Source organism: Centrocercus urophasianus, unplaced genomic scaffold, assembly GCF_019232065.1.
Source record: "Centrocercus urophasianus isolate 14NV4802_14NV808 unplaced genomic scaffold, USGS_Curo_1.0 seq_40, whole genome shotgun sequence".
Classification (NCBI taxonomy): domain Eukaryota; kingdom Metazoa; phylum Chordata; class Aves; order Galliformes; family Phasianidae; genus Centrocercus; species Centrocercus urophasianus.
The window spans coordinates 3,676,161-3,820,339 of NW_024884978.1; the positions used below are offsets into that span (position 1 = coordinate 3,676,161).

Below are 144,179 nucleotides of genomic sequence, written 5' to 3' on the forward strand. Positions count from 1 at the left end.
CTCCAAAGCGATGCTCACCAGCTGACTAGGCTCCAACTCTGATCACCCATCCTTAGCTATCTGCTCACTGCCTGAGCTGGAAGCCATCCATCACCCCACCCCTCAACCTGTGGTAAACAAAGGGAACTGGGCTCCTCCGTGGGGATAGCTCAGCACAGAAAATGGATACAGCAAATTAAATTATCTCACAAAGTAAGGAAGACAAGAAAATAATGGAGCAAATACACACAGCTGTGAAAATTTTACTTAATGCATCCAAAACAATGAAAACAACTGAGCAGGAAGCTCAGTGCTTGCAGTTATTTCAGATCTGTATCTGAATTTTTACTCATCCAAAGCTAAGCTCAAGGCAACGTCTTTGACTTACACTGCTGAGATATGTTACCATTTCTTTTTATTTTGAGCTTTAACTTAATCTGGAGAAAGCAAGATGAAACGATTTAGTGTCTTTTTCATGCAGCTTTAAAAAAGAATTATTTTAAAAGTCACTTCATACAGCATGTACCACTTTGTGATGCCAGTGCCAGACAAAATGGAGTTTCAGGACTTAGATAAGCACTACCATGCCAAAAAGGGACTGAACCACCCCGATGCTGGGCTGGAAGCAGAGAGCTGAACTCTGTTCTAACAGATGTCTGAATGCCCCAGCAAGCATTTGCACTCAGGGTAGAGGGAACGGGGTGCTAAGGGAGCAGGAGAGTCCACCCAGCAGTGCTGTATTATACTGCAAGCATGTTGTGTCATTACAGCTTTATCCCGACACACCCATATTTACAGCACACAATGTACTGTACAATTCACAATGCCAAGAAACTCAACATATCTAATCTGGCAGAAAAACAAAGTCATATCAGGTTAATCCAATTCTTACATTGCACAACTTTGAAAAGCCAATAGGAAAACAAGTCTTCCCCTCGCTCCCGCTCCCCCTTTCCTCCTTGAGCACACATACCCTGCCACGACCTACTTTTCTCTTTGATCCCTGAACATCTTTAGCCCACTCTCACCATCCCATGTTTCTCACTCACTCCTAACCCACCTCTGCCTCCGACCCTGCTGGAAAGTTACACTGATAAGCACAAGCCATAGAAGGGAACTTTGTGCAGAAACACGCTGCAAAGAATGAATGGCAAGACACACAGACAGGGTCACTTGGACATCTGCCCATGTGTGATACTGCAATAACTGCAACGAGATAACAGGCCTCAAATTTAAACTTGGCTGACCGCAAGGGAGCTTCAAGCGGGGCAGTGGAGCTGGGGTGCATAGGATATAGCAAGGTTGCACAAAGGTTCAGGTTTTAGGTAAAGTTGTTCAACTTTAGAGAGGATCAAGATCATTCCATTACCTGCTTTAGTGCTCTCAGGGTTCTGTCCACAAACCCAATGGCTGGTTTTCTAATTTCTTTTGTTAAATGAAACCTTAGAGTCATGTAACGGCAAGACTCAAGGAGATGAGGATTTTAAAGGAAGAATAATGGTGGAAAGACATTTGGGACAACTGCACCCCTTCCCAGTAAATAAAACCCAGCTTCTTGCAGATTGGTTTCTCAAAGCGAATCAACACCTCATGGTATCCATAAAGGTGTCAGCTCTCACAGAATAATTTCAAGCACATCAAGCTCTTTAAAGGTCTTATGTAAATTCTCTGATACAGAAAATGCACATTTACATCCCCACAGCTCCCCTGCTCACTAACATATTCCTATCCTATCCAGCCATCTACTTTCAAGAAATTTTAGCAATGTAATTATTCTTTGCAAATTCCCACTCTCTTGCCACATTTGGTTAAAAACAGACAATTACTCAAGAACTATGACCAGGAACATGCAAGCGGCCATGCACACCTAGGATGAATGGATAAGGTTCACTTTCACAGCAGAATAGGCAAAAATAAGAAACCCCATCCATCTATGGCTGTAAGCAACAGAGCTGCAAGATTTACATACATAAAATGACCGACTGTCCCACACTGTAATGAGGCCACAGCTGCAGGGATTGCAGACGTCAGTAACATCTGTATCTCCACTATGCAGCACAAAAGGGAACAGTGGTATGTCTGATTGCTGCAGGGTCCTTCAAATTAAGTCAGTTTAACCCTCTCCGTTTTAATGAGGAACAGGATTTACTCTCAAGTGCCTGGCTTCCACTTACTAAGCTTTAGAAGCTAAGCACCCAGCTGTTTTTGAAACAGACTCCTTGCTGAAGTAAGACTTGCTTCCAAATCTTGCAACGGTGACTTTGTGGAAGTGCCTGAACTGTTTGAAATCACCTCCTTCATTTCAGTGCAGTCCCTCTCACGCAGAGTCTGCTCCATATTCTGCAGCCTTGTGTAAAGCAGGCTTCCACAAGAAGGTTTAGTACTACTGTTTCATTAACTTGTGTTTAAGCACTGGATGCCCCAGGAAACAGAACTCTGCAGAAGTATTCTGCATTTAGAAGTTTCACATTATTATTCTTTCAGTTTTCCAAAATGCAACCTACAGTTTCTTTCCTTGTCTCCTTAGAATCTCAAGTTATAAGCAGTTACAGTTAGACCACTTTTAATTTGTTCTCCTTTACCACAATTACTGCACTTAGCAGGTCACCTCAAACACGTCTGCATACAAGGACTAAGAGAGTAGGGAACCTCTCAAGCATTTCAAAAACAAAACTAAGGTCCAATCATTGCCACCCAAAGTAATGGATCTTGCTACGGATGGAAAGCCCTGTTCATTCGTTTATTACATTCAGGAGTACCAACCAGCTCTGTAATGAATTACTTAATCTTTGACCTATTGTCCACTGCCACGTTCCAGAACAAAGAATTTATAGCAAGCTGAGTTCCCTAAGGCTAATTGGAAGAACTTTTCTAAACCATTCTTCATCCTTCACCAATCTCTGCCAAAAAGTGCCCTTTTGCCTCTCTGCTTATACACCTGAATAGCTAACACTTCACTGCAGATGAGCTACAGCTGTAGGTCTCTCTGGCATCTGCTTGTAGTACCTGCCTGCTAATGCACTGATCTATAGGTACCTGTGCAGTGATAACCCAGATTTGTGCTTCAGTTAACAACTACCTGAGTTTCTAGGGTCCTCATGCAATCTGGATTTTCTTCCTTCCTCCTGCCTGGGTCCACGCACCAGAACGTAAGCATATGAGCAGAGCGTCAGAATTCTCAATGTCCATTTTAATTAAATAGCAAATAATATGAACAAGAGAATGCTAGCAATAAGATAAAGAGCAAAAGCTGCTTCTCTCAAAATCAAACAGAGAACCTTTAAACCAAAGGATGCCACATCACAGAAGCTAAGCAAGTGAAAGCCTAGGCCAACTTCAGCCCTGGCAAGATTCAATTCAACCAGAGAACAGAACGTAGAACTGTAGCCATACAACACCTTCATGCGTGTCAGAAAATGTGAGAAGTTGAACAGTAACTAGTATTCCTATCCAACATGATGGATGGCACCTCAGCTGCACAAAGCTGCCCAGCTCCAGCCCAAGCAGAAAAAAACCACAATGAAACATTGCAGCACCCACATTATGTCTGAAGCTCCCAGGACCAAGTTCAACTTTCTGACAGAAAGCTTCCTTAATGCTATTTGCTAGTTTCTTCAACACTGTTAGCTCATGGGGGAAAAAAAAAAAAAAAAGCCATAAAAGCTGCAGAATCTGTTCATCATGTATTTATTTTGACACTGATGTGCATCTCAACGTTTGTTTTCCATACTTAATCTTCATGTATAACTTGCTCCACTAATTACTATTGTATTTGAGGTTTAAGTAAATGTTTATTTCCCCCCCATTTACTTCACATGGAATAGATCAAACCACAGCCTCTTCCTTCATATAAAACTTAGTTGAAATACACTTTCCTGACTCTCAACATCTTTTGTGGAATTCAGACAAAGTATTGCAATATTTTATGAAAGTGAGCCTTCAAGAAAGCAAGCTAACAACTACGTTAGCATGTAAAGCAAGATGCCAAGCTTCTGATTTCCTAACACTCTAAAGTACTCTTTACTGATGACAAATATGTCCTTTCAGTCTGAGAAAACTCCACGGGTACACTGAAACCAGCTACCCCCCTCCTCCCAGAGGAAAAAAATGCACAAAGATAAACGACAGGAGAATGGATGGTGACATTCTGCTGCTCCACCTAGGAGCTGATGAGGGACGGCAGTCAACAAATCACTAATTGTATGAGGAGTAAAGCACTCATCACTGAGATTAATTGGCAGAATCTGGTCACAGTTAGCTCCCACCATTGCCAATCTCTCACATAAGCACGGAGAGATTGCAGCAACTTAATAAGTACCCCAGTCGTTTCATCTAATCAGATAATATCAATGTCTTCTTCATATACATCTCCTGATGACGTCTTGTCTCTTTTAACTACAAGATACTGTTCTGTGAAGGACTACAGGGTGTGCTCTCTTCTTCAAAACCAACTCTCTGCACTAGGCAACCTTTCTGGGATGGGAAGCAGGCCTACAAGAAAGACAACAGTACTGCAATAAGTTTGACTCCCAGGCATCCTTCGAATTCCTTCCTCAGGGGAAAAAGCACCCACTGGCCCCTCAGTGTATCCTGTTCCTAATCTGAGTTAGCCCTGGCTCACATGAGTGGCTCTGTTGGTGCAGAAAGTGCTGATCCACACAAGAAACTTAGAGGCAGGCCAGGTATTTTCTAAAAAAGCAGTAAAAAACCCAAGGTCTTTCTTGCTGTTTACTGTTTGAACTCCTAAGAAACTTCAAGTTCTTTCATGTAGCTGAGCAATTATTTAACCAATAATCAAATTTTGGCAGCAAATATTAAAATTAGATCTTCTGACAGAGACTCAGTGTTCTTGCTTCTAGCATTAACAAGGCTTGTTCGTTCAGCACTTTTTCCCCTGTTATCATATGACAGGCTATTTTTAATATTTGCCAGAATATATTTTGCATCTTCCTTTGATCCAGAAAGCAGTTTGTGAGGCTCGCCTGCACGCTGCACCCTCCTTGCTGCTGCAGTCCTCAGAGCCCTCAGAGCTCTTTTCTGCCCGGCTGCGGTTTCGGTAGCAGCAGGAGCACACAGCCACGCACGCATGCCTGCTGCTCCAACAAAAGCTGTGCTGAACAGGCTGCACAGGGGACTGCCACGTGCCTGAGCACATGGTCACGCAGGCAGCAGCCATTCAGAGCCTCACGTGAGAGGCAATGTGAAGAGCAGCTCTGGTACCAGCCTGCCTGGCCGGTCATTCCCATGTTATCACGTGGGATGGCAAGGGTCAGGAAATTCCCAGCACTTCTTGGTGCCGGAGGTGGAATCCTTTGCTTCTGAAAAAGGGGGGCTCAGGTTTTGGCTCATGTAACACCTGCTTGTAAACAAAGATTAAAGGTTCGGAGAGGATTCCTCATCCAAGCCGTCTGCTGGAAGCACTGCCCTCCGCGCTGCAGAGGCCGGCTAGAAGGGGAGGTCACGTTAAGAAACACATGGGAAGGAGGACTACAGTGCAGGGAGTGCTGCACACACACCCTTCTGTGGGCTGCCCCCTCACCAGGGCATTCCCAGCATGCAGCTGGAGGCGGGATGCAGCAGAGGCAGCCATCCCCAGCCAGAGGGTACGCCCAGCTCAAAGGGGAGTGAAGAGAACACCAAAACCCACCCAGTCCTGCCCACTGTCAATCATTACAACTCTGTATCTATGCAACGAGCGAAAAGTAATGGATAACGTGCTCTAGATGACATCTCCCCACGGAGCACATACAATATGGCATTGAATTAAAATCTTACAGGAGGGGAGTTGGGACAGCACAATTCAAATAGAAATGGTTTTCAGCTTTCTGATCAGTGCTCTCCTGACTCTCCACTTATTTTGTTACTGAAAGCAACAATTCACAGATGACATTATATATCTGCAACAGATTACAAAGCTTGTCTTTCTATTTTTTTTTTCCCCTTTATCTTCAGGGTATCCTGCTCAAGTAGGACCAGGGCATCCAGCAATCCAAGCATCACAGAGCAAAAACCACCCTCATGGAAATGCAATGACAGGGAGGGCTTCGTGCGCTTTCCAAGGCCCTGTCTGCCACAGGGAGCTGGGCTGTAATAATGCATGGGATGTCAGTGTGCTTGTACCTTCTGTGACACAGCCCCATATCCAAAGCTTTGGTGGCAAGCAAACTTGACATCTAAATCTCAAAGTATTTTTTAAGTAGAGCAGCCCTCCAACTTACCCAATGTTTCCAAAGCCAAACCCTTTACATTGCTCCCCAGTTCAGCCAAGTAAAGGCAACACGGAGAGAACAGGCAGATAAAAGCAACCACTGACCAATTAACTGCAAAATCTGATCCTCCTTTTATGTACAAACAGCTGAGCACTCCCAGTTTCCTTAAGGGACTGCACAGTTAAGTGGAGGGACACTTAATAAAGCTATCTTTATCAAGCACTCTTTTTCTGAAGGAGCTTAGTTTTCTACCAACTAATCAGCTCTCAGTACAGAAAAAACGTATGTTTTAAAGGATGATGGTTTGTAATACTAAAATAAACCACAATACTGCTTATTAATAAAAGATACTACGAACAAGAGATGCATTTTATTCCAATCCTACAAAAACCACTATCCTGCATCCCTCCTATTCAAAAGCAAACCAGTTTTTCCTACACGGAGATTCCCAAAACAGGATTTGATGGCAACGTAGGTGTTTACTTTAACCTTTACTATAATTCATAAAAAAATGGTGAGACAGTACATTTCTCTAACAATCAGACAACCCAAGAAGTTGGAAATAAAAACGTCTGTTCTATTCTATAAGGAATTTGTTGTTCCATTTTAGTTTGTTTGCTTGTTTTCCTCTCTCCCTGAGGATTCTGTAATGTCACGTTTACACACACAGTCAGTCCAGCTCTGATGGGCCCAAGCACACTTCTCACTGAAAGCCAGGGCAAATTCCCAGATCTCTTCCAGAGGAACTATACAATGCATATCAGCAGAAGCCAATGATGCCACTCAGATAAGCTGTGTATTTCAACACACACACAAAATTAAACCTTTAGCCAGTTTTCTGCAGATCTCTATGTCTGAGATACACCATACAGACACATAAACCACATCTGGTGTTCCAGACTCCCAAACACAGCCTCCACATACACACTGTGTGCACAGCATGCGATATGCTGATGCTAACTGCCCTGGTGTCGTGTAAAGCAGGGATGTGAGAAGCACAGAATTTGATCCTCCTTCAGACCCAGCTCACACAAGTTTACATTATAATATTAATTAAAACAAAACCCAAAGTACAAAATTGCTAAAGAAATGAAGAAAACTGAATTTTTTAGGTGATAGCAAGTAATACCATGAGAAATTAATTTTATTGAAACTATTTTAGACTCTGTTGGTGCTTTCTTTCCAGTAGTACAAAATAAAACAGCTATGCACAGGGAAACAGTAGTTGACATCAACTGAAAAAGAAACCTCGATTCATGTAAGTTTATAAAAATAGTTTTTAAAAGTCCTATAGGACTTTCTTTAACGAAGAAGTTCCAGTGCAATGATTTTGACATTTACATTCAGACAAACTTTCATATGTCAAAGCAGCAAATTTACCCCGGCACTTTCATGACAACCTTAAATGGACATGACCTTAAATGGACACTTCTATTTTACTGATTACTTTTTTTTTAAATAAATACTATCTTACCTTAAAACAGATTATTGATTGGACTTTCTCCATGACAACACAAAAATATCCCAACAACTGGACAACTAACAACACTACGGTTGTCACAGTACCTATCCGCAATTGGGGAAAAAATGTTATTGCTAAGAAAATGAATGAGCTTACCCTTAAAACAAAAAAACAACTTTAATAAAAAAAACCTGTATTACTCTTAAGACAACATGGCATGGGGAAAAAAATACCTTCAAGTTCAGAAGCTTTCTCCTGCCTCAAGAGACCTGACTTCTTTTACACCAATAAACAAGCACACAGTTTCTAGTGAGAGAAGTTAGTAACCCCAAGCTGCAAACAGCTCAGGGAAAAATCCGAAAATCAATGAGATGAAAATAAGCCGTGCAGGCAGCTGATCACAAATAAATTCTGACAGGTGATCATTAAAAGCCTGGCCCATAACTAGGCTCCCCTGAGAAGAACAAGGACAGACTGTCTGCTTTTAATGCACAAGTGACAGAAAATGGGGTAGCATACCCGCACTATTTTTAAAGACTCGCTTGGGAGAAGCAAGATTTTGTTTTATATTCCACTCCTGCCAACTCCAGATATATTTTAACATTGGAAGCGCTCACAAGTTACTGGTTAACTAAGAAATGCCTTGAAACTGAAAGACAGAAATGAAGTAAGATCCACATACAGTGAGCAAACAAAATCCATGACCCAACACACACACGACTTAGGGCCAAAGGCTCTGCTGACAGGTTTGGGGAACTCTGGGGGTGCTCTACTTCTTTTTAATGAAAAAGGTACATTGTAGACTTTTAAGACTTTTCTACTTCATCCTGTTTTACAACTGTTGTCCTTCTATTTATTTATTTTGCCTCCTTATCAGATGACTCTGACAATGACTTCGCACGCTGAGCGTGGCAAGCGATCAAGCAGAGTGGAGAGGAGCGGTTTCCTGCTCCCAAGAGCACGCTTTGCTCCAGCAAGCCTTGTGAGAGCAGAAGGGCACAATAAGCCAGCCTTGGACTTCTTTTTCAGGGAAAGAAAAAAAAAAAAAAAAAAAAAAAAAAAGCAAAGCTCCATGTTTTCCGAACTTTAAAGTTGACACTATTCTGCAGGCCATGATCTCAGCCTTGCTGGTATCAAGCCAGAGCAGTTACTCTAGATGTGCACTGGTTTCCTCTAAAGGGACTGTTTGAAGCATTAATAAACAGATAGAAGAGTTTCACTGACACCAAGCAGGCTTGAAACCTGTTAGGATCAGAAATCGGCTCCCTGTCAATTTCTTTTTTGCCTCCAACTAAAAGTAACCATAGGTGTAACACATTAACTCTGGACAGAGCTGCACTCAGCCTATGCTACTTTAAGAAAGGTTACAATGCAATTACAAGATTTAGTTTGTTGCACCAGCTATGGCAAATTTTGCTATGCTCAATAAGGAATAATATCGCAGCCAAAGCTTAGAACAGGAAGCATGGTCCAAGGATTATCTTAAAAAATAATTACCAAGGCTACAACTCAAATACGGGTAAGAAAAATAATGGTCCTTCTCCCTGTTCATTTCACATCATGGCATACACATGTTACTATTTTGTTCATGCGTTTTTCATCTGCTATTAGCAGGCTACCAAAGAAGAAAAGACAACAGGAAAGTTCTCTTGGAATTCTTGCAGCTTCCTGACATAAGTTAAGCAAAAATCCCTACGGAGCAGCTCAACAATACCTAGAGCTACTTTCCTTTTCTGAATACAAATGCCACGAATCACATCAGCCCTCTCTAAACTGCCTGTCAAGCATACAGTGCGAAGCAGTGATGTACAGTGGGGAGGGAGGCTCACGCCACAATCCAGAGGGAGCTCTGAGGGCTGATTTACCTGGTCTGACCGGGCTCTGCATGCAGTTCTGCGACACCATGCCTGGGTGGACTGAAGTAGAAGCCCTGCTGCTGAGGTCCATGACAGAAGGGGATGCTGAGGTAGCTTGCTGCAGACCTGGCTGGTGTGGGCTATGCTCGTGCTGGTTTGGGCTGGGTGGAATGCCATTTTCTGAGAGGAACTCTTCCAGGTCCATGTATTCCAACTGGAAAGTATCTCCATCGTATGGCAGCGTCTTGTCCCATAATGTCGGGCCCAAGAAAGCAGACTGAGGGACTGTGGTACTGGTGCTGTCATCCTCTAACTTCTTCTCTTTGTCTTTTTCTTTACCGAATGCTTAAACAAAACAGATAACAATGATGTAAGAGCTGAGTAATGAAAATATTACCACTCCTTATTTCTTACAGCCGAAGTTGCAGGGGAAAGGAGTATTAGCTTTATAAAATCAGTTCCCTTGATTCACTCTGTTAAGTGCAGCATGGAAGGTTCGTGACAACCGAGCATCTTTACTGGATGTAGCCACGCTTGTTTTTTTTCTGCTCCTTTTAGTTAAGGATCCCAAATGCATGCTTGGATTTGAAGCCAGCATGTGAGTAACAGCAAGCTGGGAGATACTGCTGTATCCTGCTGGAAAGGAAGGGTCTTGACCTAAACCCGAAGGGGTTGTTATAAGGTCACATTTAAAAAATCACAGAATTGTAGGGGTTGGAAGGGACCTCCAGAGATCATCGAGTCCAACCCCCCTGCCAAAGCAGGTCCCCTACAGTAGGTCGCACAGGTCCCACTCTTGCAGTCCTTGAATTTAATAACTGTTTTGCTTGCTTTAAGGTGGCCTCATACTCAGCAGCAAATTACAAAATATATCATTTGAAGAAATAACACTACTAATGCTTTAAAGTTTCTAACTCAGAGCAGCAAAGTCTAACTGGCCTTACATTGACGTTCAAGGGTAGAACCAAAGCGAAAAAAAAAAAAAAAAAAAAAAAAAGAAAACTTCAAGCGATGTTTCCTACCCGTCCCTACAACGAAGAGCTGTAGGGAAACACCCCATTTCCCTCAGACATTTGGGAGACCCCGAAGGGACGCGGCCAGCAGCGCCGCGCCCGCACCGCACGGCCCGCGGCTCTGCGGGACCTCCGGCTCCTCACGGCTCTCTGCTCCCGCGGTGCTGAGAGGCTCGCAGCCGAACCGAGGCTCGCAGCTCTCCGCGGCGGCGGACGAGCGCTGGGTCGGGGCGGCAGCGCCCGGCGCCGCACCGAAGCCGTCCCGGTACCGAACCGCGCGGGGACGGCAGCGGCGCCGAGCCGCCATTTCGGGGCGCGCTGCGAGGGGCGCAGAGGGGCGGCGGGGGGAGCGCGGGACCGCGGCAGCCCGGGGGGCCTCACCGTCTTCGTGAGCGAGCGGCAGCTTGAGCGGGTTTTCCAGCAGGGATTTCAGCACCCCGTAGGTGGGAGGTAGGAAGGTGGGGTTCAGCGGGAGCGGCCGCGACATGGTGGGCTTTCCCTCGGGGCGAGCTGCGCGGCAGCGGCTCCTTCAGCCTTCCTCCGGCGGTGCCGCGGCGAAACGGGAGTTGCGGGGCCGGGCCGAGGGACAGCTGCAGGCCGCCGGGCAGAAGGAGCGGGAGAAGCGCCTCGGCCGCGCAGCTCCTCCGGCACCGCCGCTCCCGCTGTGCGCCGCGCGCTCCGGCCGCGCGCCCATGTGCAGGCGCTGCCGCTGCTGACGTCACGAACGGCGCGGCCCCGCCATTGGCGAGGAGGGTTGAGGCGGGCGGCCCCGACCCTCGGTCCCGCCCCGGGGCGGTGTCGCCACAGCCGCGCCCCCTCAGCGGCACGCGCCGTGGCCGTTGCCCGCGGTACGGCGGGGCAGGGCGGGGTGGCGGGTGCTGCCCATGCGTCGCGCTCTTCGCGCTGCCCCGGGCCCGGCGCCGTTTCCATGGTAACTGGGAGGCAGCGCGCTGCGCGTGATCGCGTGGCCCCGCGGGAGCCCTTGGCCGTGCCCGAGATGATGCGGGTCCCTCCGGCCGGGCCAGGCGTGCCGCTGGCAGAGCGGCGGGGCAGCGTGTGAGCGGGCCAGGGAGCTGCCGGGTACGGACCGCTGAGGGCCAAACTGCTGTCATTGGAAAGACTGAATTGCAAAAGTACGGAGGGACCGACGTAGAGGAGCGGTGCTCGTGCTGTTATGGCACGGAGTGCTTCTTCTGCACGGTGTAAAGATAGAATAAACAGTGAGGCATCGGTGGAGTGACAAAGGATCGCTGTGCCAGCGCTGTGGGAATGGCGCGGCGGTGACCAGCAGGCTATAAGGACAGAGCGGAACTGCTTCTGTGGCTGTTGACTTAATTGGCATTTTCTACAAAAATATACTAAAAAAAAAAAACCCACCAAGTTGTTTTTTAGGTACCAGGGGACCTGAATGCACCAGCCCTGTCATCAGATGGGTGCTGCAGAGCCTATTTGTGACCGAGGTATGAAGGCTGCTCCAAAAGTAATGCCTCCTGTTTTGTCATGTTGGCCCATGATGTCAGAGGCAGATGCTGGCATGGCAGCAGAGGTTGAACCTTCCCACCAACATCTCGCTCCGTTTCGTTCTGATGGCAGCAGATGGAAGATCTGACAGAATGGTGTCTGACATGGGAGTACAAATGGAGCAAAGAAGTGGAACTGAATTCCTCCATGCTCAAAAAATCGCACCCACTGACGTTCATCATGGCTGCTGAATGTTGATGAAGGCCAAGCAGTGGATGTGAGCACAGGGAGGGGCGGTGCTGCGTCCCAGCACTGGGGCAGAGGGTCACCTCCTTGTGCAGGTCCTTATGAGCGCAGCATGCAGCTCTTGTTCATCACTGGCAAAATTCACAACTAATGTTGGCAACCGTGATGAAACGCAGTGTTTCTTGAAGTTGAAAACATGCTCTATCAGTGTTGTTGCGCTCTTCTTATCTGTTAGTTTCCATGGAAATAAACGGGAGGCATTACTTTTGGAGCAACCTACGCACATGAAAGTTAAGAACAAATCTTCCAAGATTATTATTATTATTATTTTCTGTGCAATTATTTCCTAGCAATTGGAAACACAACTTAGGATGCAGGCACGGTGACGTTTAAGGCCCCTTCTCCCTGCAGCGCCCGGCGGGAGCACAGCCGGGGGCGCGAGCCCCGCAGCAGGGAGGGGTGAAAGGAGGGAGCGCGGGGCTCGTCACGTGAGCGCGCGGGCTGACCTACTTTGGGCCAATCGCAGCACGCGAAGCCCCGCGCGCCTCCCGCAGCAGCGCCACAGCGTGGAGCCGCCGCAACGGTCGCTCCACGCGCCCCGCCCCGCCCCCTGCGTGGCGCCTCGCCTCACCTCACGGCACCTCGGCCGTTTTGTCTTCTAAATACATTTTTTGGGGGGGGCGGAGGGAGAAAATTGCAAAAATAGCGGGAAGGATGCAAAAGCAGGAGAGCGCGGTTTGGGGAGCGTGCAGAGAAGCAGTTCCCCCTGGCTGAAATACTTCGGTTTGGCACCGCCCTCCCGCAGGCTGCACGGAGATGCGGAAGGGACAACGGCTCCAGCCTTTGTTTTAGGTGTAAAACAGCAGAGCACCCCCAGCTTGGCCTCGGGCGTCAGTCCTCCTCCATCTGCCCGACAGGAGCCGTTACTCAGAGGTGTATAGAAAGACAAACGCTTACGTTTAGACCCCCACATCCCAGGCAGAGCTCAGAGCCGGCAGCTCCTGAAGGGCAACACGAAGCCCCAGCAGCACGCCCTGCTGACTGCTGCCCGCGCGGCTCCTGTGAGCAAGGACCTCTGCTGAAGGAACCATCTGCCCCCTCCGTTTTTATTATTTCATTTCTTTTCAAAGGTTTTTAATGAATGTGGGAGAGACAGGTTTGGAACAGCGTTGGGGTGATGGGAGAGGAAGTTCTCTGAAGTAATCTGGGGGCAGTGCCAAGAGCCATTCCAGTTCTCAGAAAAATAACCAGTCACGGCTTATGTGCTGGGAGCTGAAAGATTGATCATTTTTGCTGCCAACATTTACAGTCAGTCCTGACCATGACAGTAGATCAAATACATGTACTTTTCTGGACAGCTGACCTGGTTTGAACTCAATGAGTGTTAAATCTCAACGATGACTACGTTTATTTAATAAATACTTTGCTATATTTTTTAAAGCAACCATAACCTCACCAAGCACCAAGCAGCCTCTTAGGACTGTTTCAAACACCTGGTGCCCTTGGTGCCTTGGGGAATTGCTCAGACCCCGCAGGTGTGACTAGCTGGTGAAATGAGATGACACAGCTGGACTGAGACAAGCCACAAAGAAGTCGCTGGTCTGTTCTGCAGTTGGACATTAATTTGAACAAGAGTAACTTCCAGCTGGTGCCAGTGGGAGAAACAATTTGATCCTTTCTCTGTGCTCGGCTCCTATTCCTTTCTCACTTTTGGCTTGTGTGCAGCAGGAAGGCAGTTAGAAATAGCTGTTCTTACATGCTTAGACTGTTTGATTTTGGAACTTGGCGCTGGTTTTACTGGAGATAGAAGAGCACCCACAAGCAGAGAATGAAACATCCCATCCCCAGGCAGAGCTGTAACGGGAGAAAGGAGGGAAAGGTGAGCATCTCTTCCTTATTCAGAGTTTCTAGCGAAGTCAATGACCCAGATTTCTCTGACTTCAAATGGCTGTTTTCAGCAAGCTTGCCAGAGGCATGGTGCTGGGGAAGGTCAGGCAGAATTCAGCCTCAAGTGTTCTGCATGTTCAGGCTTATCAGATCTGGATTTGTAAAACTTCATACTGAACACTCACTAAAATCTGACCAGTGCCCTGGGCTCCAGACTTGCTAGGCAGCTGCCCAAAGCTTGGGATTCCTTTGTCTGTACTTCTGGGCTCAGTTCTGTAACAGTCGCCTTGTTCTGAGATTTTACTCTTAAAAAAATTACAGAAAACCAGTTTTTAATCTGTGGTATTTATTAAGAACCTAGAAATACAATAAACCTCTTTACGTTCTCAAGGAAGCCTGACCTGCTGGAAAACTGGGACAAGTCCTGCAGACAACAATCAACCTTCCAAACAAAGGCATTAGAAGTCATGCTATGCCTTTTTATGAAAGAATCGTCATAACAGCACACATTTTAAAAGAACAGCAAGCAGTGCAGGAGTGCTCGTTACTAACCTGTATGCAGTTTATCCTGAAGGACTGGATCCATTAAGGCTTGCAGGTGAGATTTTCCACCCTCATTGCACCCCTCCTTACCACCCCAAAATGTTTTCCCACTCAGTTATATACAGTAGTGGAGAAGGTTCTCAATTTCAAGGTTAGGCTGTAGCACCCTTCCTTAAGATCTATGCTCATGTCTCTCTTATGCTCTTTTTTTTTTTTTTTTTTTTTTAATCTCTCATAAATAAAAAGAATGAGTTGGAAACTAGTTGTTGTTATCTGAGTATTAGAATTTATACACTGAGTATGTGTAATACCAGTCTACCAGACTTTGCATGTATTTTGAAACCCACATTTCTAAGTACCATAAAGCAACCACCATTTTAAGAGGCAAACATACCTTGCATTTTGTGCACGCAGCTCCTTCCTTTATTTGATGCAGTGAGACAGATTAGATCTCTAAAGATTAACTTGGATTTTTAAAATGCATTTCCAAATATTGAATAAGCTTCACTAATACTGAACATCCAAAATCTGGATTTCGGTTGTATGCTCAGTATTTACCAAAAGGAAGTGGAGGTATTTTCCCATAACCATTTGTTGGCTCTGCCTTAGCAGTGTCTGGGGCTGCTGCCTGCTGTGACTCAGGATGGAGCAGCTGCACACTGGGAATTGTGCTCAGGTCCTCCTGCCTCAGCTGTGCTCAGCAGCCCCCTGCAGAGGTCCTGCTGCCTTCTGAAAGAGTAGATGAGTGGATTATTAATCTACCAAGAGTAGATTACTGATGTCTCCTGTAAGGACAGACATGTATGGAAAAAAATATACATTAAGAGAGATGTATAGCAGTTGCCATTTCAAACATGTTCAGCTTTGTAAAACTATTTTTGTGCATTTAAATGAAATGCAAAAGTTGCAGTGGTAGCTGGCAGCTGCATTGTACAAACTTCTGATGTTCATGCAGACACAAGAAACCATGGAATGATTGCTTTTCATTGCTTTATTCTGCCTTTGACTTTTTTTAATACTGTATTTTATTTTGAAGTTGTCAGCCTTGATATGTGGAAATGTGGATGCGTAATTGTCTACATCTGGGTTAAAGATATTCTTGCCTCTATATTTTCCTGGTCAGGCATTTAGACTACAAGCTATATTGAAAGCCTTGGGCAGCAACCTATTCTGAAATCATCAGAATAACTGGTTTCATATTAAAAAGATCTGCATTTGTTTTACTCCCACACATTTTGCTTTAAGCTTTTAAAAAAATCTATCTTTAATTACCTTGCAGCGCAGCATTTTTGTAGGCACTGGTGAGTTTTATTTTTATTTTTCTTTAATTGCCTAAGGGCATAAAAATAACCAGTATTCTGTGACCATGCAACAACACACATGCAAGGAAATAAAGATGTCCTCCTGTATTTTCCCTTAAATGGCTTTGACCTGGAGAACACATCGTTTTGATTGACATGAGAAAGAAGGCTGTGATCTTATTTTTCCTGTTTGCTATAGCTGTTTCAAACTTATCAAAGGAAGAAATAGAGGCTTTTTAGATGGCTGCTTGCCAGCATCACTAATCAGAATTTTAATGAGATTTTTCTTTGAAGGCCTAAATTAGGTCTAATTAACAATATATAAAGCAAATATATAATGCCATAAAAGAGATGCAGCCTGCAGTCTTTTATACAGAATACGCATTTCAATCTCCTTACAAATAGAATTGTTAAGCTAAATACACATCTTTATGCTGCTTAAATATAAGCAGAATTTCTTTACTGTTAGGCATTAATTAACAAATTGCCTTTAGAGAATGTGGTCCTACACTCTTATAGTAAGTTGGAAATCTCTGACAGGGATCAACAGGAGCACTTATGGCTGAAGCCCTCAATGAATTCCATTCACGTTGACGCAGACTCTGAAAACTCCAGTCCAACACGCGCCACAGTCACAATGGCAGGGTGAGCTGTTCTCTTTTACTTCCCTCCAGTACTCCATTTGCCACCGTCGTGTCTCTGGATGGACCATGTGTTCCTATTGTTTGTGGGCTGGATAACTAGCCTGCAGCTCCCATTTCCCAACCATCATAAAAGGCGCTGTTAAATTTAGTCTGCAGTTTTCCCTCCAGCATTTAGGACAGAAAATCATTAGCAACTACAAAACATTATCCTCAAAACACAGTATTGTTTCTTCTGTTCCCCACCAAAGCGTATAGCATGAAAAGAAAGAGGAATAAACCAAAGACATTTTTCTTTCCCACTTGTAGGGTTTTGGTGCTACTTACTGTTCTCTCCTGGGCTGACATATCTCTAACATTACAAAGCTTTTTAGAAAGGGAAGCATTTTTAATTAGAGATGCTCAGATGCAGCCTATTGCAATTAAACACCTGAAAGTATGGAATTACAACATCTGCTTAAACAGATCATTTTATTCACAAGCTGAGACCATTAACCAGGAAGCTTCTTTCAAAGCCTTTTTCCAAATTTAATGCTTAGTAAACAAATCTCATTTCTTTTATCCCCGTTAAATCAACATCACTTCTGATTCATTCAGTTCGTGAAACTAAAGATGAATAGCAGCATAACAATGGGGGAAAAAAACAAACACACACCAAAGCACAGCAGAATAGAAAGAATTGAAACCCCAAGTGCTCCCCCTTGCACAAAATCCAAGTCACCAGTTCAAGTGCTGCTGGATCGAAGCATTCGGAGTGCTTGAGCAGGATAATGCTCTAGGGATTGCTCTGGAGCAGGTCTATTTGGGAAGCTGTAGGCAGAGTTTATGTTAAATTGCAGCATCTGTAGTTAATAAGAATAGTCTCTCAAGTGCCCATTAGCTTTGAACTAACATCAGACACGTTCTGAGTAAGCTTAAATAGCCATTTCAAATGTGTATTTCTTGAAGTGTGTAAATAAATATATTCTCAGCAATTTTAAGAGAAGAGCCAAACCACAGAGTGAAGTGAGCCAGAATCATTTCGCATCTGTTACAACACTCTGGATAATGTTTTGGTTGATTTATAGTGGAAATATTTGTTTTTCAGCTGGAATTTTGGTAACTCAGAACAGATGTTCACAGCAATGTTGGAGTAATGTCTACTCATACTTCTCTGTTAAATAAAGCACTGTTACACATTTAAGCTAACCTAGGTTGGTTTAACCTGAAATCTAATATACTGTGAAGTTAGTAAGCTTAAGAAAGATATATAGTAATGGAGATGCTCATGGAATCCAATATCGTTTATTTTCCCATTTTATCAGAATTAAAAGGCTTACAATGGTGCACAGAAAGAACTACCAAAGCTGTTAGATTTTCTGTTTTGTGAATCTAGATGGAGAAGTGTTTGTCTATCAATTTAATATTTTTTCAAAGCTATGTAGTGTTGAACCAACTCATTTTTCGGACTGTTTTTCCCCACCCTCTGCAAGCAGAGGGATATTTCTTAACCAGGAGAGAGAACCAGGTTCTTGTGATGATAAAGTTATGTATGTTTCCTAAAAAGCTGGCTAGTTGTCTTTAAAATCATTAGGAATTCAGTACATAATTTAGAAAAGACAACACACAAAACAGTAATCAACTGTCTGTATCACCTAGACCTTTGACTGCAGAACAGAGATGAACAGAGTCCTCTCTTCTCCACTAGAATTACTCATCTCTCAACATTTTGCCAGGTAAGCATAGATGCAAACTCATTATATTAGCTGGATAGACAACATGTTGTGAAACCAAGTGACATCTCTGCATTTGCTTCAGTGGCATGGAGCTCTGTTTTTTTTATTTCCTTTTGCTCTGTGGAGGCCAGACAAATAGCATCCAATGCTCTTTGCTGATGCAAATTCCAGATTGTCGGTGGAGTTGTACCTGATTTGATGTCTTTACCTTATGATGCTGGTTGCTTCTTCTAGGAACTTTCAGCTTCTCTGCTGTGCTGTTCTTACTTCCCAGGAAAGAGCCCCATTATCTGGCATGCAGCTATTTAATGGTTATCCCGTTTGCAGCTGTGTTTCTTTCCAGGTGGCATTACTATTTTCCTAATAGCTGAAAGCATTAGCAATGTCAGAGGGGTTTCGGTTACTCATTTCTATGTGGAGCACATACTTTGAATGGCTGCCACTGCATTTAGCTCTTGAAGGTATACCCAGAGAAGCTTCCTCACTGATTTGCTGAGCTCCCAGCAGTACCTGATGATGCCCAGCCTTGTGCTGCGTGCTGTTAGAGGCACAGTGTCCTGCTCAGTGCTTAACCCCAAGTGCTTCCAGGTGGGAGAGAAAGGCAGAGGCAGAGCACCAGGAGCGTAGATTTTCCTCGGGCTGCAGCTGTTTTACACCTGCGTCTCCTCCTCCTCTAAGCATCACTATGCACTGTTAGCATTTGGAACAACTGGAGTCTCGGCAGAAGTTGTTGTGCAAATGCAGTACAAATGCAGATCTTATTAGAATATACTTTTTGCAAGCAGATTTGTATTTTTAGCAGCGACATGAGTTGCCTCGTTAGATACCATGGATACAAGCTGGCTGATTTCTGCTTCTTAAAGAATCCTGAACTGCTGAGAACTCCTCCAGGTCCAGAGGGCGTGATCCTTCCAGGCTGTGAACGCTTTCTGGGGCTGAGCTGTCCTCATTCCATCAGAGGTGAAGGCTTTCCCCATGCTCCAGGATCAATCGGGCTTGAACAGAAATTCTGTGCATATGGCCTACAAGAAAGCACAGCTTGCTCTGGAATGCCCATAGATAAGCCTGGTTTACTTAAGAGTTGCACTGAGGCTCTTTGGAAGGCAGTCACAGGTGTGGTTATTGTGGGATTAGTGGCTCATGAGGAGTGCCTGCTGAAACAGTTCACTCTCACTGGGCTGTTGGAATTTCTCTGGTACTGTACCTCACTGCCACACAGACTTGTTTTGAAAATCAAATCTGTGGAAACACCTTATTTCTGTCATAAAGGTCAGAAAAGGATCTGTCATGTTCGTGCCAATGTCTTTCTTGAAAAGGTAACACTGGATTTACTATAAATGTAAGGTTTGCTGGTAAACTTTTACAAAAACTAAAATATGTACATGTTCCTGGGATGAGCTTTTGTAACTCTGACACACGCTGCAGCTATAGACACAAAACACTGCACTTTTGGTTCATTTAGTGAATACACATTTCAGCACTCAGAGGCCCCCTTATGATCAGGCATCAGCACAGACTGCACTAATGGGAATTTTCAAATTAACTCTGGAAAAAAAAATCATTAGAAGCTTTCCAGTTCTATGCTAGACAACAAGAGCTGTGATTTTCTTCAACACTTAGAGGAGTCCCTCTCAAAATTGCAAAACTCTGCTGATTTAGCTCTTCTCCAGCAGGCGTGCGCTGCAGGGGAGGAGCTGCTGGGCCCTGCCCGCAGGCCACAGCGCTGAGTGCAGTGCAGAATGCACAGCCCAGCCTTGCCTGCTCCCTGCTTGTCAGGATGGGCAGCAGGAGCTGCTCCGAGCCTGCCTGTGACCTGGATTCAAGAGGCTTGAATCCAGCTGGATCCTGCTGTAATCTATGATTTTAATCCTCTCTCCTCCCCCAGAATTGCATGAACTGCAGTCGTGGCTGAGGTTCGTATCCAGAATCTGCGCACAGATTAAAAAAAATCTTGACAGAAAAGCTCTCAAAAATATCTTTCATCAAGCAGTAGTCACTACTTGTAATTACCCTGCTTTCATCTGTAGCTGTCATTGCACTGTAAAAAGTGGCTGTTATAGTGGCTGTTACTCCCATTTTAGAGAAGAAACAGATGTTCTAGGGACTTCTGAACAGATTAATACAGAAATTGCATGCCTAAAAGGTCTTCTAGAAAATCCTGTCATTATCACATGACTGATTTGGTTCAGTGCACCAGGAATTCGGCAGATCTGCTGCTTGTGCTTTGCTTCTCTTATTTGTTTTAAAGTAGTTTTGGTTTGGAGTTTTCATTTCACTTCTGCTCTTGGGCAAAGCTGACATAACACTGGCTGTCAGCACTTTCTTTTCAAGGCAAACTTTCAGGTAGGGATTTGTTTGAAACTTCTTGAGGCTTAATTTGGTTTTCTGATCAAGAGACACAGAAGTCGCATTTGTGCAATCCAATTAGGCTCCATCCCTGGCAGGGACATGGCGCAGTGCACGTATGTCCAGCTGACTCACTGTCCTTCCCTGCTCTCAAAGCCTTCAGCCTCACTTGCAGAGCCATGCCTCTTATCGCAGGTATCTGGGATTACTGCAGGCTGTTTGGGAGGTGTCAGAGCTGTAGTCTTTCCCTCAGAAACATGGTAGGTGACAGTGAGAAGGGCAGGAGAAGAACAGCAGGTGGCTGTTGTATTGGTATCAACAAGTTGAACTACTACAGTCAGGCATTACTGCATGCCACCGTTTCCATCCCCAGCAGCACCATGTCCCTCAACTTACCTTTCCAATTTGTCTGTAGCAGAAACTATAGATCTTTCTCCTTAAGTGAAGAACTATTTCTCTCAGCCACATCAGAAATCAAATTGCTAATTACTGCGTTTCTCACCTCCCTAGGAAGTAATCATCCCTCCCCGCAGAGACCTCTTGTAGAACTCTCTTGTGCCATGAAAAACTTCTTTCCTGCAGGCTGAGAATTTTTTTTCTGAGAAGGAATCTGTATTTTCTAAACGTGCTGAAGTTACTGAGTCCTTTTCCTTCACTTCCCTGAAATTGCATCCATTTGTAGATAGGTTAATTTGTGTGTATACATAACAGTGAGAACAAGCAATTATAACAAGCTTCGACTAAAATGGACTCCAGAGCTTTGAACCAAATATCTCTGAGCACAGCACTTATCTCCAGCCAGCCACAGGACTTTCTTCTTGGTGTGCATTTGTCACCGATCTGTTTTAAAAATATGATGTGCTGCTGGAATCTAACCATTTTGTGGAGCACTGCAGCCCATATTAGCTGCTACTTTAGCACATAAAATTGTAACCAGCTAAGCACGTAGGTATGTTTGAGAACTTAAGTTCAAGTGGCTGTACTACATGCCAAAGATGAGCAGACACAGAAATGAACGAGGTAAGATTAATTGCATCTAAACATTTTCCTTTAATGATAAGAGGCCTCCTTTCAGTTGCATCTTCCAAACAGCCAAATAATAAGACAATCAGTCTTCAACTCTGCAGGTGTCCTATTTCCTGTTCCTCTGCACCTTTATCATTTACAACACTTTCTGTACTTAATTTTAAGGAACAGGATGTTCTGAGAGTGACAGGCAGCTTTCTTAATGGGCTCATCAGCTCCTCTTCATGCCATGACATCAATTATGTACAGTTGTCTTTGACTTGGAATTTGTAACCCCCATGGTGACTAATTACAGTACCTAATGTTAGAGTCCCTGGTGGCACGGGCTGGAGATTAATAAACGCAATTCAGCCTGGGGATGGAAAGCTTCACAATCCCTGGAGAGCTCATGGCTCTTGGATTTTTGAGGCCACTGTAGTTGGAAAGGAATGGTGATTACCATTCCTCTTTGCAGTTTGGAGTTTGTTACCGTCCTCTTTGGAGTAAACATGAAAAAATGAGAAGGAATCTCAATGCTAAGGTCATCTCTTTCCCGTATTGATGCTATTACCTTTTTATTTTAGGCCACAAACATCATTTTATATTTTCTTCTATTTTAATCATGTTTTAAAGAATTCTCTTCACATACAAGAGCAAGGAATGTTCTTAATAATAATTGGACCATAGGGAAATTATGACTTAATAGGTTGAGAGCCAGGGTACTTGAAAAGAGATTAAGGCATTTCTGATGAACTTGTGGCTTCTAGGAGTTGGAGTGAAATTGTGACTTATCCAAACTGTGGCAGAACTGCTGATTTTCCAGAGCTTCTTTTACTCAAGAGATCTTCGGGTAATGGGATCTGACTACTAATTCTGTGTTAGCTCACTTCAGCTCTTGTTGAAGCAATGTAAAAGGGACGAATCTCTTTGAAAGCAGGAGACCAAAATCAGAGACGGCCTTATGGATTCAGGGGCAAACTCTGCAGGGCTACACTAACATCCCAGATAACTTCTCAAGTGAGAATAACTGGGAAGGTGTGCATTGGGTTTTTCTTTTTTTTTTTTTTCCATAGATTCCCTTTGAATCAGCAGTTTGAACTAGTTTGAATTTGACTCGGGTACCATACTATGGTGACAAAATCAGTATTGGTCATTGGATTTTAACTTCCCATCCTAATTCCTAATTTATCTCAAAAGAATGTTACAAAAATATCAACCTATGGATCCATGGGACCATTAGCCATATATGTTGAAAGAAGAGTATGGAATGAGCAATGAATAATCAAGCTACCAAAAATGTGAAAAGAACCTGTATGGTACAACCTGTGAGACAGCTGGTATTTTTAGTATGATGTGAAATCAATCCCCAGGGAAAGGCAAAGCTAGTTACAGAGGACAAAGGGCAGGCTTTATTCATTAGTAGCTGATTTTTGGTACAGTATCGTTGTAGGCTGTGAGGAGAAGGACTTACTAAGATATTTAGGTACCTAAACATGCCTAGCAGCATTTATAGCAGCATCTAAGTAGGTTAGGTACCTAATTCCCATTAACTCCATCAACTTCTTTAAGCTGCTAAACATCATTGTAAAGCTGGTACCAGTGTGAGCTGACAGGTGCCTCTATTTAAACTGAGGTGGCTGTACTCATTAGCAGCAGCTGAAGTCTAAGCTCATGTTTCTTGCTCAGCTCAAGAAACGCACTAGAAGCTACCTGGGAAACCTTAATGCTTACTTCAAACCTAGCACCAAAACTCAGCGCCCTTCTTGCAAATTCTGGTCGGAGTGACTTTTGCACAGTTCTACCTTAAATTAAGTCAGAAGCAAAATTTCAAATCAGCTCAGGAATTAGAATTGCCCTTTGAGGGCAACTACGTGAGAACTGAAAGGGGAAGTTCTCAGTGCAGAATCTCATACCACAGCAAACCTGTGTGAATCCTGAAGGCTCCAAGTGAGGTTGTGTCCACGTGAATGTGGTTGTGCCCCTTGGCTTGTGTTAAATGTCTGTGCACAGATAGCAGCTGTTTCTGTCATCCTGATTGATCTGTAGAGGCTCCATGTATATACTTACACAACATCTGTATCTTTTCTGCACTTCACTGCAGAAGACTGGCAGAGCAGCCATTATACTGGCTTGCCTGTAGAACACCAGTGCCTTAGCACAGGTTAGGCAGTGTGGCTGTGCTCCTGTCAGCATAGGTGCCTGAATATTTATGCTTTATTCATAGAATGGCCAGCTTGCGTATGTATGCATGCATATATTTATTGCATGGAGTTGATGAAAGAATCATCATTTATTGAGACCCTGAGTAGTGTTACAGGGAAATTACTTATTATATCTAATATGCCAGTGTAGGTATCTGTGCTAAGCTGTTTGCTTTGATGGCAGCCAATGTGCCATCTAAAGCTTACAGCATTTGTGGTATTTGAAGGGCAGAGTGGTGCAAATATTCAGGTCAGTATTAACACCTGTGCGTACCAGAACGGTATTTCTCAGTGTCACCTTTGTATGGAAAATAAATAAGAGATGCAGGGATTACTTATGGCCCTTTTGCCATTCCTTTCTAAAGCTGACTTTCATTATTTTAAAGGCCATTAAGTGCACTTTTTTTTTGTCCACATCATTTTTTTAATTCTGCAATGAGAATGGGAAGCCACTGTTTACAGCACTGTATATTTTGACAACTGTTCTTTACAAATTCTTCTCAAGTTATCCTAGAACCATTTTCTCAATATGCATAGTTCAGTTCAATCAAAATAATTTCACAAAATATTTCACAGAAAGGAAGAGACAAGGGGAGATACAGAGAAATATCCTAGGAAACAAGCATGCCAGCATACAAAAATAGATTAGAACATTTGGAAATTGTAGGTATGAAAATGTAGCCTCAATAGCAGAGCAGTTGAACTAGTGGATCATCTGAAGAGGTAATGCTTACCAGAGAAGAAGCTAGATAGATGCAGAGATCTATTTCTAATGACTTTAATTTCTAGGCAAATTTATAAGAGAAAGAAACAGTCTCCATGTTTCTGAAATGTTCTCATCTGGGGGTGGAGATGGTAAGCAGAGCTGGCAGGATGTCAGCATTGTGCCTTGATTTCTTCTCCTCCCGTGCACAGCAGGCTGTGAGATGCATTCTCAGAGCAAGAGATCATTACCAGCTCTTCAGGAAGGGCCAGCAGTATGTACATAGCTGTCCTCCTCCAGCTGATACAACAGAAGGACAGTTTTAAATTGCTGCTAGGTCTCCGTAAAGCCTCTTCTGATGAAGTCTGCCTGATCCATAGCCCCTGCCCCTAAATAGCTTCTCTATGAGGAAACTCAACTAGCTGTCGGAAAGCCAGCAGCAGAATAAATCAAGACTGTGAGGGTCAAGTGGAGCTTGAAACTTCTTTGGAGCAGAACTGGAAAACTGGAGTCTATATGAAGTCTGGCTGCCATGGAAGTATGAACTGAAAGCGCCTGTCATAACGCATCCAAATTACTTCTAAGGCTACAGTAAATAGTGCAAGGCATTTAGAACCTCGCATACAGTTTATGGGTCACAAGTCTATGCCATTTCAGAAAAGGTATTTAAATAATGGTGCATCTAGAGTGCTCAAATGAAACTGAAGCACACACTTTGTCTTTTCACACTGTGCTCTCAGGGAGCACAAAGGAGGCCATGAAGCACTTAGGGGTCACTGGAGCAAAATATGAGAGAAGCCCAAGTGTTACTGCTATGAGAAATTTTCTCAGAACTATATGCTACTGTGGGTCTGCTGAGAAAACTCCTACCTAATCCACCTGTGTAGATGCATGGATAACGTAGTTCTGACCTACTTAAAAGTACAAAACATTTTTTCCTATTTGCTTATTCAGTGTATCCTGACATCTCCTTCCAGCAAAGACTGCAAAAGAAACTTTCATGAGCTGCACTCTGTTCCTACACGAAGAACATTTGGTGATGTGCTCTACAGCTCACAGGCCATATGCAGTAGATTGCTGCACGGCTGTTCAGAGAAGAGACTTGACTTGGGTTTTTACAAATTGTGTATTATTTTAGATTCAAAAGGACCAGCAGCCCCTGTGTGCCTGACTTGGCACAGCTCTGCAGTGCTGAGGATGGAGATATGACACAGACACCAGAACTAGGAGGAAGTCTGAGCTTTATACACCTAGCTTGCTCTGAAAGTAATGCTTCCTATTTATTTCCATGGAAAACACAACAAATACAGTGAGCAATACAATAGTACTATTTGACAACAAATTCTCAGCTACAAAACAGTATTTTTCAGCATAGGCATCACTGGGAGCTATACATTTTTGCCAGCAGTGAATAGGAGCTTGCATGTTGCACTTGTAAAAATCTGCACCTGCACAGCTGACTCTGCTGCAAAAAATTTTTTCTACCTGGACAACAAAACAGAATGGAATATTGGCAGAATGGTTCAACCTCTACTGCCATACCGCCAACATCTGCCTCTGACATCATGGGCCAACATCATACAACAGGAGGCATTGCTTTTGGAGCATCCCTGGTACATTCTTCTAGATGCTTGGATTTTTAATACCACATCTGCTGGAGACAGATCTCCAAAAAATGTGACCGCAAGTCCTAGTTTCTTTGTATGGGCCAGCAGAGGGGAGCTGGAGTGGAGAAGGGTCCCCAGCCATTTCAGAGAGGTTTAGAAGTCCTAAGTGTGTGCCTCAGAAAAATGCAGGTTGCAGCCTGTGCCTTCCTCACACTGTTACAGTACTGTTCTCCTTGGCCTGAAGTTTAGTAATAGGGTTTTCTTTTGGGAGATCCATCAGTGCTTCTGCAGTGTTTCAGATCCTTCTTTCATTTATTAGTCAACACCTACCATATACATATATATATAAAATACATACACAGAGTCTCTAGAAAAATATAGCATTGAATCATGTTTGTAAAGGTAGCATCACATGTTGTGTTGTGAATAATGAGATTTAAAATATCCTGTGCTATTGAGGTGCAGCAAAATCTGTTTACTTAGATTGCAGTAGCACCCCGTCATTTTCTTTATCCTCTTTAAATCATCACCAGTGTTTACAAAATGATTCTGTTCTCCTTGAAGACCATTTTTGAGGAGGTGACTGATTTCTGCTGATCCTGGAGGTGGTTTCACAGGTTTCATTGTACTTGAAACTTCACAGCTTCTACTGAAGTATCTGATGCATGTATGCACCAGTTTAGCAGAGTACAGAAGTAGAATAATTTTCTTTCTTGCCACATATTGTTATCGAGTACGGTGTCTTCTCCCAAAACTGCTTCTTTTTGTTTGACATCCTATCAAAGATTCATTTTCCTAAAGCCCAACCTTAAAAGTAATCAGGGCTGCAATACTTGTAATTTGTAACTGCCAAATTTCTGTTAGCAAAACTCATTCACGAATTTATTCTATAAAAATAAGATTATTCAGTAGCTACACAAAAGGCATCCATCTGCATTACACTCATTAGCATTGGTCTTAAAAAAATGCAGGCCTTGCACACTTCAGCAAACCATCAGATGGAATTTACAACACGAAGCGTATCCAATGCCTGTCACACTGGTCAAAATAGAAAATTTCACTCTGAGTCAGTGAAGTTATGCTGCTACAGAAGTCATGAATTGGGTCCTAAGATTCACAACTGATCCCTACACAGCTGGGGAACTTACGGACTAAGAGAGACTTCTGCAGTGCCAGCATCTTTTGAGGCACCTAAAAATAAAGCCATGTAAATAGGCAGCAGAACGCCCCTGACTTCATGGGGAGAAGTGTCACTGGGTACTACAGTGTTGGTACTACAGCGATGAGAGAACGTTAGAATAAAATGCGTGCTTCTCCTCTCTAATGTTTGGAAATCAAACTGCTTTCAGTCAGCAGGTGCCCTCAGTGGCTCTTGGATCCTGGAGGCTCTCTTATTCCATCGTCATCATCCTCAGAGCAGAGCAAGCTTAGTGCGCTTGTTACAGGGTGGATCCACGATGTTGTCTGTGTCACGTGGCTAAAAAGGAAAAGACATGCTATCAGCAATCTAGAAGGTTTACCAATCTCTGAAACAAGAAATGCCAGATGATATCCATTTTCAGGCCTTGTGTTATCATTACAATACTTTCAAATACTGAATTCTCTTTGTCTGGCTAACTAGGAGATTTTACAAACAAAATCAGGAGTCTTCCGGATGCTAGAATCTGGAAAGTTTCACTTCCAAATAAATGAAAGAGTGCTTTTCTAGGAGATTCCTGGTTCAAACTAGCAACATTTCCTGTTAATGAATAAAACTGACCCAGCAACAGTGAACAGCCCAGACTATCAAAGTCTTAAAAAAACCCACATCGAGCTGGCAAGGTATTAACATTGCCATCATAGCAGTTAGAGAGTGAAGCATTGTGGATAAGAGGAAGTGGACTGAACACTCATCATTAATATTTCTCACCGAAAAAAGGTTGATGAATAAACCCAAACAAGGTGTACTTTGTGTAAGTAATAAAAAGGAGTATTATCTTTTTAAAGGCCTAAACCCTATACTTGAAAAGGAGTCTGAGCTGCTTGGTATTTTTGTTGAGCTTCCAGATGAATGGGAAGAACCTGCTCAAACTCAGTAAGGACAGATAAATGGGATGTGCTTATTGTCTGAGGGCGAGAACGCTGCACACCCTACGATTGGTAGCATGCATGCTAGCCATACTGTGTGTGGGCAAGGCACAGCCTCTTCTCCCTTCTGGAATAATGTGTTCTTGGTAAAGGAAATAGCTTCTCTGGACTTAAAAAACCTTGCTAATAAATTCACTGTTTTTATAGTCAGGCCAGTGCAAAGATGAATTTTTTAATACAAGTTCATGAGAAAAAGTTGCTGAAAAATATGGCATATTTAATATAAACTGTAAAAAACAAGCAGTTCTCCTCAGTTAAGTCTCACAACTACTAACTGTACCTAAAGCTCATTTCTGTACTCACATTTCTGGTGCATAAGTTTAACTAAACATGAAGTTGTGATGAAACTACTCTAGATTTACCTTTTCAAGTGAAAAGTTTGCATTTTTATCTTCAAGAATGCTATACAGAGTATCTGATAATGGAAATTGATTCACCAAAGTAGGATTCTGCGGGTCAGAGTTCATCACACTGACTTACAGGTATGGAGACTGCTTTCCATCTACCTGTGTTGAGACACAGCGCCTTCCAATGCCTGAGGAATCACGGGATTCCATCCATTCATTCACTGCCAATGCAAGATTTATTGCCTGCAGTACCATTCAAGTGTTTATACTGCCTTTTATCAAGCCATTTCTCAGCAAGCCATTTCTGAATTTAAATAAGAACCAAATTATTTTTGAATTTTTTTTTCTCATTTTTCACCTGTAGATGCCTTGACCTGCTGCATACCTTAGAAGTCAGTTCTTTCAAACTTGCACTAAACTTTGTCCCATGCTTCTAGTAGTACAGTTTGTTTTAAACCTTTTGTTAAAATCCTTACTAGGAAATAGCTCTTGTAAATAACTGTTAAGTCCAGATAGCATGTAAAAAGCAGTTGTAAAAAGACATACATTGTAAGAAAACATACACAATATGCACAACATGATTTAGGTAAAGAGTAGATGTAGAAACCTCCTGCTATTTATTTTTAGCTCCCTACAAGTGCTGTGGCTAAAAAGCTTTGACATAATCAGTCTGAAGAGATAATCCCAGATTTACTGGTTTGCAGAACATTCCTGTATTAGAAATACATCCTCTCTGATTTGTGTTAGGCCATCAATACGAGCAAGAGAGAATACAAACCTACTTCTACTGGCATTTTTGGAAGGCTTCTTCTATTTATGAAAATCAGATTACTTGAAATTAAACATTCTTTTTTTTCCCCTTCCTTTGTTAAAATTGGTTTAAAAGTGGCCACTCCTTCAAGGCACAGTGTATAAAACTATCCAGGGAGCTGCTAGGTCCTGAAGGATGGACTGACATCACCTTTCCTCGGCTGCAGGAAGATTGAGAGCACTTGTCACTGTGTCCTAAGGTGTCATAAATGTTGTTATTTTTTCTTTAATGTCCCTCAGGGACTGAAGGTTTGGCTTAATGGTAATTAATGTTTGAGGGATACCGAGTGAAAGAAGAGAGCCTCGCTGTTTATCCCTGGATAAAACAGTTGTCTGCTAAGAAAAATGTATGAGCAATCTCAGAAGTCTGTTATCACTAGGAAGATATGCGCATCTAAATGGCATGCTCGATCATTAAAAATTACCAACAACAAACTAATGAGCCCACTGAAAATGAAAGCAGTAATGGGATCGGAGCCAAAGCTGAGTAAGCCCAAAGGTCTGAGTGACAGGATATACAAACTTCTCACAGTTTCACAAGTCTGACCTGAATTCCTCCTCACACCAGTTTTAGCCAGCTGCTGTTAACCCTACAGCGCTGCGTTAACCAGTGCAGTTACTCACAGTCCTGAGTGCCTCCCCAGGCCTCACACGAAACACACATGGAGCAAACCCTTACTGTGCCCTGCTCTGCCTCTCCCCAGACGCAGGATCCCAAGAGCCCCGACTCAGCCCATAAATGCCCCAGCACAGGAAAACTTCCTGGGAGCCTCAACTTTCCAGCGTCCAGCTCTATTTATAGAAGTTGCTAAATAGTGAAAACTAGACCCTTGATCACACCAGGCTAAGAGTAGAATTACCCAGCAGAGGCAACAGAAATCAATGCACTGATTTCTGTCGAATTTACAAGGCTTGAGCAAAACAGTAATTTCAGCTTTAAGTGTTTCCTTACTGAAATGTTAACAGCTGCCTCGTATGACACGTCAGAACCTGGACACAGCAGTGTTTGTGGAAGCTGAAAGAACGCTTCTCCATTTTGGTTCTTGAAATTAAAAAACAAACAGCCTCTGAAGGAAAAAAATTATCCAACCAAAAGCAGCTTAAGGACTCAACATTCTTGTATTACAAGCTCATGTTATCATAAAATCCAAAGCCAAGTTTTCAGGTTGCACATCTGAGGCTATTTTTCTTATAGTCATGCAACTAGTGAAAATCAGACTGGCAGAATTCCCTACAACCTAATCATCTGCTGATGATACACTTCCAAACCTTAGAAATTATTGTGAATTTTCACCTTATCTCAGATTACTACCAGTAAGTCTTTTAATTTTTTTTGTTAGCCAAAAGTCTACCTCTGTAGAGGGAGGTAGGAGCAGAGCTCATACTTGATTCATTCCCACTGCATGTTCAGTGCAGCAGATCAGAGTTTCCCTTAGTTTGTTACTCTGAAGTCACTGAAATACCAACCTTACTGGAACATGCAGTTTACTCTTAGATCACCTCTGCTACAATCTGATCTTAATTGAGCTTGATTTCTTCTTAGATTGCCTGTGGTCAACTAGTATATTGCAATACACTAATACATGCTGGAATCAAATAGCAGAGGAAAAACCAAACACATCAATGTGCTACATTTTTGGGTTCTTTGTAATGCAGTAGAGATGTGAAAGTGCACTTACAAAAGGAGCAGGTTTGTTTTTCAATTGAGCACGCTAAGTAAAATCAGCTGTGATTTATTTTCCATTTACGATGATACCTTTAGCTCTACTTCACTGTTTACACTGCAGAAGTTCATTTACCACACATGCTTTCTATTCTTAGTTGAGTCACAAAATCATAAACAGTTTCTGTGACTGCCCAGCTTTCAGCAGAATTAATGTTGGCTCCTTCCCATACAAAACCAAAACAAATAGAATATGATAAAAATAAGTCCAATTTGTTATTTTCCAAAGTAGAAGCATAATTTTAGGTACGATTTCAAAAGCTACCGGAACACACTGTGTGTTTTTATTAACCTGTAATGTATGTATTGCTTGTCTTCTACTCTCAGTTACACTGACATGCTGTCAAAGCACCTGTGCCTGCTTTGTCACACTGAAATACGCAGTGCTTCAATGTGAAGCTTCTCATTTTTGGGTAAATTAATGAAAGATAATCCTAAATCAAACATTACCATTTCCTTTTTAATATAAGACAGAAAATCCATATGTCCTAATTCATCTAACAGAAAGCATCCCAAAACATTAAAGGAACTTCTGTGTGTCTTTTAGGCTAATTTAATTTAAGATAAATGTTCTTGAGAAAAATAACAGTTAATATGGAATAGCTGGAACCTAGTCCTGTTAAAAAGCTAGAAGAGGTGTTACAGGGGCAAAATTCACAGCTGGTCCTTACAAACTGTATACATATGTAAGCAGTGGGTGGGAGTGGGAGGGAGAATAGCAAGGCCCTACCTAATTATAGGTGCCAGTCTCATGATACAGAGCTGCCATATGTTAAAGGTGAATGTAGTGGGAGGGTGGAAGCGATCAACTTTGATGGGTTTTCTGAGGAAAAAAATTAGTGTCCCAGCTATATTGTAAGTAGAATAGCATAGTTCAGTTGGAAGGGACCTTCACAGATCATCAGGTGCCCATTGGAATAGGGTGCTTGGATAGGTGGTGGAACCTTCCTCACTGGAAACGTCCAGGTCCTGGTTTGACAGGACTCTCATTTACTTTTCCGCGGAAGGTTTGATGACTTGACCTCCAGAGATTCCTTCTGATCAAGACTTAGGATTTTCTTCTCTGATTTTGGAATTGCAGTGGACTGCTGAAGAACCCATTGGGCTACGTTCAGTTGTTGCTTTAAGTTCGTGAGGTCAAGATTTCAGCTCTTGTGAAACAAATTCACCGATGTAAACAGGGATAGAAATATCAAGGGTAAAATAGTGAAGAAGCAGGCATGTATTTCTATTAGACATCGTGTGAGGGGGCATGAATCTGGGGCTGCACGTGGATGAACGACTGTATTGCTGGCAGGCAAAATAAAATAACGCACTATCCATTACTTTAAAGTATATCAGATTATTTCAAAACATATCTGGGGCCAAATTCAACTTTTCCTCTTCAGCAAGAGGAGAGCAGAGCCACATTAGCAATGAAACTGATTGCTGCCTTTTAGTCTACTGGCATAATTTTTGTCCTTTTGATAACTTCCTTTATATTATATTGCAGAACACTGAAACTTGCTCTTGCTGCACTGTATGCTGACACATAACTCAGAGAGGCATACGCTGCTATCTGATATTGCACGGTAAGTCTATGCGCATGACCTTAATGCCTTGCACAGAGGTACGTGAGTTTATGACACGATAGCAGCCTTAAAGCTAATTTCCTCTCACTTGCCTCACTTGCACTTTGTGACTGATCCTTAGCAACTTGGTTGATTGATAATAATTTACTGCAAAACTGAAATCATTTCCTGAGTAAAAGAAAGAGGTGACTTCAGAAAGTTGTCTGCAGGTACATAGAGGTGGACAAGATGAGTCTTTCCACAGTAGATGGAGAGCAGTTTAATGCCTTAGGAATAGAGCCATGTAAATGTTTTATTCATGTCATTTATTCACATAAGTGGGTTTTCATTTCAGTGTGTAACACAAGCCAGCTGGTTTGCTTCTTTTAAACTCTGATTTCTCATGCGCTTCATATTGCTACACCCCCTTCAGAGATATTTATGGGAATTTCACAGCAAGCTGTCTCAAGCTTATGTGCTATTAAGATTCCGTTCTGGGGTGTTTACCACATTAGATTTATAGCATATAGATTTATGGACTCAGGTAGTTGATGGCACAATAAAGCACAATGGAACTGAAGGCAACTGCTAAATAATTCTTACACCCCTCGTGGCTTTGGATCTTCTAAACATCAAAGAATAAAAGGATTGATATTCACAGCCAAAGAGAACAAGTTTACAGTGCCAGGACGGTGAATTATCAACTATTCAGCTAAATCAATTTAAACAAATGAATTAAATTATGTGAATTGTCTAATTATCTGAAAAGGATGAGCTGATAAAGATGCATCTCAAGCAAGCTCCTCCTAGAAAAAAGATTTTTTCAATTATATTTTTAATATTAGGTAGAATTTTATCTTCAAATTTCTTCAAGCTACATTAGAAACAAGTGACTTGCAACCCTTGTTCCTTTCTCCAAATAACTGTCTGAGATGAATACTGAAGAGGTACGAATTTTCAAGCCTATGAAGAGCCTGGCTTACACTCTGTATGTACATTTGGCAACAAAGATATAAACAAAATTAGGAAATAGGTTAAAAAAAATACTAATTAATATCATGTTTTATCCTTGCATTCAATTAATTCTGTTCTAATGAAGTGAATTAAGACCTCTTAACAAATGTGGTTGTTCCATTTAGAACATGACAGGTGATTTCATTCCCTTCTCTTCAATTAAAATGGATAGATTTTCCTTGCCAGCCACACAAAGCTTCACAGGACAGGTTACAGAAAGTGGCAATGATGGAAAACCCAGGGCTCCATCACTTGCAATGCTAGGAACATGTTAAGAAGAGGGAAGAACATTCTTGATCCATTAATGGTCAAAGGCCAGATATGCAAAAGTTCCTAAAAAACTTGTTCATGTGATCTGTTCAGTTCAGATCTGTAGCTTCAACAAGTGGGGGCAATGTGAAAAACATGGGAAGCTTTCTGAAATTAACTTCTACCACCTGGAAAGGCTGAGATTCTGCTGTTGCTAATAAGCATCTCTTTAGTACAGCTGCAACAGTTCATCCAAGATCCAAGAGCAGATCTTAAGAGTTCTTGAGCAAACCCAGCTATCTGCTGACACCCAAAAACACTTGTATGAAAGACACCAGTAACAAAACCAGGAAAAAGTGTTAGATTTCTTTTATTCTGTTGCTAGTGTATTGTTTGCATAATTCTCTCTTCAAGCTCAGATCCCAGTTACGCTGCTAAAAGCCTGTATTCCAAGTGCTTTACCCAGAACAGAACCCAGCATCCACCTTAAGCATCCGACTGTGCCATAACGTCTCCCTGTATCAACGCCCATCAGGATGGAGACCAAGTGAACAGTGCTCTGCTTAATACTCGCTCTTGTATTTATTTGCATTGTTATGAAATTGGATGCCGATTTGTTTTCATTTCCTAAATTATTTGCCTACAATTTTACTTTTTATAAATCCCATTTAGTAGCTTATATCTGTCTGAAAATAAAAGCCACCCTTTGACTAGAGCTGGAATGCACTATTGTATATGGTGTGTTTGAAAACCTCTGCAAAAAAACTCAACAAATCACGTCTGCTTTAACACACGTAGCCTGAGGCACCATGAAATGAGTCAAGGACAACAGAGCAGTGCTTGAAAAAAAACCCCAAAAAAAACCAATTTCCTGCTTTTCTTCACTAGCTAATACATAACCTTCACTGTTATTTATGTGACTTTTGCAAGAGTTTGGGATAAAAGCAGTTGCATCTCAGTGCAAAGATTCACTGCCTTTCATGTCTTTTAAGAGACTTCAGGGAAATCTACCTGCAAAATCAGACTTAAACAGTATGTAAATTCCAGTAGCTGAAATAATCTGCTACGATGTAAGCAATCATTCGTGATGTATACAGAATGGAGATAAATTATAGTTTCTCAGCAATTGTTTCTGTCTTTTAGAGGAATAGTAAAACTATTACATGAATTAGTTTTCAACTATATTCTGGAAAAAAAAATGCTTTGCAGCAACAGAACAACTGATTCCCACAGAAGGGAACAGGAGATCATATTTAAAAAGTCATCAGTAGCTGCAGATAGCTTGGAGACTGAATTCATTGCTAAGGCAGTTCTCCCCAAGATGTCCATTCAGGACAGGAGGTGACCAGGGAAAGTTATCTTTCTAGTTACAGTGTGCTATGAGTGCTGCAGAATGAGGAGAGCAGACAGAACTCCACCTTCTAGGGCAGCCAACACATTTGGTAGGACAGCTGGACTCTGGGGTCCTTAATGCCACAATGGGACTAAAATCCACCGATGAAACAAGACTGATATGTTCTAAAAATCCAGCCCTCAGAATTCTTCCACTTCCCCCAGAATGTAAGAACATTTGCAAATGGATATATTTACCATACAATTTTTAGGGGATTTTTTTTTTCCTTCTGTATCTTCTAGGTCTGTTATATGGTCAAACACAGCTGGGGAAGTTCTCAACACATGCACTGGGGTTTTCAAAGACATGTGAAAGACAGAATCTCACAGTTCTCATTGAATTTCAGTTGACTTTGTGACCGAGCCCCGTAGGACTTTCTAATCAGTGCAGTACTGAATCAGAGGAATGAACAAGTGATGTTGGTAATAAAGGTGTGTATTAAAAATGTGAGAGCTTTTGTTAATTTGCTCCTCTTTTTTCCTGTTCAATCTAGGTTTAAAAATGCAGTTAGATGGGATTTTATTTTATCTGCAATCCATTTCCTCTCAGAAATACTCACTTGATAAAATATTTGATTCCATCTGCTGTATAAGCTTCTTCCCATCCATAAGGTAGACCTACAATGAAATAAAAAGTCTCAAAATTTAGGTGACACAAGGAACAAATGGTTTTGAAATGGCGTAAGTTTGAGGCATTTCATGAAAAGGTTATAAACAAATTCTTACTCTTTTTGTCACAGATGATAATATAAGCAATGCAATTTAATATTTGCTGCACAAAGAAGCCACGAACCACTCAATGATACTTTTATTACCAGCATTTCTCTTCCTGAAGCTGACAGTCTGGTCAAATTGGAGTGCAGCAGTTTGGTCTTTGGAACTTTTCTTGTAATTCACACCTTTATAATATCAGCAAAAAGAACCCTGTGCTTCACTGAGGTCTGTTTTAATTTGTTTTTATAGCTTTTCATTCAGATGGCTATATGAAGTACCAATCTGGACAGAATCAACTCCTCTACTGTCTGGCTTGTCACTGTCTTCTGTGCTTCTACATAATTATTTGGAAATTTAGACCAACTCCAAGATAATGAATGAAGATAAAAGAAAGAAAATCCTAAAAATCCCTTCATTTTTTCTGTAGACTAGAAATATATATGTGCAGTTAAAAGATGCATGAAGATTGTTCTGCAAGAGTTTTAGCTTGAAGTCATCTGGAAATGTTACTGTCTTGCAAGTTCCACTATTTTTGTTCAAGTCACAGTCAATCTCAAAGACCAGCTCATTAGAACCATCTGTGAGCCTGCTTTAGATTTAAAACTTGTATTTGGAAAACATGCTGGCCTGCACACACCATATGATCTTCAAAATCTTCTTCATACCAAAGCATGCCCTAAGTGCACACATTTTCTGGGAGGGAAATTCTTTCTTAAAACACTGATTTTCTTTTCTCAAATTGTCACATCTTTGTTTCTAGTGCGTTCTTCTTCAAAATCTGGAACGGGATGGCTTCAGTTCTCAAAGAGAAACAAAGTTCACCGCAGCTATGGAAGCACTGGCAAGTGAAGCAGGCACAGACCAGCCATGAGGTAATCACAGCTGGATGTAGACACCACGTGATGAATAACAAGGATGTCTACCAGAACTCAGAATTCAGATGGGTGACCTGAGAACAGGTACCTGTGTGCCGTCACAGTTTTGTACAGCTTTGAAAAGGAAAGAGTGCATCAATCACATTTTTCCTCTTTTTTGACCCGTATTTCCCACTTATCTCAAGCATCTTTACATTTTCAATTTAGCATAAATCTACGTAATCTGGTCCTCAGAACTTTCCACCTACTGCCTTTGAGAAGGAATAATCCACAGCCACTTCCCTTTAATACCAAGTAGTTGCTGTGTAACACTTTTCAGGCTTTGATTCCTACAGAGGAAAGTAGGAAAGGACGTTTTTAAGTTATAAATACACTAGATATCATCACTAATTCTTCTGCCCTTCCCATAGATCATGGGAATTTTATTCAACTTGGATATTTTCTAATGATAAGAAGGGAAATAGGATTCATCCTTCAATTACTACCATCTTCCCTGGCTTCTCCTCATTTCTGCACGAAACACACAAATCCAAAACAAGTGACAACACACTTGCTCTATTAAGAATAAAACCTCAGCATCTCCTCTGTGCTCACTCTGATCCCATACATCACCTGTTTCATTCATCACTGATAATTACATTTTACGCTGGTAATTTGTCTAAAATTATTTCACTTTTTTTCCTTCTAAATAAAGGCTGGCACGTAGGTAGCAATGATAACTGATGCAACCACGAAAGATTGCTTTTCATAAATAGTGAATACATTTGTCAGCTGTAAATGAAAGTGCAAAGATAACTCTACAGCTTTATTTGCCTTTCTCACTTAATATGCAGTAGTTTGTATATCCTACTCTATCTCCATGTTCTTCAAAGCTCCACCTTTGTATTTTTTAATGCCTTAGTTTTCCACACTTTTTCACTGTTAACTGTCCTTAACCACTGTTCTCTTCATGCCTTTCTCTCACTGTTAGATTTATAGTTATTTCTCTAAGTTTCTGGTATTTCCCATGGTAGCCAGGAGGCTCTCATTTTTTGCCTTGTATTTCCCCAGACACCATCTTCACTTACTTCCAGCTCACTTTCTCCATGAATTATTCAAAAGTTGATCTACTCGCTAGTGCTGTGTTTTTTCACACCGTCTGGGCTCAGATTTGTTGTCTTTCCTAGGACTTGCTTTGGAAGACTGCAAAGCTCCCACCTGGGGTAAATGGGAGGTAAAGGAGCTCAAACAGGCAGAAGCATAGTCTGAAGACCACATTTAGCCTATGTAACCCACGGCAGTCTTAGGTTTCCTACATGTTTATCATTTCTTCTGTGAATTGCTACATTCTTTGATGAAACTTCATAAATAATGTATCTTAACTGTAGTTGTCAGCATGTATAATCTTTTAAAAGAGTCAGATTTCCAGTATTTAAAAATAATTTCCTCACAGCAGACAATACAAGGCTTCTAGCTATTCAGATTTTTACAATTATTTGTCTTTTGCAAGAAGGTAATAATACAAAAGTAACAATGCATGCAAAACAAAAGGAATACATCCAAAGCACCCTTTGCCCAAACAGAATAGAGTCTCCCTAGAGAGCATATTAACCAAAATATATTATAACCTACCATTATTTGGTTCAGAATATATGCATCTAATTAGGCTTAATGCAAAGGAGAAGTATATAATTTTATGCAAAAAAAGCAAAACAACAAACTGCTTGCTATTGTATGTGCCAGTACTGCTGCAGCTGCTACAGAGCAGCAAGGCAGTATCCGAGGGGGACTGCTTGCTTCTCAGCTGCAAGATGCCTGCTGCAGTAACTGCTGTATCAAGTTCCCACTGCTTAAGGCAGAGGGAATGAAACCCTGGGGCTAACCAAACTTTTTTCTGCTACTACATGAAGTGTGCATCTCAGTGATCTTGTTTACTTCTTTGGTTCAACAGGACAAAGAAAACGCGTTGATACTTGGCTGACTGCACTAAATAGAACAATAAAGACAAGGCCAAATTAGAAACTTGTACAGGGTGAAAAAAATGTGCACACTGTGTCATCAAAGGTACATCACTAAAAGAGCAAGGAGGAGAGCAGAGAATTTAGGGAGGAACCTCATTTTACTGGGCAGTTATCAAACCTGTAAGTAGTGCAGAAATGTTATTCCTGTTCTTCACTAAGTTAAGTACAACTACAGGACAGGAAATGGGGAGAACAGCAGATGAGAGTAGTAGTAGCAGATATTACAGCACAAGCACTGAGTTGAATCTAAAGAGTTATTGCCCTAATGAATAAATAGCGCAGTCCAAAACATTTTGGTTTTATTATTTTCTGATGACAAAATTACTTAAAGAAATGAAGAGATTCACAGACTAGTAAGAACGGATCAAAATTTACTGTTCACTACTATTCAATTACCTCCTTGCAACTGATATTTAATATTACAATTCTCCAAAATGATGAAGTTTTTGAAGAAATAGTAATTATCTATTAAAAGCACATCTGTTAGAAAAGGTTTCCTAAAGGACACTATTAAACAGTTTTCTCAAACTTTGGATAAATGAAATTTTGAATTCTGATCTCTTTCCAACATCCAGCAATTTATGCTCTTGTTCACACTCAAACCCTCCTCTAATGGCCTCAGTGGTCGTGCAGAACTCATCGGTTAGGATCTCCAATGCCTTTGGCTCTTCTCTTTGAGCTATCTAGGCCATGCAAAGGAGACGGAAAGCCGAAGATCCAACCTGCTGGTCATCTGATGGCTGGTCTCAAACTCCTGAGCGCTCCTGGAATATGGGAATATCCCAGATAGACTGGAGCCATCAGTGATGCAGGACTGGCAGAGAAACTCCTGTGTGAGTTATGCTGTTGGGCACAGCTAAGGCAAAAATTTGTGGAGGAAGATTCATCCCTGTTTGTCAAGAGTGGGTCAGGCATAAAATGGCTCTTTGTTTTTTGAAGCTGCCAATAATCTACATATATTTTAGTGCTTACTTGCAAGTTAACTACAAAAACAGTTAGAGGTCCAGGAAAACAGCTTCCAGAAGAGAGTATGCACTTCTGGCATTTGTTTGTGTGGTACTTTATTCTTCAGAGCATTTCAAGTGCTCTTCCCACAAACAAATGGACTCTATTTTATGAATAATACTCTAAGGGGACATTCAATTCTTGTCTTTCACATATCAAATTCAATTCTTTTTTCTTCTTTTGTTTGTTGTGATTTAATAAAACAAAGATGGAGTCAGTAGTTTTCAAGTGGAGACATCTGGGAAATATTGGCAATTGAAATTTATGCTAATTTAGAGTTAGGTTGGCAGGGTGGCTTGTCTCCAGTCAGCATTGTTCCTAGAAACCAAGCTTTAGGAAAAATACTGTTCTTATTTTGACACAGAACATGGTGAAAGACGACCTTGTGCCTTCCATTTCCTATTGATCATATGATACCGACCCACCTATGTCAGCAAACATCTCTTACTGAGACAAATGCACTGCATTGAACAGTAGTTAGGTACTAGGAGAGTAATGAAAAAAATAAATCACATGGTGAAAGCTTAGATCTCATTTTTACTGGAACACTGGCTTATATGATCAACTTTAAGATCTTTCTGGTAATTATGAAATTATTAACTATTAAAAGTGTTTTTGTTCTAATAATTGCCCTTGAAGAACTTGGTACAGTTATTGGAAACAGCATGGATACAATGGAAATGCTAAGATATGAACAATGCTCAGACAGATGGCTTATTTCAGGAACCAAGACTGAATGACCTCTGATCAGTACCTGGGGATCAGACTTTACTGTAGGTGTCCTTTTTTTCCTAGCTTAGGAATTAGGAAATCCAAATTTGAACAAATTCTTCCTGGAATGCACTCTTAAGTTCAAGTGAGAGCAATAGTCATGCAGGCACTGAGGTTACTAATAGGTGCCTTCAAGATGGATAAAGAATCACATTCCTGAAACATTATTTGAAGAAAAAAAAAGGTATCCCTTCAGAAGCTGAATGCTATTAAAACAAAAAAATGCATGTTTTTCAACTAACTGCTAATATTCTCTATTTAAATACAGTTTTACATTCTGTAGGATACAATTATTAATACTGTAATTAAAAAGAGAAGTGAACAGTCTAGCTGAGGCCTGTTTTTATGCAGGAGGTTAGTAGTGTAATGAAAAATAAGCACACCTCACTTCATTAAGGCAATAAAATGCTTTCTTCTGCTTAGCCAACAGCAATCAGATGCATACAACAAAACGCAATTATGCAGAAACCACAGAAGTCACCATACTGTGCAGTAGCATCACTGTGAAATACTCTGACTTCCTTTTTGAAGGAATGGAAAAGCTGCAGCAAATAACTGGGCTGTACTGAGTCTGTCTGCTTCAGCAATGGATGCTGTTCTTGTAAGGTACGCTGTAGAAGATGCTCATTTGTGTGAGAACAAGCTCAGGTACATAAGCCATTATCAGCTAACAGAAAACCACTGACCTTTGGATAAATCCTTATAGCCCAGAGGGAACACTGACAATCCAGCCATGCCATCAGCTAGGCACTGGCCTGATCCTGTGCAACTGCACCAAGTCTTGGTAAGAAACAGAGAACATGCAGAATGCCCAAGAGAGACTGCATTCCCTGAAATTCCAACACGAAAGGAATTTAAAATTATACTGATTATTTCTGTAGAGAGAAACCTTCTAGAAAACATGCATTATTTAATAACTTACACTGAAAACCATAAGCTTTTTATTTCTTGTATTCACTATTAACATGACTGCCTGTTTGTGATCAGTTAAGAACACAGTATTATTTTCACAACACACAACAGTTACTGCACAGAGACATGGGCCATAGCTGGGGAAGAAATCTGCACCATGTCCTTACATACATTACATTTTAATACTGGCTCCTAAGTTCATTCTCAGGCTAAAAAAGCTAAATTCATAGAAGTGAAGTGCTCTCTCGAGTACATTCTTGTACAAAGTCAGCACTGTCCTCTTCCAGCTAATTTCACTAATGTGGAATAACACGTTCTGACTTCAAAAGCCAATCCTGTGCACACGAGGCACGCAGGACCAAGTAGGAACAGCCTGGAGTACTTCAGTGCACAGACCTGCTCCAAATCATTTTTTCCACAGCATCCCTTTCTCTTGCTCCCCTGGTTACTACTCCCTCTGTTCTGGAGTTCATTTGTCTCCTCCTCTCCTCACTGGATCAAATCCTCTTGTCACCATCTATTGTGCCACCCACCCACTTCCATCACTGTCATCTCGCACCGCTCCCTGACGCATTTGTTAAATATAAGTTTAATTAGAAAGCGTTCATTGGTAACAAATGAAAAAGCCTAAAATTAGAATTGGACAGAGATTGTCTGAGATTTAAAAAGTAATGCTATTACATGATATGCCTTTATTGCTAAGCAATATCTTACTTTTATGCACTGATGATGAAATTAATCCATGCAGGGGCTGGCATGGACCACCTTCAATTTGAGAACCACATAACTACTTTCAGCTGAGCTCCACAGTAAGTATGGACCAAAGTAAGTAAGAAATACTATTTTGTTATGAAGCAAGAATTGTGAGAATGCATTAAAACAACACCCATTCAGCCTGTTACTAAAGCCACTGTAGCTACACCTGAGTTAAAGAAGGCCTTTACTTATAGAACAGACGTGACTTCAGGACCAGTATATTATAACAATTGTCAAATGTTCCTAGAAACTAGGATAGATGCCTTTTTTCCATAGTAAATCTGAAGAAAAATAAATTCATTAATTCACCGTGTACCAAAATTAGCATATTTATTTTATCCTAATTGTGAAAGATTCCAACAGAATAATTGTACCAACCACTAACAGGAGCCAAAATCACCATCCCCAACTTCCCATTCATGATATACATGCTTCGTGGGATAAGATGACAGATTCAGTACGAGATGTATATTTTGTACCTCATTTGGGTCTCCTTCATAAGCACCAAGCAATTATGTTTTGCTATTGCAAATTCTCAAAATACACTTTTGAAATCTTCCTATTCCACTCTTGGCAATCAACTTCTTCCATGCCTCTTCCCATTTCAGTTTTCACATTTGTGCACCACATTCACCATGTATGTCTAAGTAACTCTGCTAGCCCTCAGCTTCTCACTCCTACCTACTGAAAAGAAGTGAAAAAAATGTGCCAACTGAAGGAACTGACAGAGCAGCACATTGCCCCTCCTATGCAAGATGAGCACTGATGGCTTCAGCATGCACTGACATTCTAAGCAAAGGAAATTAGCATTAATCCACTCTCAGGGTGCTCCTAACTGCATAGCCATGGAAAATTAACTCAGCATTAACTGCACAAACAGCTTTGGTTGTGCTTCCTGCTGTAATGGTTACCTAATTTTTTGGTACCTGAAATGAGGAGATAGTTACTCCCTGACTGGTGTGCAGATACGTGCACCCCAACAGACATCTGGGCACCCTCCTCTCTGACAACCAGCATCCTGGACTGACCTGTGCTCGTGGGTCAAAAACAGCCTGGAGCTTGAGGCACTATCTGGAATTGAGAACATATGGGTTCAATTCCCGTCTCTGACTTCTTTGATTGGGAGCGATTTGCATGCAACAAAACTGAGAAGTATTTCTGTTTTCTTCTTCCTCACGTCAAGGACGTTGTACTGTAATTAATTGTCAATACATGTAAAAAAAAGTCATTATGTCAACAGAAATTAAGACGAGGGAACTTAGGAAGTACCCACCATCCGGCACAGTTGTTGGTTCTACAGAGTTTTGACTGTCGTTTCCACAGTTACTGAGAACAAGTATGGGAAGAGGCACCAAGTCATTTAATTTTTTCATGGCTGGGTCACAGTATGAACTGAACACGTGCAAAGACTTCTAAAGATTTGTTCCTTAATGAAGTCTTTTTATCAGAGATGCTGGAAATTTACTTAACAAGTCTGTCCTAATCTTGTTAGAGCATCTCCATTTTATGGTATAATAATATCACTTACTTGTTTTTCATTATTAAAATGTTTTGATTGGAAAGTCAGTACAGACAGTGCCTATTCAAAAGCTGATTCATCTTTTCTCATTAAAGGTAAGTGAATGGAAAAGGAATAAATTGCTTTTCTAGCGGCAGCAACAGAGTTCTAAAATCTAGGTCACATTAAAGAACTCTTAAATAGGGTTTACACATTGAATTGTCTTTCTTATTGCTGTGAAACACTGGGAATAAAATACATGTCCAATCACCAGTAAATTAGCTAGCAATTTGTTCACATACTTGCTTTAAAGTATCCCTTCATGATACTTTAAATAGCTTTTCCTTTAATGTGATCAGACGATAAAATTATTCTGTCCTTCTAAGTATCACCTCTTATGTAGCTTCCCAGCTTGTACATAACTGCAATTTGGAATGTTCTGATTCTTGGACATGAATTTAAACCTGGAAAGAGGAACACGTGTACCAGCCTAAGAGCTTTTGTATGCTGTATCTTAAAGCAACAAACCTATTAGTCCATTTTATTTCCTATAGGAAGGTGTCAATTACATAGCATAATGCAATGTTGATGAACTGGAAAGAATCCAGAGAAACAAAAGAATGATAAAACAGCCAGAACAGCAAAAAATGAGCAAACTGGTATTAGGGGCTTATTTTGGGAACAGAAAATTCAATGGTGAAATGATATCTTCAAATATATTAAAAGGTACCACAAAGAAGAACATACTAGGATGTTTTCAATAACCACTGGGATGAAGAAAAGCAGCAATGGACTTAAACCACAATGAGGATTTAGGCCAAAGGAAAAGCCTCCTAATGGCAAAGATAATTAAGCATGGGAATCGTTTGTCCAGAAAAGCCAGAAAGCAGAATATGTTTGACAAACACCTGTCTGGATTCATGTAGGTGTAATTGCTGAAGGCAGGCAGGTGCCCTACCTAATTGCTGGAGAATCTTTTTAGCCATATGTTTTCAGATTCATTGGTACTATTCCAAGTACTTGTCTAGTTTTGGAAGCTTCTGTGTGATTTACATTACATATACATATTTCTTCTGCTTCCCATTCACAAGGCATTTTTATACCTCAAATTCACAGAAGTAATGCATGTGCATTACATTATGTACCAAACAAGTCTTCACTTGTCTTCGTCCAAGTATTTACTGTTAAATCAAATCCATCCTGGCCAAAGAAACAGACTTTATGGCTTTTTTTAGGTTGCAAGATAGCACCTCAACACACACCCCATCAATCACATTAAAACTGAACAGAAAACCCAAAAGCAAAACTGAGAGATTTTGCTGTCTGCTGCCTTTCTAGTCAACCATTAAACTCCAAAGTAGCCTCACTAGGCTTATTTATTTATTTAACACTATAGACATGGCTTTTAAGTTCAGGTATTTCCTTAATGAGCACTGTTTTCTATCGAGAAGAGCAGGACACCAGAATACCAGTGCTGCTAATTAACAAATGTAATCTCTACACCTTTAAGCACACAGCGTAGATTTTAAGATTACTACTTTTGCTAGTCAAAAACAATGGGAGCTGTATAGATGCTTTAAGGACATATGTTGTATAATTTAATAGGTCTCCTCATTTCTGATTTGAGTAACTCACTGAAATATTTATGGCCTTACCAGAACAGTGCATGTACAGTTATCTCTTCAGTTGTTATTATGCTGCTCTTTCTCAAGCAGCTCTTTCATTCAGGAAGAAAAGGTACATTCTGAGTTTATTAGCTGGAACTATATTAAAGCAATGTTGTCCTCCCAGTGCAGAAGTGTCCCAAGAAAGACACCTCACAGGGAATTATTTTCTTGCTCTGACACTGAAAAAATAAAAACATAGCAGCACGAGCAAGTGCCAGCAATCTGAAAATGTTTGCGGGGTCAATGGAAGGGAAGAATTTTGATACTTGGGCTCTGCAAATGCATCTTTAATACCACTATGCTAATTACTAAGAGTCAAGTTAGCCACAGTGTGCCTGTCTCACAATTACAGCTAGATATCAATGCACATAAATCAAAAAGGCAGGGGGAAACACCCAGTGCTTACCTATTAACTTCTCCACAGCTTTCCCAATCAGCTAAGCCAAACAGCTGTACAAAATTACACCACTGCCATATCCTTAATTTTAAGAACAAAACTAATAAAGTATATGGCATTAATTTGACTGTAATAAATATACCGAGGCTGTAATGTGTAATTAAAAAGAACATGAATATTTAGCAGTATTAACTATTCTCAAATTAGCAACTACTGTTTGAGAAGACTTGCTACTTTTCCTTGTAGCTCTGCCACATAACTGTGTCAAAGGAATGAGAAGGGACAACTAACAGCTTGCTAAACATGGAGCTATGTTGGCAACTTACCATAATGTAGTTTAAAAAGTAAACAAGAAATTGAGGGATTCCATATTTTAGCTGTTAATACCTGAGATGTAAGACTTCATCTGTGGTCCAGAAAGTAACAGCAACTTCACTACCAAAAGAACAAACACCTATGGCTGCTGACCACCAGCTCTTCCCATTGCCTTCTTTTTATGTGCAATCAGCATACAAGGAAAATGAACGCAAAAAGTGGGCAACTGAACCCCTGCCTGTAGGATCTTCATAAGTGAATGCATAATGCCTACTGCAGTACCTGGAGAGATCAAAATCAGGGCAGCAGGATTTTTGGAAGATATGTCTTTGGAGATACTTTTAGTGAACTTCCAATGACGGCCAGATCCCAGGCAGGAAAAGAGATTAAAGGAAAATGATGTCAAGAAATAGCTCAAGATATGCTGCTTTAGTGATCACAGATCAGAGAAGCAGGCTTCTGAGCACGTAACAGATACTGATGGTTGGGATTATATCAACAAGGGCAAGACTGTATTTTTTAATAGAAAAGTCAGAGGCAGGGTGAGGAAATTAGCAGTCAGAATAGTTGAATGCTGTGTTATTCTGCTGAACGTTTCAAAATGCTCACCGCCTGCTGCTGTATGAAGAGAGAAGTATGTTCCAGAGCTAATCAGATTTTGCCATTATCAAGTATATTTCTTTTTAAATTTTGTAATAGAAAAGAAGAAGTTGCTTTCTCAATTTTTTTCTTTACCATATGGACTACTAAGTGCAGCAGCAGCTACTTTTAAATGTTACGGTTCCTTTGCTGAGGCATTATGATCCTTTGTAAGATGAAAGTAATTTTCTTTGTGTCTTAAGGAGATGCTATTCTGCAAAGCAGAAAGGCCTCCCGAGACTTACTGCCTAAAAATAGCTAACAGCCTTTCAGGAAGATGAAGAATGAATCTTTCAAGAGACGTGCTTGATTATTCTGTTTATTACTCTGATTTGCATTTCTGGAACTGGAGGATCCTGTAGTAGTAAGCACTGTAAAACAAAGGGGTTTGGTTTTGTTTGTTTTATACAGAATCCTGGCTTAAATCACCAAACTGACATCACGTAGCTGTCATTCAGCCTACCAAGCTGAAAACTGCTCTGCAGCATCATTACAGACAAGGCAATGTGTACTTGGAGAGTTTCAAGAATACACTGAACTTCTTTTAAACCTCTTCCCCCAGGCAAAATGTGAAGCTATTGTGCAACAGAGGTCACTCTGTGCAGCTAGCTCATGCATATGCCATTTCGTTCTGGATGTCAAGGATGATTTTTAACAAGGAAATCAGTTTCCATTTAGAAGAACACTCTACACCTAGACGTGTTTCACATCTACTGTAAATAAAGTAAAAATTAAAGGGTATAATGATGAATGTCCAGCAGTAGATTTTTATCCACTTAGCAATCTCAGAAGTATTTGATCCAGTTCTGTAAGAACTCAATAACAAATTTTAATTTGGAGGCACTTGTCTGGATAAAAAGGAAGTCTTCTAAGTAGTGTCTACAGTCCTTTTTTCTTTAATGTATGATATTTATGAAATGCTACATACACGAGAGCCCTTTTTAGGACAGCACATCTGCAAGAAATCAGAAGATCACACAGAGAATGTGCTGTGAGAATCTGGCCTAGAAGGCTGCAGACAGAATGCCAGTTCCTGTGTTGTAACTATTTGTCTTTTTTTTTCTTTTCTTTTCTTTGAGAGAGGAAAGCCTTAAAGCTTTAATCTCACACACAAGCTCATCACATCCCAAGTCTATCTGTAATGCTCTCCAAATAAGAATGAACTCGGAAGCATGATGCTCAATCTTTAAATCCTTCTCTGCAGAGCTGTTTTCAACTTACATGTTCATAAAAGGGATCCTTGCTGTGGCTCTAGAACTTTCTGACGTGTCCTACCTGTTACGCTTGACAACCACACGGTAGAATTCAATTGCATTTAGGACTAAAAGTTTTCCTTGCATGATTTCCTGTGTAGTGCGATAGAAATAACTTAATGTGACAGCACACTTCCATTGTCACTGGTGGAAAACAAATTCCCCTCCCTCCTGGCCACTGTTATTAACTCCAAAGCAAAGAGTATGTGCAAAAGGCAAAGGAAAAAGAACAAATGTAAAAACTGGATCCGCTGCTACCAAACTGCCAGCCCACCAAAACAACATACATGCTAACAGAAATAACACAAGGAAATGCCCCGTGCATTTTCCTAGAAAAATATTTAAAGATTCCAAAAAACTCCGTGACTTCATTATCATTCACAGCACTGTTACAAAGTCTTATTTACTTTTTTGTTCTTTGTTTCCACTATTTATTTCTGAAGAAGTCACACTGTTATCTGTTACATGACTCAGGGAATTAGCAAATACATTCAATTTGCTTAAATAGGGTAATTACTACTACACTCAGCTGACATTAGTAGCCTTTATGCAATGAACTGTCCTGTGAGGTGTGCTTAAAATTAAGGAAAATATGCATGTATATTTTAAGAGCATTAAGAAGGAAGAACACTTTTAACTCCAGACATGTAAAAGTTTTTCATCTACTTTCTGTATTTTTCTGAAGTACTGATTGAATCTTAAGCTACCAGAATGAAGGCAGCTCTGTAGTCTCAGAATCAAATGAAAAAATAATACAGCGTATAAATTCTTCTGGGTGAGACAGACCACAAAAAAGCCACCAAAACAACCACGAGAGAACAGTGCACTTGAAGGAGTTAATGTTATGGTAAGGTTAGGGCTGGAAACACTGACAGGATAGGAGCAGCAGCCCCTAGCCTGCTTTGGCAGGTCTTCTGTCATTCTGAAAGACAGTGCATTCTGGTAACCATACCCACACCACACTCTGAACACAGTGGGAACAGAACCCATACTCAGGAGCCTTTTTCCACACTTGGGAAAAAACAAACAAGGCGACTGCTGAAACTCATCATGCTCAATTACTGAGCAAGATGCTAAAGCTCCAACATTTAATGAAAGAAATGAAGTGCTTATGTGCATGTATACAAGTGTACACACACACAGGCACGCAGCTCTTACTCACAGTTTACTTCCAGAATGGCACGGACAGACTTGGCAAGGTCTCTGGCTTCTGCTGCAAGAGCTGTGGTAACAGTTGGTCCAATCCTCCCCAGCCGGGCAAGAAGTGCTTTAGAAGACAATGGTGTCCTTCTGCCACTAAAAGAAGGGGAGAAAAAAGCATTTATTTGTAAGGTGAGCAAAGGTTCCTTTCAATAAAGTAAAGCTTGAGTGTCATTCTATGAAAAAATCACTAGTATCATCAAGCATGAGTTGGTTTCAGAATTATTCTGTCTGTATAACAAAGGCTTTTAGGAAAGTTAAAATAAAACAGCATATTTAATTTCCCACCCCCGCATTGAGTATAACAGCATTCAGAAACACACAACAGAAAACTAAGGAAAAAAATACAAGACAATTTTTAGAGACAAAAGTAGATTATTTTTCAATATGTGTGTGAATAACAGCTCATATCTGCTTACCTCAGAACAGCTGAGGAAGGAGAGTTTTCGGAAAGCATTTCATGCACAACCTGTTGGCCACAGTAAGAAGTTAACAGCTCATAAATCAGTGCAGTCAAGAAGGTCAGATCTTTGGCACGTGGGCCCTCATCTGTACTTCATAATGTTGTTTCTGTTATAGCATTTCAAAACATTACTAAATACCATTTTTCTGCCTTCTTCCTCTGCAATATTTCACAGAAATCAGTATGCTCGTGAAAAATACGTTTAAGAAATCCGACCAATTTCACTGACTCCACGTACAGCAAGATGAAAAGACATTCCTACAAGAACAGCACCTGTATTTCCAGCATGGTGCACCAAGCTGGTGAATCAACACACAGCTTTCCAAGCAGAACAGTGCAGTGGCACAGTTACCTCAACGAACTGTAGCAGTTTTTCAGTAGCCACCTCAAAGCTCTTCCTAGCCGACTCCGATTTCCGCAGCTGACAGTCAAGAACAGTAACCCTCTTTCTCAAATCTTGGATGCTATCCTGGAAAAGATGTTTGGTACGTGCTAGTTTAAGGCTTTTATTTTCATCATTTGCTTCTATGGCTCACAAAGGTAAAAGGTGTGGATTAAAATAGACATCTGAAATGTTTTACACCTTATGTTTCCTACCCGTACCTGCTCAGGTAAGCTCTAGTAAATAAGCTCCCGGGTATCACATCAAGATAAATTCAGACTGGCAGCTGACAGCAGTGATGGGCTGAAACTGAGGATGCTCTGTACTGATTTATGAACAGATGAACAGCGCTGAAGTGATGCTGGCAGGACCTGTCAGCAGGGTGCCACAAACAGCCAGTGTGTGAGGAGTTGTGGTCCTCTGCTTTGCGTCTGTACATCCTTTGTCCAGCAGAGCAATTATGGCATATCATATTGAAAACTACCCCCCAGGATTTCTCCACGTGCGCTTGTATAAGCTATCGACCTGAGTTATTCATCCTTCCTCTCCTTCAGCTTCAGACAGTGTGAGCCCAGCACCACTGAGTCTCACTCATTAGGTCAGGTGCTGAAGGCTCAGGGTTTTCTCTCGAGTCCTTGGAACTGTTCACCATGAGAAAAGTTTTCATATGTATGTAGGTTGCCCAAAAGCAATGCCTCCTACTTACATACATGGGAACTATAACAGAGCAGGACAACATTATTTGATAGAGCGAATTCTCAGCTAAGAAACACTTTTTCTACACAGGTACTGCTTTCAGCTGTGCATGTAGGTATTTCACCCCGATGTTTGGAAAGGCTGTGACTCATCACCCATGCCATCAGATGAGGGGAATTTCTCCCTGGAAGTTACACACATTTCCTGTGTTGCTCCTCCGTAAGCTCATACACTGCAGGGGTCAGTTTTATCTTATTAAAACCTTTTAATATTGAATTAATTCTCACTGTGAAAAAAGGCAGCAGTTCATTAAGTCTCCTTCACCATTAATTCTTATGCACATCTATTTTTCAAGAGAAAAAGAAGGCAAGCACACACGCCAACCTGTCTGCACTTGTTTGAACCATGTGCAGAAGATTAAAAGCACCTCCAATATTTTCACTCCTCAGCATACTTTGAAATGATTCGCTGGAAATGAAGTAGTTTTAAAATACGAGACTCAATTAAAAAATTGTAGGAAATTTCACTGGCAGACTACTGTTGGTATCATTTAAATTACTATCTTGATTAAATCCACATGTACTTAAGAACAGCACTGGATTTTGTAACATTAATCTAGCAGAAGCATAAAAAACCATTCAGGTAACTTTTACATAGGTACAGAAGCAAACAAATGCGTGCATCATCTTCACAGCTGCTGTCTACAGAGCAGAAACTATTCCTGCTCTAATGCTCGAGATGTGCCATGGTGACCTGTGGCCCACATGTGCTTCCAGCTCCTGTTTTTCCAGCCCAAAGACGTCTGGATAAAGGAAGACTCACGCACTCCACATTATCCCCCCCCACTACAAATCATTCCAGTTATTGAATAATACAAGACAAACAGTGACCTACTTTAGCAAAGCAGATGAAAAGAAAATGAAAACAAGATACATGACAACAGCAAGGAAACCATGGTAACTATGACAGGAGACTGCTTTGCTTACTTTATTTTGGCCACAGTGATCAGAGAGCTGAGCCTTCAGCTCCACGATTTCAGCTTCCAGCAGGCGAATCACTTCTTCGTAGTCCATCTCCATTCCGCGCGCCTGTCTCTGTGCAGCTTCTGCAAGATGAATCCTGCTTCGCAGGGCTCTTGTCTCCTCTACAGCTGCCTTGGCTTCCTGTAGATGATAGAATTTAATTGACAAGTTACAACTCCTGCTAATAACAAAGGATTTTTTTTTTTTTAACTGCAAATTTAGCTTAAAAGCATTGTGGTTCACGTAAGGGCTGCCTTCTAGTTTTCACAGTCAGCTGATCCACTTCCTGATTTTTACATCAGGTTTTTACAGAGAGATGACATTCCCAATGAATTACAACATTAATTCTATGATTACTTTAAATCCAATTGAATGAAAGGCTTTATGGAAATGCATCCAAAGCTGTTAATTTTTCCCATTGCTTCTGCAGGAGGCGAAGTCCTTCTAATGATGTTGCTACATACTTTACTATCACTGCCTGAGTTTGCACATCATGCAGGTGGATTCCAGATGCAACCATTCAGTCCAAACTGCTCTTAAAGTAAGTGCTGTTTTTAATTTTCCTGCCCAGTTCCTGCTCTTGTTATTCTGCATTACCACAGAACAGCGTCACGTAACATTTATTTAGAAATATATGTAGAAAATTAGAAAAGAGAAACTGTTAAATTCTTATTCGGCAAGAAGTAAATGCTGTCAATGCTCAGTTCATCAACTCAAATTCAACTTCAAATTTCATGGAAAACACGTCATATAATGTTTAACAGGTGTCATAGTATGAATGAGTAGAAAGTTCAGTTAGGCTTACAAAGGCAGATTTAATTCCATTGTTTTCTAACTTAGAAACATGCCTATTTTGCAAGCAATATTCTTCAAGCCTGGTTTTCCTACACTTTGTCTGAATGTTTTTCATACAGAATGATGACCAGCTCCACCACTGTCAGTTTCATATGTTTTTTAACCTGTAATCTGTTAGCCCAAGAAAACAATTATATTTTTTCAGGCTGTAAGTAAATTAATCTGAATGACATATATAGGACACCATCTATCCCATATTTACAATGGTTTTGCAATGTAATACCAATTTGGATAATTGCCAGGGACATTCTGGTCCTTTGGAAAATAAAGCATTGGAGGAAATAAGCATACATGTAGCAAACAGCAATATCACTAGTACAGATGACAGCTTTATATAAAGATCTTTCTATTATAACTGATGAAAGATACATTTTAATACCCTTTGATAGCGAATATAGACATTTGCTATTTTCTTTTAGAAGCACAAGCAGGTGTGGCCAATGCATTCTACATGACTGTCATCTGCACCTGGGAACACAGGCGACCCGAAAGCAGTGTCTCTGTTGGGCAGCTCGTCCTGCTGCCAGCCGTTAGCACAGCACCCGGAGCTGAGCAGCGCTGGCTAACAGACAGACAGACAGACAGACAGACAGCTGCTCACAGGCACAGCACAGACAACGCGTCCCTCCTGCACGTGGCTCACAGCAGTTCCTTTTCCTTCAAATTAGTCAGGGGATTTCTTAGAAATCCCAATCCATATCTGCAGAGATCAAACCTCCTGCTTCTGCAGGACTTCCCTGCTGCTGTGACTCATCAGCAAGAAAAGGTGGGCCCTGCAGATGACAAAGGATGTTTTCAGAGTCTTCAGTAGCAAAGGTACCAGCAGTGAGCCCAGGTGAGGGAAGGGCTCTTGGAGAGAAAAGTGAAAAGGTACTAAGTTTGCTGAATAGAAATGAACACAGAGGCCCTGACAAAGGGTAGCATCTTAAAAATGCATTGGTGGGAATTATTTAAATAAACTGATAGCAAATATGTCATGGGAGAACTGCTATAATGAAAAGGGAGGTCTTTATTTTGAAATAAGACTTCCTGGAGATAGAGGTTTAATCTCTTCTAACCCAGAACTGCCTTCACTCCTCCATTGTTTCTTCTGAAACCCAATTGTTGAATATTAATTCCTCTGTAATAGCAGACTAAGTATGACCAGATTTCAACAATGAAAGACCTAAAGGAATAATTAACGAACAATGGACTCTTCTATTACAAGGAAACGATTATCCACACCAGGACTGAATTAGCAGAATTTTCTGACAAACCAGAGCTGTTTCCTCCAGCAGGGAGCACACAGGGATGGAGGCCATCAGCTTTCCCAGTTCTACAGTTACTGAAGCTGGCACTGCTGTGACACGGTCGGTTGTAACCCACAGAGCTGAGGGGCATCCACCACGAGAACAGGTGGACTACAGCATGCTGCAGCAGCACCTCGTCTCATCCCTTTTGACTGCAGGCATAAAGGAAGACATAACAGCTGCAAATATTTTACCCAAATAAATGCTTGATGGAACCCTTTGTCCCAGTGTGGCACAAAGCCACCACCACAGCTGAGTGCAGGCTGCAGAACAGAATGGAATCCTTATGGAGAAGGCAAGGTGCAGCTTTCTTACGTGCCAGGTATTTCTCCCTCGAATTAATTCAGATGTTTACAGGCTTTATCCGAGAAATAATCCAGCCACCACAATCACTGAACTAAAGTCACAAGACTGGGGAGGAAAGGAAAGGAACAGAAACCCTGAAATGGCCATACCTACATGGAAAGCTGCAGAATCTTTTGGGAAAAGCCCCTCAGCATCTATGCCTGGAAAAAAATCACAACTTTAACACTGACTCAGTCAGTGTTCAGTGCTGAGACTTCTTCCATTAAGGACTGCACCACACCTCTACCCGTCATAACGAAGATTTATTTCTTAATACACATACAAAAAAAAAAGAGGCAGCATTCAAGTTATGGCTTCTAGACTGGCAGAAAGAAGGGTGAGGTGGGCTTCAGTACACCAAGAAAAAAGTTGCTCGCACTTTCACAAAACCTGTTTTTCCATTATTTCTCCTGAAATAAAGCACCTCAGAGACGCTGCACCCATTCTATTTCTTACACTTCTGTGTGGATAAGCACCTAAACTGCATATCTAAAATGCATCCTCATGTTTGCTCTAGGAAACATCTACCTCCTCTGAGCACCTTCAATGCAAATTAATGCAAATTAAAATAGCCACAGCTTAAGGCCAAAAACATATCCCTAGATCAGCAAAACAGTTTTCACTTTCTTGCTGAGTGAAAAATGGAAAGCACTTGCACTCCCACTTTCCTAAGTCGTACCCTTCCTCACCTCCAACAATCCCCGTGTGTCAGAGGACTCAAAAAGAGGTTCAGATAAGAAGCCTGAAGTATATCATTATAAATTAAATGACAACTGGCAGTCTAGATTGCCTATTATTATTAACTTTGTATAACTATGAACCTCAGTGTCAACAATGGTTCTGAACCACAGATGTATATATATGCACTATATCAACATATAAAAATGTAATAATTTCATATATACATATAAATACTATTTATGTATAGTTATATGTATAGTTATACATAAAATACTTGAAAACATGTGCAGAACACACAGAACTGTATTTTCATCAAAAGCCTTCTCTGTACCTCCAGAGTGGGACTCAAACAACAGCACTGCTGCAGTGACACATCAGTTATTATTTCTCTCTTTCACTATCTGGGCCCTTTTCAGCAGCAGTTACTCAAAACCTCAATGGGAAATGTTGGTATTTATCCCTTGGTGGGCTGCTTCACTCCCAGCAAAGCCACCTTTAGGACACGTAGCAGAACTGGACAGAAAACTAGAAGTATGAGGACCTCACCAGGTAGAAAAGGGGCATTGCTTGCACCGGAACCGACTGGTCCTAAAAAAAGTCCTTCTCAACAAGAGCAGCTGTGTGAGCTGAGGCTCCACGAGGAGGACCTGCTGCCATATCACCCGTGTTTACTGTTTGTGCTTTCTCTTGGCTTTAGTTTGAACCGATGGACACCAGCTCCAGTCCGGAGTGACGACCTGAGGGCCCATTAATGAACAGAAACATATGCAGCACCACTGTAACTTACTTCTGGTTACATTCATCCAAAAAAGAATCTGGTTTAATTCATCAGGGTCTGCTGTGGAGAAGGTAACACCATAGGATTAACAGAGGAAGCTTCCAAGCAGTTCTCTTGCATTTGTGGAATGAAAGGTACCAACAATGGTGCTTAACAGAAACACGTAACGGGCAAAAACGTAAAACTGATCTTTGCATAGCAGTGAACTGAAAGATTTTTCAAATTATATTTTGCATTTTTGCATCTGATGCAACTGAGAGCCTCCAAGGAAGCCTGCAGCAGTGCAAGAGAGAAGAAAGGGGAGCAGCTTTGGAGGAGGGCAGACAGAAGTGTTTGGTAGAAGCAGGAAACAGGGAAGTTGCTCCAGCTGGAATTTGGGATACAAACAAATTTCAAGAGAGAATGATTTTATTTTAAAGAAACTTCAGCATACTTGCTTGACTGCTTGTAGTTCCTCTGTTAACTGCTTCTGTAAATTCAGAGATTCTGATAATTCTTCCTGTAAAAACAAAAAAAATAAATAAAGTATGCCATAGCTTGTATTCCAAACTAGATTCCAGCTGCTGTGTTTGCAGTTTGTGACACACTCTACAAATGACATCGAATAAGCCCACAAACACACAGATTTTAAAAGCACTGGTGGGAAAAAAATAAAATCTGAACATTTTCTTAAGATCTGGGACAGAATCAAGCTGTAATTCATAAAGGACAGTTTTTGGAGGGTTCATTAACGTCATACTCATTACATTGCTCAAGCATCTGAGGATTACACACTGAATGTTTCTGCAATGCAAATAAAACACGCTTTAAGCCTCTTGCTGCACAGCCACAGAGAAAGTGCACAGAACAAAGACATCTCTGCAGCTTGAGCAGCGTGCTGCACAGCCTGGCATTCACAGCAAGGTATCTCCAGCACCGTGTTTGACCACTGTTTTAGCTGCCTACTGACACCAGCAGCACAGTCAGGCTGTGCTGCCACAGCCTGCACCATTTCCAGAAGCTTAAAAGCTCTGGAGAAGTTTATTAAAAGAAGTGCCATAAAGCACAGAGATGCTCACACTGAGGCAGAGCTTACAGATGTTTTCAGGAAAAGTAAAAGAAATGGGGCGATTCTCATAAGCTGACCTCACCAGCTTTCAACATCAGCTATTCAAGGCCTCCTGGTCAGTATCCAGTTCTTCAAATTGATCACTGGAGACCAGGCTCTTTCATTTCAGTACAAAGTTCTTTGTGAGAAGAGTCCTTGTGCACAGAGTGAGGAACAGTTCTTTGTGTGCACCAACCCAAAGCTTTTGCAGTCTCCAGCAAGGATGAATTTGTTGGGCCAGTTGACAACATATAGAACTGCTTGTACCCTGGGATCACACTTCCCACTCATGTCCAAGAACAAGAGTTAGGGGCACTGAATACAGAATTTATTTTTTTTTTTTTACATCTTGGATTGCTAAAGAAATTCAAGACCACAGGACAATGGTTGTAACCCGAGGTATTAAGTAAAAATAAATACATTAATTGCTTTTGATATTAAGTGTTTCATAATGTCTGTGAAAACACGCATTAATTTTGCAAATGGGTTCATTTATTTTCCAGTTAACTTCTTTCAAAATTATCAGCATCTGCTCAGACACTGTGGTTGTGAGGATCACACATTTCCAAATTAAACTGCTCTGCAAATCAGTCACTTCTCCAAAGACACTTCAATGAAATGGCTTCTCAACATCACCTCCCTGTGAATCAGATTTGAAAGTCTTCGTGGTCCATGTAATAAAGCTCATGTTCTCCATACTGTGAGCACACGATCTCTAAGCATTATGCAGTTTGCTCTGCCTTTTTATTTATCTATCACAACTTGAGTGTCAAAAGCAAAGCAGCAAAGTACACAAAAATTCGACTCCTGATTAAAATAACACAAGTCAAAATTAAGTATTACCTTTAATTTGCTCATTTCTTTTAGAGCTTCATTTCTTTCCTTCTTAAGCTTTTCCATGTCATCCTCCAAAGAATCCCAGGTTACAAACTGCGCACATTTAAACAGGCCCTGTTAGAAATCAGTCCTATGTGCATCTCTCATAATCCTTAACATCCTACCCTAAAAGGTCTTGTCAATGAAATGAGAGAATGACTTTAGAATGATTTAAAGCTCTGGAAAATATTATTGAAATCATGAAGAATTTTTAAGAAAATTCTCAGCAACTTATCAAGTAATTTTTCCTGTCACAAAGGACTACCAAACTACTACAAAATGTCAAGACCACTACACTAACAGTCACCACTTTGTTCAATATTTTAAATAACACCTTATTGTATTTAAATTTTCCTATGCTACAAATACACTGCTTTGGCACTCACTCCTAAGTTACCTCCAGAATGAAGTGATATTCCATTTAGCAGCAGCACAAATCACCAGACCCCATAACTGTTTATTATGCACACAGATAGCAGCAATGTGTATTTAAGAAACCTTGGCAAATCACCATTGTCTGTACTGACAACAACATCATTATGTGAATTGCTTTCTGCAATGTGGGTTGCTTCGAAAAGCTTCACAGAAACTGGGTTATCTTAAAGCACAGCATGACAGGGGGCTGTGCTGAAAACCTGCCCAAGATTTGGAATAATCTCACATGTTAAGCTCCCCAATAATCCCCTCCCAGCAGCTGAACACTGCACACACACACACACACTTCACCTGCAAATCTAACAAACTGGCAATTTCATCAATCCCAAACGTTACAGGTTTTTGGCCACCATCTGTTGCATCCAATTGCACAGAGAACAGATTCCTTGAAACTTCAATGAAATCTAGAAAACAAAACAGTTCAGGTTTTGTTGCTGCAGTCTGCAGGTTCAGGTCAGTAGCAGCATCAGTGGGTGCAACACAACTGCTCAGAGCACGATACAAGGCTGCTCTCAGAATGCAGCATCTGCTCTCCACAATTTTCTTAAAGGAAAACATAAATCTTACAGTTTTGTCAGACACAGCCCTCTGAACAGAAGCAAGCTGGCAAAATAAGAACAGGTCCTGGCACAAAATGCTTCGTAAGTTGTGAAGGAGAAAGGAAAACCAGAGTTCAACCTCCAAGTACCTGCTGAGAGATGCTGTACACCTGCAGACCCCTGTGGAAACCTGAGATCTGCACACCTCCTTTACACCCACCCTGCCCTGGGGATTGATCTTCCTAGAGAGTCTGCAGGAAAGACACAATTCTGTGCTTGCTCACGGCTCAACTGTACCTTGGGGAGCCTTCAAAAGCTCTGACAGAGGCCTGGGAAAAGCGATGTTGGACAAGGAAATTTCACAAACGCTGTGACAACCTCAATCAGCACAGCCCAAACTTAATGTTCATTTTGAACGCATCAAAGAAAACGTTCTGCTACACCAGGAGAGGAAATGTGAAGGTCAGTTTGTGAGCACCACAAAATCCGATGGAAGACCCACCACCTTCACCAACAGGATACTTGGAAATCCAGTGTCATTTGTAGATGATTTGGTACAAGCAATTATTTTTGTACCAGTATGAAAGTTGCATTAAATTTTATTACCAGTGTTTGATGCCGTTTTTCACAAATTTCAGGAAATTTCCATCAATTTTAGCATTGGAAATAAAACATCTCAATGTAAAACAAATATTCTGAAACTGCTGGTGTCTCCTACCAGCACTGCCACAACCAACAGCAAAAAACTAGACAAAGCAGCGTGCTGGGCTGCACACAAATGTCTCTCCACACATAATAGCTCTTCTTGGTTGTCACCAGCTGACCAAGTGAAACCATCTGTCAGTTTCGTTTCTTTTCTCTACCTCTCAGATACAGTCACTTCATTTCAGAATTTTAAGCTTATTTTTGTTAAATAGAAAGGTTTCTGCCCTGAAGTACTGTTTTATTTGTGGTAGCAATCTGACATTGACAGAAAATACATCTGCTATTTCTGTATTCATACATCTTGCTGTTTTCCAGAGTAATTAAGAAATTATTACCTCCAAAAGACACTGTTCCTTTGGAATCTTTCTGAAGTTGCTGCCTTAGGGCTTGCTGCTGTTCAGCTGAGGGCTGAATCCCAAGATAATTCAATGCCTGGAAGGAAAAAACTTATTTTGGAGAAAAAAAAACACCAAAAGGACCAGGGATAAATGGCTGCAGGGACAGAGCTGCACTTCAAAGAGCTTCTGTATCAGAGTGCACTCTCACTGACTACACTTTTATTCCAGACACTCTTTGTGACTTCTTGTTCTAATTGAGAGATGTTCAGATATTATTTAACCTTGAATACAGATGAGCATAATAAGCAAAACCCTTTGTCCTTAATAACTTTCTTCAAAATCCTGAGGGATGTCAGATCCTCAGAAGAGTTAGTCAGTAATTAGATTAACAAAAATAGTAATTTGCCCAACATATAAAATGAAATATTGTCCCAGAACCTGAAAGAGCTGCCTCAAATTCATACCTTTGGTTTTGTCAACTTAGGAATATCCTCCAAATGCTTTACATTATAAGGAGGGAGGGAGGAAGATTCAGAAGATTGTTTACCTTCTCTAGCTTTTCTGCTTTGAGACGAATAGCAGAGCTCAAGGAAGCCTTCCTTCCTGGCAGACTGTAACCATTGCTGTGGTTGGGGGCAATGACTGAGAAGAAAAAAAAACACAGTTATAATTCCTGCTTTGAAAAACGTAAGTATTGATACCTTAAACTAATCTGAAATTTTCTTTAAAAAAATTGCAACTACTGAGTTAATAGAGAGAAACCAGAATAATTTGATGTGTTCATGAAACATGCAGCTTCTTTTTGTAGTGTTTTCCTTTCTCAGATCTACACAGCAAAACTCTGGAAACAGAAGGGGAAACACTGTTGTGAATTCCAAGAAAGATCTTCAAGACACACCTTCAGCACAATCAACAGTTCCTAAAGGCACATCCAGTGATCTGGAGAACCCTGTGGGAAGAGAGGCAATGCCCTGCTGCCATTTAAGCATGTGCAGAGGTAGCTCAGCCTGAATTCCAGCAGGATTCTCAGCAGGTTTTTTTGGGGAGGAACTCTTCCCAGGACTGCCATCCATTAAGTTCCATATTCCAAGTGTTTATCACCCCCCTTCCAGTTTGTTCAGTCAGAAATGCTGCAGTTTTGCATAACTTTAACTAGTTGCATTGATTAATTCATTACAGTGCACTAAGTTCCAATGGAAGTTGAAAAATGCAGCTACAGCCTTGTCATGTTTCACACGCACCTGTGAATACAACAGCACAAGAGGAGGCAAAAAGCATAAACCAAAACATCTTGGACATCTCTGATGCCTCTCACATGCTGTATTAAATTCTGAAGACTGGGCTAGAACCTCAGTTCAGTTGGCACACTTTCTTTCAGCTCAGAATGACAAAGCTTTTTGCACGGCTTTCTGCAGGACTTTCTCAAAATTATGCTGATTTTTCCTATGGCATTTCAAAAAAATCCCAAAGCTACTTCAATTTTTCATGGTTATCCTTGGAAAAGGGCAACAGGAGAGAAGTAGCAGCTTTGGTTAAGGCCTGGCGACAACTGAAGTGAAAAGTGACAACAAACTTCAAGCTGGAGCTGCAGGTTTTTTTTCTGCTTTCTACTGTTAGCTACGCTCTTCAGAGAGGCTGACAAATTGCAGCCTTGTTCTCTTTAGGCAGCGTGAAGCTCCTGTGTATTGCACTGTACTAAATGAGCCTCCTATTCTGAACACACCCAGCAACAGCTGTTTGTCTCGTGCCTTTGATTTAATCAGTGTTTTTAATCATCAGTACGACAGAGCTGAGATCATTAAACTCCAGGTGTATTCAGCTACAGCCTTTGCAGTATCAAAAGCTCATATTCCATCCGATCACCCTTCAGGGAAGAAAACCAACCAGGCAGGTTTGCACTATGGAGGCTTTCATCTGGAATTGGGATATCTAACGTGGGCCACAAAAAACCCAAGCACAGCTTAAATAGTCAGTGCAGAAACATCTAGGATGAATCAGATGCTGTATGTTTGTCCTTCATCTCATCGCTCTTCCCCCTCAAACAGAAAGAAGCACAGGTTCTGCTTCCTTATTGCTGCCCAGAACATTGTTCAGGTTTTCATACAGGGATACAGTTTCATTATTGCTTTCTGTGAGGATCTCACGATCACGTCTGCATTTGCACTGTTTATACATGCATTGCATATCAGCATCTCAGAGGAACGACAGGTGTTCAGTTCAGACTCGGTTCTGACCAAATTCTAGAACCTCTCTTTAGTTTTCCCCATTGCTGCTTTCATAACATGTATTTGAAGATACAATCCAAGTGATTGCAGCCTTAGCTTGTAATGTCACAGCTCTCAAATACACACATGCATTGTTTGTTATTGAAATAGTGCTAAAGAGGTCTGCATGTTATGCCTGTACTTCCAAAGCCTTGATTAAAAAAATGTGCAAGCAATATACATCCACAGAATTTCATTAAGGCAAGAAAGCACAGTTTCTATGGCAACATAATCTTGATCTATATGTGAGTCCTCATTATCTGCTTTCTACTAAGTCGGTTATCATTACTGCCATACAGCAAATGTTGTGATCACTCATTTTTGTTTGGTTTCAGATGTTTGTTGTTATATCTGACAGCAGCAACTGCACAATCCGTTGATCTCTGCTCATTTTGTACTATAAAATGGTGCAATATTCCTTTTTTTAGAAGCCTAAAGAATCTTACTACATATTATTTTCTGTTAAGACAAATACTAAAGAAAAAAAGAGTGACAGGGAATTAAACCAGCATTTACCATGAACAGATACATCAGGAGGACTGCTCTCTGCAGAAGTAATTGGAGACTGCTCTTCCATTTTGACTCTAGTTTCCATCTGTGAAAGGAAATCAAAAGTCATGAAACACCATTTTGTAAGTAGGTCACAAACAGACCAGAAGCACACATTGAACCAAGAGAGGGAAAAAAAGGGCTGAACAAACTAAAACTCCAACAGAAAATGCAAAGCACAGTGAGAAGGTACAGCAACCAGAACTCAGACCTGGGCCTTATCAAAACCTTCCAAGGGTTTTCAGTATTTTCACAGATGAAAATAGCAAAGCTTTCATGCAACTTGCTTCAATGCTTGCACCCATGAGAGGAAAGAAAGCGGGCAAGAATTGAGAGCATGAAAACAATTGAGAACCAGATTCTGATTGGGGAATCTTTTGTTCTTCCTCATTCAAAGGAAATGCTTTATTTTGTTCCAAAACGTTGGTTTTTTTTTTTTTTTTTTTTTTTTTTTTTTAATACAAATCATACACTAACTAAAAAAGTGTTATTTCTTGTGTTCAGCATTGTTCCTTTACATTGAGGATGAACTGTGCTGCCTCTTAGCCAAAATAAAGAAAACTTCCCATTTTTCTGGGATGCTGATTTTTAAGCAAAAAATTCTTCATCGTGGAAGAAGTGCAAGCTGTGAGATTGCACTGTGCTCACACAGAAATCAGGCACTGAGATGCAAAACTGAGTAACTCGCAGATATCAAGTTCTGAAGCTTTGCTGCCAGGAAGAAACAGAAAGAACTCTGTAACTCTAAATGCAGTTGTGGCTAATTTTAAAGGATTTGTTTTCCTACTACAAGTCAAATAATACTCCTATCACCCTCATCAGTGTTTGTTTTGCTGTTGCACAACGTGTCTTGAAAGAATCCTACACTGGAATTCCAGTAAAGCCCAGGCAAGGGCCACTTGCTTCCTACAGGAGCAGTAATCAAACTCACAGCGTTAGGAAGCAGCGCTGACACGAGGTTTGTGTGAGGAGATGCCACAGCACCGGGGCCTGCAGCTCGCTGTCCAACAAAGGCTGCAGGAGGCGCGACGAGGCTGGAGGGACGCTGCAGATTCTCTGAATAACTGGGAGCACTTTTTTGTCTTATAAAAGCTATTTCACAACAACTTTCAAACCTAAAATGAAAAATGAAAAAGCTTTCAGCATACTGGATGCTATTCTATTCATGAGAGCATGTACTACCAGTGCAAACATCGTTTTTTCCCCAACACTGCAGTATTTCCTCTTGTGTTTTTCTAAAAAGATGTGTTATTCTCTACCATTAGAAACATTAGGCAAGCAGTGCTTTTTGGTTTTCTTTTTCTCCTTTAAAAGGAATGCAAACACAGTTTTAAACAGCTAAGGGGTGCATTTGAGTCTCCTGCTGTGATGACAGTATTTCAGCTGAATATATCAAAACCACGAACATCCCTTGTGCTTCCTCTAAGCACAGAGCATCTCACAGTAACCCAGTGTTTGCTGTTGTCTAGTAGCCCATTTTGGAGCAGCTGTCTGGCAGTGGCAGATACCTCGTCCTGGCTCTGTCAATGATACTTTTTGCCTCTTCATAGGACACGCCAATCAGTGACTCCTTGTTAATGGAGACGAGCTGATCTCCAGGCTGCAGCCGTCCATCCTGATCCACAGCAAACAAAAAACAAAACCACAGATTTTGTATTAACTACCAACAGTGGATTTTGGTGAAGTTGTGTAAAGAAATTTGGACAGCAGGTCATACTTCTGTTGAAAACAGATAAGCCATAGACATTTGCTTCACCAAGAAGTAACGACCCATAAGATGAGTGGAAACTTCTTACTAATTAACCCCGCTGAGACTTGGACTAATTTGTATTTCAAGAATCAGACATTGTTGGCTCTAAGCAGGACTTTTCAGGATCTCCTCCCACATTCACCTTACCAACACAAGCAGACCTGCAGACCTGTCTGTTGGGAATTGGCCAGGCAGAATTACCATAGAAATAATCATAGAAATTATACTGTCAACTCTGTGTTGAATTGTTCATTGCAATCTTTCTACCAGCACAGGATTGATGGCACTTTCCTGCTTCAGGTCTGCAAAACAAAACTTTCAATCTGCGTGGGCAGATTTCTCACTAATATAAAGCATTCTTCACTCACTTTTTAAACAAGCCTTAACAAATTTAACTGAAAATGCATGGCATTCACCTACATACTGCACATCACCCATGCTTATGGTTACAGATTCAGATCAGACAATTGTGCAAAGTAACACACAGAATAACATCGTGTTCTTCATTTTTCAAGAAATGAATCACAGAAGCAACCTGACCACATAAATCAAACTACAAAAGTGAAATACCTTTATAAAACTAATATAGTTTGACATACTTAATACTCTCATACACTAAGATTTAGTTATGTTATTTCAGCATGTGATCACACTTTGTTACATTTCGTGTCATTAAAAGCTCAGGTCTTCCATTTCTCCTGCAAGCAACCTGTGAAAAGATATCAATTTCAATGCTGCCCTCCGGTGGCAGAGATTTAAAATGCACTCCTCATTTAGGTTTCTCCAACAGGATAAAGAGGGAAAATACCTCCAGCACGGCTAACACCAGAACACAGAGCACACTCATGGCTCAGCCCCACTGCATCAATTACAAGCACGACAGACTGTAAGTGCTTTAAATTTACACACTTACAATGAGAAAAATGTTTCAAAAGCCAAAACGAAACAGCAAAAAGGAAGAGGAGGAGGATTACCATTTATCTCTGAAGCCTTGGAGAGATTTGGCATTTTTTCCCTTCAATCTCTGCCTTTTAGGATTAACCTCAATCTACAGATGTTCAATCAGAAATAGTTTAAGACTATTTTGGAGCAAAACTCACTGCTTGTGAAATTAACTTGTACCCTCTTGCTTGGCAGATGGCAAACGCTGGCTTATCTACACCTCCAAATAACCGTAAGAACACAGGATGACAAGAAGACTCTTAGATAAACAGATCTGTGTATTTGAACCAGGCTGTTCTGTTGTTTATTTTTCAAACTCACAAGCTCTCCTGCTTTACATATTGCACTTGTCATAAATGAAAACAGAAAGCAGTACTGATTCATACATTTTATAAGTCTGCTCTATTTTTTGAAATTATTTGCCTATGCAATGCTTTTCAACTGCACGGATTCAGCTAAATCCAGTGCAAGGGGGAAAAAAAAAATAAGGCAGGTCTGCAGGCCTGTCCCCTCCTTGCTGATTTTCCTTGCATCATAAAGCCTCTTACAAAAAATCACTTTGTCAAGTTCCTCCTAAGTGGAATAGGGAATAAGATCTTTGTTTACCCCTTTGTTTTATGTGAAAAACTCACATAATTTTCATTTTGAGGCAACCACGCTGCGGTGCAATGAGATAATTCTGTCCAGGGAGAAACAAAAATGGATTCCATAATGACAATGTGTGCATATGATGTATATTGGTACACAAAATGCAGGCAAAAATACAGGGGACTCAACAGTGTGAGAAGGAAAGGTCTTCACCTACCTTATGACAGTCACCGCCAGGGACAATTCCTTGGATGTATACCAAAGGCCCCTCATTTCTGTCAATTCCTCCAACAATATCCAAACCAAGGTTTGCTCCTTTGCAAACAGAGATGATCTGAAATGCACTACCCCTGGGAAGAGAAAGAGAATGTACACTTACCTCACAGCTCTGCATACTCACAAATGAGTGTCAAGCCTACTGATTTCACAGGTGTGCACCACAGTAACAGATACAACCAGTGGATGGAATTGAAGCATGATACAGCTTGCTTACTACAAAATCTCTAGCTTCGGGTGTTGCTTCAGGGAATTACAAAAGGAACCACTATATAATTTTGCAAGACTATAAACCTCTCTCTCTCTCTCTCCCTCCCTCTCCCTCCAATGGACCATCCAGATACACGAGCCAGAAGCATGCATTCATTACAAGACTCTAAGAAGAACAGTCAATCTGATTAATCTAACTTTACCAACTGAACAATAAAAAAAAAGAGAAAAAAACTTCTATACTCTGACAGTTGGTGTTATCAACAGTATCATAGGATTCAAAATACAGTAATTTTGAGCACTTCAACGCTCAACTCCCTCTCAGACAAGGAAGTTACCATCAGCTTTGGGAATTACTTTGCAATCTTTGGAGATGCTGCTGGTACAGAATCTTTTCTGCTGACGGTGGTGATAACGTCCTCTGGAGGCAACTGAGGACTCTGTGACCTCGAGGATGATCCAGAAGAAAGGCTGTCCACAGGTTTTCCTTAAAGAACAATGAAAAAAGAGAAGTAAAACACACCTTTAGGAAAAAGCACAGTTTCAGCTCACTTAAGGGCTCGGTGGCATTACTTCATGTTAGGAAGCAGAAAACTGTGAGCAGTTGGGCAACAGAATAAAGTTTAACTCTACACGGCTAAGAATTGCAGCCAGCATTCCAGGGACACAACAGAGCAAGGGATGACGTTCAAAAATTTGGTGAAATAAATAAACAAATAAATAAAAATCACAACAACTTTCTAAAAGAGTAATGGTCCAGCGATTGCTGTGTACAGACATTCTATGAATGTGGTATAACTCATAGAATATGGTATTCTAGCTCAAATTTTTATTAGCAATTCATAATCTTGTGGCACTTTTCTACAGCCAAGCACTGTTCACACAATTAACTAAAACTGATGAAAGTGGACAGTAGAATATGTAAGTTAGAGCTGGGAAAGCTGGCACAAACCAAGTGATTCACATGTTCAGACTATAAAGTAAATGCTGAAGTCCCGAGTAAACGTGCTTTGTGTGACTCCCTCTTGCTCCAGTACCCTTCCCACAAAGCCTTTCAATGCAGGGTTCTAGTGCACACAAGCATAAATTCTGCCCCACAGATTTATGTCAGGGCAGGAAGCAATCTCTCACCAGCTAACAGCTGAGTTGGAGAACTTCTTGCAGAATGGGCGTCACTGTGAGAGCCGTACTTATCCATCAGGTCGAGGAATTCCTTCCTGTGGGAATACAAAAGATCCTCTTTGTCAGGACTTGGTACTGGTGCTAAAGGTACCCTTAGCATCCTGCTAGCATCTCTGCTGGCCAGTCAGTCCCTCTGACTGGATAACACAGGTATGCTAAAAAAAGAATATGAAAAAAGGTATGAAAAAAAGATCATAAAAAATAAAAATGGTGTTTTTACAAACCTACCAAAACAAACGGGCAAAAAAGCAGCAGAGATGTAGAACAAAGTACACACATTGCAGAAAAGGAAACAACTCCTTATTAATCAAACACTGGATGCAGCCTAATAGAAAAGCATGATTTTTTAAATAATCTGAGCTATGAACACCTCAGTAATAGAAAATGTAAAAATAAATACACAAAAATCAAGACTGATGTAAGCCAGAAACATCATTGAATTAATATGCAATTAAAGATAGAGGACAAAATTAACTGACCACAGTAAGTTCCTGTCATTGCAGTAACTGCAGACTTACTGAAATCTTGTTGGATGAGTTGCTTAAAAAAAAAAAAAAAAAGAAAAAAAAAGAAAAAGACCATTTACTGAACTAACATTGAACCCAGGGAAAACACACAAACCCAGTTAAATGGAAATTGAACCCTTTATCACAGGGATGTGATGTAATTCATTTACTCAGAGGCATCTGAGTGAGGGACTGTGCAGAGTGGTACAGCATCAGGACACTGAGCATACCACCAGGATGGCAAAAGGACTGATGGGTTTTAATTATTGAGGGAGTTTAGAGGAACTAGGTCAGAATGCTTTAGATAAAAGCAGATTAAGAGCACACCTCACCTATCTGGGCAGCCTGAAAAAAGGAGAGATCAAGGGCTGCAGCAGGGAGTCATTTACATTACTGTCAAATACAAAAATAAAGGAGCAGAAGAGGAAGGGTGAGGTGTCACAGCCATTTCCTCCAGAGATTTAAGTCAGAAGGGTTACAGGTGTGGATCCTAACATCCCCTGTGGTTCCAAGTATAGGTTTATATGGCTAACTTTAGACAAGATTAAAGCAGTACTTCACATAAATGTACTTACAATGGAGGTTTTCGACAACCTGCTGTGGTGAACAGTTTAACCTACTTAGCCAAACTAATTCAGAGCTCATTAGAGACTGAAAAGAAAACTCCTGAGGAGAATCAATACTCAAATTTGCCTTTTTTCGGAGGGCAAGACCAGCTTAAATCATATATCTTTGTGGTACTGTAGATCTAATATATTCCTACTTCTTTATTATTTTAAAATGTGAGAAGTGTATAAAAAAACCTATCGTTATTGCAAATGAATTGTAACAATAAGGGTTGGTAACATAACATATCAATCCTCTTCATTAAACTGAAATCAGCCAGAGCTTACTGCTATCAACAGCCTTGATAAAGTGAGCCTTCCATTCCCCCCTGCCCAGGGCACTAAGAAAACAAACTGTTGTCAAATGCAACACTGGAAAACGTGACATGTGCTGCAATTCTGAGATTAATCCTATCTGAAAGTAAAACACGTGCAATCCTGATCCCTACAACCTCAGGTGCTGCGTTGGATTCTGTCAGTTTGAAGTTGAGGATTTCTTTTTCTCTTACTTTGCCTCTTCATCTCTGGCAACCAGCAGAGACATGTGATTAGATGCAGAAGCTGTTCTCAAGATGTCAACGGCCCTAGGAGGGAAAAATAATTAAGTAAATACATCAAAGTTTCAATCAAAGTGGGTAATGCTAAAGTAGTGGGAAAATGAACACATATGTAATGCAGTTGATCATTTTAACAGCCGGATACAGAGAAAAAAGTTTGTCAGTATCATAACCCAAAACTGAGTCAGTGCCAGCTGACAGCAACAACCTGGGATGGCCCTCTGTCTCCCACCCTTTTGTCCCCATCTCTCCTTGGTCAATCCTACTGCCTTCCTGGATCTCCTTCAGAACTGACAGCTCCATCAGCAGAAGAGCATTGCTCAGACACTCCGTTGCTCAGGATTTCATCTGGCAACACACACACAGTAGCTTTACTGTGAATTTTAAATGTACATCTTACTCCAGAACGAGGCTCCACATCGATCTCTGGTGATCCAGCTACAGAAACCATTCTGCCTTTTTTTGAAGCAGCAGCTCTTTAATTGTCCCATTACAGTGACACTCGTTAGCTGCATCATTTACTCTCACCACTATTCCATCAGCACACAGTTATAAAAATATCCTAACAGCTCAGTATCTTATAATGCTATTTACATACATTCAATGAACAACATTATAAAACAGACATTCTGTCATTACAAAAGCATTTAAATGCCTGTCACTTTTCTACAATGGTTTTGCAAGATAAGATTTATCGGATCAATTCATTTCTAGCTCAATTCCAGTGACCTCAGTGGAGCCATCTTTCATCAGTGGTCAATATGGTCCAAATAATCCCAAGCATATTCCAAGCTCTAATCAACATCTAATTAACAGGACACACGTACCTTTCATTGGTTACTCCAGTTAAGTTTTCTCCATTGACATCCAAAATGAGATCTCCTGCCAGCAAACGGCCTTGCAGTGAAATCAACAGCAATTCATCAATCAACAGGAGAGTGCAGAACATATGATATCATGCTAATAAAACAGGATATGTTCTTTCAATTTAAAGTAAGCTGCAATATCAGGAATCCTGACTACGCCACGCTATTTTAGATATCCTACCTCACACAGTAAAATAAAGAATTGTTTCAACAGCTTTTGCTTCAGAGCAGATTTGCAACAGAAATAAATAAAGTTACTTACTGTCCACAGCAGCGACCCCTCCAGGCAGAATTCTCTTTATGAAGATCCCATAATCTTCTGCTGTTTGCGCCCGGTAACCTCCAATTATTTTAACTCCTGCACAAGAAAAGACACAGGCAAGAGAATGGTTATTCCACCAGTGCCAAACTGATTTACAGCCGAGTCCCTAAAAGGCAGACAAATTAAACTACTGACTGCAGTGTGAGCTGGAAAAGCTCACAAAGTGCTTTTAGATCTGGTTTCCTCTGAATCAACAGAACGTGCAACCTACTTACCTAATCCATCCTGACAGTCAGAAAAAGAGATGCGGTGAACAGCTCGATTGATTCCATGAGGGCCCATGATTGTCCTAGAAAATAAAATAAGAATCATTAAACCCCTCATAAATCAGTGTACTTAAAGTTAATACAGAATGAAGTACAGCAACCCTGTTTGTAACACAAACCCAAAGCAGCTTCTTGGCAATTTCTTATTATTTGATACCTCCAAAGAAAATTCAATCTGTTCATAGAAATCTGAAATGGTAAAATAAAGTATGCTTTACTACTTCCTCTTCTCCCAAAGCATTTCAGGCCAAATTCCGAATCCCACTTTGCTTATAACAAAAGGACTGAAAATCCCACAGCCTGGTCCAGCTTAACAGTTTGGCAAGAAGAACACATTGCAACATCTCAGCTCAGGGAATGAATATTAGAACAGAACCACAACTAAGACAGTGCATACAGAAACATTTCCTAAGATACCCACCATATCACTGTATTTTCATTAACACAATCTTTTCCCTGCAGCTTCTCATCTTTTCTTCAACACCATTCCACTTAAAAAGGCAAACCCTGCCTGCTCCCCTGCACACCTCCCACCCAGGCCAGCACTGCAGGATGGCACGTGCAACGAGTTCTCCATGGGCACCTGATAATGGTAAAGAACTAAAGAACTACACCAAGTAAAATCAGATCCCTGAAACCTACATTCACAATCTCATCAGAAATATATGGCTGTGGGAATGCAAAGGGAAAGGACCATAAATCCAGTGCATCAGAGATGCTCTGCCCTCCCCCTGTACCATTTTGGGAACAGCCTCACCAGATGCCTCCTAGAAGAAAGCACAAGCACTGTTCAGGTTTTCCTGCTTCGACCTACATTTTGTTCTCTATTAGATAATGAGCAGTGCTTTCTAGAGCATGATGCTGAAGTGAAATGGAACAACTAGAATTCATTAACAGGGGAAAAGAAGATCAAAGTGGAGGACACAGTGACCCAAATCCTCCCACGCGACCAAATCCAGCACAGGGCTTCAGCTCCAAGCCCGAAACCCCACATTTCTGTGAAACCTGCAGAACGTGTCATTAAAATGTGCCATGCCAGAGAAGACAAAAACGCAGGAGGCCCAAATGTTGTAAAATCCAACACCAGGTGAGAAATTCATGTCCTAAAGAACGTGCCAACCTCTTGCATTTTGTGCAAGAAAACGAGGTGAGCCTTTTTTCGATGGGCAAGCACTTGAAAACACAACAATCCGTTCCAGAACCTCAAATTCCCAAGCACTTTGAAACATCAGCCTTTGCTTCATAGAGACTCACCTAAGAGCAGCCCAATAACCATTCTTCCCATCCTTTTCCTATCTTGCCTTCTGTTACCACTGTTCTGTTTCTCATGCACCTGGACTCTCGCTGGCACTCTGCAAAGACCCACAGACTGGCATTCGTTATTCAAAACATATTCTTCTCAGTAACAGAGACCTCAATTACACTGCATTTCCTTAATTTCATCACAGTACTGCTCTGTTGGTCCATCCAAAATACTGCACTTTTTCCTCAACTTCTGAAGCATTAGCGTAGAGCAAATAGTAGCAAACGAAGCTCTCTCAACACGTGCATAGACTATCAACATCCAGCAGAACTTTCAGAAAAGAGAATCTAAAAACGAGCAAATGTTGAGCTTCAACTTTACACCATTTATTTTTGTGAAGTTTGAAAATAATAGATCTCCGATTTTAAGTCTTTAGTATTTAAAGGCGGTGGAGCTCGCAGTATATGTGCTATGATCACAGCATATTACCAAACTTAGGCACAGAATACATCAAACAAAGCTATGTTTCCAGGAGCAATGCTTGGAAGAGGGATCCAACTCACATGAAATTCATTCTGAGAGGATACAGAGAATGTGAATCAATTGGCAGCAATAACAGAAAACAATTTCTTTGTAGGAAAAGATGCAAATCATCAACTGAACATTGCTGCTCCCTCCTGTAGAAGTCACTCAAAAACACCTGTGAGCGAGCTTCCAGCAGGCAGAGGGAACGGATGAGAGGCAAGAGATGAAATAAACAAGCAGGTGCTGAAAAAGGTGTGCTGTGACTTTGGAACATTGAAATTATGAAAAAAAATATTCCAAAGCACTTCAACCAAAGTCGCGGGAGGTTAGCAGACAGCTTTGTGCAGATGTTCCAGTAAGGCAATGAAATCTCCGATACTCTTCTCTATCACTTTGTTACCAGCACATACACGGAAGCCAACAGTTCTGTTTCCTACCTTCTGGAGACTGAGCAGCACACACAGCTCTGAGCCCTGTTCTGAATTCCTCAGAAGTTACCAGTCACTGCCATCTACCAACACTCGGCTGGACTTGCCAAAGGGTAACAGCAAACCCTCCCAATTAGCCATCACCTGGCACTCCAAATCTAAACGTTAACCTCTGACTGCTTATGAAAAGAAGGCAGCAGCTGAAAACAATTACAGCTTGTAAAGGACTGAAGGCTGCTTTCCCCATCTGCAGGCCCGAATGCCAGCAGACCCGAACGGCTGAGCGTACCAGTACAGCAGGGAGAGACCATCAAAGCGCTCCGGCTCGTCTTCGTCTCCAGGTGAGAGCAAGGACATCCTGCAGCACAGCACAGCAAACCCCCGGCGCACAGCTCAGCTTCCCACTGCAACTGCACCAAGGTTACGAGCAGGGCAATTTCTGCTCCTAACCAAAAAAAAAAAATCAGACAGAGCCCCAGACGAGTGTCTCTGCCTGCTTAATCTGCTTGAAACCCTCTGCGTCACATGGACTAATTCAGCTAGGGAGGTAATGTTTACTTTTTCTCCTTTGAAACAAGGATTTGTAGCAACTTTAAAGAGACTGATAAATGCAAGGGAGAGAAGTCACTCGCATTTACTAAAGCTGTGATTATGTGAACTATATTTAGCAGCAGCAACCAAGGGAAATAATTAAACTTATTCACTCGTGTTCTTCCAGTTCTTTATGTGCTCCATACAAACAAGGTCAGCAGCAGCAAGTCCTGACCTCCACAATGCAGCCCATCAGCAAACCGGGTCACCTCCACCCAGCACAAAAGGGAAAGCCCACAGAGCAGGCAGTGGGCAGCACTAAACAGAGGCCATCATGCTATTACCTTGCATTCTCTACCACAGCACTGATTCATGTCATGCTGTAACTGATTTTTAGCCTTTCGATACCCAGCAGTCACAAGTTAAGCAGAACTTGATGTGCGTTCAGTAGGAATGGATGCTGACGTGTTTTAGTCAAGGCAAGAAGAACTGGTGGAAGAGATGATCTCATCTTGTTAGTATATCCTCTGATGGCTTTTATGGCATGAGGAGGTGCAAAGCAGGTAGGATTCTGCACCTCATGTTCTCCTACAAAAGCAATCTGTGAACAAGCTGTGACCCTGAGGCTTTTAAAAAAACAACAAAGACTTTTCACTTGTCACCGAATGCTCAGAACTGCCCTTCTTAATCCAAATGAGTCTCAAAAATTGCCCCCCAATTTCCATGTCCACTTCCAGGAATGCTTTGTCACGGAGCTACCAGAAGAGCCACACAGCCCTGCAGTGCCTGCTTGTCTCAACAAACCCAACAGTACAGCAGAATACCAAACAGAACCGTTCTCTGTTGCTACTTGAGAATAATCCTTTCAGAAAAGACAAAATACACCACAATTTGCAGAGCTTAGACTCACTCCTTCTACAAGACTCAGCCCTTGCACTGATTTTCAGAAGTTCTGAGATTCCCAGATCAGTTTGATTACTATTTTCCACATTTGCATCACAGTGCACTTCTATAATCCCCCATTTCCTAAAATACCTTGGCAATATTGCAACCTAAAATGAAAAGCAAACATTGTGTGTTGGATGAAGGCTTTACAACAAATCCTCCCTGCAGCAGGGTGTCACCTTGCCATGAGACAGCATCTGTCAGCGTCTGGAGCCGCACAGTGGGACAGCTTGGCTATGCAAGGAATGCATATGCTGAGCCCAAGTGCTTTTTTTTTTTTGTTAAAGTTGCAGCAACTGTGGTTTTATGAGCACGTGGGCATTCCAGGAAAACAACCCTTTTGCTTACAAGCATGTATTTATTACGTGGTGATCAACAACTTTGAGATCAGCCCTCAGACTGCACTCCGAGGACACAAGACAGAAAGCTGAAGGCTGAAAGCCAAAGTGACCCACAACAGACAAGCCTAAGGATGGAAGCAGAAATATGAACGCCGCCTTCCCAACTCCCACAAAGCAAAGGACTCCCACCAGCCTCATTCAGATTGCTCACACACATTCAGTGACAAAAGCGTGTGCTCTGTAATCCTTTCGACTCAGTTTAACTCTGCTACTGTTACTGGCATTAGTCCAAAAGAGGAAAAATCACTGTTATTTTCAGCACTGTATCAATTGGATTTGCTCCAGGCAAGGTTACAGATGATAGCAAATAAAATACCCATTGCATTCCTACAACTATTTTTTCAGTGTTCTTAACAGTGCAGCTCAGTTTGTGTATCACTACAGGGAGCATTTGTCAAAACAAATCACTCAGACCAACACAGCGTGCTCACAGCATCGTGCTTTCTGCAGCACCAACACACACCTTTAAAAATAGTTTCAAAGCTACGCATTTCCATTATTAAAAAGACTAATCCTTATTAAACCAGGCACAATAAACTCCCCAACAACACATACAGATGCAAAGTAGCATCACCTCCTTATTGCTCCAAACTATTTTTATTAGTGTGGTGATCAACAACGCATCCCTTGTTCAGATACTTGCTCCTCCCCTCCTTCCTCAAGAGAAAACACTGCAGTTCAGCTTCCTGAGCTCCTCCCCAAGGCCTTTACCCCTCTTCACTTTGAAATCCTCCTGCAGTGCTGCTCCTACAGTTCCTACAGAGTCAATTGCAAAACTGGGATCGCTTCTGGTGCCAGCTCTCCGCCTTTCAGAAGGTGCTCTGTGCAATACGAATTCCCTTTTACTTGCAGAAAGAGCTAGGGACACTGTGACACCTGCAAAGCTACTCCTGCTAAGTGCAGGTCAGACTGAACTGTGGTGGGAGATGAGGCACAGCTGTGCAGCAGGCAGACAGGCTCCATTCCTAACAGCCAAACCATCCCCATGTGGCAGCGTTTTAAATTATGACTCAGCTTTCCCCAAAGAAATTCTGTAATGCTTTAGCAACCAAAATGGATTACAGGATAATTTAGCAGATGATAAAAAGACCTGTATCATCTCTGATAGCAGGATTCACAAGATCTTTTACAAATTAAAAAGAGCTTTATGAAAACCCCATTTAAGCAAATGACGCCAACAGAACCTTTTTAGGTTTGCTAACCCTAAAAGGTGAAAATTCACTGTGACCCCAGAGACCCGGCCAAGAGAACACTTTATCACACAGTGTAAGCAAACTCTTTCTTCTCATCTATCTCAAAGCATTAATTATTCAAAACTGTATTTTGTTGATTAGATCATACACATTAAAAGAAAACATATAATTACGTGCTGATTAGTAAACACAGAGGAAAAAAAAAAGTTGGAGCAACAAACAGTGTAATTGTGGAGAAGCAGAAATGGTTTGAGGGTAACCCCTGCATACAGCAGGAATGTATTTAAGTTTAGGTAAACCTCAATTAACATTTAATCAGCTGCATTCTTGAAACTCTCTATGCTGATACTGTCTCCCAGAGTTTAAAACTAGTATAGAGAATGACAGTCTGGCACCACAGTGTGGCTCAAGTACGGTTATAGCACAGACTTCATATTTGTTTCTTACCTGAAAAACTGCTTTAGGAAGTCAGTGGCCCATTAACCATTTATATGAAACACTTCACACAGCAAAATGTAACTACTTAAAGATAAATGTTTGCATTGCACGCCCTATCACCCTTTATTTCCATTTGCCTCTTCAGACCTCAGTAAAAAGTTAACTCTTTTTAATACCTTATGCTGGCTTTTTTCTGTCTGCACGATTTAACCAAGTTACTCACAAAATGACGTAATTAAGCTATGCTAAATCACTTAATGAAGCTTCTCAGCACCACAAGCTGGATCCTATTGCACAAACACAGCAAACATGATACAGCCCAGCATGAGCTGCCTGCTTTTAATTACAGATTCGATGATGCTGTTGGCATGGTTACCGAGCAGTTTATGACATTAAAATAATTCTTACTATTCTGAAAACATGATGATTGTACCAGCTGCGGTCAGCTATGCCATGTAGTTAGGGTACATGCACAAGGAACCTGTTTGCTACACAGCTCACAAGTACGTGCCCATAGTCTTGGGACCATTAAGGAATTTTTCCATGGGGTTTTATCTGTGGAGATGCAGCTCAAATTAAGTGCTGGGAAACCTGATGAGAAGCAGAGGAGCTCTCCTCCCTTTCTTTGCAAACTCATGGCTGTTGGCATCACCGTCTGTAAGTAGTTGTTTCACATTGTTTCAATGTCGAAGTTACTTTTAATGCATCATCAAAACATGTTTCTATGTAGACAACTGCAAGAACTTTCATGTTACAATCCCATAACTGGTGTAAAAGTACTTACGTTTCATTGGAAGCTGCTGGAGGCTCTGTTTTGGGCATCTTCTATTTCAGTAGAAGCTCAAAATGAAGAATTCTGAGATAAGAGGCTCATATTTCAAGCAGTAATGGCTGTGAAAACAGGAAAGAAAAAAAAAAAGCTGTTTTAAATTCACACGGCTATGTTTCCTTTCATGCATGCCAACCATTCCATCACTGCCCCACACCAGGGTCAGATGGGGAAAAGAAACAGCGATAAACCAAGCCTTGCAGCGTCAAAAAAAGCAGATAACACTTAGGACCTGACTGCACGCTGTACTGAAGCGTCGGACATCCTCATTAATCCTTCATCTACAGCACAGGGAGAAGCGAACCTACGCCTAAAACCTTCGAAAAACCGAATGAAGTCACCGAGATTAAAACAGCTGCGAGCAACGCCATGCTAAACGGGCTCGGCTGCAGCCATCTGGGAGAGCAGGGCTGGAAACCAGCCGCTATCAGCGCTCAGCGCAGCTCGCGGACCGCAGGTGTGGAGGAGCTGCGGGCTGCAGCGGTGCGGCACAGCCCGCACGGGAACGGAGCCCCGCGAGGAGAAGCGAAGCGGTCCCTGCCGATAAGGCTGCGATGAACCGGTGCGCTCAGTGCCCGCGCAGCCCCGCACGGTGCAGAGCCGCTCCGTGCCCGCAGCACCGCGCCCCGCTGCCCCCGTGCTGCCGGGAGCCGCCGTAACGCGCGCACAGCCCAGACGGTGCGCGGCCCCCGGAGACAAAGAGCTCCGACCCCAACGGCCGCGATAGTTACCTCGGTACGCGAACGCCGCCCGAGCGGCGCGTCGGGACACGGGGAAGCGACGGCGCAAACCCCGCGCGCCTCAGCGGGGCGGCGCCCACGGCCCCGCGCGCCGCTCCCGCCCTCAGCCGTTCCGCCCCGGGAGGGCGGCGCACGCGGCGCTGAGGCGGGCCGTGGGGAGGCGCGTCTCGAGCCGTTCCCGCCTCCTCTCGCGAGAGCCGCGCGACGCCGCGTGCCGGCAACATGGGGCCGCGGCTGCCCCTGTGCGCGGGCGCCCTGCGGGCTCTGGCGCCGGGCAGGACCGCGCTCCGGCCGTGCCGCGACAGCTGGGCGGCCCGCGGGCTGCGGAGCTCCAACCCGTTCACCCGCCGGCAGGAGGAGGAGTGGCGGCGGCGGAACCGGACGGTGCTGACTTACATCGCGGCGGCCGCCGTGGGCATGGTGGGGATGTCGTACGCGGCCGTGCCGCTGTACCGCCTGTACTGCCAGGTAGCCCCGCGCGCCCCTGGCATTACCCCGCCAGCCCCCGCCCGCCCCCGCGGCGCTCCGGGCGGCGCCGAGCGCGGCATTTCTGCCTCTGTGTCCGCAGGCGACGGGGCTGGGCGGAACCACGGGCGCGGGGCGCGGCGCGGAGCGGCTGGAGAAAATGCGGCCCGTGCGGCAGCGCCCGCTGAAGGTGACGTTCAACGCGGACGTGCACGCCGGACTGCAGTGGAACTTCCGGCCCCAGCAGAGCGAGATCTACGTGAGTTGCGCCGGGTTTGCCCTGCCTGGGGCCGTCCCGGCTCGGGCTCCCAGCCCTGCAGGACGCGCAGCTGCCGCAGCCGCGGGGTTTGCCAGGCACGGCTCACCGCTCCGTTTGAGCACCGATAGGGATTGCTGCGCGGTGCCCTCCTGCAGCCCTGCGCTCACAGCTCCGTGTGCTCACCGTGCGGGTGAGATGCAGAGTGCACACGTACACCGACACAGCTTAATACACAATGGGGCAGGTTGTCCCAAAGCAACACATTGACAAAGTTACAGAGAAAGTTCTCCTGCAGGTCGTACCTGGAGAGACGGCGCTGGCGTTCTATAAAGCAAAAAATCCTACAGACAAACCAATAATTGGGATCTCTACCTACAACGTAGTGCCCTTCGAAGCGGGACAGTACTTCAACAAGATACAAGTGAGTGAGCACGGATATGAATCGTTATTTGTAAATTATTTCTTCTAATTTCAATCCTGGGTATCATTCTAAATATGCCAACATGTTAAGAAAATACCTTAATTCCTCATTTTTAGCCTTACCCTCTTCATAAAAAGCATTAAAGAGGTTCCCAGTTCCCTGGCATTTGGTACAACTGTTGTCCTCTTGCTCATACAGTTGATCCTTCCCCAGGCTACAGGGATGTACAGGGAACGAGAGTTAAAAGATGAAATGTTCCCATACTTTTGCAGAGAAAGTTCACAGTTTTTGTCTCATTTTTTTTCCTTCCCCCTGTAGTGTTTTTGTTTTGAAGAACAGTGGCTGAATCCTCAAGAGGAAGTGGATATGCCTGTCTTCTTCTACATCGACCCTGAGTTTGCAGAGGACCCCAAAATGGATAAAGTCGATTCGATCACCCTCTCTTACACCTTTTTTGAAGCAAAGGAAGGACAGCACTTACCGCTCCCTGGCTATCAGTAACGGGCAATCCCTACCCCTGCCTTCAGCTCCCTGACTGCTATGACATCATTCTTCTACAAAAAGAAAAGCTGGAGGAGCACTGTGAGACATGATAGAATTATTAAACTACTGTGGGCGCATGCTGGTGTTACGGAAGCATGTGCTTCTTATTTAACCTTGTACAGTTGGAATGTTACCTCTTAGGAGTAGTACTTCATCAGAAGACAGAAGGGATCTCTTTGTGGAGTAGAAAGTTGTCTCAAAGCCATCCTTGTATCAGATGATACATGCTTAATAAATTCCATGAGGCAAATTTTTAAATCTAAGTGTAAATTGAGATATGTAAATTTAGAGGAACAAATCAGTTTATTAAATACCTAACACTGCATTGCTGGCTTTGAAAAATAATTAACTTACCTTTATTCAGTGAAAGGTTTTTACTTCTCAGTAGCAACCTAATCAGTTCACGGACTCTCAAAACTTGACTGTATTGCTTCATAGCCTTCCCACAGCACAGGAAGATGGGATGATTTGAAGATGATGCTCCTTCTTGAATTATTACTGAATCAGTAGTTCATTTGGTAAGAGCAGACTGCTCTAGAATTGTTGTTTGAGTGAGGAACAGTAATTTAAGCATAAGCATTTTGAATCTGTGGACTGCTTGGAGAAGCATTTGACTTGGAAGGGAAGTAATCTTATTCTTGTGTTTATAAATTTTCTGCATAGCTTCCATGTAGGAAACTCATTTAAAATACCAGCACTGTTACAGATTCCTCTTTCAGTCCTGCGAGGGCTGTACACTGGGCACCTCTATACAGAGAGAAGCTAGACTTGGGTCAGAAAAGTGCTGAAGGGAAAGACAGTACACAGCAACTGCTCTGCATCACAGGCTAAAGTACCACAGAGGCATCTCAAAAACCAAAAGGATGTCGACAAGTCTGCCCAGAAACACACCAGCTGATCAGAGTACATCTGAGTACTCACTGTTTACCACTAGAACACGTAACCCTGTATTTATGTAACTTTTTGTTATTATCTGGGGGGGGAAGGGATAATAACACTTTATCATAACCCTGCAAATAAGGACTGAGTTGCATAGCAAGTTTAAGTGATGTAGGCATTTTCAGACAGAGATTAATCTCAGTTGAGTATCTCACCTACTAGGCCAGTTTTTTCTACCCCTTCAGTGGATGATATCTCAGAAGATAAGACTGATGTTGTTTCTGAAGACTCTAAAAAGGTACTGACTATATTGTAAGTTGCCTTAGTCTCAGTTATGTTTGCATACAACAATAAGAATGGTGCCCTCTGAAAATACGCAGGTGCTACCTTCAAAATGCATTTTTGTACTGAATACCTCGTGTGTTTAAAAGGATTCTGGATGATGTGTCATGCTTTCACTGTATTTATTAAAGTTTAAAACTACCATTAGTGCTGTTGTATCTCTAATATGCTTTATCCAGCAGAATGTGGATCCCACACAAGTGGAATGTATCTGCATGAAAAGACCAGCAAGCTTTATAATAAATCTGTAATTCCAGTTGTGTTCAGAAAAAAAAGTTAAAGACAAATCTTAGAATCCAGGCTAGGGAAAAATAACAGTAAAATCTTACCTTGCTTTTCTTTACTTCTTTGTCATTTAGAAAAATGAGCTGATCCTGGAAGTCCTCTCTACACCTTCCTTTGTTCTGGCCACGTGTTTTAGAAGAAAATATCCTCTTGACAAATGCTGCTTCCATAAAGGCTGCCTTCCCCTGAGTTTGAAAGCCCAAGTCTGCACAGATACTGAGCACATCCCAACGATGAAACAAGCTCTGTAACCTCAGTGATTAGCCAGTTCCCTTCACAGTTTTTACCTATCTGTAGTCATTTTCCTTCCTTAAATATTGACAAGTTCAATTAGCAATCATTTCATTATGGGTTACCCTTGAAATAGGCTATTTAAAACTTAGATTTGGCCTGCTAGGGTCTGCATATAACTAGGCTGTAGGAAAAGTCATCCATCTCAAATCTTATTTTCAACTGTCTTAAGCTGCTTTCCAGATCACTCTAAACAATGCAAGAAAAATAACAGCAGAGGCTTACCTTTTCACCTTTGCTTACAAGCCCCCCCACCTTCCAACAGATTCTACTGGTTCTACACCCAGCTGCAACCTTGAGAACCAGATACTTGAAACACCACGGATCCACTCAGCTTCTTCCAATACTGTCTGCATTTAGAACATGCACGTCAGCTACAGAAAGTAGTAATGGGGCTTAACTATTCAGTAAGAATTCGTTTTTATTTGGAATTCTATGCTACAAAAATTCCTTAAGGCTTAAGTGTTTGTGTCACTTAAACAAATAACCATGAGCACTTAAAATGCAGTACTTAAAGATGAAGTTAGCTTATCAGCTATAAACATAAACCATGTTCTCAAATTTTTTTTATCAATTACAAATTCAGAGAACTAGATCTGTAAAGTGCAGATTTTACATTCAGCATTAAAATAGACAAGGCACTTAAACTATTAAGAGATAAAAGCAGCTTTAAATTACTTGATTAAAATAAATGGATAACTAGTGCTCATTTGCATTGTAGATGGATATTTTTCCTTCACCAGAACAAGAAGCTGCAGAGCAGGAACACTGGAAACAATAGTGATCCCTTCCACTATTTACTAATAACCACAACATGGCAACACACAGCTTTTTTCTGCTCTGTTAATCACAGATGACAGCACTGGATGTCCCAGCTCAGCTTCTTACCAAGACAAAAATCCTATTAATTTGTGGGGTTTTGCAAAGAAAACAAAATCCATATTCAGAATATAAATGTCAAAAAGTGATGACTGTGTATCTTTCATATCTATCAAGAGGCTCAATTTTAGATAAGTCATACATTTCAAGAAATATATATATTTATAGGGAGAGAATTTCACAGACATCAACATGGCCAAAACAGAAATAGGATTATGTAGTATGAAAGAACAGATTAAGGTGGAAGAAAAGCTTTCTTCTATAGCTGTGAGAGTGCTTTTAATTTACTTGGTTTTGATGTCATGTGCTACCTCATACACAGGTGACTTCGAAAATTATATTCTGAAGGCCACAATACTTAAAAAAATAGCAATCATGTAAGTCACCTGGAACAATACACAGTTGAACATTCAAGACCAATTCTCAAGGTGTGGATCCAAGTACTTGTCCACTTCTCATTGCTCTTTGTTCACGTTACACGAAGCAGAGCCCAGGAGCAGCACCAGAGTAACTTCTGTGTTCAGATCTCCACCTTCAGCATTCTGAATGCTTTTCAGCTTCTGGCTTCAGCACAGCAGCATCAATTTCTTCATAAATTGCTCTGGCAGAAGAAGAACAGGGCAACTCTTATGTCACAGCTCTGTTTTATTTAGACAAAATGCACCAATTAAGTCCTGGCTGGGAGTTTATGTTGTTTATCTAATATGTACAAGCTGCAGGATGCTCAGCTTTCCACATTAGCAAGGAGCCCATCCTGAGATGTCTGTGATTGTACGCTGACTGAGATCTCTCTGGAAATGGTCACTTTTGATCAAATAAACATGACTGCAAAATGCAAATGGCCTCCATGCCATGAGATGTGCAATTACTACGCTAGTTCAATAAATAAATGAAACCTTTGTTGAGATCTTTCTACCTCACAGTTTGATGGTTCCTTGAAAGTAACTTTTGTGCAGATGACTCAAATCTTCTCAATTGACTGTTAAAAGGAGAGTGCTGCCACGTGGTTGGTTTATACTGGTTTTCTGCCTAGTTGGCTGTCCGGAGAGGCCCAGCTTGTACTGGTTGCTTATATTTTAAATTCAGGATCTTCTTGAGATTCAGCAAAACATTAAAATAAGGTTGTTATGAGCAGGAATTACTTCACAGAATCATGGTATGGTTTAATTTAGAAGGGACCTTCAATGATAATCTGATCCAACCCTCTGCCATGGGTAGTGACATCTTTCACTACATCAGCAGCTCAAAGCCCAGTCCAACCTGATTCAAACTCTTCCCATGGTTGAGCAACTTGTTCCAGCGTCTCAGTGTAAAAAATTTCTTCCTTATGTCCAGCCCAAATCTATTCTCATTCTGCTTACAGCCATTATCCCTCATCCTGTGACAAGACGACCTGGTAAAAACTCATCCACCTTCCGTATGAGATCCTTTATGTACTAGAAGGCCACAATATAGGGTCCCCAAAGCTCTTCTCCAGGTTAAGCCATCCCAACCCTCAGCCCCTATAGGAGTGGTGTTCCAGCCCTCTGATCTTTTTCATGGCCCTCTAAATGTGCAAGTCACTCTGCTCCAGAACTACCTGTGTTGAAACATCAACTGGCTTCCTCCACTACAGCCCAACAGCGTTGTATTCACCTTTTCCTATCACTTAATAGGATTTTATTGGATAGTTTTTGACATAGCACTACTTCACCATTTTTGCAGATGCTGATTACTGGGCACACTACAGGAGCCTATTCCTTAATCAGTTAAGCAAGGAGTAATAATAAAAAAAAAAAAGCTCCAATCCAATTGGTCACTTAACTCTGCCTAAACAGTATGGTCTGTTTCCTCACTCAGAAGAAAGCCATCTCAGAAGCCCTTTTGCCTTTGGCACCTAAGAGAACTGTAAATTACTTTAAAAGCTACTTACTCTGTAGGAGCCAAAGGATCAAATTCCATTATCTCGTAGTAATGAGGTGTCTGCAACTTGTTCTTCGATGCAGCTGAAGGGTAAATACAGACAGATAAATCCAGATTTAAACATAACTAATAGCACGTTTTATGAATGTTACTTTTTTATTTCTTTCTGAAACAAGCATATTATCTAGTATCTAGTTGCTTTAAATACTAAAATGGGCAGAGAAAACCATGAACTATATGAGTTTTTGTCAGTGTTTGATGCTGCTCTAGTCTTTAACAGGCATTATACAAAGCATTTAAGTGCTAACAAGAAAATAAATCTCCATTAAAGTTAAGTGGTCTGCAGTAATATTACCTGGTGGCGATGGTCCACTTGATGATGTAGTATGTCCAGCCTGTAGATTTACTGGATTCAGAGGCACTGGGCTTAAAAGAGTTGCCAGCTGAAGGAATCAAGCAAAACAATGCACAGATCTGTGAGAAACTGCTGACTTCAGACTCTTGGACTAAAACAGGTAAATTCTGAAGGCAGGCCAAAGTTCATAATCCTAATTAATCTCCCTTCCCCACACAATTAAGTTGGCATGGCCACAAAATACAGAGCATTCAATGATGACTGTGACACAGAACAGGTCCCTGTGTCCCATCTGGACAGCAGTCAGGGTAAATCTTTTTGACACTTGAAGAACAATAATTCTGAAGAGGAGTGCTACTCACATTGCTATACGTATGTCCAGCTGGGGTGCTCACACTATTGTTTTGTGCTTCAGTTGCAAATCTAGGAGAGTAATACATTGAAAGTAACTGAGAAACTAGTACAGCTAAATATTCTGATCACTGCATTATTCTTATCTGCTGTGCTGTCTTTACCTTAAGTCACAACTGAGAGCAGCATGAGCAAGTGCTCCATTTACGTAATAGGTGGAAAACTGCAAGGATTCCTTTTTCTATTTTAAACTGTTCTTGGTCTGTACAATTCATCTGTTTCTCCCCTTAGCTACAGCACAGGCAAGACTCAAGCAGAAAGTCAACAGATATCTCAAGTATCTTGAGATCAGTTCATGGTTATGACTAAAAGGTGCTTCAGGGTTAGTAAATATTTTAAGCATGTTAAGCAATGCCTAGCACACGGAGTTTTCACTTTTCTACTGGACTAATCTGTAGAAGTATTAAATAACTTCTTTTTTCCAGAGCTTTCCATAAAAATTCCTTGTCAGTTACAGCAGACTCATAGTTCTGATTATCTGCTATCATTTCTTGACAGATTACTCACGGGAACTGCTGAACTTTCACAGCAGCTGCTAAATCTAGCTGGGGGTAAATGGATGGATGGAGCCTTTTTGTATCTTCAGGGTGTGCAGATATGGAATCTGAAATTCAAAGTGATATTTAATGATCATTTAAGCGTTATTAAGCAAATGTTCCTTACTTGTACTATGACCAATGAAGTTTTGTTTGGAAGGCATATAAAGAACACAGAACCAATTGTGTTTATTGTGACAAAGACAAAATTGTAACTGAAGTTAGGAGATTTAGTCACTCCTTGCACTATGACAGAAGTCTGACGTCAGAGAAGGCAAAGTGCCCTTCTCAAAGTGAACTGCTGTTGACATCAAATGCCTCCTTGAAAAAACACAGGAAATCAAGAATAAAAGAATATCTCAATTTCTTTCTTCCAACCTACAGAACAGGCAGCTATCACAGTTTCATAAAGAACGTTCTTTTGCTCACATTGAAATGCAAGACTGAGATCACTGCTCTCCCTCTAAAAATATTAGAAGGAACCTTATGCCATCTTGTATTTATTTATTTTTTTTTAACACGCACACCCAAATTATCATGTTTTATCAGCTTATGGACACCTTTCTTTCAAGAAACTACTAGATCGCTCCACTACGCTCATGTTGGTTTGTTTTAAGAAATCAGAACGCCAGGGAAACATGCATTCATCACTTACTAGGACTTGGAAACTGAAGTGCTGCAGGGTCAGTCCCCAACACTGCAGCCACAGGAGATGGAGAATCTGTAGAGAAGTCAAGGAGATCACTGGAGGGAGCAGATGGCTGTTTCCTGTACAGCTTAACATTCAAAAAGAAAAAAAGCTATTAAGAAGAGAGTAGGAAAAAAGGAACATGTAGTTTTACATAAGCTGTCATTTTTACAGAAGGTAAATGTTTGAAATCAGATTTGTCACTAACCAAATGCTCCTATAAGTGTCAGCGATATCAGATTTAATGGAGTGGGTGGGGGCTGTGGAAATGCTAGCTAATGGACCAGAGAAGATTTCCAGATAACACACATTGCAGCAAGCTGACTCAGTTCCAAAGCGTAACTGTGAGTTTGCTCAGACTCTGACCTTCAACACTCATACATTTCTTACTGGGGCTATTTTGATTTGATAAGTACTTAGGGAATGGGTGTTCTTCCAGTTTCGATTTTGGCAGGAAAACTTCAAAATCACAACGTTTCCCAGAGCACAGGAGAAAGGTTTGCCTTGTTTCTCTGTCAAAGTGTGAGAATTAAAAACGTAGCCGAAGTTTTTAATCAAAATCACGTACTTGAATCAGATATGGGTTTGGCCACACCAGATTGAGAGAAAAAAAATAAATCCATTTTACCATGGAAATTCCTGGATAAAATACAAATGCACACAGTGCACCATTCAAACCATCCTTTAATCCTACAGTGCCTCAATGGAGCAAAATCATCTACCTACATAACCAGACTGCAGCAACAGCAGATTTTCCAAAGGAAACAACATCGTCTTCTACCTTTCTTTAATAACAATCAGCTGTATTTCAGCTTCCACGAAGCAGTCATTTTCCTACTGAGCCCTGGATGACTGTGCAATTATGGCTTACGAGAAGCTGAAATGTGCAGAACTACTTTGCGCAATATAATTAACAACCATAATTATCAATCAATAATGGACAGCCAGATTTGCTACAATCCATTATTCAGAACTCAGAAAAGGCTTTGACTGCAGAAGAAAAAAACCAACCTCAGTAATAGTGAATTCTGATTGTGTAACGCATTTTAGTCTGTAAATGTCTACAGAGAATAAAAGCAACATTACAGTTTCTCATTTCACGTATGGAAAATAATTGTGCTTAGCTATAAAGGTAATAAAATTCAAGTAAATCTCATTTTCCTTGATCAAGCTTCCACCTGACATTGTTTTTTGCTTTAGTTAAATCTGCATGAAATTCTGCAATACATTATTAAATATATAGTTAATATATATTTAATATCTATATATTCAGTAAATATATAGTTAAATCTGCATGAAATTCACAATACATTATTACAAAACATTACAAAACATACAATAAAGAGACAGTTTTCACAATGAAGAGAAAATGGGAAGCTTGCAGTCCTGCAGCTCACAATTCATCCATCACTACTCACCTCTTCACGTTCACGCTGTATTCTCTGGTTCTCCAAAAATCGAACTCTGTTTCGAGAGAACCTGTTGGAATGGCAAAGCTAAAGGTTCGTTCTGACATTTCTGTTGTGCTGCATAACAATCTGGCAGCTATAAGCAAAGCAGCCCTCATTATTTCAGGCACTTTAATTGAGGAAAAAAAAAATTGGTTTTGAAAAGAAATCCCTGCAAAATATGTTTGTGTACTGATAGGCAAAATGGTGCTACAGTGGGACCAGAGGAGCTAGATGAACGTCAGCACCTTAAGGCCAATCTGTTACAGAAGGAAAGGCCTGAACTGGCACGGATACGAGACTGGCACATACTGCACTTGATGTTCAGGCCCACCATGCTGGTGAGGCCCATAAGGATGACATAAATGCAAAGAGGGGCAGGAGAACAAAACCTTTCCAACAGCGGAACAAGCATTTGTCCAAAATACATTAAGAACAGAGTTGCCAGGGCCACTAGAGGGAGTCATCATTACATACACGAGGCCAGCGTGCTTCACAACGGTGACTGCTCCTGATTTCATTTAGACTCTACACAAATAATCAGAAACAGAGAATGCAGCATGACTTGTCTTCAAACAATGCACACAGCATGGAACAGATGCAGCTGGTTAAAATAAGTTTGTCTTTTACACATCTCATTTTCAGAGGGAGTTCCAAAGAACAAACCTGTAACAAGCATTAATCAAATAAATCTTAATACTTAATCAACTGCCATGTGCAAAGGCACCTGCACTCAGGAAGACTCGTTACAGTAAGCCACAACATCACAGTGCTGAGAGGCACAGCCTTCTGCCCATTTCACAATGGCCTATTAATTGCTCCTTCAATCACCTGGTGAGTCCTCCACAAGGAATTTTTTAAATCATGCCCACAAGCTGCTATTCACAACTCATGAGGCTCGTGGCATTGCCAGCACTCATCAGCCTTAATAAACATCTAAGCCCACCTCTGACTAAAGTGGATTTCACAGGATCATTTAGGAGGATGCAAACTGCTGAACATGGAAGGCTCGCTCCCATTGAACAAGAATATTCTCCACGAGTATGTTCACCATGGTATTTTGGAAGAAAATGGTGGAATTCTGAATTTATGTTTCATTTCATTTTTGCCAGCACCTCATCAAGCTGCTGCTGCCATAACAGGCAAACACATGAGATGTCAATACAAGCACTGCAGTGCTTCCATGTGTGAAGAAACATTTCCTGCTGTAAGGCAGGTAGAACAGCTTGTTTCGATTCAGTTGAGAAAAGCAAGCGACTCTCTTCAGCATGCAATAAAGCAGAACGCTATTCCATGGCCAATTTCTGCAGTTAAGGCTGTCAAAGTTGTTCAGAAAGGACAGTGAATATTCCTTCCTGGAATTGTATATATATAAATGCAGTGACCATCACCAGACCCGAAAGATTTGTAGCAGACTGATGGCAAATCCACCATGCTTGACAAGAAAGGAACACCAAATTCCAAAATGATTTTTGTGTGCCTCCATCTCACTTCCTGCCTATGCTGTCAGCTTGTTTTACCACATTCTGATGGTCTTATAACTACCATTACCGACTGCTTCTGATGTGCCCAGGGGAAGGCAAACAGATTATCTGCTCCTGTTGTTATCACACCTCTTTCTGGATGTATGGAAAAATCCGCCTCCTTGGAAAGATTCAGCACTAGTCCCACAGACTGTAGCCACCAGGTGTGCTTATCCAGTTCGGACCGCTTACCTTTCGTGTCCCAGGAGAACATTATTCAGATCTTCATTTACTTGTATTAACTCTATTATCACATCTTCATTCTCCACTGTCACCAACAGCTCCATGATCCGTTCCTGCATCATCCGACACGTCTTGTACAGCTTCTACCCAAAGAAGGGGAAGAAAAAATCTGAAATCACAACCGTGTTCTCCTAATTTCAGTTTTGGAGAAGAATGATAAGACAGTTGAGCACAGGAGGCTCGCAGCTCACGTCCCTTCATTTACACAAACCACACACATACCAAGCATTGCAAATAGTGTGATTTTCATGTCTTTGATCTCTGCAAGGCCATGCTGACAACTCCTATCATCAAACCAGCACTCCTACCCCTACCAGCCCCTACCCATGACCTACCTTCATTTCTGAGGATACAGCTGTCTCTAAAGTCTAAATTACAAATTAGAGAATAATGAAGACTCCTCTGGGTGATGCAGAGTAAATTTGATTTGAGCCTGATTGAAGCTGATTAAACTCAGTAGGATACTTCACATGAATGTAATGAATGTGATCCAGGTTCAACATCTGCTAGAAGGAAAGACAATGGTAGTCTAAAGGATAAAGTGCTCTGTGACATCACTGTGTAGCCCTAAGTCCTCCTCTCAGTGGGGAAGTCTGGATGCTCCTCACCCATGCACTTTCTCATGCATTGGCACAAACCTAGCATTACCATCCGGTGTGATATTTATGAGATCTTTCTCAGCAGAACGTTGCATTACTGCCAGCTAAAATGGTGGTTAGTTTATTTACATTTCTCTCCCCTGCAGGTTTTGCCTGTTCAAAGAAACACATTCTTTAGCATCAGAAGCTTCATCTCAGCCAAGATTCTTTTCCCACAGTGTATTTTTGCGAATGCTGGCTGGCTCTGCTTAAGGTAAAAAAAAAAAAAAAAAAAAAAAAGGGAGGGCAAAATACTGTTTGCACACTGCTATTCAGAAAGGGCTCTGGTATTATTTTCAAAGTGTTCTTGTTTTTCTCAAGAAACATAAGCTTTGTTTAATTCTTTAATTTATTATGTAAGAAGAAATGTTCCACCCCTCTGCCAAATCTGCATACACATTACTTTATTGCTCACTATTGTATCTTCACCCATCCAGGATAGAACACACAAAAATGTATGCAGCTCAATGAATACAATTAAATTTTAAACCTCTTCAGCTCCACATCTTATAACCTTGTCCACACCTCAAAAATGTCTATTTCTTATGAATCCATTTTACAGGCAATTTTCTTTGTAAAACTGAATAAATCACGAAGCAGTAAATCGTGATGCTCATTTTGAGGAAGAACTTAAACGTTTTATTCTGACTCACCATGAAGTCCAGCATTTTGAACACTGGAATTTACAGCAATGCACTACCAGCTCATATAAAGCCATCGGTGATCCCAATGAACTCGTGCCAATGTTCCCCACCTGGCAATGTGGGCCTTAATTCCTGCACATCCATCAGACATGCCTGTTCACTGCCCAGTACAAACATTTGTGGCTCTTTCAGCTTATAATGGGCTTCTGGTATTCTTCAAAAACTGTTACTGGCAAGCACAATGTTTCATGTGAGATTTGCTATCCTTAGTCCAGAACAGGGTGGGGAAAGGCTGGAAGCAGTCATTCACCAAACTGCAGAACCAAAAATACGTTGCACTGATGAAGTTTACCCCCTTAAAGGTTTTTACTCAGAGACCCTGGATAATCAGAAGGGCTGATACTCATCTCTCCCACTCACTCAAAGCCTAAACAAAGAGCTCTTGTAACAAAGGACTTTGTTCTCCAGCAACAAAAGCCTAACACAAGAAATCCAGGTAAAGCCACAAGCAAACATGCATGTTAAACATGGTTAAAGAAACAGGCTGGCCATGCTTGGTGTTCTGTACCACTCAGTGCATGGAGGAAAAGAACAACAATGAAATTAACATAGAAGGAATGAGTTTTTAGTCACTCCCCCACAAATGGGAACTCCACACCCTGTCCTCAAACTTTTGCCAACAATTTTATTACTGGGAGTGTCAATAAGAATCCACTGGTTTACTGTGGACAACCCAGTGTGTGCGCCTGCATGCAGAAGGGCTGCTCTGTAGGAGCCAGGAAATGAAAGGCACCCTTCCTGTTTCACAGCTGAAATATCCCTGGCTCACTGGCCCTTCCTCCTTGGACCTGCGGCTCTACAGATCTCTGCCAGAGACAGCAGTGGAGGTGCCAGGAATTTCCTGGGGAGCAGAAACCCAGCGATTGATTCTGTCTCCTATCTGGTTCCCACCCACCAGCAGTGCTGATGGTCAATGGTGGTCATTAAAGGTGAGACACAGTGGTCAACTAGTGCTATCTTCCTAAATCTCAGCCTTCAGCTGAGAACCAACACAAAAAAAGGATGCAACTGAGCAGTGTAACCCTGAAGGCAAACAAACAGTACCCAGAAAAATTCCCTGCAAAGGAAGAATTCTCCACACCAAAGTCTTGCAAAAATTATATCAGTTCTTCAGTGCATTCATGTTGACAAATTACCAAAACTGTTTCCTTGTCACAGAATTTTGGAGGTAAGTTTAGAAAAAGAAGGACATGATAAACTTCTTTATTTCTTCCAGAAAACATGAAACATCAAGATGTCCATTTAACATAAAAAGCTGTTGAAATGCTCAACAACGCTACATTTCAAATTTCTGAAACAGAAAAAGTATGAGCAAGTAGATCGTATGCATCTTCACTATCAAACCTAAACTTGACTATTGCAAGACACTATTTCAGGCTACACTTCAAGAGCACGTGGCTCCATCTAACGTGCAGCAAGCTTCTGGGCTTTGAGGTCATGTACAGAAACCCAAAGCCTCATTTTCTTCACTGTCCTTCAGTTTGCCTTTAAGGTATTGGCAATAATAAAGAGAGCTCTGAAAACTCCAGGACGGATATGAGATATTGTGTCATCACTTGTTTTCCCAGCAGGCAACTGCGCTCACCTGGAATGTTTCTCAGGGCTGTTTGACAGAACATGCTTAACAGAGAATGCTCCATTATGAAATTCCTTTGCCCTTGGAAGTCCCTACAGCTTAAATTTACCTTGCAAGCTGCATTGTCCTTTCATGACTATCTAGATGTCAGGGAAGGTAAAGAGACTAGAGGAACTGAGCAAAATCAGAGGCAGAAACTTGATGTTGGTTTGATTTTGCCATCTAAATTCCGATGTTACAAGAAAGGATACAACAGATCTAAAACCAGTTGTGTTCAAATTAACAACCCCATCAATGAATTACCTCATACCTGTAAAAGATTCATATCATCTGGATTTTCAGAGCCAGGAACATTTTCTTTCAATATTGATGACATGACTCTCACATTCATTTTCGCCATATCCAGTTCACTGTACAGTTTCCCAATCTGTTCATTTCAACAGGACAGAATATTGTGCAGGTGAACAGAGAGAGCAAAGTAATTCTTACCTCTAATACGTACTTTCTTCCCCATTAGGCATAACATGGGTCTAATTAGCATTATTTTACTCCACTGACATTCTATGGAAATTAGCTCAGTTTTTATACATCCAATCACACTAAGACCTAAGCCCAAAAGTACTAGTGGTTTCCTATACATGTAGTGCTTCTCTAAATACTGAGAAGACTTTTTAGTTAACTGCAGGCCAAGTGGGATCAGAAGCAAACTGTCCCTTCCTTTCTGCTTTTAAGTACAATTTCTTCACATGAGTCTTGTCCAAAACTAAGTTTGGCTTCCTCACTCATCTCTGAAGTATCTTTTATCAACATGCATAACTTGCTCCTAAGAGATCAGCAGAAATTCTTAGCTCAAGCGAACTATTCCACTCCCTGGCTGGGTACAGCCTGGCATTTACCCAAGTGATTTCTGCATGCTTTGTTTTGGCAAATCACCATACGAAACATCTTTAGGTGAACAAATCTAGAACCATGAATAATGAACTATGCTTCTTGAGATGATGGTTCCATCTACGACCTGCAATGCTGAAATTGCATGTTCCTAGCATGTTTCAGGTGGAATGCCCCTCCCCTCCAAGCCTGTGGTACTGTACCTGTTCAGGTATCAACAGTAACGTTGGGCCCGTGGGAAGAGGCAACAAAGAACGTTTTGGGGGATTAGCAGAAGATGGTGATGACTTTGCAGAAGATGGGGACTGCTAGAAGACAAAAGAGCAGAGCTTGCATTTAACAGAGGAATTGAAACCGACTTCCAGATGAGAAGAAGATGAGAATCTGGAATGAGAACCAGGCATTAGCTTTCAAATAACCAATGCTGAGCAAGCTCTATTTGTATGAATGAGAGTAATAGCTAGTTTGTAGCAGGTTGGAATTTGAGAATGTTTTTCAATTAGTTTGCTTAGTAAATTCCACTACAGACAAAGCAGGAATGGCTGAGAACAAGCTGTCTGTCCTTGACCCCTGAAGCCATCTGACAGTGAGTCCTACCTTAAGTGCTACCACAGTTCTACAACCACGGGCGGTTTAGAATGCATTCACACATGGAAAGAGTGACAGGCTGGGGGGTTGCACTTGTGTTACAACTGAACTGACTGCAGCAGAAGGCAACCCTGCACAAGACTGTATACATCACATGCTTAATCTCACAGAGACTGAGCTATAGATTGTATCCAGGTCTGCTGCAGCTAAGATTGACAGGTTTGCAACAGAATTTAATGGACTGAAATATGCGGTGGACAGAACTGTCTCTTATTGCAACTGGTAAGGAAAAAATTGTTGTCTAGCAAAAGCACTCTCTTTCAATTGTTCAAGATACAGCTTGTTTAAACAGCCTTAAATACATGAGTTTTTGCACTCTTTGCTATTCAGTCGTTGAATCAAACTCAGTATAACGATATCCTTCCTGTCTACACTGATTACAGTCATCTAACTCTGTAATTGCAAGGTTGCACCCAAAGGTGAACAGCTTTCACATATCCCAAGTCTCGTGAAAACTTTTCTAACAGAAAAATTCTGGAAATAACTGCTGGAAAGCATGGATAGCACGTACTGTATTTTCAGCCAATATCCCATGCTCAAGCCATATTTATATTTAATGTATCCCAGATGCTACACAATGATATTTAACATACATATGCCTAAACACAAAGGTAGAAATTAGCTACAGGGTCAAACATTATTGAATGTAAGTTATGCAAACAGCTATGGAGAGATACAGGCAACAGACCTCTCTTGGAGATCTGTACCTCTCTCAGATTAAAATTAAAAACAGACACTGTTCCAGGGAGATGTTATTGCAGCCTTCTAAATAATCTAAAGAAACTATTTACTCTGAGTGTGGTGAGGCATGAACCAGCCTGCCTAGAAAGGCTGTGGATGTCTCCTCCCTGGAAGTGTTCACAGTCAGTCTGGATGAGATCTTGAGCAACCTGGTGTGGTGGGAGGTGTCCCTACCAATGGCAAGGGGATGGAACTGATGCTTAAGGTCCCTTTCCAACCCATACCATTCTATAATTCTTTGAATGCTCGAATTCTGAATGGCATGTTTTCAGGCAAATCTTACTCATTTTAGTTAAGGCTTCCAAAAGCTGACAAGTTTCAAGCATTCATCTCTCATTCATTTTGAGGCAAACTGGTTGCTCAGATTTTTCAAATGCTCTGGAAGTCTCAAGAGACAGAAACTTCCTCTTTAAGAACAGATCTACTATTCCGTGGTTTTAAATAAAAGACACTATTATATAGGACAGGTTTCTTTGTTGTTATCTTAGCTGCTGTAATTGAAACTGATTTCTGCTCACATGCTTAAGTAGATTGGTCATACTCTGCCCTGGAGCATTTAGAAAACAAAACAATAACGTACACACCTTCTGTGTCTACAGAGCTCATACAATTAACACATCCTGCTTCTGATTTACAGTGGATTAATGAGGCATCCCTGCATATCCCCACCTTAGACCTTTCTTTGCTGGTAGCAGAAGATGGAAACTCCACTCCTTTCTTCAGCAGTTCCAGATAAACTTCTTTTACTTCGGTCACATCCACCATTCCTTGGAACCCTCGAGCCCATATCTGGTTTTGAAATAACAGTCACAGAAATGGACAGTCAGTTGGGGCAGACAAACTTTTCTAAAACATAAAATCCTAAAGGCATTTTCTCCATGTGAACAGCACGTTTTCAGCCTCTATCTGCTCCAGCTAGCTCCAGTTTAAAACACGAGAAAGACTGCAAAACTCTCAAGTTCCCTCTCACCCTGCTTATCACCACAGAGGGGAGCAAATACACAGACTGGGAGAGGAATATAAAAGGCAGAGGCTGACAGTTTTCCAGGACTCTTTCTAGTTCTGTCTTCTTGTCTTCCACTCTGCGCTACCCCTGCACGAAGCAGAAGAATAAAGCCCACGAAAAAGGTTTCCATGAGTACACTGCAGGAGAGAAATGAGATGCATATAAAGCAGAGAGACAAACAGCCAGTGTTTGCTCTGGGCTCACCATGATGAAGGTCAGGATTTTCTCCTGCAATTCAATGGGCAGGTTGTATCTGGGGTTCAGCAGTTTCACCAGCTTGTCCTTGCAGAAGTCCTTCTTCACAACTAATGACTGGAACCTTGGACCACAGTTCTGCATACACATGTCTAGCAGCTGCAACCACAAGAAGCTTCTGTTACGTAGATGTAAGGAAAAGAAAACCTTTACTTCCTTAGTTTATGCCAAGGTGTTGCAGGGAAAGAGTACTAATGGATCTGAACAAATTATTGCCAGTAGTCTCACAGTGCTGTCTGAGGAGGTTACTGCAGGGAAACAAAAGTTCAGCATGTGCACTTCTACTGCTATGCACGTACAAAATGAGATGGGTTACCCAGAATTAAACTATTTTTGACAGCGAAGCCCAGCCAAGCTTGTTTCCTTGTCACAGCAGTTACTGAACACGTCATACCTTAACGGTGTGAAATCTGTCCGTAGCCTGAAAGAAATGACTTGTATAAGACGATTAATTTAATGCCTAGCAAACAGGTCCCCTGGTCTGACAGATTCTGAAGAGCTCTGCAGATGAAGAAAACAAGCTTACTAAGTGCCTCTCTTCTAATCTGCCCTCTAATGTGAGAGACTAATGAAAAAATAGAAAAGAACAAATTCAACAACTCAGAGCACAATTTCTCCGCGTGTTTTAAAGGTCACACTGATTTGAAACAGAGCAGGTGAATTGTTCCAGTTGTCAGATTCATCTCCACTACAGCTGTCTACTTTCAAAACTGCCTGGAACGCTCAGAATGGGATCTCTGCAAGCAGCACATCAGCCCTATCAAACACAGCACGTGTCATCGTGACGTTACACCTCTCCTTCATGCACCTGGAGACGGCTGGCTGCAATTCCCTTTTTGCAGAAGAGATATCAACAGCTATCAGTACATCCTAACCATCTGGAATCAGGCCAGTACAGGTTTTGTTAGGGAGCTGGGGCTGATCACAATCAGAACTCATCTTGCCTGGCACAAAACTGGAGATCAACTAAGGTACTACGATGCTCCACACACAGAAAGAACACTCACTTGCACTTTTCACTCTTCAACCTTGTCTTTTCTCTCTTGATTTGAGAGCGAGGACAGAAAGGTGAAAGCAAAGGGCAGAATTCATGAAAGTTTGCAAAATTCTGTGGCTTTAGAGTCATAAAACTTCCCCAGAATCATGCATCAGGCAGAACCCAGTCACAAAAGGATACAACAAATTTAAGGCTGCTACTGTAACTGTGATCAAAATATGCAAGTACACTCTCCTACCCAGAGCAGACTGTGTTTGGCTCTGTTGGAGTCATTTTAGAAACTAGTTTTCCAGCCCCAGGACCTGGGGATTTTTCTCCCAGCACTATCAGGAATTTCAGGGAGAAGTGGCTAAGACCAGAAGAAAATGCACTGCTGAAATAAAGAGAGCAGAACAAAGAGACACTGGCAAACTGCTGCGCAAAAAACAAAGATAATTACCAAAAATCTTGGCTGGAATCATTATTTCTCATGAGCACATGAAACATATGCTAATAAGCCAACTCATCTGCCTGTACAGTACTTCAAAGATGGCTGGTGTAAAACATTCCCAACCCAGAACACGAGAAATTTGGTATGCTACTCTCTATCATTAATTTTTTGCATACGGGACTGAGTGTTTACCCTCTGAAAGTACTGAAGCTAATGGAGAAGACCCTCCATTAAATTAGGCCAGTTCAGCCCACTTACTTCTCATGAAACCAAGCTGGTGAAAAAAACGAAACATAACAAAACAAGAATTTGACTTTATTTTTAACCAGCCCATTCATGAACAAGGCACTTCTGTACTAATAGCACCTTTACTTACAATGTCAATATGGTTATTTATCACTGTAAGCAGGACTTCACTTTCCTGAGATCCATTGGAGCAAATGGACCCAAGTCAGCCCAGCCAAGTGCTGCAGCATACAGCACAATGGAATCTCAGCATACACATTTTCTAATAACAGAACTGGTAAATTAACGTGAATCAACCCATTAACCCTTCTCTCAATGAGGGGCAGCATTTGAGGACTGTAGGAACGGACAACACTGCTGTGTTCCAGGCAAGCTGATAGTGGGCAACCATTGAGAAGAGATTTGCACTGAGTGGGAAGGGGGGAGATCTGCACAAGCACAGCCCTAGGGTTCACAGAGCACCAACACAAAGCTGAGGCGACAGAAGGCACCTGAGCAGACATGAAGGCAAGCCTAAGAAATAAAAGGCAGAAATGAACAGGCAAGAAGCTACTGGGGATAACAACAGAAAAGCCAACTACATTCCTTATCAACAGTGACCTTGCTCAGAGTTCTGCAGGACTAACTGCTCATCTCAGGCAGCCACATATGAGGTCCATAAAGCAACAGTGAACGCATTAAGTTTGCAACAGGTACCTTCAAATTTAATGTGAATGCAAGAAAACACAGACAAACAGTCTACATTCTAATATTTCTAACTGAAAGAGAACAAGTCATCAATCCCTGCCCAGGCTTATAATCCACTAAACTCATACTGCTGTCCTACCAAATAGAGTTTCTGAAAGCCAAGACGCTTGAAGAAACTGGCACAGGCTGCTTCTTAGCTGCCATTCACTACTCACAATGTAGCAGCCATACAGATGTTACCAAGATCTTTTATTCCTAAAAGCATGCGTTGTGTGTTAACACAGGTGTACAGAGGAACACACTTAATAAACTACTTCCCCATATGCTGTTCAGTTCCTAAGGTCTCACAAGATTCAGAACTGGGGCACTGCAGAGACACCGAACAGGTGCCTCAGCATTCACTACGTAAACACATTTTACACAACCAAAGCTTATTAATGAGCCAGATAACACACGCAGACTCTGCTGGATTCCTGCCTAAAAGTTCCAATCCTCGTTCTGAGGTTGAGCAATCAGCACTGCCAAGCCTGATCTCTCGGCTTTATCAGGGAGAGCAAGAAGCAGCTTCAAGGCCTGGCACGCACACACCTTGATCCATGTGACTTCACAAGCACCAGGTAACTTCTCTAGATCAGAGTACAAGCAGTTAGGCCACAGCCAACACACTACACAGCTGGCACTCACCCTTCCTCCTGCAAGCAAATAAACACATGTTTAAGATAGAGGAGGAAGACAACACTACTGAGATTTAACATGTCTCGATGACAGTACTGGGGCTGCGCCACCATGCAGTGGTGTTACTTCAGACACAGACTTGCATGTTTCAGTCTGCCTGCATTCCCTGGGAAGGATCTGCTTTAGAAGTAGCTTTATTAAGACGACGATTCCAGAATTTCAAGGTTGAGTAAACAAATGTGGATCAAAGTACATTCCAAAGGAAAAGTGGTTTCAAGACTTTGCTGCCTTCTTAGGATCACAGAATGGCCTGGTTTGAAAAGGATCTGAAAGATCACCTGGTTTCAACTCCCCTGCTATGGGCAGGGTCACCAACCACCAGACCAGGCTGCCGAGAGCCACATCCAGATAGAGCTACGAGAAACACAGGCTGGAGAGAGAATTAGATGTAGAGTCCCAAAAGCAGGAAGACAGCATCTACTGCAAGAAAGGCAGGCAATAAGTACAGCTTGTCAAAAGAAAGAGCTCTTGTTTTTGTTGAAATCTGGGAGAAATCAAGGAATTTTTAAAAGGTAATGGTTGAGGGTGGGGCCTCTGCTGATTTGTTTATTAGGAAGTGAAAATGGCTTGCTTTCCATTTGCAATGACTTACTGATCCAATCCAAGTATCTCAAAACGAGAAACAGGAACAATGTCATTATTACAATCAAGAACATAAAATGGAATGGCCCATAGAAGAACCAGCTTGGGATCAAAGGAGTTAAAAGTCATCCATGGTTAGCAGTGAAGTCAAAGGGAAGGTTTCACACACAACTGATAGCAGTGAGGGCAGAAAAGGGGAAAAAGGGAGCCTGGAACAGAGGAAGAAGTGAGGACAGAAAGTCTTACATAGGAACAAAGGTAGGAAGAGAGCTAAATGTGAGTGGAGAAGGAGACTGGAACTGCAAAGAGGCTGTGAGAAAGCGATGAACAAGAAGTACCACTGAAACCTGGTATGCATTCCACCTGCAAGCAAAACAGAATAAGCTTCCAAGTAAACATGATAAAGCTCTTCCTTGGACACAGCTGAAATAAGAGCTCCTTGAGCATGTCTGCAGGGTAAACATCCTGATAAGGACTCAAATGTAAGTACTGGGCCCTGCAAACTCCAGCTGACTGCATTGGAGAGCTGGGGTGCACAAGGACTGCAGAAGAAAGCAAGAAGATCTGATATAGGGATTGCAGCTACAGTGGAAACCAAGTGTTTCTGTTATGCAAACACATGGAACACACAAAAAGGTGACTCATGAGACAGTGGAGGAGGAAACTGAGAAAGCAGTGCGGAAGTGGAATGAGCTGAAGGTATACAATGGTATGTTCAGCACATTTATCTGCCTCTCAAACTTGTCAAGTGACATTTAAGCAATTGCTAACTGACCTACAATTCAACACTATCAATCACCTATCTTTCTTAATCACCTCTCATATATTGATATAGATAATGATTTTGCACAACAAATAGCAAACCTGTGATTAACAGTACTCAGAGTGCAATGCAGACAAACCTCTCTACACCCTTAAAAAAGTAAATTGTCAAATGCAGCTCTGCAGCAGCTTATAACACAAACTGCTTCCTCCTGCAGCTGCACTGCTGTCAGCCAAGAGAAACTCAGGTTGGGACCTCTGGATTTATGACAGCATCAGGAACTTCTTGCTACTGCTCGCCTTACCAGCGCACTGGAGAACATCAGCATGCTGCTGTAAATCTTAAACCGACTGAAATCATAACTCTTCCCCAAAATCTGGGAGAGCTCAAAAGCAGTGTCACGTTCTGAAGGCCAGGTAATCTGCAGTGAGGACACTCCCGGTCACCCCAACCTTTAGTCACAACATTTGAATCCTGCAAGGCTTATCCTCTGCCTTTCTGCATCACTTAATTCACCACTGTTAACCCTTCATTCAAATCTTGTTTATTTACAAAACAGGTAACACACATTTTAGAATGTGACCTCAAGCACTCAGTCTAACCAAGGTCACCACGAGGTAACAGAAAGGCCAGACAGCTTTTATGGCATGTCCTCAGCTCTGTGCCTTTCACAGACAGGTGGGGTGCTCACAGAGCCACAGTTGCTGGAGTAAAGAAGAACCAAACTGCTTTTACCAGCTGCAGGCTTAAACAAAATACAAAGCAGCAGTACATTTAGGAAGAACGAACACCAGTGGACCATCAGATCTACACTGGCAGAGCTATTCACACAAGCAACAAAGACAGAAAACGCCCTGGAGAGTCATATCAGTGCCAATTTGCATGTCATCTTATCATTTGAAATGTTTTCTGTCTTAGCGTCCAATTATCATAACCAGAGCTGTACTTACAGACAGGGTGAGCCTGATCTCCTTATGGTTACAGTTTTTTGAAAGCTTCTTCTTTAACGCTTTGACTGCATCCTTAGGCCTGTGACAAGACATCAAATAGAAAAGTACCAGAGAAACTGTTTTTCCACTTCATAACTACATCCAAAATCCCAAAATACCGGCCTGAGATTGGGGCATCCCTGTATTTACACCCACTTACAAACAGAGTCATTTCCCCACAGATTTTGGTAAAATTTCTTCAGCAATGAGCGAGATAAACAAAGCAGCCAATCGGGAGCATTGCTGCTGAGATTTGTGCAGAGAAATGAAGTGATTCTTCGCAGGGCCTCCTTCCAAACTGTATTACTTCACTGTCATACTGTGGATTTACTCACCTAGTGTGGACAACATCCGTTGCTATGAAAGGGAATAGGAAATGCCAAATGTACCAAGACTTGACTCGCACCTATTTTTCAAATATGATGTGATCAAAAGATATTCTCCTGGGAGTGCTGCAAGAAGTAGGGGTGTCTTGGCTAACCCCCAATCTTTTAATTGCTGGATGCTTTTAACTAATCTGAGTAATTATCAGGTACAGACAGACAACGCATTCCACCCAAGAGAGTGGCACTTCCACTACAATCTTTCTCATTTCTATATATACACCCCATATCTGCTAAATATCTCTGTAGGAGGAAAAGGGTGGAAGACAGTATCAAAGTTTATCACATGTGGGAAACAATTCTGACTGATTAATACGGGCTATGTATAGTGTACCCAGAAATTACAGCTATTAGGGCCAGCTCAGTGCTCATCATCGACAAAAACAAGATGTCCTCAAGTCTCTTTAGGATCTCTGTGGAATCTAAGATGGAACCATAAACTGAACCTGTCAATTACAGAAATCTTTGCTGAAAACATTACCAAGTTGATTAACTTAAATGGGCATTTACCACTGCCACTTCTTTTTTTTCCTCAGTTTGAAAGGTCTGCTGTACCTTATGTAAAAAAAGCAGCAACTTCTGTATTTTTGCTTCGATCCTATGGCCACCCGCAATTAGACCAGCAGAACACAGAGTCAGTGATGGATGGGAGGGGAGAGGAAAACCTCCCCCTGCAAAGCGACGCTGCTACCCCACCGCTGCTTCTGTCTGAAGCATCTGGAAATGCCCTGCTCAGGAGTTGGGTATTACATTAAAATAACAATTTGCCTAATTAGATACAGCAGTTCCTCTGTTCCTAATATCCTGTTACAGACTGGGACTAGCAGCAGTTGCCTAGGAGGAAGCTTTAAGGAGCTGCTCTGTAAGCATAAGCTGTACACAAGAGGAAGTAGTTCATTAAAAAAAAGCTCTGTTGCATAGAAACTTCACATAAAACTACCACAGATGGTCAGAACGTGCTGTGGCTCATGGCAGGGACTGGGAAGGAGTTACTGCTGAGCCCCCAAGCTCTCAGTCACAGGTGAGAGATGACATTGGGAAAAATGAAAGGAGGGAAAACTTGCTATAAAAGAAGATACGGATACCTTTTTTTTCTGAAGAAAGCTCTCCAGCAGCGTTATAGCGTGCCACTGCCCACTGCCTGCGAGTGCTAGACACGTGTGTGCCAGCAACGTGTGTGTCAGCAGGTCCCATACAGAGCTCACCTCCCCCTGCCCACACCGCTAAACGCTGCTGCTGGAGCCGGGTGGCCTCGGGTTCCATCCGCAGCTGTGCTTTAACACCTGAGCGGCCAGAGGACTTCTCCTAGCCGGGGCTCTGCAGGGCATGGGGCCGTTCTGCCCGACGAACAGCACGGGCTGCATGAAACGCGGACGGAACCCGCGCTGCCACCTCTCGCCAACAGCTCTGAGCCACAGCCCCGGCAGACGGGCAAAACAACTCCCGAGGAGCCGGGCTGCCGTTCAGCTGCCCGTACACACGTGTGCACACACACATACAACACATACACGCGTAGCCCCGGCCCCGCTCACCCCTCCTCTGTGGCGTTGATCACGTCGCAGATGTGCATGAACTGCCCCCACTCCTCCGTCTGCAGCGATCCGAACGTCGCCCGGTCTGTAAAGCCAGGGGCACCGCGGTCACCGGCGGCACTCGACCGGCCCGGGATCCCCGCTGCCCCCGTCCCCTACTCACCCACCAGGCTCCCCACGGCGGTGCCGAACGGGTCTTTGGGCGCCTTCCCGAAGGCCATGGCCGCCGCCTCCCCGGGGCAGCCCCCTCCCGAGCGGCCCCGTCCCGCCGGGCGCTCCTTCCCTTCCCGGGCCGGGGCGGAGCCGCCCGCAGGTACGGCAGCGGGGCGGCCGCGATCACGTGCGGGCCGGGCCGGGCCGGGCGGCACCGCCCCGCGGGGCAGAGCCTCAGCGCCGCTCCGGCCCGGGGAGCTGCGTGTCTGGCTGCGGAGCGAAACCCGCCCGCCGCCGCAGGGCTCCTCGGCCACCTCGTACGAGGCATCGAGCGGCGCGGAGCACGGGAAGCCCGGCACAGGGCGAGGAGCCGCGGCTCGGAGCTGCCTGCTGGCGGCCGGCGCTCGGAGGAGTTCGACGGAAGAAACGGCACGAGCTGCCTGGGAGCGCTCGCCCGGATCGGTTCTGCGGAAGAAAGAAGTTTGGGCTGAACGCTGTAAAGCTCGCCTGTAAGAGCCCGCAAAAAACCGAGGTGGAAAAGGAGCTGACGCTGATCCCATTCGCGCAGTCACCCCACAGAGCTGCCTGTGCATCCCACAGCGGGGCTTTCTTTTTGTGGTTACTATCGGTGTGCCGCTCTATCGCAAGTTTGACTTTATCTCAGACCCAGACAATGCCGGGGAACAAAACGTGTCATGAATGAAGATTAAAAGCTCAACTGCAGTTTTTGTTGACTGCGAGTTGTAATTATTGCAGTGTCAAACAAACACGGAATTGCATTAACCTTCACTTGAGTACAGCTTAATCAGTCACAGTCAAAACACGATGTAACCAAATAAGTCATTTGCGTGGCATTAGAATATCATGAATGAACAAAGCTGTCTTTGCACTGACGAGAGCCCTGCCCAGCAGGAACGCACTCATTTGCGTACATCTACGGCCCCACCTGCAGGCCGGCACAGCACAGCACGAAGGAGGGGAGCATCTCCCACATCCCTACAGTACAAGGCACCGAGCAGCTCGCCTCTGAGTTCTCGCGTTTACAGCGCGTTCACAAACCCAATCTCTTCCTCACACTTTCAATAAGAAATGAGCTTCATCACACAATCTGGTGAGGTTTCAGCTTAAGACTTTTTCTAATGAACTCCTCGATTCTCTATGCTTCTGCTCTCCTTGTCTGGTGTTCTACAGCACACAAAGTAGGAGTCTGCTTGTCCTCCGTTGCAGAATACTGAAAGACAACCTCTACACTCATTCACTCTTTACTGCCTGAACTCCAATAAGGGCCCATTGAAATGAGCCCTTGTTAAACCTGCAACATGAGTCAGCTCTTGTTTCAGAGAGCATATTTTATTGAGCTGCTCAGGGGAAAAAATTAATGAAGCCTTTTTTTTCATTGGAATTTACTACTTAAAGTTACTCACTGAGATCAGCTGCTGGCACCAACTGAAGAACAGCCCGGGGTTCGGGCACAGCCCTCAGTGTGAGCTGCCCAGCAATCAGAGCCCTGCTGCACTCCCAGCACTCTCACTGCTGTTGCGGCTGCAGTATTACACTTCATGACCATTATTAAGGGGCACAGCATTTGGGAGAGTGTTCTAAAAAGAAAGGAGAACAAGCCCAAAACAAAACCAGGAGAGAATCCCGAGCACACACAAGCATATTCAGTCTCACCGAGAAAGTGCTGAAAAATAACTTTCAGCTTCTTTGAAGACCCCATAAGTTCAGGTTCTGCTCTGCCTTAGATGCATAAACATCTCCAGCGTGAAATTAAGAACCACAGTGGGACTCCACTTCTAAATTTTGTGCCATTTTAAAAAATTCTCAACAAATCCCAAGAAGGCACTTTGGGTTTTGGAGGCCTTATTCTGTCAGTCCGGAGGTAGCAGAGCTCTGCAGATTTTGGGAGATGCATGCACTGCTCACAATAAACTCACGGGCAATAACACAAATAATTTCTCTTTGCAAAACACTTTGGAAAAAGAAGGTGTCCAGTGGCACCACCTACACCCACCTCTTGATGCAGCATATCTTTTGTCAGCCTAAGCAGGCTTCTCAATGCAATTTTATTTGTACTACAGATACTGTGGATGCTGTGACAAAAAACAAACCCCTAACTGCCAGAGCTACCCAGAGATTTTTTCCCCTCTAGTTTTGCTGAGTTTACAGCTTATATATCATTAAGTTGTAAAGTCAGACTTTATTTAATCTTCGGTCTTATTTTCAAGGATTTGTGTACACATACAACAGAGTAAACATTTCACCTAACAGCCCTCCTACTCATAAATTGATCCATGATATTGACTCGTATCTCAGTGATGTGTTGTATCTACATGCACCACAGTGATGACTTTTGACACGGTTTAAGAACAGAGAGATTTTTAAGAGATCACTATTTCTGCAGCCTTGCAGAGGAATTGCACAGTACCGTCTGCCCCAAGAGCTGTGTTTCCTCCCCAGCCTTCCCCAGGAGCTGTTTGAGGCTGATTCTTCCTTGTTATCCCATACAACAGAGCTGCAATCAGCAGGATTCTTGCTGCAGCTCATTAGACCAGATGCTGGTTGTGGCCTGTGCTGGGAGCTGAACTTGAACAAACAGCCAGAGGGCCGCATCAAATCCCTTCTGCACAATCTCCATTAGCTCACTGCCTTCAGATAACAGCAAACCTAATCAAGAGCCATTTGGGCAAATTAAATTAATGCTTGTCTTATTTGGCACTGAGCCTTACTAAGAATGCAGAGCTGTCCCCAAATATCCGTTGAAGTAATTACTACTTTATTGTAAAAAAAATAATAATAAAATAAAAAAAAAATCCAACCCTGGTTGTGCGAGCAGCACCTTTAATTTGCCTGTGTAAGAACAGAGAAAGAACATTGCAGCAAACGAGGGAAGTGTGTGCAGCCTGCAGAGGGCAAGCTTGGCCAGCCAATCTCCCCGTGCACACAGTGCAGGTGCCTCAATGAAAAGGCACTTCTGGATGGGCCTTTCTCACACACACTGTGGGCTTCACATGCAGCTTTTTAGCAGTAGGACGCTGTCTTGTTAGGAACAAGGCTGTCTCTGTACGTGTGATGCAAAGCTTTCTGAAAGTAAACCAGGGAAGGAATGCGGTGTTTTTGGGACTCAGGAGTGCCCCACTCAGGCTTCCCCCACAGCTCTGTGCTGTTTCCTGGACACACTGCCATGGCAAAGCTGGGCAAATCTGTGTGGCCCACTCCTGCCCCCAAGCTTCTCTCCAGAAGTGTATTTCCTTACAACAGATTCTAGATACATAAGGTGAAATCACTGTTACATAGCACAGTTTTGCAAGTTTTGACTCAACTTTCCTGTACGAGATTAATTATTAAATATACCTCTGCTGCTACTTCTCATTTTCTCAGTACTCGGAGAACAGCGGTATCTAAAACCAGACCCTTTGTAGAAAACTGCATGTAAAGCAAATGACTTTCAAACAAGGTCCTGAATTACTAATTGCAGCATGACCTGATTGCCCACAACAGAAGCACTGCCACCAAAACTCACCTGCAGCCTGTTAGGAACCTCAGCCTGCCTGTAGCCCTGTGTCCCCCAGCCCTGGGTTGAGTCCACCAGCCCCAGCTAACGTAATGCCACACTGCTCACAGGGCTATCTCCTGTCCTAATTAACCACGAGTCTCAGCTCAACTCTCTGCTGGATTTTAATTACTGAGTTATTAATTCATGGGGAAAAAATTGACAGATGTTTCAGGTTGGTCGTAGCAAATTAAAAGGCAGGTGCCTGGCACCAAGAGTCAGAAATGATTAAACAAATGACTCATGGATGTTCAGCTGTTTCACAGCAAACAGTGTGCAAGGCATTGCTTGGCATTCTGCAGGGCAGGGTGACTTCTCAGGATAAAAATAACTGCAACAGATTTCACTATCTCACTTTTAAATGTAAGGAGGCTTTTAAATGTGCGTTCTTAATTTGCTTTGCAGTTTTTTTCTTGGTTTGTTTCACTCTCCTTTCCTTTAAAAAGGAAATTCTGCTTTTTCCTCAGATTCTTAGTTTAGAAAAAAGTTGGGGTGATGCCATTTGAAGAGAAGGAACTATCTGGTTCCTCTTCAGTTATCACAAAGCAATATGCCACACGTTACTCTGTATACAACATGCATACATAACACAAGGCTGACGACTATTTTCCATTTCTTACAGGGGACAACAGTTGTAATTCTGCTGCTAACTTCAAGGGCTTGACAAAGCTCATGGAAGCGTTAGTGCAGATCAAACACATTACGGGAAACGCAGCCTGAAAGGCTACCAAGGTCGGTGCTGTTAAAGGAAAGCAGGAAGCAGCATTGCCACGGGCTGCAGCTCTCCATCACTCGTGCTGCTCCGCAGAGCCGTTCCGTCAGGTCTCAGCAGGTCCCATTTGTCATGATGGCACACGCAGCCTCAGCCGAACTGAGCAGAAACCACCTTTCAGAAGATGGCTGGTTATTAAAACCCATCGCTTGGCCACAAGTTCTCTGCATCTCTTTGGGCATTTCTGCTGGGAAGGTGAAGGAGGGGTTCCAGGCTGAGTTTGGTGACAGTGTTGCTTGTTTGACTGAACACCCATACACAATTTATGGTACAACCCTCTCCTGAATGAGGCATGTTGTATTTTCCACATGTTAGAATCATAAAAAAGATAAGTGTTTTGCTAATATTTTAATTTCTGTACAGGTTGTTTTTTTTCCCCCCACCCTTGCATTAAAGTACAGCTCAAACTACACCTCTGGTTCAAGTCAATCAAAAAATTACTCAAAGACAAAAAAAAAAAAAAACAAAAAAAACCCCACTAAATTTGATTTGGACAATGCGGAATCAGATATTTTGACAACTTCAGAACTAGAATTGAATGGTAATAGATTCGTAGGAACAGCCTGCATTTGTCAAAATCAGCATTCTCTGATCAGACAGCAGAAAAATTCCCCACAGCTGCAGGCTATGCTGCGTAGCAGCTGTCCTGGAGCTATGAGGAAGTTGAACAACCACCATCACCACCACTGCCTTCTTCCCATAGCCTACCAAAACTCACCCTGTCTGCTTTATTACCACAGGACAGATCCAAATGCATTACTTGGGAAGCTCTATCCAAACCATCTCTCTGTAGCCCACAGGCACAGCTGCAGCCCCAGAATGACCAAAAGCTGAGTTCCTGTGGAAGTTGTGATGCTCGGGGACACAGCAACCATCCTCCTATTATAACCTGTCCCTGTTCTACCTCCCCTCTTGCCTGGAAGACCCCTCAGCTCCTGCACAGCACGTAACTGACATGACCACGCAGGAACTCAGACTCTCTCCGGGCTGGAGATTTTCCTGTTGCCAGGTAAGACACTGCCAACTGCCTGGACTGTATACAGAGCCCCGAGACTCACCTGTACCCCATCAGTTAACAGAAGAAACAAATAAACGCAGACTTCAATGCTGTGACTCAAAAATATCTTTCCGTGTTGCTATGAGAGGCTGCATTTCATCCAGAACACGAACACGGAAATGCTGTCTGCTGGGCCCTCTTCTAAGCAGGAGCACGTTCACACTTAATTCCTTCCACCTCCCTCCCGCCTTGTTAGCAGCTGCAGCCTGGTGCCTGTGGCCTGCAGGCTTCTGCACGGCTGCCGCTAGCAGAGTAACACATTAATGGAGATTTATGGCACTGCCACGTGTGTCACACTGAGCTCAGGGTACTCCAGAGCAGAGGAATCACGCTGCTCCCCAAGCTCACACCCATGCTCTGCATCGCAGCTCACTGCTTTCTGTAGTGCATGTAACTGAGCAGCAGCACAGTGAGAGCCGTGGGTCCCCAGCTCAGGACAGAGAGCACACAGCGTGCGTGCCCTGGGCTGGGCACAGGGAATTATTGCTGCTTGCTTTTCTGAACTCTACAGTAAAGATCTCTCAAAGCCTGCTCAGAACAGCTGTAAACGTCAACATATTCTTCCTGCCTTGGCTGCATCTCCACAGGGATGTTTTTGGCACACGTTCTCTTGCAGTACATTTCACCTAGGGAGCAGAAGCACTGGTGTGCTGCAGGACCACGCAGCTACCAGCAATTTAAAGCTATGGGGAACAACTCTCGTTAAGACTAAGAGGTGGAGTTTCACACACTGCAGGAATCCCGGCGGTACTTCCAAAAGCACAGAACATGTGGGATGTAGTGCATGCTCATCCTAACGGACACTACGTGTCCTGCATGCAAACAGGACATTGCAGCTCATCTCCACAATGTTACTGCAGCTATCACTGAGTAACAAGGCAGCAACACAGGATTCTTTCCTGAAATATTTCATACGGTCTTGGAGTATTAAAATTATTTGAATTGTTGGTTGTGAAGACAGCCATGAGGAGCAGCCCCCACAAACTGCTGTTTCTACCACGAAAAATCACTCTGATGCTCAAACAATTATAACAGCCTCTACTGATTTTTAGCTACTTACATGGTTCTCATGGCTACAGAAGCTAACTGCTTAATCCTTAACACACTTCCCTTCTGTCACTACATGTAGCACCATAGGATCCCCATTGGAAATACACAGGGTTGTCTGTGGTCCCAATGGCTGCCTAAAGCCATGGAGAAGTTATACAAGGATGCTGAGTGTCAGACCACTGCCTTTTTGTGCTCCACTTCATGGACCCTGTGCTTATACGCTGTGCAGGAATCCTGTGTGTTGTCAGGGCTCAAACTTTGATGCCTGTAAACCTTTTATTGGATCTAGAAATAAGGAACTTGCTTAAGGTTATGCAAGAGATCAGTAGTAAATCAGGAAATTGAGCCTAAGCCTCTTAGAGCAGCAGCCTAATGGTTGTTTTCAGAAGAGTTTCACTACATTACACCAGCTAAGTGTCTGGCTCACTCACTGCTCTGTGGATTAACAGAGGGCAGATTGACTATAGTTTATTGAATTCCTAAAACAAAAAATAAATACTGGCTATGAGCTCTTAAAAAGCTTTTCCTAGCAAGGCTTTGGGAAATTCCCAGCAGTCTTAATTGGATATCTATACATACACAGAAACTAAAAGCACATACACCTACATAGTAATAAAGCCAAGTCAAGTATCATTATTTAAAGTTAACGAAAAGCAGTGTAATGCCTGACATCCCAGATAAGCCGCTTTTCATTGCTGTACACAAACACACTGAAATACAGTTAGCATTTCATTCATCAGGCAAAAATAACCTCTGCCTCTTCCAACCTGGAATTCTCTAACCACCCACAGACAACAGGACATTGTGCACTTACCATCAAGTTACAATATTTTTTTTGTCTTCCAGGGAATGAAGACTGAAAACAAAACACATAAAACCTCTCACACAGCAACTCCTGACACGTAACTTCTCTACTGCATCCCTGCCTACCCCTAATTTAACTCAGCTGAGCCAAATCTATACCCAGCTGCACCTGGTACTACAGCCCTCACAGCTCAAGGTCACCAGCTCCAAATAGCTGCTTGCTTTTAACTGCTCTCACTTGAATTGTAATAAGCTTCAAGTAGTGCCTAGTCTTAGCTTTGATTCAGTTAACAGTGCACTATCATCACCACGTGAGCAGGCTGTCTGAACTGCAGTTAGAACCTTGCTGCTCCTGTTGTTCCAGTCTAATGCAGAAAATATGCAATATTGTGCAATATCATCAGCAGACTTCTGAATATAGATGTATATTTACTTACACACCAGGGAAGCTATTGCTAACTTCTTGGTTTTTCATCTCAGTTGTAGTGTTTTTAGTAAACCCTATGCTAAGGGGATACAGATGTAATAAAATAAATTTATTTTGCTATCCCAACCCAAAAGTGCAATGTAATGGTAATAGGTGTAACAGCCCAGAGAGCTCACATTCTAGCAGGCTGTGATTCTGAGACTGTTCCTATGGAAGCCCAAAAATATCCTTCCTTTGCTCTTTTTTCAATCCTTTGATTTCCAAGGCCTTAAAGGCAAGCCAGGGAAAAGAGGGTTAATTAAACCTCTGATCTTGAATCATGGCATGACAGCTGCAGCCTTGGTGTACAGCACCACACAGCAAAGCTGCTACGAGTAACACCCTGATAACCTGTTAGTATTTGTTAACAACAGTTAGAGGGAATTGGTTTCAAAGCCTCTCTGCTTAACACAGACTGAGACCATTAAGTCTGCATACTAAAGCTAGTTTGGGAAAAATGGCTCACTTGCAAAGTGAAACAGCAAAACCCTTTGAGGAAACAGCAGCGACCTTTGCTGGCACTGTAGTTTGCTTTGCACGAGGATGTTTTGACTTCCTGACTCAGTCATTTTGGACAATTCAATTTGGCAAGCCCTTTGTAATTGCCCTGATTCTTAGGAATGCTGTTAATATTTAATATCTAACTATCAGTTGAGTCAAATCTTTATTACCCTGTAAGGTTTTTTTTCAGTTCTTTCTTTATTTCTAATGGCTGATTATATTTTTTAGCCAGAAAATATTTGTGCTTTGCCCTTTGCTTTGTAGAAGGAAGCTTATTAGGGGTTTCTTTCAGAGTAGAAACACAATGCTGTCAGTCAAACCTCTACAAACGCAAAGCTTCTTTACACAAAGTTCTCTCTACATACCCAGACAAAACTTTTTACCTAACATGTATTTCATCTAGCCTTACATTTATTATTTCTAGTCAGTGCATATTTCTGTGGCTGTGTGAGGCATTTCTACCCCATAGGAACTGCAGTTCAGCTGCTTCCATGTCTGTTCTGTGCAGTTGGAAGCTTCTTTGAACCGCCTTTGTCTTGAGAGAAACCATGGCTTTCCCTCAGGCTGTCATACCACAAAACAATGGGATTTCCAGGAACTTGGTGGGAGCATCTACTGCAAGAGCATGTGGACGTGGGCTAGCACCAAGTATAGACACATCTGAGTCAGAAATGGTATTTAAGGCACAGAAGTTATTGACAGATCTCTGTTAAATCAGAGATGGTCCACGTTATACAACCAGGACGGAGGAGCCAGGAGTCTCAGCATCTTTCTCCTGGTTTTAAGCTGCTTGCTGTGCTTTTGGGGAACACAAAAAGTCACTCACTATGCTATACTGTAGTTTTTTCATCTGGAAAAATGAGATAACATCACTGACCTACCTCAGAGGCAGTAGGTGAGCCTTCAGTAATACTTGTGGAACTACGCCGACCTCCTGGCAAGAAATACTCTAATGGAGCACAAATGTCAAAGATTGTTTTCAAGTCAGGCAGGTTTGAGAGCCGCTGAAAAGCAAGTATCAGAATGCTGTATTTATTTCCACTAAGATGCTTCTCTTATTGTTTCATCTCTTTTATGGTCTATTTCATGGCCTATTTTGATCAGTTAGCATTGTCTAATACTTTTTTTTTCTCTAAAATTTCAGGTGTCTCCTCAGCCCTCTCCCTGCATTCTGCCCACCCCACCTGCTCTCACCCAGCATGGCAGGGTGGGCAGAATGCTACTAGCCAGAAATTTGCATACATTCTTCATTATCTCTTTTCCTTGTCGTGGTAAATTCTCCTTAAGTTAGCTTTAAAATGCCAATGGCTTAAATATTTCCTGTTCCTGTTTTGTCTCTTGGGATTATGATGCCTTTCCAGCACCAGGAATTACTATTTAATAACTTGGCTACTTGAGGTTAAAGTGAAGGTTTGTAGAAATCATCTGTACATTCATATTGTACAAACAGATCTCTTCAGAAATATCGTGAAGAGGACCAGCAGCAGACTCATGGAAGGTAATCTTTTACTGTGCTGCATGTAGGGAAGATGCCTTATCTTGAATATGCTTTGTAATTTAAAAAAAGGATTATACATCCAAGTAGGAGCAGTAGCAAGCAATTAATGAAATTACTCCTCTGGGAGGGCTCAGTGTACACTCTTAAATACGTTGAAAATTAGCCACAACCCCTTAGGAGTTTACTTGGAACAAAAGCCAAATTTAAATCCTGAAATTAATACAATAATGTGAAATAAATCTTGAGACCAGTGGACCAAAAGTTCTCTCAACTCTTTTTTTTTTTTTTTTTTTTTTTTTTTTAATATTTAAAGTTTGCATTTTACCCAGTGCATCTTTCTTTATCTCTTTGTTACATTTAGTTTAATATTTTATTCCTCCTAATGTTGTCGTATGTTAAATATCGTAATCTCCCCAGGTGATGGAAGATAACAGCAGGCTGTGTGCAATGCAAAACCCACCTCAGAGCAATCTGGCACAGCGCTGTACTGCATCCAGCAGAGCTGGGGGCAGCAGTGGGGACCTGCAGAGAAGGCAGGACGGTTTGGGTGTCCTTGGGAAGAGCTGCAATTGCATCATTTTAACTGAGGAACTGCTCGGATTGCATCTGCAGTGGGAGAATGGGGAAAAATCCAGCCACTGTTTTTGAACCAAATTCATGACGTGTAATTTGGAATTTGTGGTGCTCAGTGACCTTTAGAAACTGTTCCCCAAGTGGGTGCAGGAGGATTTAACAAGCAGGCCTGGATGGAGCTCGCTGATGCCCAACATGAACCCTTCTGCCTCCTAGGAATGAGGGACTTCTGCTCACACAGCCATGGAGATGCCCTGAGACAACCACAGAGCTCTCCCAAATACCCTTTGAGAGAAATACCTTTCAGAAAAGGGATGAAATTCTTTCTGCCTTTTACTTTTCCTGTTTAGCTTATCATGTCCTAACGACGCTGGACTGGCTGCTTTCCATCGCTCCGTTAAAACAAGTCTGCATTTCATTAAAATATGTCAGACGTGGCCTATTCCTTTTTCTTTCATCCTGCCTCTGCAGAGAGCTGTGTGAGACACGAAGTGCTCTCTTTTCTCTTCATGGGGTGCACGTGGCTTTGGTGTTTTGTCAGGTGGCTCCTGACCAGCTCTGTGCTGACCATCACGCATGGCTCTCTGCTCTGCAGCCCCAAAGATCTTCTGAAGGTGCTCCACATCAGCGAAGGAGCTCACTCAGGAGGAATTCTCCTGCGAAGGAGCTCAAGATATTTTCCAAGTCGTAACATTGCTTGTGATGAAGCTGGATATCCTTATTCCCACCGGAAGACGCTGGGTATACGGACCCGACGTCGAGTCACATAAAAGCTACACACAGAGCCAGGTTCAGGCACAGAAAAAAAAGGAAAGAAAAAGATAAAAAGAAAAATAGGAAGAAAAGAACAAAAGGAAATCCCAAACTGTTACTGTTATCTATCTTGCTATCACTAATTCAGGTCTGTGAAAGGCCTGGGCAGCCGTCCTTTACTCCCATCACCATCTCAGATCCCAGGAAGGCTAGCAAACTGAACTCCTAGGGTGGGTTTTGTACTGGAGACTGCTTTGCTATATAAACCAGAGTGAAATTATCTTGCAGTATTTCAGACTATGACCTTTTGAGTAGACAGACCCAATGATTTTCAGTCAATGCTCCCTCCGCTTGATTTAGAAGCCCATTCAGAAGGCAAAAAGGCCAGTTCATTGAGGCAACTCATTACTCCACTGTGCTGCTACATCCTGATAGATAACAAATCTGACCTTTGCTACAGAAATAGGTTGTTGTGGGCAGTAAAAGTTCACTTTGAGTGACACGACGAATGCTAACACTCCTGCAGACAAAGACAGCATGGGGGCAGAATGTGCAATCAATGGTCCACTTTGAGCAGCTCGCTCAAATCCTCTCTGAGAAAATGCATGGTTTTCCCATTTCTACAGATGGGATTGAGCCCATGAGCCTCAGATCTCAGTTTACTGTTGTGGGAACACCAAAAAGTCCAGAAAACAACCCACAGGTAACCTCACTTTTGTTTAATGAAGTGGGGATCAGTTGAAAACGTAACTAAGTGAGCTCCTTTGTAGATGTAGATGGCCCCATTCTTGGCACCAGTGCTAAAGCTGTGCTCCTGTCTGTCTATCAGATATTCTGGCTGATGATGGTGAACTATCAGAAACTATCTGGAGAATTCAGCCCTTAAAATGATGTATCAGTAAAATGGAATCACAGATCTGCTCAGGTTGGAAAAGACCTCAAAGATCATCAAGCCCAACCACAACCCTCTGCTAAATCACATCCCTGAGCAAATAGTTTTCTGAGGAATGTGCTAATTATGGCAATGTTCAGTGGCTCCCTATTCAGCAAATGAATTTCAAACATAAAAATTGATTCTTGATTTTATTCATCACATCCATTTTATTTTAATGCCAGCTGACTTGGCATAATGAGATATTACTTGCTCTCAGGAATTATTTCTTTTCCCAAAGTCAGGCAATTGAACAAAAGCTTGGATGATCCATTTTGTGAAGTTTCATAGATGAAACAATAATATTATCCAATACCTATCACAATCCAGATATATAAGCTCAAAAAAACACATTCCTTTGTTTCTCATGCAGCTCTGTCTACTAAATCAATGTATTTCTATTCCCTGCCTTCCAAGTGAGAACAACTACAAAAATCTGATGCAGCTATTTCTGGGGAAGTGTGGCCATACATCCACCTGCAACCTGCAAGAACCAATATGCCAGAGACACAGCATGAACCACAGTGCAAGGAGCGCAGAAATGAAGCTGATGAGCTCTGCAGGCCTCCTGCTCCTTCACTGAATGCTTCCTCATCAGTGAATATTGACATCATCTCAGAACTAAAATCCTAACATAAAGTCAGCAGTAAATTAAAGATCCTCCTCAGGAGAAAGGCGTTTGGCATTCTGGAAATATTGGTCTTTGTTGTTTAAGACTTATGTATTTATGTGAAACCTTTTTGGCTGAAGCTTCAGATGATTTTTCCCAATCTCACACACCCACAGTCTATCTTTTCATACCAGAGAAGATCAGGTTGAACCATGCTCTCAGTCCGTCATTTAGGCTATTTTTTAACTGAAAAATCCCTTATTTTTTGAAGCACTGAGGTTTCATTCCTAGGAATTCGTGCTTCTAGCCTGGGAACTGCAGCGCTAATGAAGGCAGTGCTTTATGGCAGGGCTGGCTTGGCAGGAAGCAAGTGGCATCAAGAAGCCAAAAGACTGACACCCCCCCCCCCCCCTTTTTTTAAAAAATCACATCTTTAATGGCCACAAGATCCAGGGTATCATCCTCCCTGCTATACTGCTGGGATGCTCATTAAGCACTGGTAATTAGAGTACTCCTACTGCTTTCTTATACAGCACTGATAAAAACTGTTAACTAGGCTTCCTCCCAGATCAGCTCATTTCAGGGAAGTTCCTCCCACTAAATTCTGTTGACCACAATCCCTTTTAATCTGCTGACCTGGACACTGCTTTAAGGCCATTCTCTTTGAAAAACTTAAAGAAATGAAGAATTAAAAACGATGAGAAGGCAGCTACTTTCTGGAAATGTTAGCACTTAGAATTCCCTCGCTCACAGCTATGACCAGGCCTGCAGACAACAAGGCAATGCATAAGAGTGATGTGGGAACACTAACGTGGGAACACTGATGTCACCCATGGGTCCCTGCCCTTAATAGCCCCCTGGCAGCCCAGCCTGGTGACAGCTGGGTGAACCAGCCCACACTGCTCAGGGAACGTCCATCAGCTTTGTGGGTTAATGCCTCAGTGCCCCGAGAGTCTTCTAGAAATGACTTTCAGAAAATAATGCCATCAGCAGGAGACCAGCAAGAAGCCAGCGTATTTGCAAGATTACTTCCCATGTAATAAATTCCCTGCGACGAGCTGTGTTACTGACCTTGCTGTTTGTCTGCAGCTGCACAAAGGCTCAGAGGGGAAGGCTGACCCAGCATCACACGTGGCCCCTCCAGCAGTTGCAGTGCTGCACAGTGACTGCAGCCTCGAGCTTACGGACGGATTACATGCGGCTTTCCAAAAGACCCTTCTGAAAAGGTGATGTCGGATATTTCATAAGTTAACACCAATGAAAACCAGATTTATTCCTAGTGACAGGGAGCTTAGCCCTGCTAAGAAGCCACATAATCATTTGCTGCTTTCACTTAGTCCTCATCAAAGAAATGGGTATGTTGGAATGAATGATCTGAGGGATGGAACATCAGACATGAAATACCTCATCTCTCTAACTAGCCCTGCACACTGAATCTTGCTTGGGCTCCATCTCACCACAGAAAATTATATATGTTTAAAACCTCCTTTATTTACTTTGCAGAGCTTGTCAAATCTTAGAACTTCTGTTTTGCAAATTATTTCCAAACATGTATTGACCTATGTTGAAACAAAAACAGGACTAAAACCCCAAAATGTCCCGGAAACAAAAAAAAAAAAGAAAGGATGTAAAAAACTCATTCAATTTATCATTCTGTAGTTTGTCATCTTGCATATTTTCATATTGTTTTATGCCAAGCTGGTAGCGGTGATTCATTACACAAAATTGGAACATTATAGATTCAATACAGAAGCATTCATCTTAGTGACAGGAAAGGATCCTTTAGGTAACAGAACCACTTCCCTGCAACCGTAGGAAATCCCATAAAAGACACCGAAACCAGAGATACTGAGAAACTCCACTTCATTCAGCTGTGTACCCCTGGAGTTACAAACCCCCGAGCATCCCGTAACAACACGAAAGCTGTCAGAGCAAACGAAAGGCTTCAAAAGCTAATCTGATGCTGCAAATCTATGCTATATAACAACCCCAAAGCATTAACAGTGCTCTGCCCTGGCACTGGCACAGCCTTTGTGAGGTTTCATAAAACAAATATTCTGATCACAAATGCCTGATGAGCTCAAAGCTTGAACTTATGGACAAGACATGCATGTCCATGTGTTGTCATCTCCTCTGCAGGGTCATTAAAACAAATAAACATTGCTGGCAGCCTGTTTCATCCAAGCTCCAGTGCCCTCTGTGCCCACCCTGCTGCTCTACAGTGAACTCTGAACTCGAAAAGGTTGCTTCATGTTTCCAGGAGTGATGCTCGGGGCTGTGTGCATGTCAGCTGAAGCACATGGGAGTGAAAGCAGCTCCCTAAAAGTAACAGATGGCGACATTAGTTCCTATTCTCACAGCAGGCCAAGCTCTGAGAAGAAGTAATTGAGTTGCGAAGGATTATAATATAAATACCACTATTGTACCATTATTTTTATTCCTTTGATATTCTGGAAATGAATTGGCCATAGATATTTTACTGTGTTTGAGTAGTGCCTTATTAATCCACATGAAAGAATCATAATGTCTTTCAGAGTGGATATTGGAGAGTGGGTATGGAATACCTAAAGGCAAGAGCTAGACAACACCCAACTGCATGGAGGCTACGCAGAGAGCTACAGAAAGGTGGGCTTGTATGCAGACGTGGAAGGGGCACAGCTGAATTGGAAAATGCCCCTAGGTATCCAAAGAAATGAGATGCTGTAAAACCATTTGGGATCATGAAGGAATCTGGTATACAGAATCTTTCAGCAAGTACCAACAGTTCAGTGACACTGCAGATGTATTCTTTATGCAGAATAACTGATATGGAGATGGAAGAAAGAAAAAGGGCAGGAGAACCAATTGCAAAGCACTGTCTAAGTAGGAGGACTGATATCATACTTCTAAGTTCTTTGGTTGGGAATTCTCTTAAAAGTTTCCACTCAGTTACAGTGAAAGAAAAATACCTTCCAGAATTCAGCTACAGATTTGATTTCTACACGGTAGTGACCAGTAAGCACCACAGAACTTTAAATTAAAAATCACCTCAACATCAAGAATTGCTCTGTGTCCTTCATGGCCTGGCACAGCAGCCTGCCTGGCACAGACTCAGTACTTGCTTGGAAATGCCCTCCCAAGCTCTGAGCATCAGCTGTACCTGCACAGAGACACCCCTGTGCTGAAGCTCACACCCAGCTGTGCTTGGGTTTGTTCTTAGGTCCAAGGCTTTGTTCTTAGCACTGCTCTGCTAATGCTTTGACAAGAGAAGAAAAAGTAACTGAATTTGTGAAATGAACAGAGGGAAGCACTGACCTTGGTCTATTGTCCCACTGACAATTTGACTGAGTTATGTATCCAGCTCCAAAGACCTTTTCTGTGCAGATGTCCAAGAAAATATAAAGGAAGAATTATACCATACAGTCAGCTTTCAGAGGAGCGTACGTAAGGGCTAGTACAATTCAAATAAAGATTAGATGTGTTGGAGAATGATTCAGAGAGAAAATTCATCATAGGTTGTGATTTTGGAATATGCTGTTTTCCACAGGCTCAGCTGGGTAGCTAGAATTTCAGGCTGGCCAGGAAAAAGCCACAGCGTTACCTGGTCTATCTGCAGACCTGACTGTTCAAGTGGAGAGAGCAGAAGAGAATCAAGGAATCTTGCTTCCTGGGCAGATGCTGCAAAGCAAAAGACACTGCTTCTTCCAGACCTGAGGCTGCCAGCCAAACACATGCTTAGAAGTAATTACAAACATACCTGCCCTGCAATCCCTTGGGTCCTACGTTGTATCACTGCCTACAAAACTCTGAGAGGAAAAATGCATTTGAAAGTGTTACATGATTATGAAATGTGCGTGTCTGATCAGAAGTGTAATTACTGTGCATTTTGGTATGTCAGCAGCAAATGGCATTCCTGTGGGATACATCATAACATATGCACTCTCACCCCTAAACCTCAGGCATTTCTCAAATGCCATTTGAAAGCAATAATAGAAATCCATGTTTTAATTTCTAATATTTCAGAGCCTGTTCTTTTAGCCATTATATATGGCTGAATCAATCACGCTGTCTATAGCTGAATCTCTAGAGGCTCTTTACCTGAACCCTGCTGCTTTCTTCAGGCTCCTACACGGATTCACTACGTTTTCATTTTCTATTACCCAGATGGGTATTAACAATAAGGACATTAAGTCATAAAAAACATAAACTCATTGGTGGAAAAATAGACAGCGAGAATCCATTTCACTCCTCCCTGTATTCTGACACTGCATTTGTGAGTTGTATCATCATTTTATGAGTGCGGGCAGAGCAGAGCACGGCCCTGCGATGCTGCAGAGCGTGAGAAAGCAAACGGTGCAAGGCTGCTCTGAGTGTGAGCCTTGGTCAGGGTTAAAGACATTGTCACCCAGGGGAAAAGCATTGATTAGAAAAGCTGTTAAGGGCCCACAGTTAGGAAGGACCTGGAGTGTGAGTACAGGCAGAGCACCCGAGTCTTGTGTCCAGGGTTGGCAGAAGAGCTATAGAGCTGCATCAGCTCAGGGTGTGCACACAGAGCCCTGCAGCAGTGCCAGCTCCAGAACAGCACCGCTCTGTGCATCTCTGCATGATTCCAGGAGGGATCTGCCTGACACAGGAGCCAGAGCTCTTGCAACCATTAATTTAAAAATGCCTCTGGAAATGTAAAACTGAAACCGAAGAGCTACTAACGGGAAGAAGTGAAACAGCAGAACCTGATGGAAGTTTTGATGTTTCCTCTCAAAGCCCATGTTAGCATTAGCACTAAACAGATGTCCCACATTCCAAAGAAATGGCAGGTTTGGCACCTCTTCACGGTTAGCAAATTTAATTATGGCTTCAAATGCAATAATGGAGCAACCTTGCTTGGTTATAATTGGATCTACAACTGGCATAGACTTTCCTTCCCTCACTGTGCCATATGGGGAACTGCAGAACAAGGTGCTGCGTATGTTCTTGCTGAATTATATGGGTCAAATCAGGGTCAGATTAAAATATTATGGAAAGAAAGGGAGGGGCAATCAAAAATGAAGAGTGGGTGTTTTCCTTCAATGCCAGTTTCTCTGACCAAATTACTTGGGATCAAATTGGATGTGGGCTACAATAAAACAGCTATTTTAATTAGGAGAGCTCCCAGTCTGTCTGAAATAACAGCGTGTTCTGGGCAGAAGATCAGGAGAGGCAGAAGAGCTGGCATCAGCTGGATACAAGACAGACCCGAAGAAAGGAAAATAACCCTTTAAATATACCACAGATTCTGGGGGGAAAGCTTTCTCTTTTCATCCCTTTGGAGAGTTAATGGCATTTCAGAAGATTTGGAACAGGGTGGGGAAAAACATCCTGCCAAGTCACGTTACAGATCTGAAACACCACACTGATTAATGAGAGCAAAAAGAAAAGCAGGGCTATCTTTTATTTGGTTATGTAAAATAGCCCTACAGGCAGTGAGGAAGCAGCATCTATGAGTGAGACTGCCTGACACTTTCCATTAGCAGACCTTGTTTTCTGTTGTTAATAACACTGTCAGACTTAAAGTGTTGGGACTAAAATTGCCCTTCCTGATCTAAGTCTTAGCCTGAGTTTGTCTGCCACATGTCCATGCAGGCACACTTACACCTGACTGGGGTGGTGGATTCTAATCCAGAGGAAGAAAAAGCAACCTATAAAATAATTGCTACAACAACTTCATAGCACCAGCAAGGAAAAATAGCATTACAATATTCATTGTGGCATCCCTCTGCCAGAAGAAGAAAACCAGCTGTGTGAAGGGCGAGAAAGTGATCGGATGCTAATGCAGAACTCCTTACCTCCAGCCAGTGTCAGCACTACACACAAGAACATTCAACACCACTCAGTTTTAATTTAGTAACATTCCGACAACATTTTCTTTCTCCTGTTGAAATGAATGGGATTTCTGCAGTAACCGACCGGGGCCTCTTGCGTGTACGTCTGCTTGGAGTTGCATCCCTCTGTGACATCTCTTAAGGCACCAGGAATCACAGTCCACTGTTTACTATTTGAACGCCTACTTAAAAACCCCAACATCGATGAGAAGTTACTTATTCTTGTTTTCCTTTTCCTGTACTTTCTGTGTGGTAATTTGAAATTATGATTCTCCCATACTTGGAATAGAACATGAAATTAGCCCTGATGGCACTGAGACCAGAATCAGCACAGCAGCCGAACCCAGCACAGCATGCAGAGGTGCCTGTAAGCAGAGCCCAGCTGACTGCAATTAAGCAGTGTTGCCATGGCAATGGGGAGGGCTAGGGAGCAACACAGCAATGCCATTTACACGGGGCACAGGGGGAAGGCAGCTGTAGGTGACTGTGGCACTGGAATTTGGTCTCTCCATCAGAAAGCAACAGAGACATTTATAAATATGAATAATGATTTGCAACACTTGGAAGTAAGGAAGAATACTGCACACTACAGAGCAGACTACTGAAATAAGAGGGCTGCTACTTTTCATGGCACTGAGTGCCCTCGGTGCGTGCCCTCTAGATGGAGCAGCCGAGCAGAGCTGCACAGGGGCCGAAGGAGCACGAGGAAGAGGAGTTGGATGCTGGAGTTCCCAGTCCCAACGACTTCAGCTCTGCCAGAGAGCACTCAGCAGCCCCATTCCTTTTCTGTAATGCCAGGGATTTCGCACTCCTGCTTCTGCTGGTGCCATCTGCGTGCAGGACGTCGATGCCAGCACCACCAGGCTGCCAGCACACACTCAGCCAGAGAGCAGCAGCAGGACATTTACCCTCTGCTCCTTGCACTGCTCCCACTCCCTGGTTTAGGGACACATCCCTGAACACCTCTGACAGCAGCTGTCTGGAAGATGACCAAAGGGAGGAATGGATTTTTACTCCATGTGGAACCCGTTTTGGTTGTGTGCCCCTTTCTTCCCCCAGTTAATATCATCTTGAAAAAAAATAATTCAAATTCAAATACGAAATGTTCTCAGTTCACTTTAGGAAGAGCAAAATCAAACCACAAACCAACAATGAGACCCAAAAACTGCAGTCTGGAGCTGAAAGTCCTTACAGCTGTGCACATCTGCAAACACTTGCAAACATCTCTGGACTGAAATAAGCTGCATATTAATGTCGTCCTTGAAGCAGCATGAACAGAATGTGTAGAAGTCATAAGAATGAATAAGGGCAAAAGTCTGAAGATCTATTTCTTCATTACCTTATCTGGATTCATTATGCTAGCAAATAATTCAATACTTGTAGAGAGAGAAGAAAGTCTGCAGCGATGTCCTGGATCCCTGGATCCATATCACTGCCTTCTGAGTTACTAATAGCTGAGACCCTTGCTTTGAAACTCCTTAAACCTGTGGCCTTCCACCTATGAAACCACATGTGTGGTAACATCTCAGGTGGCTGTACTTCTCCTGAATTCAGCCTGGAGAAGGGGGATTTCCATATACCTCATACTGCTCACAGGATGGGTCTCGCTCTTTCTATCAGATTCAGTTGGGAGGCACTGCAAACAAAGTGTGTTTCTCTACATTAAGAAGAGGGACAGTACTTGAAAGCATGAGCATTATTTTGTCATTCCACTTAACCTATAAGAAATACACAGATACAGCTTCCTCATATATTGCAGTCTCATTCTACTCATCACCCATGGCAAAAGCCTCCATAAGACATGGTAAGCTACAAAACACAGCACTCGGGCCTAGATCTCAAGGGATCCTCAGTCTCTCTTACATAAGAACACTGACGTAGAACTCATAAGTTCTACATTTATGTCAACATTTCCTTGCAGGGGATGCCATGGCACAGAGAAGTGGGCTGGGTGCATCCTGCCATCCTGCTCATGCCTTCCACTCCTTTTCCTCTCTCTAATGACCAATGACTTCACTGAACCCCGAGTTCAGCCATGTGCCATGTACAAATCCCAGTGCAATTCGTAGTATAAGGGATTTATTGGGTCGTAAGAGGTGCAGAGTTAGCACAATTAGATTTTATATCGGCTGTAGATACGTGGAATATAAAAGTACCTGCTTTAAAGTTGGAGCAATTTCTAGGAAATATTATTTGCTGCAAAATAAAAATTAAGTCATTGCTGGGAAGACCACAGCTTCACTCACAGCTTTTGGATAAAAAATAAAAAAAGCTCATTCTGCAAAAGCACAGAATACAGTGTGCTTATGTATTCAGCAAGAGGAGGATGTGCTCCGGCAGCGGAGGTACCACAAACAGGACAGACGGAACTCAGATAAGTAAGAAGCTTCTTGAAGAAGATAACTTGCCAGGCTTTCACTGCACAATGCTATATCTGAATTTCCAGTCATCTAACAGATATTAAGGGTGCTCCTTGTCAGATAATCCAGCTAAATCCAGGACATATCTCTACTGGTATAAAATACTGTTAGATTTTGCTCGTGTTTCATAGTGTGGGAACTATAATTAATGATGTTCATTATATTGAGTATCTCAGCAGAATGCTGTGCTGCCTTGCTATGTGCCACAGCCCGTGCTGTGATGGAACAGCTCCAGCCAGAGCCGCAGGCAGTGCAGGTCTTCACCTGGTTTTACTGCCCAGGAAAAGGGAGCACAACTGCTTGTGCTAAAACCTCCCATTTTTGCTAAAATTGAAGCTCTGTCTGTCTTTTACAACCCCGGCTGCTCTGTTGCTTATTCCATTAGCAACCATTAGAGTCCTGCCACTGCAAAAGGCAATTATTTGTTCTCCACCCAGTACACGGAGCTGGTGAGTTTGGCTGAGACATCACCTGGAGGACAGACCTTGACTGGCAGCTTCCAAAGGTAATTCAGGCTCCACAGTGAATGCACTAACATAAAACATTTTTTCTTTGTATTGCAGCAGCATCCTGTTTGTGAGAGCAGGTCTTACAGCATGGAAAATGATCTTTTATTCTCATTTTAATTGGAAGATTCCCTCTCATCAGCCTTTTATAGCACTGTATCAGACCTTCTGGAGGTAAAGCTGAGCTAACTTGGTAAAAGGCCTTAGCAGAAAGAAAGGAGGTTGCTGTGGCTTTTTGATTAAATTCTTACAGACAAGTGAAAAATAATACAATTCCCTAAAGCCCAGATACCACAGCGATGGCTGCACCGGCTATCAGAAGAATATTCACATCAGAAACATTTCTGCAGCTCTACTCTACCCAACTTGTTTCACCTCTTCACCACTCCTCCCAAATGTGAGAGAGCCAGCCTCGATGATTCAAGGATCTTGGATAAAAAATGCAACGTGCAGAGCTTTAGCTGGCGAGCCAGCTCATAAATTCAGTGTTTCAGCTGGCAGCCCTCGGCAGAAAGCAACCACCCCATTAAATCACACCGGGCAAGAATCTGTCATTTTGGTGAATCATGAGAATTACTAATTCTAATATAATGTGTGCATATATGAGGAAGGTAATTCAGTGGGAGTTTTAGTTTCATTTTTATGGTGTCCTTCAGAAGATTATAATCCTTGCTGCTTTTCCCCGTTGTCCACCCAACTTCCAAAGCAGCTGTTAGAAGTGTTCACAGCAGCAGTTTATAAAGACAAGCCAAGCATAAACCTTTGCAAAACTCATTCCTGTTTTGCTGCTCCCCAGATTCCGGCATTAACATCCCATAGACTGGGGGTTGTTTGGGAGAACAGAAAACCAAAACCAGCCCGAGCAGTAGAGTGCTCTTATTTACCATGAACTCCAACTCTCCATAGTCCATAGGACAAAACAAGCAGTGCAGCCCAACTTTAAAACCAATCCAAGAGCAGAGCAAACAGCCCCATCCCAACCCTGAGCATGGCGCGGGGTTCTGTGGCGTTCTGGTAGCAAATACTTATTTTTGCACTTTGTTGCTATGCAGTGGGAGATGTGGGGTAAATTCTATTGACCCAACCGGTTCTGAGAGATACAAATGTATGTGAACGATGAAAAAAAATTTGCCATCTCAACACTTCACATCAAATGCATAAATCTCCCAGAGATACCAAGTGAATACAGATAGGTTTGATATTTCAATCCACCTGAAACAGTACAAACCACATCAATCAGTACTAGCATATTTTGTGGGAAGCTGCACAAGTCCAAACTGTTTGTAATTTCAGGTCCACAATTTAAAAGTACATGATGTAATTCAGAGTAAAGAGATAAAAAGCAAAAGTAAATCTGTTCTTTTTTTTCACCAATGAAATAGTACTTCACGGTGCAGTAAAGAAAATACTTGGCTGCAGTCTTACTGCAGTGTGTCTGGAAGAGGCACACACTGCTCTCGATTCATAAAATCTTGTATGTGTTGATGTGCTAAAGAAGATGCCAGCTTTTGTCACTGGTATCTGTGAGACAAGTTTATTCATTTTTGCATTAGTAAATGTAAATTGCTGGAGGCGACCGTTAAACACAAGTAACCATGTGTTGTCTTTTGAGCATTGCCACTGCTCCAACAGATCGATGGCATGCTTATAAATATGGGCAAAGGGCTTTCTGTGAGTTATTTTATTTTCAAGTACTGCTCACCTATGTCCTGCCTTGCTTCCTGTACGGCCCGAGTCTTTTGTCTTCAGAGAGCCCTGTTTGAACAGTGAGGAAAGAAGCTCAATTCTCTGCACACCTCTGCACTGCTATTACCTCCCCCTCACCTTAGTTTGTGAGACATTTAACTACACCTTTACTGCCCTCTCATAACAAACCAGAGGATGAGCAGAACAACCTGGGACTGAGCTACAAAGAGATTAAGGCCATGTCTGCACTGTGCAGTGGAGCACACTGAAAACAGCACTAGGGAATATGTACTTGTGTCTAATAACTGCCACAAGCACTTCTGCCTGCTGCATAGCACTATGTCAAGCACTATTCAAGTCCAAAAGGCAGGGCTAATTAGCACTGTTACCCTCACATGGTGATCTTGCTGCTGCTTCTGGAGCTGGCTTGTAGCATCCCCACAGGGTTGCTTGGACCAGTGTGCAGAATTACGTGCTCAGACCAGTGTGCAGAATTACTTGCTCAAAGTCACGCCAGAAATCAATGGCAGCAAGAAGAGAAGAGCCCAGATGTACTTAATATCAGCCTTGGCTCAGTCACTGGGCTCTCTCATTCCCAAGCACAACATCCTTCTTCCTCCAGTACACAGACAAAGTATTGGAGAAGCTGCACAACTCTTAATACGTGCAGAGGAAGTGCAGCAGACACAAAGCCAGATCCCAAGAGGAGGACTTCACCAACAGCCCGCTCTGGTCCAGGACAACATAAAATCTCCTCCTGTGACTCAACTTCCTTGCTGGACCTGTTCAAATGAATTATTCCACATCAAGCAGATGAGCATTCATACAGACCTGAAGGGTAGATGAAGCTTATACTTGGCTGCAAGCTGCCCCGTATGCACACAGGTGGGACCCCTAGCAGCAGCCCCTGCTCCACGCAGAGCCTCTGCTGAGCTGCTCTGCACACACACTGCTGGGGCCTCAATCCAACGCTCAGTACATGAATTAGTGACACTTCAAGCCTAGGAGCAGAAATTCAGTTATCTATAGCAACTAAAATAACACGGTGTAGCTTGTCATACCCAGTCCAATTTGTTCCACAGTGTTTCAGAGACACCAGGGAAATACTCCGTTCTCCAGTTAAGCAAGCTTCATCTACGGTATATATTGGTTTCTAAGGAGTTGCTACAGTGGTGAAGAGAAAGAAAAAAATCATGGAGATATAAAACAAAACTACAGGCTTTCCACCACGACTCCTATCCACTTCTGGTTACTGAATTTAAATCTAAAGCCATTTTCTTTCCGAGACAAATGCCAGTCTATTCTGACTTCTTCAGCTACTGTCTTTGGCATGAGGCCTGTGTCCTATTGTATTGTGTTGGCCCACGATGTCAGAGGCAGATGTTGGAGACACGGCAGCAGAGGTTGAACCTTCCCACCAACATCCCATTCCATTTTGTTGTGTGTGACAGATGGCTGCAGAGGGACAGCGTGGCGTCTGACATGGCAGTGCGGATGGAGCAAAGGGGTGGAGTCGAATTCCTCCCTGCAGAAACAGCTGCACCCACTGACGTTCACTGACACCTGCTGGATGATGGCGCAGCCCAGCAGCGGATGTGAGCGGGGATGTGGCGGGTGCCGCGTTTCAGCAGTGGCAACTGTGGGTCACCTCTGCCGGCACGGACTGTTATGAGCGTGGCATGAAGCCCTTGTTCATCACCGGTGAAAATGTGCAGCTAATGGTGTAACTGTGTTGAAAAATTGTGTTTTGCAGGTCAGAATTTGCTCTACCAAATAGTGTTATTGTGCTCTTTGTATCTGTTGTAGTTTCCATGGAAATAAACAGGAGGCACTACTTTCAGAGCTACCTACACACAATTCTGCACTAATTTATACTTCTTTTGACTTAACTTGTTTAGGTGCAAAGGATGGGAAAAATGGCTTTGAATTTCCTTGCTTTTAACGCTTCTTCAATCCATAGAGAACACAGGCAGACTGGCTTATATTTTGACTTTGTAAGTCACTGTCATATTTTTTTTCTCTAAAATCACAGTAGTTGAAACCATTATGTTTTTTCGGTGCACAAACAAAATTCATATCCTTTCAGCTTAAATTATTTTTAAGTGGTGAGATGCAGAAGTAAGTACAATGACAAAGCACAGTGGGTTTCTCTCAGTACGTTTGGAGCAAAACCAGGAGGGAGCTGTTTTCAGCATGCAGCAGACTCCCAGAAAATTACTCTCCCAGCACAGGCAGATGTAATCAATTTCCACACCTCCAGTCAGAACATCCAACTCCAATTTTCCCCAGCCAGCAGAGAGAGAGGAAGGTGGGGCTAACTGCCCAGCTCCCCTTAGGGTCCCAGTGAGCAGCACCAGGACCCTGCAGATGTTGATGGGAATGACAGAGAGCTGCAAAGGGGACTGCGACACTGAGAGCAAACTGGATGAGCAGTCAGACAGAAGAGAGCAAAGGAGCCATCTAATTTTTCTTTGGGGTATTTTGTTTCATAAATTCTCAGACAAGCTAACAACTTTTCCACTTCAGAAATCAAATCTCAATGTAATTCTCCTTGCCAGTAACAAAACGAAAGACGTTACGTATCTGCCCACTGAGCCCATTCCATGGCCCACAGCTACGACGACTCTTATTGGTACCAATACTGAAAGTGAAAAAATTAGAGCACAGAAGAAATGTTTTTGAGGATGTGCAACCCCAAAAGGATCCAAAGCACACTAATTTAAGCTCCTTTGGTGCAGAGAAGAAAGAGCTGTGGGTACTTAGAAACAAGAAGAAAGAGCTCCTTCAGCAGGGGAGAATTCTCTGCTTCTCTGAAGGGTCTTAACTTTTAAAAATCGTGCTAAGGAGAAGTCAATAAATGCACTAACTGGAACAGGAGGTCAGAAGCGACAGCCCTGATGAGGGCAGCCCTGTCCCTGGGGGTTTAAGGTGGGCCCTGGTCAAGGCCCAAGGACTCAGACCACAGAAAGGCACTGAGATTTGGAGGGAGCCAGACACAGCCACCTCTTGCTTATCTCAGGCCTTCAGGCACCCTAAAAAAATACATCAGAATTGAGTGGTCACTGTTTTGACTACATGTGTGGGTTTTGGGAGCTCACACCAGCCTTGATGGGATCTTTACCTCGTGTCAATCACACCGCTCACTCTACTGACAACCAGCTGCCTACACGACTTCTTACAAAGCTGATCCCATGGTAGGAATTTCAACATCACTCCATTTATTCACTGTTATTTTAACTGGATGGAAACACAGGGAAACATCACCGGTGAGCCCAAGCTCTACACAGAGCTGCTGGACTGCAGCAGCTGCCCGCTGGTCTGGGCTCCTCCAGGGATGGCTGAGCTCAGGACGAGCCGCCTGCAGGACCTGCTCACCACCCCCTGCTCCTCCTGGAACAATGGTTTGCAGTCAGCTTCTGTCCAACACAAAGCGCTCTCCCTGTGTTTGTAAATGAAGTCGAATATAAATTTGGTTTGATGTCTCCTGCAAGAATCCTTTATCGTCAAAATTTGGCAGAGGAAAAAGACAGGAGTTGTTCGTGACCTAATGTCTCCCCTCCCCCTTTGGGTAAACCCTTACACTGGGGGACATTTGAATATCAGAGCTTTCTTTCCTTTTATCCTGAACTAGCGCCGTGGAAAAATCTAGCACAATGTTATATGATAAATAATGCATTCAGGCAGTTTTCTCCTCTGCCCAAACAGTGCTGAGCACGGAGAGTCTCACGGTGACTCCTGCCTCTGCACCCGGCCGTGTTCCCCTCTTGGCATTAAGCAGCTCCCGGTCAGAACTGATTCCCTTTCTGCTCCAGGTGCACCAGGCTCAGCAGGGTCTGTGCCGACCTGCACTGCACATCTTCACACAGCTCCTCCCAGGACGATCCCATGCTTCTGTTCCTCAGTTTCCTCTTTATCTCAACAGCCTCTTTCAAAGTAACTTTTGTACGCAGCACGGAGGTCCTTGGTAGAAGTGGTGCAGAATTTCTTTACTTCTAAGCCCAGCTATTTGCAATTCAGAAACTCTTGATAGGACATTAAAAGGTTTTGACAAAGTAATGTGAAATTTCTGGAGTAGGCTCCAGCAGCACAGTTTCTTCTTTTTATCTTCTATTTCAAGAGTGACAGCAAAAATGTAATGCTGTTTTTATTTAGTGCTGTTTGATTGAAAGACTAAAGGTTGAATTGCTAATTTGAAGAGCAATCCCCAATGGAGATACAACATTTATATCTATTAAGGACAAGGTGCCCCTGAAATTGCAATCTGCTGCTCTTCAGAAGTTTTAAATTTCAGGAAATTATAGCTTTTTACCTTCCCTACAAAACAAACAGATGTAGTTTTATGATAAAAATAAGTGCCTAAAGTAGAAAATATGTGTATTTCAAATCAAAAAAGTGCCCTCTTAACTTTCAGACAAGGCATTTCTGCCCCTCTCTAGCAGCCTCACAATAAAACAGCTGTTGATCTTATTTTATGGCCACCTCCCTTCTCAACATGCTAATCCTGCTACAACACAACTGAATTTCCAATTCTAAAGCCAAGTCCAGCTTATGCCAGCGCTGCTGTGCAGCAAGTGGAGCACAGAGATAGCTATAAGGCAGACACAGGGCAGTCTTATCTCTCCCAGACACCATCTGCATGAGGAGGCATCTTCCTCACCCACGACATCCTCACGCCAAAGGACACTGTCCTCAAACATCCTCCTGCCTGCTAGAGACCCAGAACAATGTCTTTCCTCTTCCCTCCTGCCCATGTCAAACATGTCTACAAGGGATAATGCTCTCTCAGTACTCCAATTTCTGCACAAACTCTGAAAACTGGCAGCTTGAGTTGTCACAAAATGTTTTTCACCACAAGTAGCTCAGCTGCGAGCTCAGCCAAGAGCCGCATTCCCTATCCAGGCTGCCAGGCCACAGCCTGAGCAAACCTGAGCTGAGAGCTACGGCTGACCACCGAGCAGCGCCGGCAAGTAGTGGCCATGTCCCCAGCCCCACTGTGACAGTGCTTTTATCTTACAGGCTGCAATTACGACTCAACACAACCGATCCTCACCATGACAGACCTGAGTTACAAAGCTGTCAAATTCGTCATCTGTCACTCAAACAAAACACTCGTGGATCCGCACACAGACCTGCCCCCAGCAGATTAATACTGAGCACTATAAAAGAGCTGTGCCCAGGCTGATGTTTGTGATCACTCCTGGATTCAAATATATAACAGTCCAGCTAGAAAGAAATGATAGATAATAACAAAACCCAGACATTTTTAGATAGAGAGAGAATGTTTCAGTCTTATTTTCAATAAGATCATTCCTGCCCAGAAAGCAGCATGGATATTTGTTCTCAATACTGTGTTAAGCAGCTTGCAGCCTATCTTGGGCAAAGGTGGTGTTGTCACCCTCATTTTTTATGTGCAAAATACAGGCACAGAAAGAAGAGTTGACTTGTACAGGACGAGCCTGACAACCATCAGAAGTGAATGAGAGCTCGGATGCTGTATGGGAATGTTTTCACAGAATATCTTCCCTTTTCTGTCACTGAATTTCCCAACCTTTTTTTTCTTCCCAATTTCCCACTTAAATTAGTGCATCTTTCACTGCATTCACAGATTCTGATTCCTTTGGTTTCCAGCAAGTTATAGTCTGTCCACTTACCAACAAAAACTAGGCTGTTAAGGGTTCTTCCTCTCTATTTCCTTTAAAGGAAACTGACTCTGGGCATCAAACTCAAAGGCATTTCTAGTGGGAACTTTCAAAGCTTTCCAATCTTATGCACCTGCAGTCACTCTAGCTGCTTGCACCCTTGAAGCAGGAGGTAAGAGGAGGTAAGAGCAGTACTGTGCTACCAAAATGGGTTAGATCAATCCTATATACTTTTCTTCCAGGATATAAGGGAGTAGCACCTCCATCCTAGCACAGAATCATCAATACTGGATTACAGCGCTGGAGTCTGGCCTGCTTTGGAGGGACTCCTTCATTATTCATCTGCAAGCATCACAGGTCTGCTGGAGCAGGAAGTTTATAGTGCATGCTCTCGATGCTAAGTAAAACTCTAACAATGCCTGTCATCCTGCCTCCAGCATAACCTAAGATGAAACGTCCTACACTGATGCTTCAGAGGGCAGCAAAAGAATAAATAAACCCCTTAGTAATATGTCTAGCCAACCGTACAATGCTTTACATGGAGAAAAACATCTTTCCTGAGCCCAATAGGAAATCATTTTGTGCCCTGAAGCGTGAGATTTGTTTACCCTTAACTTAACATGCATAATGCTACTTTTGTTTTTTTTTTGCAATGAAATTATCCATTCCCTTTATAAATCCAGCTCTTCAGATTCCCCTGAAGAAGCTTACGGCACAGCTTGGAGAGATAAACCACCAGAATGAAACCATGAGGGAAATTACTGTTATTTCTCCTAAACTGCCTCAACAACTGCACAGGTTGGACACAAGTGCACCCAGACAGACAAGCACTTTCCTGAGCTGCATTTTACTTTAACACTGGCAAACCAACGTGTTGCCTAAATAATAAGATAAATTAGATAAATTTTATGTTTAACTCCCCTTGGAATGCAGCACTGTCAGTAGAGCTAATAGAGAAAACAGAAGTCTTCACTTAGCACTGGAGATTCTGAACTTTTTCTTCTTGGGTTCAAGACAGCTTTAATTTTGATGGCTGATGTTTAAAATGGCACAGACACTTCAGACAGACACTGTTCATGTGGACTGCATAGGGGTCACACCACTGATAACCATCACGTCATGGGGGGGGCTCAGACACCCACCGGTGCAGTTTTTGAAGACCTACAGTTTTATAGAGGAGACACAGCTTCTGCAGGATAGAAAAGGACTTCAATGGCATGATGCTGCTAACTCCTGAAGGTCTTTTCCAGAATATTGTATTTACACTGAGATGAATTTGTTCCAGCAGCCTCATGGTATTTTGGTAGACCATGAACCCCCCCCCCAGATTTTATTAACTCAAATGCTCTCTTTTGCTCTTAGAAGGCAAAAGGGCAGAAAGTTCTGCTTGCAGTGGTTAAATGCCTTCTTTTTGAAGGCTGTCCAGTGAGAACAGAAAACATTCCTCCAGAGACAATGAATGCTGCCAATCCATAGCTGATGCACTTGTAAATACTGATGACAAAAATATTTGCTGAAGGGCAAAGTAAACATATTTCATAGTCACATCCAAACAGCGCTGCAGGAGAGATAACACCACAGTCATAGAAGCATGACTTTTTTTTCCTTGTATCTGTTCACATGCCGTAGTAAACTGCCTCCCCTATATCTCTAGTATTAAGTCTCGCATGCACTCATTGCTGATCCTCAGGACATCATTTCCATTGCAAATGGTGGCTACAATGTAGAAAGAGACAGCAAAAAACCCCAAACCAGGCCAAAAAGCCAACAAACCATTTGAGGGAATGCAGCGATGCAGTGGTGATCCAAGAGGAATGCTGCAGCCTGGTGAGGTTAAACCCCTCGGCTCCTCTTCGCAGTCAATGAAAAAGGTTGGCCTTTCTCAGATGGTGAAACTGAACAACCAAATTAAGTTCCTGCTCTGAGGTGCAGAATCCTGTCTTCACTAACTAGAGAGATCCCAGGTAGATTAACTGCAGTCAGTGGGGGCCTCACAGCACCTTCTTCAGTTGTTGGCCCAGACAGGGCTTTGAGTGCACGGGATGGATCCAGGTTCTTGTGCATAGATGGTGCCTGCAGGTCACTTCAGGTGGTGTTTCATACCTGCTGTAAACTAACCCCACTGTTTCTACTTGTTTGGATTTTTCATTTTTAATTGACTTTCAGCTGGACAGGCCCTGGCCTAAGTCCCCCCTCCCCTTAGTGCTTTGCCCTAAGGCACTTCTGGAAGCGCTGCCTCAGTGGCATCCATGCTATCCTGTTGGTTTCTGCCACTACCATTTTGCTCACCATACCCTCCATCAGGCTCCCCACTACATTTCACTTCTTGCCACTACTCAGGGAAAGGAACCACAGAGAACCAATATCAAAACTGCATAATTATTATAGGCTAAATTCCATAAAAACAGGTTATGGTAGGATATGAAGCCTATATAGCAAGAGAATATCTCCACTGCAGGGCTCGTGTGCTAGATAAGAAATGGGAGAACACCTTATCCTCTGTTCAACACAAAGCAAATTAATGGCTTACCGTACCTTCCACGTGAGCTATTATGAAACAAAACAACCTCTCAAAAACAAATGAATAACACATAAAGCCACCTCACAATAAAAGAAGCAACCAATGAAAAACCCTTGTATGAAAGCATTTCTGTTAGAAGTAACAGTATGTACAGAAAGATGACAGCAATACCTGAGCTTCATGGTCAGCCAAGCCCTGCTGCAGCTGGGGAGACACATTCCCTCAAACGAGAAGGTAGGTAAAAAAAAATAAAAAGTCAAGGAATCAGTCATCTAATTATTTTAAGTCTGAGTTATTAAGTAAGTTAGACGTGATATTAGAAAAAGAGGTGGCCCCAAATGTGTTAATATTCACCCAGACAAATATTGGCATTGAATCCAGTAGGATTACCCCCCAGAGACATGTTAAGCGTACACTCAAATCCCTGTGGAATTTGGGCTTAGTTTTGTTGAATAAACAGCTGTCAGAAAATTATTCATTCTGTTATATATGGCCTCATCTGTAGGAATACTGATAAAATAATTTGAATACTGCTGAAATATTCTTCTTATTTGGGTGAGGGATAAGACAGGTACAAATACAGTGCATTTGGGAAATAGGAGAAACTTAGTCACGTTACAACAAACGTCATTCATTTCCTTAGTGTAATTAGGTTGATTAAAACCCAAGGTAAGATACTATTATATTTGCAAGCATCTTTCCCCATGGAGCCCCAGAGTACTCAGCAAGGCCCATGCTGGCTGCAGCCTGTGTGCAGCCCCTCTCCTGCACAGCACCCCAGCCTCAAAGCTCCCAGCCCAGCAGCCCAGCTCGCGCCGTGAAGAATGGATCCATGAGATTTCACCTCACCACTGCTCACATCCGCGCCCATTGCATGGCAGCCCAGGCCCAAAGAGCCCGTTCCCTCTGAAATGAATGTTAACAAGGAAGCCTGGCTGTTGGTGGAATCTGCATTAAGGGCACGCGTGTATCCTCAGCTGGGAAACCACGCTTCAAACCACCGCTTGCAGAGCAGCAGGAGGGCAGCCCCGTTCGGACAGCAGGAGCGGCAGAGCGCAGCTTTGTGCAGCAGCCCGGACCGCCGTGCTGGACCCGAGCAGCAGCCGGCAGAAGGGCTGGAAACGGAGCACCGCTAGAGGACAGTGGAAGCTAAGAAACGCCTGGTGCTGCTGGAAGCGGCCCGGGGGCTGCAAAGCGGCTCCCAGGAAACTCAGCACCCTCGTTTCCAGGCGTCAGCGCAGCACGGGAACCCAAGCGCGGCAGCTCGGGCAGAGCAATGCCGCGGAGAGGAGGCGCGGAACGTCCCGCAGATCAGCGGCAGTTCCTGCCGAGGAGCGGCCCAGCCCTCAGCGGGCGTGAGTGACAGCTGCTGTGCTTGGGATTGAAGTGCCTGACGGGGCAGCATGCTGAAATATAATTATTATGACGCGGAAAAAAATTAATCAGCTTGCAAAGAGGTGACAGCTGTTTCTCTGATTCCATTTACATCTCATTTGCAGTGTTTACTCAGTACCTTGGGCGCATCTCCAGACAGCTAAGGATACTGCATCTTTAAGGCTGCTAAGTGAGAGCAGACGTAATTTCACGTGGGTGACGAATTCTACCATTTCTTGCTAAGCAGCAGAAGCCCAGGCCAAAAGGAGTGATTTGAAGACACCTGGTTTGGAATGCTGAATGACAGTCTGCTGCATAGACTCATGCTGGCCATGTGTTTGCATCAGGGCCTCAAACAAAGGTTCCGTATAAGATGATACAGATGTAAATGCCAGGCATGTCAACTGACTGTAATCCTGAAGAAAATGCCCATGTAGAAAACCCTTAAGATTTCTCACCACTCAGCAGCCAAGTGTGGCTAACATGTGGCTAACAGTTTGCGGCTGCTTCTAGCTTTGTTCCTTGGGACTGGCAGTGACACAACTGCTCTCCTCCAGTGCAGTTCCCAGTTGAGACTCCTTGTGGCTTTATCTCAAATTCTCTTCCATCTTTTACGTAATTTCTAACTCTGCTCACGTTTCTCCCATTTCTTTGGGACTAGCTTACTGCTTGTGAGGCAAAATGTGTAAGAGCTGCCACAGCATCTTTCACACGGAAGTGTCCTGGCTCACTTTGCAAACCATGAGAAGATGTGCAGCATTCCTATGAAATGGCTGCAAAGTCAGGGCCGTGCAGGGCAGGAATGAGCCTTGCAACAGCGGTGCCAGCAGCAGAGCCCTGCCTGCCTGGTGAGGCTCTGCTCTGCTCTCTGCTGGAGGCAAATGCCACAATGTCACATGGAGAGATCCTGAGTACTTTTCTCCAGAGTTATTAATATTTTATTAGCAATTTATGGATTACCTTTCCTTCTCCCTATTCTCCTCAGACATGGAACAAAATTAAAAAAACAATCAAGGCATCCTGAGTTCCAATTAAATACAACGGGACAGGTTCCCAGGGGCTAGACTGGCACTTGCTGGGGCTGTCCTTTATGAACATAAGCAGAACAGATCCCAGTTTGCTATGCAAAAAGCACAGTTCCTACTGTGCATCCTCCACTGCCAGGTACAGAGGGCAGACCTTATTCAAGAAATGCAGTTGTCCCTGGGGAAATATGGGGAAAAAAATGGCAGCTTGTTACTCTTTCTCACAATCTTCTCACCCTCAAAGTAAAACAGCAGTAAAGCTCTGGAGTGACAGCACTCTATGCCAATTTCTGTGGTTTTGGCTAAGCTGCTTACTATTGGCTTTTACACTCACAGTGGTTTGACTTTTCCTGGCAGTCTGGCAGCCCGGGGGAATGGTTTTCAGCATCCTGTAATTGCGAGGCTGTTGTCAATAAGCTGATGCCTATGGGGAGGTGGGGAAGAGCCCAAGCCCTGGGAACGGCTCCCATCCATGCAGCCGAAGCACAGAGAGATGCACAGAGAAATACATCTTCTCTTTGATGGCTGCAGAGTAAAACGGACTCTTAACATTCACACCTGCACTTCTTGGTCTTGTTACCTTAAGGGAAGCATCGGAAATTTTGGCACTCTGAGGTCATGAAACATACTTGCAATAGACTATTACAAGTGCTTCCCCAAATTAAGGAATGCCTCTTTGTCTCTGCTAAGGACTTTCTTCCTTTACAGGAGCGATCACTGTGTTGGCAGTTCACTCCTGAAGGAGAGGACATCTGCAAAATGCTCAACGGCAGTGGCTTGGTGACTAGGAGAGAGCAAGGCACTGAAAAAGGGAAAGAGTGGAAAGAGAAGGAAATGCAATCAAAGCTCATTTTAACCTCAGTATATCATTATTAGTTAAAATTCCCAAGGTAACTTCAAATTTCAATTTCAGTAAGAAAGTACAAGCAAGAACCGTGAGACTCCAGGCAAGGACCAAGCAGTCTGGCTGCATGCACCATGTTGCAGCAGGCCTCTGATACTGCACCCCTGTGCTCTCTTCAGTGTGTACATATAGGTGTATATATATATGTGTACCTGCTACAGACAGCTAAATAATAATCCTCCCCTCATTCATTTCTTGTAAAATCATTTCTCAGCAGATCTGGATGACACAGATGAGTCTGATGAGAAGAATGACCTGTTTTTGAGTGCAGAGGTCAGAGGACAGATCCTGCACATCCCTGAAATGGCAAATGAAGCAGATGTTTGCTGTTATAGCCTACTACCAAGGTGCCAGCATTTCTTCCTCACTAACGTCATGCTGCAAGCAGCAGTCATGCATCACCTTCTCTTCTTCTAATGGTTGCTCAGGCATGTAATAAGTTGAATTTCATCTTGCTGATGAATCTTATTTTAGTTGTTTGGCATGACAGGCATTTCTGTTTTAAAAAGTGAATGGAGACATCTGGCTTTGGCAGGGTGACTAAAATGAGCTGTGTTTGGCCAGTGTTTCACTTGATTCACCTTAATTTGCTGGCACTAGATCCAGCTGTGACTGCAGACATAACAGGAAAGCAAGCTGCAGAAGCCACCCTTTACCCTGCCCTATTTTGCCTCAGACAACTTTATCTTTCTTGGTATAAAACCATGAGGTATTCCTTCTGCCACCCGAGCAGTGCCAGTGCTACATCACCGCTGAGCACAGGCACTGAACCTGTGAGCACATGGGAGATATTCCCATTACTTCTGCTGGCTCCACTGATGGCAGTAATACTGTCTGCCAAGCAAACACCACATTCAGTTCTTCCTTGACCACTTGTCTCAACCTTGCGCTTACGCAGAGAAGCACAACACTGCTCTGACTCAACAGCATCTTGCACAGTGTGCAGGACTGGGGTAAGTCACTGTACAAGCTTCAGGACAAAGAATCAGACCCATAATCTGGGGTCACTGGTGAGAGACTGCTGCTGCTTCATCCCCCTTGTAATAGCTTTCTCCCTTCGCAATGAGTTATTGCACTCCTATTTTTGGCTGTGCTTCATTTGGGAGGTTGGCACAGAAATATTGTTTGGCAGACACAGTCCTGCCCTGGCAATCTACTGTTTTGGGGATTGTTTGCTTTTAACTAATTCATTATATTGCTGTACTGCAACGTATATCACTTGTTTTCCCCTCCAGCAGAGAGTGTTTATTAGAAAACTACTCTCAGGAAAGTTCCCTGAGACAAACACTTAACCCTCAGCCTGCTCAGAATGGTTGGCAGTCCTGCTGCACAGGAAAACAAAGGCACTTCCAATGGATTGACACACGCATTTAATGATAATAAGCTTCGGATCATATTTTACTTGATATTAGTGAAAACTTGTGTTAACATCAGTGCCTTTACTTAGATTAATTCCTGAAGTAATCACAGAGAGATTTCTCAGATGAAGCCTAGATTACACCAGTTTCTCTCTCTTTGTGCTTGCTCCTCACAACCCTGATACACAACCATCGTGTCCAGTGCTGGTAACCACCCTTCCTACTGGCAAGGGTTATGCATGCCAAAGACACTTAACAGCATCACTGCTCAACCCTGACTCTAGAGCCACAAAGAAGCTCCTGTTCCTTACAGCCAATCCCAACAACTTCCTTTTTGGCACACCAGCAGTGTTTGGTGGAAAGCCCTCGGCACTGCCAATTTCCATAGGGGTGACTGCAGGAGCTGCTTACTGATCTCAAAACAACCCTCAAGCTTCTGTGACCTCAGTTGCTGCTGCACGAGTGCAAAATCTTCAGGAAATACCAGGAAATGCTCAGAATTTCATCTCGTTTAGCTGTCATACAGACTGCAGTAAGCATGCCATTGCATTCAAGATCTCAGTCTAATCACTGGTTATGGCAATATGTAAAGACATGGCAACACCACCCTGACATCAGACAACATGGCCGAAGTCCACCGCACAGTACAGCACGTGCCTTAGAGAAGAATCCCTACATGCAAAGAGAAAGAAATGGAGAAGCAGCATCTGATCACAGAACGAGTTGGAAGAGATCTCAATGACCCACCCAGTATAACTCCCTGTTGTTGCCTGAGTGCCACCCATTGGTGCTTTCCCCCCCGCTGGGAGCAGGGCCGGCAGCACAGGGTGAGCACAGGCTGCCAGCTGCTGGCTGAGCTCCTGCAGAACCTCTGCTGAGGTGAGGGCCAGACCTGCGGTGCCCGAGCCTCTCAGATAATAAACTCCCCATCCCGCAGACAATCTGCAAGTTAACCTCGTTCCCTGGAGCACCGTGGCTGCCCACTGAGCCAGGTGCAGCGATCGCATCTTCTCTGCATGCACCACAGAACGGCCAAATCCCTGCAGGCACAGCCAAGTGCATGGGCAGAGAAACGGCACAACAGGACATTAGAGAGAATCACTGATCTATCAGATTTCTGCCTGTCATAATAAATAACTCACTAAAGGACTTTCTAGACCATAAATTACAAGTTTTATAAAAGAGAAAGACACCCTTTTTTTCCTGTGCAGCTGCAGTGGTCCACTGGCTTTTGATGCCTGTGTTTCAGCCCAAGCCCAGGCAGTGTGCTCATCTTAACTTGGCTGTCGTTTTGCATATCAAATTCTCATGCACGTCACCCAGAGGAGCACAGGTCAGCAAAGAAGAACAAAAGAAACACTGTTAATAATTTCCCCAATTCACCATTTGCCTCAGCTTTAAAAACATGCCTTGTCACATGAGCTAAGAGAGCGCTGCACGAGAAAGCACAGCTGTAAACCTGGGGCTGAATTCTGGATCTGTAAGGGGTGCGGGTCAATCTGTGAGGCAGTAGGAAAAGCCTCCCTCAAACCATCTGGGCTTTCACTGCTGCCTCACTGTTGACATCAGCAGTCCTTGAAACGTTCCCAACAAAACCCAGGCTTTTATTTTTCACACCTGGGTAATTAAAACAGGTAAGCATTGAACACTGGGAGCCATTTTGAAAAGACATCCTTTTCTCAACCCAGCAATGCAATCTGCTCTCAAACAAAGCATTTCCACGCCCCGTTTCTCAGCATTTTAGCACTATAATTTGAAATACAGGTGATGGCAATGCCTCCTTCCAGGCAGCTGCCAGGTTGGGATGCAGTTTGAAATGAAGCGCTTGCCTTGTTCTTACACAGCTCAGCTGCCTATTGCCTCGGTGTGCAGAGGAGACAGCAGGAAACAGAAGGGAGAGCACTCAGAGGAGAAAAGGTACCTCATAAAATGGAGATGAGGGCAGGAAGAGATGATGTGCTTTACAAGAGAGTTACCACTGTAAGCCTTTCTTAGTGGAAATTCTGTTGTCGGAAACTTGATTTTCAGTGCAGCATTTTGGAAATAAGCTTGGTTGATTCAGAAGAAAATAAGACATAATCCCTGCAGCAAAGTCATAAAATCCTAACATAGAACTGTGCAAGGCTGGAAGGCCTTGGCTTCACCTGCAGTTTCCAGCTGAGACCTGAGCAGGTAATACCAGCATCGCACACGGAATCATTTTGCAGTACCCCAAACAAAATACAGAATCTAGTTCATCTAATTCAGAGAACTTTTCTGGAGACCACAGCCAATAACCTGGGTGGCAGGGGCTCCCATGACCGAGCTTTAGGAACTGATTTTCCTTTTGGGAGTGCAGAACACAGCAGCACTGTCCGTGCATCCCAGTGACTTTTCTCCAATGATCAAATCGCAACACACAGCTGAGAATCAAAAGCAGTTTCTCAGTGTTAGTGGATTCTACTCTAACTCCAATTGTAGCTTAATGTACTTCTTCCGAGCACTAATTTCATTAGATTTATTTATGGTTGTAGTGGGATGGTAACAAGTTACTCTATAATTCATGGATCAGTGGCGTAATAGGAACCATTAGCTGTCACATCAGTGCAGATGAAGTGAGCTTTGACCTGTGAATTACCGTCACAATAAAAACTCCTGCAGATACCAATGTTATTCTTGTGGAAATAATGCATGTTAATTTGAAGTAAGTACTTTAGTGAGGAACCTAAGAAATTAAAGAGAGTCTAATCTGATCCTGATCTTTTGTCTTATTTGAGAGCTGTACTTCTAATAAACCTATTTGAATATGCAAAGAGTAATGAGTTGCTCAACAAGGAGAACTAGGGAATAATGGCAAAGCGAAGGACAGCTCCTCACTTGACAGCTGATTTACTGCCGAATGTATGTTCAGGCAAAGGACGACAAAGGAACACGAATGCAAACTGTGGTTTTGTCACTAGTAAAGAAAACAAAAAAGGATAAAAGTAAATGTAAAGAATAAGGGGAGGAAACGATGGTAATTTGTTTCCCTATTCTGAGATAATTGGTCCACGTTGAAAACATAATTAGAGTACATTAAAGAGATTAAACATAAGGTCTGAAGCACAGAGTGAAGACAAGTGTGAGTTGAGATACTCTAATTATGACATTTTAGGAGTCGCAATATTTTGATGCTGGCCTTTCAAAATCGGGACAACGGCAATACAGCATTCAGTTGTCAGAAATCTGCTATTTCTATCCCTTTTCTTGTTTCTTTGGGCTGCAGACTCTGACAGAGTGCCTGCTGCTAGCAAGAAGCAAGGTAAATGATGTGACAGTCCATGCGGTTAGGGACAACTATTCTGCTGCTCAGAGTGTCTTCTTTTGATTGCTAATCACACCTCAGAAACGGCGATTCATTTACCCAAGGGACTTCTAAACCTTCATGTTTTTGCTTGTTTGTTCCCAGCCCTCTTTCTTCCCTCTAGGTGATCTTGTGCTTTGCTCTTATTGACGCAATACCTGTGGTGACAGATGGTTTGGAGCCCTCGATGTTCCATCTGCCACGTAGGGCAGTACCTGGCATGCAGGGCTGGGCTGCAGCAGCCAGCGGACTCCAGCCATCATTGGCCTCTTTTGTCACCAGCATTGGAAGTGCTCTGAGGCAGGGAAGCCCCAACCTGCCTGGTATGGCTGTGGACATCCATTGTTAATGCATTGCGGATATATGAGATGACAACAGCTTTTAACTATTTAGAATATACATTCTGTTCTGTCAGTCAAGCAGCTCCTCGGGAAGAATAAAGAGAATGACTCAAATATAGGAATTCAAACCCTAGTGAGGAAAGGAGATTGCAATAAGCTCAGTATTAGCTATTTGCTGTTAATTCTATTATTCTGTGTTAGTGTGTTTTCCTGGGAAAGGCCCCCTTTATTTATTTTGTTGAATAATGAATACAGAATATGCTTTTTTATGGTCACCGAAATTTCAAAAAAGAGTGCAGGCTGAAAATAATAGAACATAACCAATCAGGAAAGAAAAGAAATATCTGGCAAGTTTACTGCACACAGTACTGGCAGGCATGGATCACCCCATGCATTTCAGAAGAGAGCAGAAGCATTAGAACACAAATCAGTCACAACAAAGATTTAAACATGTCCAACCTATACCGAACACTGACCAGAGCAAGAGGAAGATGAAGGCTTTAGCTGATAACCCACCTTCTGCAGGGGGTGCCAGCATACAGATACATCAGCCAGAAAGTTCTGGGGGTGCAGCTACCTCCCACCTACCAGTAGATACCTTATTCCATGAACTCATTTGTCTTATTAAGGCTTCAAGCAGTTGCTTTGTTGAGCACCTTAAAAAGCAACTTTCATTTCACTCCACCAGCTGGCATACACGCCAAGTATGCCCTTTAAAGCTGTTAATCTTGATTCCAATTTTTTTCTTTTACTGCCCTTAGGGAGCGTGATAAGGAAAGAGCAGGGAAGGAAGCATTAAGCTCCTTCACAACTCTGTGCTTAGGGCATTTACAGCTTACCTGATTTCCCTGGGCTTGGCTCATGCTGTGCTGCTTCTGCTGGCTAAGAAGCTTCACTACTGTGGCACTGATCACTTTGTCCAGCACATTAAAATATATAAAAAACCTTTAATTTCACTATAGAGCCTTTTTCTGACCCAGAGATGCCTAAGAAATTTCATCTCTGCTTTCTACCCAGTCTGTCCCAGAACGGTCTTGATGTACCCAGGCACCCATGGGTGGTGGTCTCAGCAGAGCAGACACTGCAGTGCAGCACATTGCAACTCTGGACTAAGTTCTGTTTATGTAGAATATCTGGGATGTCATGGGAGGAAAGAAACTTTTCACTGTGTTTTTCTGCCACGCTATTACAGTGAGGTGAGAGGAAAAGCATTCTTGCT

The 144,179-nt window shown here is 42.6% G+C and overlaps 4 protein-coding genes across 8 annotated transcripts in view; 1 reads left to right on the top strand and 3 right to left on the bottom strand.

Moving 5' to 3' along the window:
- Positions 1 to 11,090, bottom strand: part of HLF (HLF transcription factor, PAR bZIP family member) — a 33,929-nt gene extending 22,839 nt beyond the window's left edge. Inside the window, exons 1-2 of the mRNA XM_042833046.1 lie at positions 10,901 to 11,090; positions 9,516 to 9,851 (exon numbers count right to left, since the gene is read on the bottom strand). Coding sequence (XP_042688980.1) covers positions 9,516 to 9,851; positions 10,901 to 11,006 — 442 coding nt within the window. The 5' untranslated portion in view covers positions 11,007 to 11,090. The remainder of the gene's footprint in view (positions 1 to 9,515; positions 9,852 to 10,900) is intronic.
- A 14,702-nt stretch (positions 11,091 to 25,792) lies between these two features.
- Positions 25,793 to 78,097, bottom strand: STXBP4 (syntaxin binding protein 4). Of its 3 annotated transcripts, XM_042833133.1 has the most exons (23): positions 78,028 to 78,097; positions 77,252 to 77,358; positions 70,713 to 70,786; positions 70,438 to 70,533; positions 70,137 to 70,206; positions 69,262 to 69,336; positions 67,591 to 67,676; positions 66,817 to 66,946; positions 66,191 to 66,323; positions 64,202 to 64,308; positions 63,625 to 63,808; positions 62,661 to 62,739; positions 60,428 to 60,522; positions 59,878 to 59,974; positions 58,590 to 58,702; positions 57,831 to 57,917; positions 56,334 to 56,399; positions 51,917 to 52,093; positions 50,205 to 50,321; positions 49,809 to 49,858; positions 49,352 to 49,485; positions 35,948 to 36,005; positions 25,793 to 27,652 (listed from the first exon to the last, which is right to left on the bottom strand). In XM_042833133.1, exons 2-23 carry the CDS (start codon positions 77,287 to 77,289, stop codon positions 27,538 to 27,540), a joined length of 2,181 nt encoding a protein of 726 aa, XP_042689067.1. In that variant the 5' UTR covers positions 77,290 to 77,358; positions 78,028 to 78,097; the 3' UTR covers positions 25,793 to 27,537. The 3 variants fall into 3 exon arrangements, with proteins under 3 accessions (XP_042689067.1, XP_042689068.1, XP_042689069.1); XM_042833134.1 differs by lacking the exons at positions 77,252 to 77,358; positions 78,028 to 78,097 and adding an exon at positions 72,018 to 72,050; XM_042833135.1 differs by lacking the exon at positions 35,948 to 36,005 and having other exon boundaries at positions 27,585 to 27,652.
- Positions 78,098 to 78,258: 161 nt separating this feature from the next.
- On the top strand, positions 78,259 to 81,089 carry LOC122167905 (cytochrome c oxidase assembly protein COX11, mitochondrial). Its single transcript, XM_042832803.1, has 4 exons — positions 78,259 to 78,504; positions 78,605 to 78,760; positions 79,056 to 79,181; positions 79,500 to 81,089. Exons 1-4 carry the CDS (start codon positions 78,259 to 78,261, stop codon positions 79,680 to 79,682), a joined length of 711 nt encoding a protein of 236 aa, XP_042688737.1. The 3' UTR covers positions 79,683 to 81,089.
- An 835-nt stretch (positions 81,090 to 81,924) lies between these two features.
- TOM1L1 (target of myb1 like 1 membrane trafficking protein) lies at positions 81,925 to 103,576 on the bottom strand. Of its 3 annotated transcripts, none has more exons than XM_042832972.1 (15): positions 103,470 to 103,576; positions 103,307 to 103,391; positions 101,353 to 101,431; positions 95,912 to 96,061; positions 95,371 to 95,490; positions 93,516 to 93,617; positions 92,735 to 92,851; positions 89,456 to 89,589; positions 87,711 to 87,771; positions 86,260 to 86,380; positions 85,576 to 85,672; positions 85,020 to 85,080; positions 84,658 to 84,745; positions 84,313 to 84,385; positions 81,925 to 83,001 (listed from the first exon to the last, which is right to left on the bottom strand). In XM_042832972.1, exons 1-15 carry the CDS (start codon positions 103,525 to 103,527, stop codon positions 82,935 to 82,937), a joined length of 1,413 nt encoding a protein of 470 aa, XP_042688906.1. In that variant the 5' UTR covers positions 103,528 to 103,576; the 3' UTR covers positions 81,925 to 82,934. The 3 variants fall into 3 exon arrangements, with proteins under 3 accessions (XP_042688906.1, XP_042688905.1, XP_042688908.1); XM_042832971.1 differs by having other exon boundaries at positions 93,516 to 93,620; XM_042832974.1 differs by lacking the exons at positions 103,307 to 103,391; positions 103,470 to 103,576 and adding an exon at positions 101,727 to 101,797 and having other exon boundaries at positions 93,516 to 93,620.
- Positions 103,577 to 144,179: the final 40,603 nt, after the last annotated feature.

Bases quoted from the DNA above. Each gene is read 5' to 3' on its own strand.
- LOC122167905 (XM_042832803.1), top strand. From the start codon at position 78,259: ATGGGGCCGCGGCTGCCCCTGTGCGCGGGCGCCCTGCGGGCTCTGGCG. The intron at 78,761-79,055 runs GTGAGTTGCGCC...GTTCTCCTGCAG, and splicing joins CCCAGCAGAGCGAGATCTAC to GTCGTACCTGGAGAGACGGC. The intron at 79,182-79,499 runs GTGAGTGAGCAC...TTCCCCCTGTAG, and splicing joins AGTACTTCAACAAGATACAA to TGTTTTTGTTTTGAAGAACA.
- TOM1L1 (XM_042832971.1), bottom strand. From the start codon at position 103,527: ATGGCCTTCGGGAAGGCGCCCAAAGACCCGTTCGGCACCGCCGTGGGG. The intron at 101,432-103,306 runs GTGAGCGGGGCC...GTCTTGTCACAG, and splicing joins ATCAACGCCACAGAGGAGGG to GCCTAAGGATGCAGTCAAAG. The intron at 96,062-101,352 runs GTAAGTACAGCT...TTGTGGTTGCAG, and splicing joins AGATCAGGCTCACCCTGTCT to CTGCTAGACATGTGTATGCA.
- STXBP4 (XM_042833133.1), bottom strand. From the start codon at position 77,289: ATGCCCAAAACAGAGCCTCCAGCAGCTTCCAATGAAAC. The intron at 56,400-57,830 runs GTAATACTTAAT...TTGTTTTTACAG, and splicing joins AAGAAATGAGCAAATTAAAG to GAAGAATTATCAGAATCTCT. The intron at 49,486-49,808 runs GTAAGCAGATAT...CCCTTCTTTTAG, and splicing joins CCTTCCTCAGCTGTTCTGAG to TGGCAGAAGGACACCATTGT.